Genomic DNA, 141,722 nt, shown 5'->3' with positions numbered 1-141,722 from the left:
GGAACACAAGACTGATGGATAAATCTAGCTTAATGTGCACAAGACTGGATTTATATAACTACAGTAAAGCAATGTGCAGGTGATGTTTTGAACTGTGTTCAGCAAGTTACTTGAAGAATATAGTCAATTACTTCATTACATATCACTAATTACCCAACAGCAAAAGCTATGAGATTCAAGACTCAATACTTCAACATGACTGCTTGGAATTGGTCTTAGTGAGCTCACTAAAACAAAAATAGTAAAAACACTCACTCATAAAGCACATAAAACATGAAACAAGTATAAAACAGATAATATCCAACCAATACCATAGTCATAGAAGCATAAATAATAAATGTACTACTGTAATAAATATGCAGTACGTCCAGCTCATTCACACCAACACGTCTTGTATTTAACACATGTAGTTTAACACGCTGCCAGCGTATAGTTCACACACCTTTCAACTCTAGCTAGCTGGGGGCTAGCTGTGTCCCCTCACCTCTGGCCCCCACCGCAAGCTAACAGGCACTTGACCATTGATATCAACCCTCCTGTCTAACTCCTGCTAAGACAACAAACACGTTATAACCCTTTACTTGATAATGTGGGGAGTCTGTCTCCCATTACCGTTACACTGGCCCATGGCCATAGAAGATGCTCATTTCTCTTTTGCTTTTGTTGTCATCTTGTCATGTTTCAAGAGCCCTGAAACATCGTCAGGTGTCTTGCTTAGGTCAATAGTTTCACCCGACCCGTATTCCACATGGGTATCTATGGGTTTTTGATGTTTGGGTTCCTCCTGTGTGGACAGCCTATTAGTGGGATAAAAGCACATGTTTTCCTTTTCATTTGAAAGAGATCAGTGGATTTGCACAAAGGCAACCCAATTTAGACATCTCTAACAAAGCTCGCCTTCTTCTTCCTCCCTCTCCTCTCTGCCTCGCTCTCTGTCTCGGTTGCACATACATTCACACATTTGCATGCTCTTTGAGGAAGTAGAGGTTCTCATCCAAAAGCCCGAGCTGTGAGAAAAGGGGATTGTGGAGGCTAGCGACTGAAGGGACAGAATTAGTGGGAAGAGAGAGAGAGAGAGAGAGAGAGAGAGAGAGAGAGGGAGGGAGAGGGAGGGAGAGAGGTGTACGGGTGAGAAAGGTCCCCTGAAGAAGCTTAAGTCCGCCCTGTTTTAAAATGCTTTGATCTCGCTCTAAAGCCGCTCACCCAAGAGTTAACACTGTTGCTTTATTAAGGACCTACTCTCCTCTGCTCCACTCTCAGCTCTGTCAACACTTTTTTTTTTTGGAGCTCAAATTAGCAATTCAAATGGAGGCTATTTGGATATGCTCGCCCAGCTTCCTCCCCTCGGCTTTCCAGGCAGTTTGACAATATTTTTGTTAAGCCCCATTTCCCCCTAACGCAACTGTAGCAACGGGGGAGAGAGAGGAGATGGGGAGATGGGGAGATAGGGCGGGGGGTGGGGGGCGAGGGAGCATATGCAGGGAGTGTTAGTGTGGGTGTGGAAGGTCAAACAGGAGACAGAGTGGCCTTGCCATTTGGCGTGTTCTCTCCGCTAAGCTAATATGAGGGATAATGACGGTTATTGGAATAATATGGTTCCATTTAAAGCTGAAAGGTTTAAATTCATTCTGGGATTATAAAACGGTGCCACCCTGCCGCTTGATGATGAGCCTTGTTTTTTACATTCTCTGGCTGACCTGAAGGACACAATGTACCGTTGAACTGTTTTGAGTTACATTTTTCAAAATGCTGTACGTACTGTACTATCATAAATCTATCCATATCCATGCATATCTTCAAAACTTCCAAATTTGCCTTAAGGCGAGGAACCCTGAGGAACAATGGCACTCAACATGGCTGTCTGTGGTAGGCTGAGAAAAATGTCTCTTAAAGCTGCTCTAATCAATATTTTTATGATGACTATGACTACATGTATTGTGAAAGGTGTTGCCCATTGTGACGAACCCACAGAGAATTATCACCAAACTGCAGATCCTCTCAACTCCATGTTGTTTTTAGCATCGTTCAGCCATTTGTTTTGGTTTTATCGCCCACAACATTACTGTTTTGGTTCACTCTCACAGCTCTCAACAACTGTTTTCAGCAATAGAAAAAAACCTACTGTACTCTACCTACCCAGCACCAAACACTGACATTGAATTTCAATAGAATACATTAAGAGATTTGTATTATCATTATAAATGATTTATTCATGTATTGGTTATTAGTGGTTAAGGCTGAAATGGCTTTCAGTCATGGTCATGGCCCTTTGGGGGCTTTTGCTTTTTTGTATTCAGACTCACCTCTGTCACTTCACCTATAACAATATAAAATTCTATAACACCTATTTCAAGCTATTTTTAATGGTAATGGGAAAATGTACACATATATTGAGACTACAAGAATAAGAACTGGAAGAAAATAAAGGGAAAATGGACATTATAGTTAAGAGAGGAGTTAAGAATGAATTAATCCACAGGACAGCATGGACGATGGAAAGATTTTGTTTTACTGTTATTATGCAGTGTTGCAAATCTCTTGCCGATAAAGATTTGAGTGGGAAAAAACACTCCAGGTATCTCCAATGTATCAGCCAATCATTCCTACTGGATTTACCTTGGTGATGAGGCCAGTCTAGAGAGAGTGATGGAGGCAGCAGGAGGATCCCATAAAGAGAGAGAAGTTGCACCACATTGGCTTTAAACGTGACGATTAAACGTTCCTTCAAGCAGAGTTAAACACAAACACGAGGTAGTACTCATTTGAAGGCGCGCAAGTCGGTAGCCTTTGCACACAATCACACAGATAAGGAAAGTGTGAAAGAAGCATGCAGACACACTTGAACTTACACACACACGGCTGTTACTTCTTCAAGAGGACATGAGGGTGAAATTAAACATTGTTTTTCTGTGCCACTCTGTGTGAGATGTGGGGAAATATGACAATAGCTAATGAGGTGAATGATATATCTCCCTCATGTGTGGGCCGCTATCCCCTGCTCACCAACAGAAGCCAAAAATGTGGCTCGGTTGGCACGGCCCATCCAATTTTAATCCATCACATTGTATTTTTTTGTACAATATTATCCAAAACAAATAGAGGCGGGCGAGGGAAAGTGACAGTTAAATGCTAATTCAATATGTCCTGTCAATCAGGTCCGACTGATGAGCCCCGCTTGTTCGTCTAAATGTGTTGTATTACCTCCCTGCCAAAATATAATGCGATCCTTTCATGCGTGGTAGGCCCGGGCTGTGGTGCAGTGCTAAGTCAGCGCTCTAGTTAATAAGTCCTTTTCATTAAACAAGCGTTCATTAAACATTCATTCATTCACTCATCCTCATTTGCATTTGCATTTTCTCATCATAAAAGCATTCATGAAACATTCATTCGTTCACTTGTTCTCATTTGCACGGTTTCAAATGCATTCTTCAAGGAATGAATGGGGCCGAAGCAGGCTGGGAGCGGGAGGAGGAGGGCGAGGATGAGAGGGAGACACGGGGAGAGGTAGCGAGGGGGCATTGGAGATGGTTTTTACTCCGTTTGAACAATCTGTCCTGTTAATGAAAGTAGAAATTAGATTATGTTTCCTCTCGTCATTATGTAGAGGCACTTGCCATGCACAAAAAATTGCCTGTTGCACAATGCGGGCCGCGCTATAAAAAACAAATCCTTTCTGAAATCAGAGCACGCAGATATAGAAAAATTCATTCTTGGTTGTGGTTGAATGACGGCGTCCCGTTTTGAAGATGATGGGACCAGATAACAGCAGTGTAGCTGCCCATCTCACCATATCCCAAATAATAAATATTGCAACAACATGCAATGAGGTCACGTCTATGACATTACATTGCATCTTTTTATTTCCTTTTCATTTGATCCATATTGTATGACCAAGCTCTTCCCTACATGCTTTTCTTCTCTCTCATGAACAGGCTACACATCAAAGACATATTCAACAAATCCTCTGTGAAATAGAGCAGCTTTGCTCTACATAACAGTGCTCTGGGTGCAACTCCCAGTTCACACAGTATGGTTTGTGTATGTATGTGAATGTCAATGTGATGAATTGAATACCGATGATGCAGCGGCGAGGGATCATCTTTATACGTCTCCAACCCTGGGAGCATTCTCCATCCTCCATCCTCTCTTCATTACCTTCTCCTCCTTTCCTTTTAACTTGTGCCGTCAGGGGAGACATCAATCTGAGTGACAGGTTGTGTGATCCTCCTTCCGGGCTTGGTGGGAGAAGGAGCGCTGTCAACATAAATATCCTTCCTGGATTCGCGGCGGACATGGAGCGGCCATGGCCACCATGAATCTTCATCCATTATCGCAGGCAGAAAAAACATGAGCCCATCAGCATGGCTGAAAACCACGCCATCACCCGCAAACGCCACCCTCTCTCCCCCTCCCCTCTGGACACAACATGATCAATGCTGTCAGTTTATGGCTTGTTCTTGATTGTTTGCCCATTTCTATTTCCACACAGGCAGATAATGCAGACAGCCTGCCATGTCGCCCCGTGGACTTACAAACTCTCACGCACAAAAAGTGGCATAGTGGATATTTGGAGAACTTTTGCTCCTACTTTGAAAACAAACTCAAACATTTTTCTATGGACTGTCTCTGCATGAATTTTGATGCAGAGGTCTTTGGGCAAATTCAAATGCTTTCCCCATCTCAGGTCCAAACATATAGTAACATAATGAAAAATTACACTGAGTAATAAAATTATACTTTCCTTAGTATTGAAAACGCTGGTAGCTGCAGTCAAAATGTCATTGACAACAATTATTATTGAGTTACAAACAAAACACATAAGTAAGTATAACTGAGCATAAGGGAGACTGGAAAAGACATTTGTTTTCGTCTTAAGAAGAAGAAGAAGTCATTTAAACTGAGGCTGGAAAATGTGTTGTGCAAAACCTTGTTAAACAAACATAAGTCCAATATTCACTTCCCTTTTAGCTCTGATTTGGTCTCCACAAACCACTGAGGGTTGGAGGACTGGTTCTTTAGCAGCTAAATGATCCACTATGTTCACCAGATAGTTGCTAACTTTGTCATTTGTCAACATTTATCTGAATAAATGCTGAAAAGCACAGTAGAGCTGAGGGCAACTGCAAAGATGGGATGAATTAGCCTCTGTGGGTTCGTCATGAAGAGCAGCGATTGCTCAGTCTGCATTTTGAACAATGAGATTAGTCTCATTTATCTCTTATCTCCGTTTCAGATTAGTAGCAGCTTCTCTCAAAAGTACTAAATCAACTTTAAACTTCTGCCGGTCCAAACTACGTGTTGTAATTTAGTACTTTTCTTTCAGTTTCCATTTACATCACATTGCCATGCTGTTGCTTTGGCAGCTATAATTTATATGTAGTTATTTTTCAATTATACACGCAGATGCGCACACTGACATCAACGTTGCAGCTCAGCGGGGAGTGACAAACCCTGAGGCACAAACATTGCTCCTGTGACCAAAGTCACAAAGTTAGTTTGTTTTAATGAAAGACTGATCTTGACGCCACAATTCACAGACACTGAAACCAAAATAAAATAATTTCTGAGCATTAGTTCACCCAAACCTTTGACTAATGTTTAACAAAAAAGAAAAAGGTAAACAGTAACATTTTGGAACAATTAATAACCCTGAGGCCACTGCTTTGTACCAGTTGAACCCAATTCATCTGCAAAATAAACAGCACCAACAAAGGTACAAGAAGTTTTAACCTTGTACTGTGGTCAGAGGATTCATTGCCACAGCAAACCTACCAGGAACTCTCTCTCTCCCTTTCTCTCTCTCGCATCTTGTTCGGCCAGGGCCAGTAACAGCAGATGCGGCTTATTGCACTGTCTTCCTCCCTGGAACGTTATTAAAGATTACAGGAGATAATCGCCGTGGTATCATGCCGGATGCCAGGATCAGGCAGCACAATATCATCACATACAGAACGGTTCACCTGGGGAATACTGGACCGCTTCGACCTGTGGGATCTGTCCGACAACTGTTAAAAGATAACGCTGCCGAGGCTTAAAGGTACAGTCCGTGATCTAAATGTAAACAAAATTGAAAACACCGGATTGGACGCTGCTGCTAACACACATTGAAGGGACCTTAAACAGAGTAACTTATAAACAGAGTAACTTACACTAGACGACAACTATTAATGTTCTTTATATGCGGTTATTCACATCAGTAATGTCTACACGGAATAGTTCAACATGCTTGTTTGCTTTTCGAGAGTTAGATGAGACGATCTATAACTCTTTCGTGTCTGTACGATAAATATAAAGCCACAGCTTAGCATAGCATAGCGCAAAGACTGGAAACAGCAAGCCTATCTCTGTCTAAACATAATGAAATCTGCCTACTCACACCTCTAAAGCTCACTGATTAACACGTTCTCCCTTGTTTGGATTTTGATGTGGTTTCTCAAATTCATAGTAATAAAACCACATAGCTGTCACACATGGCAATGCGTGTGCATACATACAGTACACATCCATGGGGATCTGCAAGTTTATGTTCCCTGCATTTAAATGACCTTGCATAGCTAATTCTCGTCAGTGGAAAACACAGGGTCTCTGCCTACCTATCAGTCTGTGCGAGGCAGCTTATCAGTGGGCTATCATTGTCTGAGCCACAGCCATGGACACCTGCTCTGCAGAGTCACACACAGGGAGGAGAGGAAGCCACCTGAATACAAATCAGACTGGGCTGTGGAGCACGAGGAGGGGCAGGAGTGATAGAGGAAGAGAGAGAGACTGCAGGCTTTGGTTAGGGAACTAGAAACAGTTAATTAGCAAGGATGCTCATAATGCTATCGACTCCAACGCCTCCCCTCCCCTGCAAACAGCTTCCTCTGTGACTGCAGGTGCTGAAGGAAATCATCAGGATGATAGAGGCACGCAACAAGCTTGCTATTAAACCTGCCAATGAATAGACTTCTTCTTTTTTTTTTACTGTATTGATTTTTCATCTCCTAGCTCGTGTCAAGAAAACATTGCACTGACAAATGGTGATGTGGTTTCTGTAACAGCAGCTTCATTTTGCGCACAGCCAAAACACCAAACCTCACAGATTTGTGTTTTTGGTGAATTCACATCCAAACCCTTGGCAGTTTTTTTCAATTCTGGATTGCATAACGACCACAGCTGACTCATAAACACAGCAACCTCTAATTAATATTTAGTTGAATACCCAAAGCAAGGTCATTATTGCAACACTTCAGTTACAATCACGGCTTCTCAGCACTGACGCTGTACAGGCAGAGGGTGAGATATAAATATTCTGCTCTTCTTGGTGAAGGCTGTTTGATTTTTTACTACAGCCTCTGGTAGAATATTAACAGTCTGTAGCGAATGGAGAAACCAGTTTATGACCTCTGATGTCTTTTTCTTTGTTGGAGGAAGGAGAAGGCTACACCATTATCATGCAGAACAAATCTAGGACTGGCACAGTCTGAAATTAAATTTTAGGTTCAGCTGCCAATGGCAGGGCAATTATTTTGTTGGAGTTAGTTTGGAGATACATTTGCGTTAATAAACCTTTGAACTTCTTGTAGTTGTATTGTAGTCTATCATTAAAATAGAGTTGTATATTATTCTGACAAAATCGAGATTTAGAGCTGTTGTCAAACTTTCTTCCTCTTTCTCACTCATCAATAAAATCAACAAAGCTGTGTCACGTGCTAATTAGCAAACATTAGCATGCTTAGACACTAAAATAAGATGGTGAACATCAATACCTGCTAAACATCAGCATATTAGCATTGCCACTGTGAGCATGTTAGCATGCTTATGTTAACATTTAGCACAATCCACCACCGCTGTGCCTAAGTGCAGCCTCACAGAGCCACTAGCCGCTAAGTACAGCTTTCTGGTTAAAGAGCCGGACAGATCCTTTTTGTTTCGTGTGAGAGCTCATTAAGTGGCCTTCTATCCTTCATGTGAGCGGTTGATGTTGCAGCGGTGGTTAATGACAGAAAAGTAGCTTTTATAGCGTTGAAACTCTTTGACGTTTAATGTTTTTAAGCACCATATATTCATCTCCTGCCATAAATTGGTTTCACTTTAATGGAATTCTGCAATGATCTGTGAGACCCTGTAGTGATATCTTAGAATTTGATGAAACAGTCTCAACTCAAAGTCCACTTACTCGCTTTTTCCAGAGCTTTCCATCACATCAAACAGGCTTCATCAGCAGTTGGAGTTTGTCTCATCTCATCTTTGCTACATGTACAGCTCCATGACAACTGAGCACCCTCCACCTGGTGATGAAGACTGTGTGATTCAGTCAAAAGCTCTGGAACAAGCAAGTGAGTGGACCTTGAGTTGAGATTGTTGATTGTCAACAGCTGTTTTCAAGGTCAAGACAGAACTGTCAAGATCTCCAATTGCAATTTGTTGGTGGATGTTAATTTCTTACTGTACTAACTTATGATGGACATAAAATATGAAAATATAATACAGTGTACTACAATATGACATGATGGTCAAACACAATGTGAAGCAACGTTGTGCAACACAACATGTCATATTTGTATTTAATCAGTATCAGTAATCAGCATTACAAGGTAATTGACTTAACAGGGTCAGGATTACTGCAGAGATTAATTAATTTAACCAAATACAAGGATCACAACGCATATACCACAACCTGATGTTTCCCAGTTCTTTATAACTGTATTAGCTGGTACAGGCACACCATGACCGTGAACCTTAATCTCAACCAATTTTCCAGAACAAACACAATGTCACCTCCCGCAAATGCAAATCCTCCAATCATCATGAACTGAAAAATTCATTAAACCCCCCCCAAGCCCTACCCCTACCTGTCTTCACTAATGGCATGTCGCATGCATAATGTATGAGAGTAATATAAAATTATAGATTTTGTAATGCGGATCCACCTGTGTTACAAAACACAGGGGGGTGCTGTACTGTAAATACTCTGTGGCATGCATTTCAAATTCAAAGTGGCTACACTTGCATGGAGTCACCTGATCAAACATGTCAAATTGAACAACGCATCAGTGACAGTGAGGCCGTGGCGGGCCCCATGGGCCGATGCGGGCTTCCCTCCCCATCACTTCATTTCCAGCATTTATTTGATGTGAACTTGGACCATCTGTCCTGCGTTAATTGCACATGTGCTGCTATGTAGCCTCATTGGTGGGCTGCACTACAGAGGGACCCATAATAAAAGTCAGTGTTTTCTCTCCCAGCAGGCAGTCCCCTATGGTTTTCTTGATAATGGGTGAATGTGAGGGTTTCATTTACTCCCAAAAACAGTTGGTTACCCGTCAAGCAGGAACATGAAATTCAATGGCCGATCCAAATTTCAAATCTCCACAGGAAAATTGTCATTCACATTTGGCAATCTGTTGCATTTATGGCAGATGTACAGTAGTAATCAAAGCACATAATCAGTCAAAAAGGTCAAAGCTTGTTCTCAATCTCACTTTTGCTTTAAAAAGCTTTGTTTGTGGTCTACAAATGCATCCCTCACATTTTATATGCAGTTTTAGAGCTGTGGTAGAGCAGGGTTTGGACTTTCTGAATAATAATAAGTGGCTAAAGGGGAGATTTAGTCAAAGTGCATTCATCTCGCTGGCTCGGCTATGGGTGACATCGCTTTCCCCTCTCCGGCTCTCTGTCTTTTTTCCCTCCGCCGTGAACAAGCACTCATTGAAAACAGCAGGGCTGTCCCCTCTGACTTTAATATTACATGGTCGAGATGAGGGGAACACAGGGCAACAATGAGGAGAAGATATTTTGATGTCCAGTGATCAGGGACAATCCCAGAGCAGCTGAGCTGAGAGGAAGGAGGTGAAGCCGAGCAGGCCAGAAAGACAGAGAGAGAGGGAGAGAGAGAGAGAGAGAGAGAGAGAGAGAGAGAGAGAGCAGAAAACAAAAAGAGACAGAAGGCAACAGAGTGCAAGAGAGAGAGCAAAAGCTAGGAAATAAGACAAAAGAGAAGGGGAATGAAAGAGAGACATAAGAGTGCAAAAGAGAGAGCAACAGGGCAGAAATAAGACAAGAGAGTGAGAATGAAAGAGATGTAAGAAGAGGGAAAACCTGTGATATTCTGTCTCTACAGTGAGAAGAGGAACAAGGCCATCCTGATGGAGCAGGGGAGTTGGAAAACAGAGAACAGCCATTTCCCCGTCTTGACAGGTGTCATGTAGAGTTCCACAGTGCATGATGTTGGCTTTCTGACACACATATATAGACATTCAGTTCAGTGAAATGCCGGTTCTTCACTGCACTGTACTCAGCTGGGTTTCCGAACAGCATTCAAACTTTGTATATATTAGTGTATATTTTGTTTTCCTGTAGAAGCGTTTGGATGTCAGTTAAGGCGATGATCACAATTAGTCATGCTTTTTTTATTGCAGTCACAACTTATGAAAAAAGTAATTTTAGCATTGCAGCCCTATAACATTCAAAATTGTCATTTTTAATTCCATGCAATTCTAAAAACCTGGCACCTTCATTAGCCACAATGCAACTCGACCACCAACAGTTTGGTTGCGTCAGCCACGCTCACAGCTAGCATCCAATCACAAGGACACGTCAAAGTAACGAGTACTAGCCAATCACAGAACAGTAGGGCCGGACTTGAAAACAGGTAGCAGCTAATGTAGCTGCTAGCCGCTAGCCTCAAGCAAAGAGGATTACAGAGGGGCCTGATACGACTTCTTTCACATTCTGCAAGAACTCTAAACAGATTTTAAAAGTTCCACTTTAAAAGAAGAATGGTCTTCAGGGAAACTGACAGCAGTCCTGTGAGTGTTTGGTTGCTTGTTCAACAAGCTATGGTGCAGGACAAGACGTATCCTTATATATATATATAAGTAAATGGTCGTCTGCCTATGATAGAACAGTGACATTAATGTCTTATGCAAATACAAAGTGTAAAGTGAAATGATTTCATTGGCTGTATGAAAACAAGTTCTCCATCTACGTAAACCAGCAGCAGTATTGCAGCAGCGAAGTGGATTCGAGCAGCCACTGGTAGCCACTCCACGGTACGTTGGAGCGATGTAGTGTGGGAGAACTTGGGTATGTATTCTGCGCAAAATCAGAAAAAGGGACAGACCAAGAACCGCTAAAGTCGCTGCTGTCTTGCCTACTCAGGGCCGATGTTGAACCGTAAAGTCGGCCTGCATTTAATCGTTTTAGCAAAACCGTTGAGGCGTTGTGTTGGCTGACTGCTGGGAGATGAAAAATCTGCCTTCACTCATGAAACCAAGAGTATGAAATATAAATGTTCTGGTTTTGGTTTCTGATTTTTTTTTTCTTCAATGGAGAGCTAAGGACATGTGATTTTCAGAGCAGACATGAATGCGGTAAAAGAAGAGAACCATGCGATTTAGTTTCAGTTGGACTTTAACGTTAATAAGACTTCAGGTCTAGTAAAGCCATGAAGTTCTTCCTGTGCATGTCTGACAACACAGCATGCAACACCATCTCTGTTTCCACTGCAGGAGCAGCAGAGGATGCCAGGCACCTCTCCTGAGAAACAATTAGCCATGAACTTCAGAGGAGAACAATTATTTGCATGTGTGTGTACGGGTAGGGGGGGAACTTGAGTTCTCTTACAGTTTCTTCACTATTGATCCCTTACATAACCAAGCAATGAATTGCATAGCATTTTGTGCTCTCAGGATACCCCTCCGCCCCACATCACCCCATTCACACACACACACACACGATTTCTCTCTCTATTTCTTCAGTAGATCTTTCTTTCCTTCACTGCAGTAACCTCATTTGGACCGCTGGGCTAATTAAAGGGTCCACAAAGCAGAGTCAGAGCCCGCCATATGTTTTAGCCAACAGTAACTCCAGAGTGTCACAACCTGGAGCATCAGACATATACTGTAGCTGTTAGAGCAGAACTAAAATACATTACAGCCTTCTGCTCACCTCAACCAAATCCTACAACCCCTTGAATCTCCTTTAACTAATATTAATTTAACGTGCGTCATATTGTGATTTTATGGTGCATAAAAATAAGCATCACACACCATTTACAAAGAATGATGTTGCTAATATTTCATGAAGTAGCACTTTTCAGAAGACAAGACAAAAATCTATTGAGAACAATTGAGGTTAAAATGTAAAAAATGAATAAATAAGTAACTCTAATAGGCAGGGAAACAAATAAAGGGAATAAGAAATTAAAACACAGTATAAGAAGTAATTTAAAACATGGCAGCCTGAGCTCCTCATAGGGGCCCTGACAGCAAAAGCACCTTTAATCTTTAGTTTCGATCAGGGAAAAGGCAAAAAGACTTTCAGCTGAGACTTGCAGAAAGTTCACATGCTCGTAAGAGAGCAAAAGCCTCAGCAGTAACGAGGGACCAGGTCATTCAAAGTAATAGATAAAATCTTTACATCTACCCATGCTAAAATAACAGGGAGATATGGTCCCATTGCATATAATTTAATAAAATAAGGTCAAGGTGGAAAAACTGAACATGCTTCATATGTGTTTAAAGTTTTGTGTTACGAGGAAATTTTAAAGTGCTCCAACTTCACACGTGAAAATCCCTTTTTTCATCCTGTGGACGAATATACAGTATGTGAAAACAACTATATTGTTGTCACCAGTTGTGTGGTTCTACATTAACCCAAGTGATGTGAGCAACTGACTCCGTAGTAGGTAATTAGGTCATTAGCATACAGATGGGGAGAGTAGCCCTAGACCACCCAGTTTTTATTGTCCATCGTTAAAGCCAGTTAATGACAGCAATGTCTTTAAAGCTGCTATAATCAATATTTTACATCAGCAATGGATCATATGACTACGTGACACTTGTGGTGACGAACCCGCAGGGTATAATCACCAACTCTGCAGTTCCACTCAGCTCTATGGAGTGTTTTAGTGTCTTTTAGCTCATTGTTTTGGTTTTATGGCTCGCAAATTTGCTTTTTTGGTTCACTCTCTCCGCTCTAACCGAGTTGTTTTCAGCTGCAGCAGGCCGCTGTTTTCAACAAAAAAGCTCTAAACCCACTGTGTCCTACCTGCCCAGCACCAAAAGACAGATACAGTTAGCGACTAGCTGGTGAACATAGTGGAGCATTTAGTAGCTAAAGAGCCAGATATTTCCCGCTGACGTTGTCGGAGAGCAAAATAGAGCTAAAAGTAGAGTAAATATTGGATTTACATTCGCCTTGTGGCCAGAAACATAACTCCAAATCAATGCTAATGTTGCAAGATGTATAAAACAAATCAGTTAATGCATTTTTAAGTATAACTAAAATGTATTTCAGGATGTTTGCCATCATTAGAAATTTACAAATGATCTCAAACAGCTCAAAATAAAAATATAAGACTTGCAATAAAAAGTGGAGGGAAGATAAAGTGAACTACATTAAAATGTGTCAGTGGTTATTTTGAAGTGATAAAGAGTATTTCTCTAACTTAGATTATTTTCAAAGCAAGACAGTTTAACTGTAAAACACTTTGACACATTGTTACTACCACAGTATTTGATTATGTGGAGTTATTTTACCAGCTAGATTAGAGGCTTGCTGCTGTGTGCTAACCTTTGTAGACTGTAAACAAAGGACACCGGACAGGAAAGGTGAACTTGTTTACCTTCAGTTTTAAAATCTGACACATGGCTCAGAGGACAAAAGTAATGTTGTATGCAATTCTGTATTCTGACCCATTCAGATATCACAGACATAGATCTCTAGCTTGTCACCTCTGCACATGCTGTCTGACTGTCAGTCCTGACTACAATCTGTGAAGGCACCCATCCTCTAAACATTTGGTGGCATTATATGAATGTATTGCCTTTTTTTAAATGTGTATACTGCAGAAACGTACTTGAAAATACAAATTAGAAACCTCCACTGTACTAAAGGCAAAGGCAATGAACAAAAATAAGACTAAATATTCGGAGTAGAAAAACTGGAGGCGTTCAGGAACACAGAAAGCTGTTAAGATCAAACGACAAGCTAGGTTTCATAGTATCTCAGACTTCTAAAAGACATTTGGCTGCTATGATTTTGACTTATAACAGAGCGAGTCTTACTCCCTTTTTTTTTTGCTGGGGGGGTTTAATCTCAATATAGCTTGACGTACACATTGTGAACTATACAGTAATTAATTACACTCAATTGTTAATCTTATATAACCTCCAGACCTCTTCACAAACCCATTTAACACCCTGTCAGCACGGAGCACCACCGTGTCGCTGCTCGGCTGGGGAGTCATTGTACAGTAGAGACTCAGGAGAAAATAAATAGACTAAAAAATGAAGGGCAAATAAAGAGATGTGGAGGCTTTTCTCTCATATGTACAACTCATGTAATGAGGGTCATAGTGCCCCGCGGTACTCAACTGTACAGACAGGAAAAATAATTTAATTCATGAAGGAGGGAGGGAGGAGTAGTAGCTTTCCATATCAAAGAGGGTTGGGAGCATTTTGTTTGAGAGGCACATTTTCAAATTCTACAAATTCAATATTCTCTTTTTGATTAAAATTCCAAGCGTCTGCCCTGCCTCTTTGCCTGATTGGTGTGTCAAGGGGGTTTCCAGACAAAAGGTACTGGATTCAACTCCTCGAGGCAATTGCCGGCTTCGAGTGTTAAGTGCAGTGGGAATCTGTGGGGGTGCACTGTGCAAGAAAAAAAAAATCTTCAGACAGCAAATCCCAAAAGCATAGCGGGGTTCATGTTCCTTGTACAGCCGAGAGACACGGCGGTATCAGACAGAAGGCTTGTGTTTTAAGTTTGATCCTCTCTGTGTCACGGTGCCAGCCTCATAGGCTGCAAACGGCCTTAACGTGGCAGCGCTCGCTCCTCCACAGGATTTCCACTCACAAGAGCAAACGTCTATCAGATCAGACACATTAAGAAGCTAATTGTCCCCCTTGGGTTGGACTGTTCATTATCTGAGCCAGTGCACAAAATTCAGTGAAGCAGGAGCAGAAATAGGGGCCAAGGCAGGCTGACACATACAAGCATGGTCAGTGGCTCCGTGCACCACAAACAGGCATCAACTTAGACAGCCTGTGGTTGTACTGAGTTTTCATGCTGTGCTTGGTATCCCTCTGTAAACAGGAAATCCCTCAGTGAAACGGTCCGCCACTGTACTGCAATTACAGGCTACAGTTTGGACTTTTTTCCCTGAGCACATAACCTGCTTGCGAAAACGTCCTAATTCACTTCTGTCTGTCTCTTCAATAACACATTTTGCAAAAGGCACAGGCCGGATAAAAAGCTCTTTCACCCTGAGGAAAGCTGGTGTTTGCCATGTGAGGTGTATTGTTAACCATGCGCATTAGTCTGTATTATGCAGCAACTCCAATTCTTTGAAAAGAGTGACACCTTTTATTCATGGAGGGGAAAAAAAGCCTTGCCTCCTCCTCCAGCAGCAGCAGGAGCCATGTTGGACCCCATCCAAGCAGAGGCCGCATTGGCAGGTGAACATTTAATACAATTCACCAGTCCCCAGTGAACGCACAACAACAGACCCGGTCCCCTTTGAGCTCTAACAAATAACTCTCCTCCTCATGGCCAACGTGTGTCTTTATTTCCACACACAATTGAGTCATGATGGGATTACCCATTGTGTGTACAGCTGCAGTCACAGGATTAGGGATGACTAGGGATGATGGCAGAGAAAACAACGCTCTAACCAACTGCACAACACCAGGCACTGGCTGCACAAATGCCATCTTAGAAAGTCGCCCCAAGACCTGAGGTCACACCATGAGTATTATCAACAGACGATAACTTTGTATCTGTCTCTGTGGAAGATGTGCTCGGCTGAAAGAGGCTGAGAAAGGACACAAACATTTCTCAATGTGGCTACAAGATGTTCAAGGTATTCCTAAATGTCTGAATAGCATGTGCTTCTGAGTTTTGTGGCTTGTGTGAGAAGACAACACGTTTCCTCATCACAACCTGTCAGCCTTCTCCTTTCTGTTGTTCATACCTTTGTGACAACAATCACACATATTTGTGACGGTGTGTGTGTGTATGCCTGTGTATGCAAGCAGAGGAGGCGAGCAATGGCTGTCAGAAGTGACACATGATGACTGGGTTTGCAAGGCACACCATTATCACAACTCTCACACCTCAGGCATACAGGCAAGCACGCATGGGTGTGTGTGTGTGTGAGCTGTGATAACAGGGTGCACCTCACGTCCATGCACGCCTTGTGAGACAGAGCTGCACACCTCTGCCAGCAGATGGGCCTCATATGAGTGAAGCGACGCAGCCGGCGTCATGGGAACAATGACTAGCAGTGCTGTTATTACACCTCACTACAAACTGGTAATTTAGTGTAATTCTAGTCAGTGTCACAACAGCGCCGATGTGCATTTCAAGTGCTGTCATGTTTTTCAGAGGCTGTAAGCTGGCGGATACATGGCTGAGGAGACACCCAGTTTTTTTTGGGTGATGCATGACGCCCCCGACCCCGGCGAACTCGAGTCACGCTGAGAGGCAGAGATGTCAGACGTGGTCGGTGATCAGCGGGGACAGTGTCCAGCCGTCCCGTGCCAGCACAAAACTGTCATTGGTGTGTGTGTTTGTGTGTCTACATCCTCTCTGGAGAGTGGCGGGGGCGCCAAGGGAGACACAGTGACTCACACTGTAAATGGGAAGGGGATCGAGGGAGAGAGAGAGAGAGAGAGAAGGATTGAGAATCACTCATCATCACACGTGCCCACATCACACCCCTCCCTCATTACAGCCCACACCACCCACAGATCTAAGAGCGTGTTCACACTGAGTCTACGCACACACACACACACACACACACACACACACACACATATGACAGCATATGACAGAAGTAGCCTCCACATCAGTGTGTCAGAGGAGCTTATCCATAATGGGCAAAGCAGGCTGTAGCGGTGAATCAAGCACTTATCCAGAGCAGCCATCCTGTATAATACAGTACTCACAGTTAGAGCAGACATTCAGAGAAAGTGGTTTAAAGCTTGTGCAAATTATCATGTTTCAGCGTCTACATACTGATGCAGGCTTTCTCGCAGTGACAGGTCGCAGCGTGCAATATTCTACAATCTGGATCTCACAGATTGAATAGAAAATGTCTATTTTTCTGCCGGCTTTGATCGGGTCAGTCAGTTATTTGCCTGTGCATGAGGTGTTATGAGCAGGCTACTATTGAAGCCAAAAGTGTAATAATAAGCCCGTGTTTGCAGAGTGAACACAACCGCAGCTTTTCCAAACATCTAACCTGCCTGCAGTATAGCGGCAGTGTGGTGCGGCTCATCCTCCACACAGATAAAAAGCTTTGGCGTGCAATTACTAAATTAGTCGAGAAATTAATTTCAACCCAGTGAACTGACACAGAAACGCACTGAACTGCTAATCTGGGAGCAGGAGGGCTAAAAATCCTCTGGAATTTAAAGTTTAATGGATTAATGATGTCAAGGCTCTCGAGTGGATAGGACTGTAGCACAAAGTAACTCTGGAGGAATTAAATTGCTTATGGGGTATGTCAGAAAGCAAGCCTGAGGAGTCCGCGAGTACAGTGGCTGCTTCAGTGTGGAGCAACACACATCCACGGATGGCAGTGCAGTCTTACCTACCCATGATGCATCAGAGCTTTTGTCATGAGTCTTTTATTTCTCTTGCCTGGCTTTTCCTTCCACACAGGGTCTGTGAATTACCTGATGAGTCAGTGAAAATAAGCTTTTGTCAATGTATAACATGGCCTATTGTTTTTCTAAAAGCCCACCCAGGGACCCAGCGTCACGTAAGGGCACATACAGCATCACTGATCACTCAGTCAGCACGCAGTGATTAGTCATAGCCAAAGAAATCCAAAATAAGACATAAGCCCCCCCCCCTCACCCCACACACACACACACACACACACACACACACACACACTAGAAGATTAACACAGTGTTTTAATGAACTTGGACCCAAAGGCAAAATACTGAATTAATCATTTTGGCAGGAGGAAGTTTATAAGACAGATCATTGCATTGTCTGCAAGCACAGCTCACATGAAAACTTTAGCATAAATGTCTCTTCGGGGAAACTGCTACACAAGTCCTGATCGTTGGACAGCACAGTACTATGGCCAACAGACTGAGGGTCTCTGTGGGAGTGAATACATGCACACATGCGACCTCAGACACACACGCACACACACACACACTACAAATGTACATATATATATACAATCACATGCACAAAGATGAGACCATGTGGTTTACGAGAAACTGCGACTCCAGAGACCACATGAAGGTTTTTCAAATGGCGTGGATTTGGACTCATGCGAGCTGAGAGGCTTTTATTGGCTGCAGAACAACACTTCAGAGTCCATGCTAGAGGCTGTGGGAGACTGTGTTTGTGCAACGTTCACGTCAGATGGGATGGATTGTAGAGTTGGGAAAGTATGGTTGTATGATTACGGAGTCGGTCATGTGAGGAATAAAATACTGGTCACTGACAATATAACACTATTTGTTTGGTTTTCAAGCACTTCTGTATTATTAAGAGCCAAGTTGGATGTACCGTAGCTTTCCGAAAAGGCTACTTACATGTTGGAAGTACAGCTGAGGCAGATGGAAATGTCTATAGTGTTGTTTGCAGGTATTTGGTCATAAAAAAAATTTGATTTTGTCCTGGCGATGACACTAGTGGGGAAATTAAGGGAACACCAAAGTGTCTTCCAGGGTACCAGGGATATCTGTACCAAATTTCATGGCAATTAATCCAGTAGTTGCCAAGACATTTCACTAAAATCCCAAAAACATAAACCTTATGGTGGCACGAGGGAAGTCAGGAGATCATCAAAGTCAATAGACTTCATGTCAAAATTTCACAGCATTCAAACAGCTATATCAATCTGGACCAAAAGTGGTGGGCCAACACACTGACGGACAAACACACTGACGGTCCAGCACTTGCTTTTTTTACGACAAAACAATGAAAAGGAGCAGGAAAGCAACAATGACAGACGATCTTCGCCTGTCTTGTCTTACATCAGGGAAGTCAAGGGAAATCAAACTTGCTGTGTATCAGCATAACTACGGAAAACAGGTGTCTGTTCGCCCATTAGAAAAACCTGCAGGGACGTATTCTCCTCTACCACCTTCTTGTTGTAGCCTCAAACCAAATAATCACCCTTCATTACACTATGTATGAGCCGAGGGCCGACATGACATCAACATGATCCAATACAAGACTAGTGGATATGAACCAGAGTAACAACATCCTTCTGCATACCCCAAAATTAAAGAGGCAGGGAGAGAGGTTTAATTAAGACGCTCTAAGAGTGCACTGTGGGGCTCTGTTTCATTCTAGATACATATCAATGAAGGTAGCTTTAGTCAGGTTGCTGCTCCTTACTGCAAGTCTCTCTCCTTCGTAACTCTTAAAGAGGAAAATGATTTATTTGGGATGTTTTTGTGATCTTGAGAAGTTCACTCTTGGTATGTGAACATTAACATCTCTCACTCAAAGGCAAAAATGGAGAGCCAAACTGGTGATGGGCCATCACAGGAAAGTCTTGGAGTTGTTCCACTGATGTGGGAGTCTGCCAGCATGGATATGCAGCATCAGTACTCCAAGGTGACTTCCTGGGCCAGTTTTCTGGTTTAGCATTACAATAAAATCTTCTTTGGATGTAAACGCTCCTGTAAACATTTAAGGACAGCCATAGGTTTTGTCCAGATTGGATGGTGGAGCATTGGTTCTTTCTTTAAAGCTGCACTTGACCATATATTTATGTTAACAATGGGTCAAATGATTATGTGTTATGATTATGTGAAAGCTGTTGCCTGTAGTGATGAACCCCCGATAATAATAACCAGACTTTGTAGTTTTCTCTCTTTTTTTTTAGCATCTTTCAGCTTATTGTTTCGGTTTTACGGAGAGCAATTTGACAGTTTTGTTCGCTCTCTCTCAGCTCTCACCAACTTCGTTTCCGGTCGCAGCAGGCAGCGGTTTTCAGTGAAAAGGTTCCCCTGTACACTATCTGCCCAACCCTAAATGGCAGACAGACAAAATTTGCAACTATCCTTTGCAACAGGGCCTTTAAAGTTATTCAGTTACTAAAACAAGGATCATTTCCACACTCCCTGAAAACCAGATTTATTTCTCAGATGTTTAAATACAATGCAATAGCTTGAAAGTTGAAGTTAACTAAATATGATTAAAATCTCATTCAAATCCATTCTACTAGTTATGCATCAGCTCGTGCATCCCTGTTCCTGGTTTAGTTGGAGGAAAATAACCTGCCTCGCATTTATGAAATGAGCGAAAAGGACGGACATATCAGCCAAACACAACCTTGCTCGGGGGAGCACACATACAGTCGACCTGGTCCTTCTAATTCCTGTTGCGTGCTTTTCTCACCTGGCAAGTGTTTCCCCAGGGTAGGTGACAGAGGTCATGAGCGGGAGGATGGTGGGCCTGTTGCGAAAGCAGAAGCCCCGGGGACAAACAATGACAACCAACACCATCATCATCATCATAATCGTCACATCTTCATCTGTAGGACCCCCCCCCCCCCCATTGTGTGTAACCATGACGACAATAGAAGCAAGAGGGGGCCACTCCCCCGCGAGGTTGGTGCAGTGTCAGGGTCAGTGCAGTGGCCTTCAAACTGCCTGTCTACACCGCTATGTAAGGAAAACTGTAACTTGTAATAAAGATTTCAAGAGCCTCTTATCTAACACCTTGAACATACTGTTGTGGGTGTTTTTCCCGCGTGAATCACAGCTGATATTGTTTGCCACATGTGCAGAATCAATCATCAGCATATTGAAACTGAATGCCATTCATGACACACAGAGGCTTTTGTGTAGGAAAACATTTTCGGTGTATAGTTTATATGTCTTGAGTGGAACATAGTGATTACAGACAGTCCATTTAGATCTACAAGAGGTGAACAAAATACCCGAAACATACAATTTCTCTTTGCTAGTACATCTTGCCTGTCCTGACACACAGTATATAATATATGCCATATTATGAGGCTTTTCCCCTTATCCACATTACATAATTTTGCGGTGTTTGTTCCAAGCACTATAAATCACAATTACTAAGGCAGCTACACAAGAGACTCATATTCATTTAAATACTAATTAGCACATTACAGAAGCACATGAGACCAGTTGTTGTCTGCATTTCTGGCGAATTAGGTTTGCCTAGCAACAATGCAATGTCAAAAATCAACTTTGAATCAGCTGCTAGGTTGCAGGAAACCAGTAGTGTTCAACACTTGTCTTTGCATGAGGCGTTATGTTTTTTAAATTAAGCCAGCGTAACGTGGACATAACCTGAATTGTTACAAGCAATGCATCTTTATCTCTCGTGATTACTTTACCGTTACCTACCCATTTTTGTACACTGTCATGTTAAGTAGAGCAGTATCTTAGCTTTGGCTGAAGGTCCACTATTAATTCATGAACGACATAAGCCATTAACATTAATATTCAATTCCAAACTGTGAGTTATATAATTAGTTAACACATTGACACTAGAGATGTGTGTTAAATGGAGCAGTTGAGATGCGGCGAGGTTGAGATCAAGTGCGTGGTAATCTTTTTCAGAAAGTGCTCAAATTAGTTTGAGAGCACGTCCATGAAAATATCCAAAATGTGAGATATGATTTCAAAAGTCTGGAGACTTTGGTTTTGGCTCCAGTCAGACGCATACATCGAGTAAGGTCACCTTTGGCATCTGGGTTGTGACTCATTCATCAGCAGGGGAAAGGTTAGACTACATGCTTCTGTGAAAGTGCACGTCATGCATGATCATTCTTTACTCTAGGCTGAATGGTGTGCATCCTATCCTGTATTTAGTCAACATGTCACATCTCATCTGTGTGTGTGTGTGTGTGTGTGTGTCTCAGCTGTGTCTCACCCATGTGGGCTTCGCATGAGAACACAGCGTGACCCAGTGAATGTGGACTCAATATTGTATGTCCCGCTTCTGCGCTCGTGCCACGTGAATGCAGGATGTACGAGTGTGTACGTGAAAGCATATCCATTATTACTCCTTCACACACCTCAGGCCTCTGCGTCAGAGGAACCAAGATCACAGGGAACACCTCATGTTTCTGTGTGACGCATCAGACAGCAGCAAATCTCAGATGACAGATAGGCACAGAGGAAATAAGTCCATGAAACATTAAGCAGAAGCTTCCCTGGAGGAGACTGTTATTCATATACATACATCTCCAACCAAAGGCTTATCAAATGTGGCATGTCTTCTGCAGCTTTTTGAATGTCTGCTTCAGCCCCACTCACCGGGCTTAATCACAAGCACATGGGAATGGGACTTCTGCGACTGTGGGCTTACTGAGTGTAAGGCATGGCCGAATTGATTCCAAGTGGCTGCCAACGTCTTATCGGCCTCTTGCTAAGCACCCTGCTAAACGGCCCTGTCAGAATGCCATTGTAGCTCAACCATGAAGAAGATTTAACTGCTCCTAAATCACGACTACAAGTATGTTTATTGTGATGTCCAACACTGGAAGGAAGTGCAGGAAATTGAGTCGTAGAAATATAATGAGTGGTGGTGCGGTTTAAAGAAAAAGAAGAAAATGAGCAATAACACTCATGAAGACGGCGGAGGGAGGGGATGGGAGAATCTATGACAGAAATTGTAAATCCGCATTTAATGCCGCAGTCTCAAATGGTATCCGCAGAACATCAAAGAATACTCTGCTCTCACAAAAATCTAAGAAAGCAAAGCACTAGAGGATTATTCTCCTCCAATCGCATACGCTCACACTGATGGGATCCTCCACTCCTCACTAACAGACCCCCTCCCACACCGAGAGAGAGAGAGAGAGAGAGAGAGAGAGAGAGAGTATTCATGGAGAGGAAAGGAGGAGAGCTAAAGGAAGGTAAGAGCATTGAGGGATATATATATATATATATATATATGTCTAAAGGTGTGAGTTGATCCATAAAGAGATGTAGGGATATGTGGAGACAAACTGAAGTAATGAAGAAATTCGATGGAAAAAGAAAGTGAGGGTTAGAGTCTTGGCCCCTTTAAAGGGCAGATGAGCATTCAGGCCCAATGAGAACTGGCACTTGAAAAGATTTACGTACCTACACACACAGGCACACACACACACAAGTGGTTGAACATGTACTCTTGATAGTGACCAGTTCAGCCTTATGGCATCCAAAACATCATTATTTTTTACAGAGAAACACACTGTGAATGTCAGACTGTTCAGAATTATGTTGGACAGAAAAGGTAGGTAAGAGTTTCAATGGGTTTATGCTCGAGGTCTGCACTCCAAAAATGACACCACGGCTCCGCAAGTTGTCCCAGTGCTTGGTCATGCACCTCCAAATTTCTGTAACTAGGAGACGTGCGCTGAGCTTATTTCATTTCAACGTGAATGCCAGCGAAGCTAGACTGGCCGAGCAGGCAAATAATTCCGATCTCATGGAGACAGATTGTCACCACATTTAATAGATAAAGACAGATGAATTCTTCCTCAGCAACAACAAGCGATCTTCCAGTAACACTCGTTGACTTCTTGCTTACATTATGTTTTCTGCAGAGACCCACGTCATGGTGTCTCGCACGAGTACAAACAAGGCTTAAGAGTGAAGGATGAAACCTCTGGGTGCCGTGGATATCTATACAGATTGTCAAATCAAAGCAAATCTTTCCATGCCCCTGTGCTCCCTCATCACTTCACTGGTAATTTTACCAAAGGGCAAGTTTCCCAAAACCTGCAGCACACAAGTTTTGTTACAATTGGCTCCATCATAAACATACAGAGACTTAAAATAGGCAAACAACGGAAATAACTGAATGAACTCTTGGTGAGTTCTGAGATCAGTCTGAGGCTGAGCAAGCAGCCCACACAGTTGGCTTCTAGATAGCTTACAGCTAACGTCTGTACATTTACTACATTGGCTGTTTGGGGCAAATAAACACAGGCTGCAGAAACCCACACCTTCAGTCTTAAAAAAGCTCCCTCCAGAGAAACATTACACAAGTGTTTTCACAGTTAAGTCGTACTTCTCATGACAAGTAAACTGATCGTTATGTGTAAAATTGGTGGAGTGCCCCTTAATTAAGTATTTGGACCTTAAATAGTATTTCTGCCAAGAATCAGGGCTTACTTTCTTCCATTTTTGACAGAAATCAGAGAGTGAGCTAGCTGAGCAGACACCTGTTTGCCAAAATAAAAACATACAGATACAGCAGCATACTGAGAATATTCAGTCCATAACAAACCTCGGATAAAAGTGCCTGGGAAAAGAGGATTGCAGCCCTGCATTTACAGATAATCTTTGGAACGAGGCAGGGCAAAGAGAAACCTAGGAATTCTGTTAACAAAATGAAGGGGGAAAAAAGAGCATCAGGCACGCTTATCTCTGAAAGGCTCCTGCTACCCAACCGGGTCAGATGAATAAAGAGGTTTTAACCTAATTTCTCACATCCACCACTGCTCTGACAGCGCCTGACCATAGCGAGCGAGACACAGTGTGTGTAAAAGTAATGGAATTAATCCAGTTTTTTGACTTGGAAAAACACATCTGGAGCCATACGATAAATGCCTTTGGTTGGGGCTGCACATCAAAAGATGCTGTCTTCAAATACACAAATATACGCTACAAAACAGTGAGCACATTTGGTCCTTGTTTCAGAGTCTAATAAGTGCATTTTAATAAAAGAGCAGGATAATAAGGACAGCAGTTTCAGTGTCTCCACGGTGGCAAAAACTGAGACAAAAGCAAATGAGTTGGCATGGTGGAGAGCAGTATGAAGCCCTTGAACTAATTTCCATCCTGAGTAATGACTCATCACATGGAAAATGATGGTGATAGTAGATACAAATCATACAATAAAGGTTTATCCAGAGATCACACTGCCCCCTGCTGGACAAAGCAACAAAACACTTACATAAGATAGGTTACTGTAGTTCAGTTTTCTGTTACCTGCAGACCTGGATTCTCTGTGTGTGTGTGTGGCCTTTTATTATGTTGTGGGGACATAAATCTGTTTACACAGCCACATTGTGGGGACTCGCCTTCCTTAAGGGTACAAAATGCAAGTCCCCATAACGTAAATCATAAAATATTAGGGTGAAGACTTGGTTTAAGTCCATTTCAGTTTGTACAGCTTCACCTGTAAGCCATCTTAATATTTTTAAAGATTGAGAGGAATTGAAAAACCAACCACTTGCCTAAAAAATAAGTGCAAAATCACTCAGCCAATCACAGGAAGGTATGTGTGCATGTCAGTGATGTTTCTCCATATTCTGTGACCCATCAGATTCTGTGACCTGACTAGGAATTTCAGCCATATTGCTGGTCTTTTTCTGACCCTGTAGTGATTTATATGTCACACCAAACTCTTTAGGGGAACATTATTCTCCTCTGGTGCTCAGGGCTCAGGGTCAGTTACAGAACAACACTCCTGAGGCTGGGAGGAGGGGCTCTTGGAGGGTCTGAGCTCAACTCCATAATCAAAATGTTCCCTTGATTCCACTTGCAGCATCACTTTGAATTAGAATTTAGCTTCGTTCTGCAGTAGGAAAATGTTGAAAAGTCAAATTTCATGTGCGCAAAATTTCCAGGACCATCACTCACACAATGCAGCAACTTGAAGGGAGAACTTGGTATTTCAAAGCCAAGGCATGTCAGAGACTGAAGGTAGAAGCAGCAATCCCTGCTTTATAGTGATCCATGCTTGATGCTACTTTTTCCTGTTTTATCTTCTGCAACAGTTGGCTCTGAAGTTAAGAAGTTCATCTTAGCCACGTGTCAAGAACACAAAAGCTCAGAGCAAGGCATATCATCCACATGAGATTGTTAAATGCAGCGCATCAACAGGAGTATACAAGAACAAAAGAAAGAAAAAAGAAAATCCAATCAATATATAATTACAAAGGTGGTCAAACTGAGTCCAGATATTGCAAAAAGGGACCCCAAGATTCTTCCCATTCATCCTGACATTTTAAATTATTAGATCAGAGTTCATGCAACCAGTTTCTGAAGCACGGTGGAGTTGGTGTCTTCCAGTTTTTGAGAATAAGGGTTTCTGTCTAGTACCATGCCCATACAATAGAGATCTGTTTGAATGTGTGAATGAGCCCTCGAAGTATCCAAAGAGAGCCAAGTCCTATGATAAATATAAGACAACCAGTATGTCAATGCCCAATAGTAATCTTAAAATACTGGAATTCCCATCCCATTCCCAGTGTTTTTTTCTTTGATAATCTCAGTTTATTTTTTTTAATGACCAGAATTTGAGCCCGTAACATGTTGATGATTAACTTGGATGATGGATAGATGCACAGAGTTGATGATGTTGTTTCAAGTTGCAACGTCTCTCAGCCATCACCACTCTGTGTGAGCAACCATCGAAATCTATGTACAGTACTGTGTAACCTGCACTAGAGTTTTGCTCTGTAGTGTAAACAAACTAAGTAAATGTGTCTTGATTATTTTATTTTACTAATACTTCCTGTTATTTTCTCCAGTAACTACATGGCCGCACTGAGTACAGTTGATGATAAATTAATCCCTTTTCGAAGCATCATTTTGAGCATTCCCGCTTATTCCAGCACCAGCTGCGGTGTACAGTATCAATAAAATACATTTTTCTACTTTACTACTTTTTCATTGTAGTCCTTTCATGTTGTGTGCGGTCTTGCCCTTTCAAATTCACTGGATCAATAAGTATCACCAGATCATAGTTTGTATGAGTTTTGTAACTCTATTTTTCCCCACTTTCAATATAAAAATTCCCAAACACGTTGATATGTCTTCTACACTTTACACCCCAAATACATTTCCAGTGACAGTTTCTGTGCTTTTATTCTGAAGGTGAACCAACTAAAGAAAAAGTCCTATGTTTGTCCCTGCATACTTAAGGCAAAGTCCTGACAGCAGGTTTACTTAGAGGTCAGAACTGTTTTTTTACAAAATAAATGTACGGAGAGAAAACTGTGATGGATGTTTTAAAAAACAGGATGTTCTTCACAAACAAGATGTTGTTTGTGGGGTCAGTGTAATAAAACTCTATTGAATCATTTTGTTAAATTTGTTGGGTCAATATAACAGTCAATATTTCCAAAGAAAAGAGAAAAGCTTTAATGGAAAGCTGGGAAGACACCGCTTTGATTTGAAGTATAACAAATATAAACATCTGACAAGAACTGAACAGAGAGCACAAACAGAAAACTAAAGTAAGAGTGAAGGGATTGTCTCATATTAAGAGCTTAAAGCTGCCTGTGGCTACAGAAATGAACATCCGTCCTCTTTTAGAAAGAGTTTAGCAGTTAGTGAGGAGTGGAGATGTCAAATGTCAGACAGGACCTGAGAGGGCAACATTTACCCCAAATGTCCCAGAGCTTTGCTCTGTTTTTCTCTTCATGATGTCTTGTATGGTAGAGATGGGCAATGATTCACTCTGAAGCAAGTCCACCACCGCGCAACTGGGCTTAGGACGCCTGCGTCTTAACGCCCGTTTCTCAGCCCGGGTCTTGATTGGAGGGAGCCCGTCACAGATTCGACTGCAAGCTGTGGTGATGCCACAGAATGAAGGGTCATCTGAGTGCGATCCCTCCGAGCTGCCCTCTGACGGCGAGTCTCTAAACATAGGTTGAAGTAACCTTTTTGTAAGGGGCGTAGGGTTTGTGGTGACAGGTACACCATTACATACAACAGCTCCATTACGCAGCTCTGGAGCAGCATGAAAAGAGGGTTTCAGAGTCTCCACTTTCTCCATGGGTTTCATCTTACGGCGTCTCCTCTGTGTGGGGGAAAAAGGTTAGGGAGAAAGAAAAACTGTTAATCAATTACAACCAGTATTTCAAAGACACTAATATAAACTGGTCATTACACACCTTTCTGTTCGCCGGACAAAGACTCTGTGTCTCCTCCGAGTGCAGCATTTCTGGGCCTGTGAGCCAAAGAATGAGGTTCATTTCTACCCAAATAAGCAGTGGTTCGATTGTGGATTGATTTGCTGTTATTCAAGATATATGGAACAAACCTTGAAACACATTAGTATTATTACCCTAATGGCACTTATGTAGTAGAGCCGTACCTTCAGTGGCGGCTAACTGGAAGGACTCTGAGTGTATGAGTGGATAGGATGCACTCCTCTTCATGCCCGTCTCATCACAGGAAGAGAACTGCCTATTAAGGAAAGTGACAGTTGAGGGAAAAGCCTGCATGTAGCACCTTTATTATGACATGAGTCATGGCTGTGTCATCACTCAAAATTCCAGCTGCGATTCCAGCTGTATAAATATAATTGTATCAATAAATGGGCTTAATGAGTAGAAGGCATTCAAGGCATTGAAACCTCTCCCATTCGCTGTGACAACCCATTTGGAGATGCCACTCAGTTCTTATTCATATCTATCCTCTCAACCAGAGCTCTTTCTTTGCCATCATGGATGTAAAGACACATCTTAGCATTTCATTTTTACTGAATCTTGTTATGAAGGCGTCATTATATGGGTTTTTTTTTTTGGCAGATAGTAAAAACTGTATGATTGTCTTGCTACCTTTCCGAACAGCAGTAGGTGTAGCTCTTAGGTATGGGTGGCTCTGGTTCTGTGGTTGGAGCAACAGTGGAGATGCGGCGGTGGTTGACGCAGAGCAGCAAGCCGAGACACAGGCACAAGACCAGAGACAGCAGCAGGTAGTTCTGCCTGTCTGACACCTAGGAGACAGACCATTGATTATATCATCAGCAGAAATGTGACAAAACAAGAGACGGAAAAATACAGCGAAGAAAATGGAGTATAACTGAAACAATCACATAAGTAAACATTCAGACATGTATTTCAATAATAAATTAAGTTATGTTTCTCAAACTTTGTGTCACTTGGTCCTGGGAAAAGACTAAATTTACTCAGTTTGATATGAGGCTGAAAAAAACCCCTCCTGATTACAGATGAAGGCTTTGTGTCTGGAGCATTGTATCTACCTCATTCTGCAGCTGGCGTACTTTGACAGACAGGTTGAGAACCAGCTGAGTCACATTCTCCAGCTGGCCCTGCAGCAGCTGAATGGACTCGGTCTGACGCTGGTCCTGTGGAGAAACAGGACAACAAATTAAGCAACTACACACACATTCACATCATTGACATGGTATGTAAAGGTATTATAAATAACAAACAAACAACTCATTTAAAAAAAACAATACTGATATATTATCACCTTATAAAGAGATAAGAAATAAAGCGAATGTGCTAGCAAACAGTTGCTGATTAGAGTTGTGTTTATAGCCACCTGAGGAACGTAAGTCTAATATTCACTCTTTTAGCTTTGCAGGTTGACAAGAGGTGTGCCAGTGGACCAAAACAATCGGCTAAAAAAACACTATAACACCCTGTTGAGTTGAGGGTACGTCAGTCGGGATCTCATTTCCTGTGAGTTTGTTATTATGAGCGACCCTTTTCACATTACACAAAAGTAATTTGAGCTATTATTAATGTAAAAATATTGAGCAATGCAGTTTTAAACCTAAAGCAGAAAACTTTTGGGGAAAAAACACACTTGAAACTTGGAAGCAGCAGCTCAAACTCCGGGCAATTTTGTACTCATTTTGAATAAATATGACAAAATGATCAGGGACAACTATCTCAAACTCTTATATCTCTACATCTGTGCCCTTTCATTGCTCACCTGCTCCTCTGCTATTCTAGAAGTGTTCTGGAGTTTAATGACGGTTTTGTTGAAAGCCTTCTGCATCTCCTCCATCTGCTTTCGGTACCTAGAATGAAGACATGGAAGAAGAAGTTAATATCACCCTCTATTCAGTTTATACATGAAGGACAACAATCCTACTCTTTCCTGTATCACTGGTGTTTGCCCCCCGTTTCTCACCTCTGGCTTAGCTGCTCCAGGTAGCGTCCGCTGAGTGACATGTTCATCTCCAGGGCCTTGATGCGGTTGTTGAGCCTCATGAAGACTGACTCCTTCTGGCTGGAGCCATGCACCGGGTTCCCGTTCTGCTCCGTGTCATTGGGGGGCTCTGCATAGATGTCTGAGAGGGACAGCGAGGAAGGAGAGGAAGAAGGAGCCGAAGGCAGCTGACCGTTGCCACCTGACAACGATGTAGAGATGTCTTCCGCAAAATCCTCTGTTTTAGTTTCGGTGATGACCAGGTGACCACCAGAGGGCTCAAGTTCTGGAACGGTTTCTGGAGCAGCATCGGATACTTCAATGGAAGTAGTAACACCTTCAGAAACAGCTGGTGGGTCAGGGTGATGTTCTAAATGAGGGGAGGTGGTGGGATTGAGAACTTGGGACTGATCTGTCTTCTCCGGGGTTTGGACGGGGGGTTTTATTTCTAGTTCAGAAACATCACCGTTAGGCTTCTCTTCTGTTGGTGCCACTGACGCATCGTCCACTGTGGCACTGACACTGGGTTGTACATAGATGGAGCTACTGAGGGAGGCTGAAGACTCAATGTGCTTCTCTTCAGCCAGCACGTCCTGGCTCTTTTCTGGCCTTAGCTCCCTCGCTGGTTCCTCAGAAGACAGCTGTGGCGTCTCCACAATAGGGGTAGGTTTGGCAGACAATGAGTCAGTGGCACTGGGTTTGGGGAGGTTTGAGGTTTGACTGGGCTCCAGCAGAGGAGGTTCGGACATGGACTCTGTGTGAGATTCTACTGTGCTCCCTGGAGGCTGTGGTGTTTCTGACGGGCTGGCTCCACTCTCTGGCTCCTGTTCAGAAGCTTGTTCCTTTTCATGGGGCTGCTGCACCTCACTGTGGTGCTGCTGAGGTTCAGGGCAGGCAGAGGGGGGCAGGGGAAGGTGCCAAGTGGGCGTTTGGATGGGAGAGATCATTTGCTTTCCGTCTGTAGTTTGGCATTTCCTTTTTTTGGAGAGCTGGGCTGAACACTGCCGATGGAGATACTCCTGGAGGGAAGCTATGCAAGAGCAAGAGGAATAAAATGAAGGAAATAGTGAACAGTAGTTTTGGATTTCTTGTTGTCTCTCATGCTGAGCCCTTTTCTCTTTTTCTTCATCCAATTCCTCCTCCTTATCCAAAAGGGTGATTGTAGAGCTGATATGTTCTTCCTCATCTTTCTCTAGAGGAATAACAATTTTTTCCTCCACTGGGGGGAGCTCTTGTTTGCTTAAATCAGTGGTAGGCGTCTCTGACACAAGAGTCACTGAGGAAGGTGTTACAGTTGCAGGGACATCAGGGTCTGGTAAAATCTCTTCCTCTGCAGACTCTGGACTAGAGAGAGAGAAGGGCAATATTGTGGATATCAAATACAGTATGGGCACAATACCAACAGCCATGAAAGACAAAAAAGCACTTCAAGCTCATCTACAAAATATCTAAAGAGCATGTAGAGCAACCATATCCAGTACTACAAAGCACTGGTTAACGGAAAAGCATTTCCAAATATGAGAAACTAATAAAAAGGTAGTTGAGGAACAATAATGTAGTAGCATTAGTTTGTAGGGTTTTGATAATATTGTACCACTGTCAGTTTGCACAAACATTCCAATGTACATACACAGTAAAATATGTGACGTCTAATCGTAATTAATGAAATACATTACCAGCAATTTCACATAGGTTGTCATATAGACTTCAGGTCATAAAGCATTCATGACTCTAGGTCACATTTTCCTCCCTTCTAACAGAATTTAAATTTCAATCTGTCAACAATATGAAATAAAGCCTGTTTTTTGAAAAACAATGATATGAATGAGAGTTAAGGTTTGTTGAAGGTAACAGATGTTATAACTGTATACTGTAACTGGGATAACTGCACTCACACTGAAGTAAGGTCTGTAGTGGTAGCTTGAGTGGTGCTTTCAAGTTGGGGTGATGGTTCAGTCATGTTTACTTCCTGTGATGAAAGGTTGCCTACAAAACGCAAATAAGAAAAATAACATTAAGAGCGAACACACAAATGATTATAATTGACAAAAGTCATCTGCAACAGATTGTCAAGTTGGGAAAAATGTGACGGTATGTCCTTCAGAAAGCAGAGGCTGTGAGACAAAACTGGACGTTAGAGCTGATTATAGGGTCATACCTTGCATCTCTGGGCCTCCGCCAAGAACATTGACAGCGATATTATTTACCATGTTCAAAATGACATCTGAAGAGAAAATGTAAACGAGAGTAACAAGTTCATACAGTAATCCAGGTTTAAAAACATTGTAGTCAACTTTATGCAGTAGAACTCCATGTTTGCTATACTTACCCTTTGCTGATCCAATCAGATTATTGGATAGCTTGACTTCACCAGGTGCATATCCAGGAGGATAGTCTGTAGGGAGCAGTTAATAACACACATCAATCTCACAGCATAACAGTGAAGGACAAATGTGACTGTAAAACCACTTTCATTTGGGTGTACCGAACATAAAAAACAATAATAAACAATATGACTAGTTTATTATATTATCCTCACAAGAGATACAAACTGTACCGAACAGGTCGCTCCGAGTGTACAAGTTGTGATGCCTCAATTTATCAAGGTGAAGAAAAAGTCCAACTGTATTAAATGCATCATGTTCTCAGTTCTTACCCAAGTCATCATCCTGATCATCTGGTCTTTCTGGTGGATCAGCTATCTCCTCGTACTCTTCCACCATGCTTGTGCCAAACACCCTGGAAAAGTACATTCAAATCAATTCTATAGCCAGGCTCATGTAACAGTGAAATCTAATTTGCCTTATCGAGTAACTTAAAAGTGGTTCATTCTTTGACAGGCTGTCGGGGGCAGAGAGCTACACTAAAGGCCTACAACACACACATATATACAGAGGGGAGAGTCCGCTGCTAACATATGGACTAGTTCTTCTTGTTCCCACCAAAGGCTTGATAGTGTGGTAAGGGGTAAGGGTGAGCTGACCACATGCCAAACATTACATAAGATCACTTGACACCATCTAGAGCTCATACAGTCTGCAACAAGCTATCATTTGGGAAACACACTTAGGCCAACTGGTTTAATCAAATAAGAATGACTCAATGGTTTAATCAATGAACGAATAATCAACTAAAAATTATCAAACACAATACAATGAAAAGTACAATGATAAGAACATGAGACACCCATAGCAATAGCTACATTTTGCTTTTACTTTCATGTTTGTTCCATAGTAAGGTTTCTCTCTTCCTTTTTTAAACAGCTTAAAAGAGTCAAATCTGACAACATGTCAAATACTATGTTCAGAGTATGTTAGAAAAACTGAATATTACGTACCTTATGAGACTGAGGGGACAGAAATGTTCAGAGCCGAAGTGAGAGAGCAGCTCTACCTATAAAAATGCAAAAATGATTCCGATATTACGGCAGAAATGAGTGCTGTATGCAAATCAACACTCTCAGTGGTGGTTGTCTCATTTACAAACAGCAAAGCCGTGATTTTGTTTTGTTGTAAAATCAATACAATGGCTTGAAATGCGACGTTGACCGACTGATTGGCAATGTGAGTGAATCTGAGAGGAACATCTCAGTATAGAGTAAGTTAGATCGTACCACACACTATGCTTGACAACTGGTGGGTATCATTTCATGGGTTATGAAATGTTCATTCTGTGTGATATGAACGTGCCCATGTTCTAATGGGTTAGTAGCTAGCACAGCAAGTTAGATCAGACTCTAGAGTCTAGAGTTGATCACACCACACAAAAGACATACAAAATACACTGTTTACTATTCAGCTCATTTAACCACAGACCTCTACAAGAAAAGCAGGCTAACCTTTATGTACTTGGTGAACATCTGAAGCAAGAGAGACAGAAAAAAGAGAAAACAATTAAGGAGATGTATACATGCATTCAAAACAGGATAGTATGTACAAAGAGTGTATATCATGGTTTTAATTTCAGTCACTTCAGAGGCAAAATGACCATTATGCCATCATTTATGAGACTCAGTTGTGTCCAAGTCTAAAATGTAACACACAGGAATCTGCTGGTGGTTTTATCCAGAATAATGAGTAATGCGAGCAACACTGAAACTGTTACATGCAGAGGTCAAGACCTCCTACAATACAGTCGTTTCATTCTACAGACCATAGACCTTGTGACTGTAAGGAAAAGGAAGAATGAAAATTGAAGGAGTCGAAACTTCCATTCAAAGAGATTCAAAGAGAAAGTGTACAGAAACAGATAAACGGATACATGTGAAATGCTCACTTGCATTAGGAGATTACAGCGATTCCTCAGCAATAGAATAGAGACAGGTGTAATGGTAAGTGTGTGCTTACCTTCACATATTTAGCATAAAGATGCTCATCTAATGGGAAGCTCTGGACTGTGCGTTCATCCCGGGCGTGAAAGGTCCCCAGCTTTAGCCACTTGTTTGTTGGATATCTGCAGGAGTAGATTTACACAACACAGTCAGTGCAGTGATATGGATGTCTGACCGCTGAAGATTACAGCATGGCGTCATTGAAAATTTTTCTTTTTTTTTTGCTTATTTTTCTACAATTTTCTGTATATTTTTATACACAGCTTCACAAAAGATATAATATAGATAAATATATATTCCCATATTGCATTAAATACATGTATGGTAGGTGCAGTGCATACCTATCACTGATGGAGACAAGAAAGTCTTTGGGAGTAGAGGAGAAAAGCTCAAAGTTAGCGATGTCCAACTGCTTCACCTGGATGGGCTCACAGAGCTCAATGATGAACCTGAGTGAGAGTGAGAAGCAAAAACTTCAACTTCAGCTTCAAAAACTAGCTTCAGGTGGAGATGAAAAGAAATGTTCTCAGGTTGCATCTGTGGCTAGAAAGCAGGAGATGCAGGAATACTACATACCAGATTTTATTACTGCAGGGGTTTAGCATGTACAAGTCCATATTCTCCTTCAATATGGCCGACGTACTCTGTACGGAACAAATTCACAAATCAACATGAGCTTGTGTTCGTCAACATCCAACAGAGCAAGCAGATTCTTCAGTGGGATGTAGTATCATATATATGGTACCTTTGCCTCTGGGTTAGCGCCAAGGATCTTGGCTCCACACTCCACTGAGGCGTAGTTATTGAAGTTTTTCTGGACCTTCTTCACTGTATGAGAAGCCCCATTGTTAGAAGTATGAGTAGATTGAGCTATTGAGAGGAAGAATATAACAAAGAATTATTAAAATCCAGTCCTTGCTTTCATACATACACTGGAATATGTTCTGGGTCATCAAGCTTTACAAGTAGGATCAACTTAAACATAATCTTACTCTTTTCTTTCTCCACCTCCATCATCTTCCGCTTCCACTCATCAAAAGTGGGGATGTCCTCAGGGTCTTTGCCGATCACGCTGGAATCTGTGCCTGTGGTAACAGGGGAGCTCAGGTCCTGTCAAGGATAATGAGAAACTGAGAGCTGGGACACCTCCTTTGGTAGTGAGAGGTAAAATAGTGCACATGGTATCCGAGTTCCTTACTTGCTCTTTCAGCATGTGTGATGCGTTGGCCTCCAGATGCAGAGTGCTGTGAGCCGCCGGAGAGCTCAGAGGAGGGTCAGAGCGGGTTTTAGTACCTGCAGTGTGAGCATTGGAAGTGTTCTCCAGAATGACTGGAGGACTGCTGGGGTAACGCAAAGCAAGAGAAATGTTATTTTGATATTTTTAGCTCAGTAAGTAGGGCTCAAGATTAACCATACTCACCTATCATTGTCATATGGGTTGTTCTCTTCGTCTTCTTCTTCTTCTTCTTCTTCTTCACAGTCAGCTGGAGCCAGGTCAGAATCAATAACCTCAGGCGCAGTTAGGTCATCATCTGAAAGACTGAAATGAAACAAAAATCCATGTTCCATTTTTACAGCCCTTTCATTTGCAGAGAGACGTAAAAGAAACAAATAAATACTTTAAAGGAACTTGCTCTCATACGGTGCTGTAATCCTGATAACTGACAGATGAAATTAACTGAAACAACCCTGGAGGTAACAATATCTTGCCTATTTGGGATGTTGTCTTGAAGTTTAAGGATGTTGGGGTTGTCTTTAAGCTCAGCAGCAAAACCAGCAACAGGGTCAGAGGAAGGTAGCAGGGAGGTTGAGTCCTGGTCATGAGTGATTGAGGTTTCAGGATGTTTATTTTGTGAGCTTTGCTCAGGTTCTGGCTCAGGTTGTGAAATTCCTTTGTCTGCCTCCAACTCTACCTCTACAACAGGCTCATCCACTTCAAAGGCCTGGTGGACAAACAGAGAGATATTTGAGCTGTCGAGGGAAATATTAAAACATTTGGCCCATTAGCCAGAGTTGGATTGACCAACCAAACACTTAAAGCTTCAAATGTTCCAGGAACGATCAATAAAAAGAACTGGATGGTATGATGCATGCAAATGCTTATCCAGGTTGTGCTGCTCTGGAGGAAACCAAATGGTAAAACCTTTAGATATCATAGCTTAATCATGTCTTTGAAATTATTAGTCACATGTTTTAAATTTGTTTTGTGGCAAATCTAAGTTTTAATCTACATAAATGATTCAGCTATACTGTACCTCTGAATATTGTTTTTTGTCCACCTCTTGTGCTGTCTGCTCCTCTTTTTGGTGATCGTCCTCTATCAACTGCTCATTTTCAGATAGGGACTGGGCAGGTACAACCCTGCTTTCCTCAACCTAGAGAAAAACACACACACAAATACTTACAGAGATATCATTGACACCATGAAAGGGACAGTTCAGTCACAGAAGCCAAAACACCCACACATCTGAATGAGCAATATACATGTTTTACTAGTCCAGATACTGTTGAGCAACTGCTATTAATCTGACACGTGTATAGCATGGCAGCAGGTTTACTGTGTGGTTAAATATGCTTTAAAAAACAAACAAACAAGTGTATGGTTACATGAGTGATTTCATAGAGCAACCTGTGAAACCTCTGGGCAATGAGGTGGGTTGTACTATGGTAGTAAACAGCTAATGCTACCTTGTTAAGATGAATCTTTTCCCCTGACTCTTCCTCCGAACCGTCGTCCTGTGAGGACACGGGCCGCTGGGCCTCTTGCTGCAACTCCGTGCAACCAACATAGCAACTAGGGTACCTATGAGACAAAGGGAAAGACGACCAGTGTCATAATGCCATTGAGTCAATTTGTCTGGGTCACTTGTTAATGCAGTGGTGAAAAATGTCCTGGTATCTGGGAAAGAAGCACAAGTATGGGGCTATTCTTAAACTCTTGAATTTAGCATAGTAAACATATTATTTGACTGCAGTGAGTCATACACGGAGGAAGCTGCAGGCCAATGTCCCAGCGTGACGCACTGTGTAAATCCCAGTGGCCTGTACCCCCAACATAGGCAATTTATCTTATCTGTTTGCAGGGTCAGGGAATGTTGTCAAAGTCAAGAGACACACCTCGAACAACTTGAATACTGTTCAACCCAACTGTAGGGCTTTGAAAAATAAACCGGTTATTTTTTTTTAAATGTTGTTTATATTTCAATATGTTCTATTTTTGTCTGAAACCTTCTGTATCTGTCACCTGTGAGGGAAAAAATAAAAAACTATTCAAAAAGGGTAAAATCTTTTGCTTATATATATATTCTTTTCTAATCAGAGTTAAGTTTCTGTGTATAGCTATATTAAAACCCTATTCCTTGGTTTAAACACCAGAGTTCTGTTGGGTGACACTGTGCCCGTAAAACATGGTCAGGGTCACAGTGACTGTCCTCACCCCTGGCAGGAAAACAACGTTAATTAACAGTAACAGAGCTTTAAATAATAATAATGGCACGTTCCTGTGGGGGGAAAAAGTTCTCCTTGCCTAGTCTCAAAGGCCATGCTCCAACAGCGACTGCAACTTGTCAACAATCTAAGCCATTATCTGGATTTTATCTGGGATTCCAGGTCAAGTACTTGGCCAGCTGACACAACCGCCTTGCTGATCTGACTTGAGAGGCTAGACTAGTCACAAACACTTTAGTGAACAACAGAGCATTTGTTTTCTAATTGAAAGCCAGGAGCCATAATGTAACTCCCGAAGGAACAAGAGTGGTGTTCAGACATGATTTGCTAAATAATTAACTGGTTACAGACAAAGAGTTAAAGCAGTAGACTTTACAAAGAAAATGGTAGGAAATGCAAGACATTTTTATGTACATCCTCAATGATGAAGTTGATATTCCCTGTGTGGGTGAGTCTAATATGCTGTACATACAGTGATGATTTTTAATTTTTTTTTTCAATATTCAAGAGTAACTGGTCAAATAAAATGCAATAGGCAATAATAGGATGTAGTATCCAGCAGACGCTAAGCAATACCTAAAAATTTAGCTTTTACAGAGCAGGTTGAATATGAAGGAGTGCGCTGGCCACTATGCAACAAATGAAATAGATATATAAAAATGTTTCCCACAGGTGCAAAGATCATGTGCATGAGTCCACTGTCATCAAGACTGTCAAACTTCTGTCACATGACATGATGAATCATTGATTACTACAATTTTGAATAATAATCAGATAAGATTAGTACATGACGATGTGGCATCACCCGTATGGTGATTATGATTTCATGCACTAGAGGTAGAACAAATAATTGATATTGTGACCTACAGTATCATGATGTGGCCTCTTGAAACACATTGATATTGAGGCACCAGCATATTGCATGTTGCAGAATCACAATAAGACAATTTCCACTTAATGTTACCTGAGTCACATGATTTTTGGAAGGAAAAGCTGGACTCTATTCACAATAACTCACTAGACTAAGTTCAAACAGGTTTCACCCACAGGGTTCTATCACTGAAGTGTAAATTGTCTGTGTCAACACAGAAATTATAGTCAAGGCATACCAAAAGGCAGGCACTTACACAAGGATCGACAATATCAGATATAAAATAAAGCTAAAAACTATAAGGAATTACAATTTCTCCTTCAATGACTATAGCAAATCTCAGGTGGTGGACAAATGTATATCGTCTCACAGTAAAGATCAGCCAACCCTATTGAGAGCAACAATTCAAAGTAAAATTCAAGTCTTTGTGAGGTTCATTATTCAATCATTTTTTCACAGCAGACAATAAGATATAGCTAGAAGTTTATGACGGCTCAGTTCTACCATTCTTCCCATTCCTGCATTAAGTGTCCCAGTTATGCTATTCCAGTTAGCCAGCATGCACACTAACAGGGCCCTGGAGCTGATAGACCTAAATTTAATACAGCTGTTAATCATGTTAGTAATTAGGCCTGTGCTTTTCCTGCTATGACATGTCTGAGCGCTGTGAAAAAGTCAATTAACATCTATCAACTGAACAAAATTGCACAGCCTAAACTAGAACAGGACATTTTACTGAAATGTACCACACCAACAGTATAGATAGCAGACATTAAAAAGGTTAAAAATACTGGCGCTCACAGCTTCACTCGAAAATGAGAGCTAAAGCAATGCTGGTGAAAGTAGGCCAGGCCAACATCACCAACATAGATGTTAATACCATATTACATCATATCCCTCCCTCCCTCCCTTCCCTCTCTATCTAAAGTACAGTAGTCAGTGCGTGTTATGTTTTGTACCTATCCTCCATCATCATGGCTAGAGCCCATAATCATCCTACATAATCTCCCTCCCTGCTGGCTTTACTGTGTTCTGTCAGATTTACATAGACCGAACAACCTCCAGCGTTCAAGAGGACTGACGTGAAAGGTCTATAATCCCGTCAAAGGCTGATGAACCAGATCTGTGTAACGTTAGCTCTGTGACAATATGGGACTATGGGAATCAACAGCCATTGATGTTTAGACTCAGCAGTGTTTGAATTTGTGTGTGGCAGAGATCTCGTGGTTGTTTTAGGCAAGAGTCCGTGTGTTAGATAGCTACTAACTGAAGCACAACTTGTTTATCAGCTAGGTTAGCTGTGTTAAACCTAGCTAACAAGCTAGTAATTAGGGTCAGCCACTCTTGCTAACTCATATCACTGACAACAAGTCAGAAGTCAGCCAGGTGCCACATCACAGCATAATGTTGACGCTAGCTAACTAGCTAATGTTATGCGTTGTAACTGACTTAAATATTTGGTAACGCTTGTCAGACAGTTTGTTAATTTTCACAGTCAATGTCTGTCAATGGCATAATAATAATAATAATAATAATAATAATAAGTTCAACAGGGGAAAATTGAATCAACTTACCAACAGACTACAGCTACACATAGCCACATTGACACAAGTCGCCATAACAGTGGTGTCATCTTCATCCCTCTCCTGCCGGGACAGACATCCTCGCCGTAGTCAGAAATATCGTTTTATCCTTTCAGCTAGCGGTCTCTTGAACTATGTGGACCATAAATTCACCCACAGTTTCCTGTTAACTTAGCTAACGTTCGCTATTTCACGCGTGAAGTGTGATGCTAGCCGCTGTCACCCACACACAACCTGCTACCGACAGTCAGTGCGTGTCAGCGTTCAACCGTCCAATGAGAAGGCAGAGAGGCTGTTGCGCAGTTCAAACTGAGCGTGTGTTGGGAGCGCTCGATTCGTAGCCTCAGGTCGCGCCGTTGGCTGAAGCATCTCTCAGTGAGGTATTTAAATCGGGTAAGAGAGGACAATCCTGCCTTCAAACGTTTTCATATTTGAGATAATTACGACTCATGATGACAAAATAGTCCCACAGTGTCATAAATATGACTGACACGGGTCACCGAGATGTGGGGTGTACCGAAGCCGTGTCAACTGATGGAAAACATATGGCCTTACAAAAACTCAAAAATAAAACACAAATCAGTCACTTTTTTTTTGTTTTTAAACGATGTATTATAAAACCCCATTTGAATACGAAAAATAACATGCTCGGTAAGAGGAGGTTGATGAGTAATGTATTTGATATATGTGATGCAATCATTTGTATTGTGCAAATCAAAGCGTTTGTTGCATCTGTTTGTTACAAAAACGTATCAAACTTTGTTGCAACAGGTAGCTGCAATATCAGTTTAATGTGATGTGTGGTAATTTCAGCCGTGGGGGGTTTACTTTCCACTTTCGAGAACAGGAACCTTGCAGAACAAGAAGTACGAGCTTCAAACATTGCCTTCGAGACAGTAAATGCGTGCTTGTGTTGAGGCCACTAGAGGGAGCCCTTTGCTCAACTCATTTGCCAGGCGTCAAAACAGATGATTTGAAACCACCTTGGTGAGGGCAAGAGATGAAACATGACGAGAGTCAGTGCGCACTGGATGAAATGAAAGGGGGGCATCTCCTACATGAGCAATGCCCGAAGGCCACACCGTCGTGCATGATCACACCAGAGCCGCACTGTAGCTACTGTCACAGGGCCATGTGAGCAGTCACAGTAGAAGACACAGGTATACCACATCATCACCTAACATGCCACCTGTTGTGAAATTAGTCGCTGTAGTTGATGCCCTTTTCTTCTGATTATGCTCCAATGAAATGGAAACATTAAATATATGCCAAAACGACATTATGCCAGATTTGTTAAACAACTGAAATAACTGCACGACTGGGCCTCTGCTGCCATCATGTGGCTCGCAGTGAAAGGGTGCTTTGATTCCTCAGTAATCCCATGGGTTTAATTTGATTAATAAAGGGGTTTCTTTGTCTTCCATAGTATGCAGTATGCACAGTATTCTATACACATTACCAAAAAAAGCCATCATCACATGCACCAGTTTAGATATCTATTGATTCTTATAACAGAAAAAGGTAGGAGTCAAGGGTTTGATCCCCAATACATCAAATACTGCCAGATGGCATATGAAGCCTTTTGGCTGTTTAAGTGTCTCTTTATTTACTTATTTATAACATAGTGAGTAGTTGTTGAGCTTGTAGGCTACTAAACAATACATGCATCCCCATGAAGCAATGCCAACTATATACAACTGAGTATTGAGATGTTTTTCTACATTTTGGTAAGAAGAATGTGTAAAAAGAAAATGGCCAGACACCCTGACAAATGAATTATGCTACAAACGTTTTGTTGTTGTGTAGCTGGTGGTTTTGCTCTGCTCCACGGCTATGTCCTGCACTGGAAAAAACATAATTCAGTCATTTAGTAGATGTTAATTATGTTCATGTTTTGGTTTAACTAAATACATTTTCACCACAAGGCAAGAGTAGTGCGGCCAACTGCCTGTTTGTAAATTGCAAGTTCTAAATATTATTTAATCTTTGAAATCAGTGTAATATAAAATGCACAAGGGGCATGACTTTTGAACTGGCTTACATTCACAGTATATTTCGGGAAAGTTTCAGTGTAGATGCAGATATAGATTGGTACTTACTGCTACTACTATTACTTGATTGATACTTTTCAACAAATACACTATGACATACTGTCATAACAATCGCTGATGTTATAATTCTGTGAGGCTGGCAAAAATAATTCTGAAATGACTAAATCTATAGGCTATCAAGAAAGCAAATATATAAAGAAGAGTTAGGGTTATCTTGAAGATAAAATTAATTTCTATTATTAGTGAATGCCCTTATTTTGAGAGGTCTGCATGAATATATGTACCATCTCCGAAACCCAGTGGCTTAAACAATAAAGACTTGGTTGACAAAGTGAGACATTATGAGGAAGAAGTTTATTGAGGAGCGATACAGAGACACAGAAAATAACAACTGATGCAATTCCCCAGTTTAACGTTATGCCCTCTGCTAAACAATGCCATCTCACTACAACTGGAATCATTTCGTTGTCGGTCTTCAGCAGATTTGTTCTTTTTTTTTTTCAACTTTCCAATTCTCTTTCTACATTTAGCTTTGGCAATACAGAATTGTAATTCATGCCAGTAAGGCAGTCTAAATTAGAGAGAAGAGAGCATTTAGTGAATAGAGACACAGAGAACGATTAAAGCGCTAAGAGCCTTGATGAGGTCTTTATAGTCCACAGGTACAGTATCTCCTTATCATTACCTATATACATCAGAACACAGTTTAGGCCCACATACACAATAACAAACTGACAGAGAAGCACTTGAACATTGACAATACCGCCTTAAGCTCTGACACAGCCGCTGACTCACTGACTGGCTTCAATGAGAGGAAATGAGCGAGGCTAAAGGGTTGAGAAAAGAGAAAGGGCGCTAGTTTGGGATGTGCATGTTTCAAACCTGAGAAAAAGGCTAAATGGAAACATGTAAACGCATGTTCTTTGTTCATTCAAGAGGGAACTTGTGTTTTGCCATGTTATATGTCAGTTTTTTTTAAAGTGGCAAGTTCCATCTCACCGGTCAGCGTCTGAATCTGAGTTTAAGGACGCAAGGGTCACAACTTGACCATTGATACAGCACAGGTGGACACCTATGACGGGGTTAAATGCATTATTGAGGCTGTTTCCATATAGAGAATACTGAAGGTGCTCCTCAGCCTTGCTATGTGTGTATGGCTGCTACTACAACACAGGAACAACTCACAAAAGTCCAACATTAAATTTACAACCGAGGGTTGTATGATTCATCATTAACAGCTTTGACCATGAAAACAAATACAACTGAAACGCCAACAAACGTGCAGACGGACAGCACATGCACACGCGTCCTCACACACACTCGTACACGGAGCTACTCGCGCACAAACACGCATGTACACACACATACTAAGATACAACTTCTGTTCCTAAGAGAACATTAAGCTGATAATTAACACTTAGGGGGGCATTATACAATAAATTAATACAATACTAAATCAAACTCAGCCTACATATAGGCAAATTAGTCCCTCCCCCATATACATACACACAAAACACACGCACACACACGCTACATACACACACTCCCATGCAATAAAAGCAGCTTATGTGCCATGCTGCATTTTGGAATGAGTAGGGCAGTACGACTGCTGAGCGTATTTTCATGTAGAAGCAGCAAGTGGGGGTAGTGGCTGACTTGGTGAGGGCTTTGTGTGTGTGGGAGGGGTAGAGGTTCCAGGGACTGATATTAGGTAGTGGATCTGCTAAGCAAACCTGGACCACAGGCAAGCAACAAGCGCACATACACATACACCACAAGACAAATACCATACTGTACATAGATATATGGACATCGTCACCTGGCAGGAAATCGAGGGTCAGGGGGTCAAAGACGTCAGTGTCTGCACTAAGGAGAGACCAGGACAGCAGAGCCATGGCTAAGAGGGGAGGGACGGAGATAAGGGTATGAGGAACCCGTTCAGATGTTTATGGTGGGGCTTGTCGTGTAGGAGATGGCGGGGGCCGCCGGCTTGTGGAGAGCATGAATGATAATGTGTAAGGAGAAGAGGAAAGATAAGAGATTGAAAAAATAAGAAAGAGAGAGGAAAAATGAGAGGAGAACAGTGACAAAAGAGGACAAGAAAAGAGAAGAGATTAGTCTTCAGTCTTCACACGGGTTTAAGAGATGCTATGTTCATGTGGCGAATATAACATACATAAAGTAAAAGGAATGTCTTCAAGATGGCACAAACTTCTTCAGTGTCTCAGACACAGTCAAAATTAGTGATGTAAAGATAGTGACTGGACATAGGAAGCACTAATGGAATAGTTCAACATTTTGGGAAATGCTCTTATTGGCTTGCTAAGAGTTAGATGAGAAGCTCAAAACCGCTCTCAACAACCGGTTAGCTTAGCTTAGCATAAAGACTGGAAACTGGGGGAAACAGCTAGCCTGGTTCTGTCCAAAAGTCTGCCACATAACCACCTGTCAAACCATAATGTGTTGTTTTACACTTCGCTTTTTCTACTGACTAAACAAACAAGATATAAAGTGTTAATTACTGAGCTTTAGAGGTGCTTTGGTTTCCTTTGGACAGAGCCAGGCTAGCTGTTTCACCCAGTCTTTGTGCTAAGCTAACTGGCTGTAGCTTCATATTCACCGTACAAACAAGAGACTGGTATCAATCTAAAACTCTTGAAAAATGATTCTTCCCAAAATGTCGAGCTAATCTTTAAAAACAAAAATGTGAGGCAGTGTAAAACATGGACATGTGCCACTGCAAAAGATGATTGTGTCAAGCAAACAATCTAACAAACTATTTGTTTAGTATTTCATCATATTATCAAAAACACACCTGTTGTTTCATTTTTATTGTTATTATTGTTATTATTTATTGTTTATTATTATATCATATATATATTATATTGTTACACAACTTAGAGGGGAGTCAGTGCTTAAGTCAACAGATCACATTTGATGGCTATAAAAGTATCAACTCTGGTGGCAGATAAGAAGCAGCTGTCAAGAGCAGCTGAGATATGATTCTGAGCAAGCAAGCTCGATAATGTATTATATTAGCAAAGAATGTGTGTATATATGTTCTTTAGGTTTTTTGCGTCTTCCCAACAGATAAGTTATGTGAAGGCTGTATTTACCTGGGGATGCTAGGAGGGGCCCTGTTAGGGCGGCTGGGAGCCTGAGGGCTGTCAGCACTGTTATTGAAGGGCCCCAGGGGTCCTGGGCGGTTTGGTGGTGGCGGGGCCCCTCGGGGAGCCGGGCGCTGGCCTGAAGACATCCTCCTAGGGGCAGTGGGGCTGGGGGGAGGAGACCTGCAGAAAGGTTAAGATATAGTATTGAATAAGGTTTATGAAAGAAGGTGTAGAAGAAAATAGTTACAGTACGCATGTATCTGATCAGTTTAATTCCAGTAATTTTACCTGCGACCACCCATCCAGGAGGTGTCAACAGGCGGAGGCATAGGGACGGTGATGGTGGAGGTGGAGATGTCACCGATGATAACCAGGGCCTCCTTCAGGGCCTGGTGGGTTCTCAGCACCTCGTCCCTCCTCTGGGCCTGCTCCTGGGACTCGTCCATCAGGGAATTCTGGTCACCTGTGGAGTACAGCTGGGCCAACAGCTCTGCATTGATGAAGTCCTTCACCTGGTGGCAGGAAGAGGTAGTGCAGGATGATGAATCATAATTGTGAAAATGAAGAAAAAGTACACGATGTCTATGTTCTTTGATGAAATTGAGTTTGTTGCACAGTGAACAAAGAATGTGCATGGATGAAATAAGCCAATAAATAAAAAGTATAAAAAAAAAAGAAAATGAAGAAAAAGGACAGGCCTTCTGATGGTCATTTTTTTTAATCATGTCACTATTATCATTAATGGAAGTAGTATTTTCACTGACAGTAACAACAAAGGAAAGCTGTCCTATAACGGCCAACATGAATGAAACATCTGAGTAATCTTTTCTTACATTGTTGATCATGAGATGCATGATGGTCTTGGGCATGAGGTCCCGGATGCACTTGTTGACAATAGCCATGTAGGAGTCCACAAGGTTACGGATGGTTTCCACTTTACGCTCCAGCTGAGGATCCATGGAGAAGTTATCTGTGGTGGTGGTGGTCTCACTCTCCACCTACAGAGGGAGAGAGGACAACAAGAGAAAAAAGGGGCCTACATTTACAGAAGATATTGAGTGCATTGTATGAATCTGATTTTAAAAATCAGTAACATAGGAGGTGGGAAATAAAACAATAATAATGTAAAAGAGGACAGGTAAATGAATAAATAATACTTAGGATCACACACAACAGGGGAACCAAAGCTATGAAACTGTCACTCTGGGAGTAAAAGACTAACTGAATGGAGAATGAATGAATTTGCTAACCGTAACGGTCTTCTCAGGATAGACCCCGGCACGTAGGAGAGAAGATTTCCAGCTGTCCACATCATCCTGAGAGTCACAGGCCAACTCCAGGGTGCGATTGTCCTTGTACACATTCCTAAGCACCACGACACAGGAGAACACGCGTTCATGGAAGTCAAAACTAATCATTTACACCACCATGTGTCAAAATAAACAAAAGTGAGGGAGTGTATTAAATAAAATAAACATTAAAATCATCTAACTAATCTATGCAAGTATTTAACAACATGTAGACAATGATCCTCATTGTTACAGAAAGGGTTCAGCCAAAGATATAAACTCTGACATCAGGAAGTATTGACTAGGTTATTAGGCTATGGGGGATATTTTGTTGTTTAACCCTTTTTTATGTTTCAAGTCTTTCAAATGGATGAAGAAATTGGAATTATCATAAAACGTTTTATAGAATGTTCTGCACCAATTACTAACAGTTACACTACTGCAAGACCTTCAAGTAACTTGGTTTTTCGAATAATTCCCTGCAATAATTCACTTTAATATGTGGTTTTACCCTTGTGAGGTGCATTTTGTGACAAATTGCGTGACTCTTTAATACAAAATATGAAAGACAAACTTGATAAAGGGAGCTGTAGGTCTATTGGAAATTGTTCCATTTTGTCCCAGCCTGCGATCATGCATACATACTGTACAAAACACATAATCCAAAACATATTTCAGCCGCTACACCAGCACACAGGCCTCGAACTCTCTTACTCCATCTACTGCATGGGACTGCTGTCAAAACGTTTTGTTTTATCTGCAGCCACATGAGCTGCAAATGAAAAAAAAGTTAAAATAAGATTTAAGATCTCCCAGCTGACCTTGACTCCGTATTGAAAATGCAGAATATGTGCTTGCTGGACATGAAACTCTTCTCCACATCGCGGACCTTCAGGTTGTCCAGTGGGAGCATGTACTTCTTCTCCTTCTCCTGTGAATGAGGAAAACAGAGGGTATGGATCATGAGCACGTTCATGACTAATGCAGTTTGCCCCGTTATTATGTAATGAAATGTTGTGCAATGAAATTGAAAGATTGTGCCCATAAGAGAAAGGTGAAATCAGGTTTTTTAAAGAGGGAGAGAGGGGGGTAAGCAAAGAGAAAGGGGGTGACGGGAGGGAGGAGGAATGGGGGAGAAATGAGAGTGGGAGGTAGGGAGGGGGGGTGGGTGGAGAAGGGGGAAGCAGAAACAGAGAAAGAAAAGGGAGAAGGAGAGCACATGTGGAAGTCATTACAGTGTGGGTCAAGACTCAGTCGTTCTTCACGGTGCGTTTTGCCGGAGAGAGCTGGTAGCTGAAGGCTGAGTAAACTCTCTGGCTGTGGTAAAGACGGGGAATACGCAGATTTATGTAAGCACTGGAGGTCCAGAGAGCTGCTCAAACACAGTGTTCATCCTCTGAGGTAGAAGCTCAAGCAGATTCAAAGAGGGCCTGTGACGGATGCTTAGGTTGACGCAACTCTGCCCTTAATTTTTACACTCCATCCTAGCCTCCATTTTTCTGAACTCTCTCTGTCTTTTTTTTTTTCTTTTATCCCTCCCCCTCTATATTTTTTCAATATTTTTTCTTTCCATTCCACAGGGGCCCACTTCCTGCCTGATTTTTTTTTTGAAGAAGAAGAAGAAGGAGGGAGAGAGAGAGCGAGGGAGAGAGATTAAATGACAGCCTGGCGTTAAAACCCAACATCTGGTAGTGCTTAGCAGCACACAGAGCACCAGGGAAGGAGGGAGAAGTTTAAGAGACGGAGGGTGAAGGAGGAGGCAAGACCAAGAAGAAGGCACACAAAAAGTGGATTTGCAAAAGATTTGCAGAAGAAAGCTCACATCTGGTCTGAAGGTCCGGAACGTGGTGGTAGATGGTCGCAGGTAAGAATTAAAGAGGATGAGGAGAGAGGGAAAAGGGAAGACAAGAAAACTCTGCAGACTCTTCTGGGTTGTATTCCCCAAGGGGTCACTACAGCCCATATATGGTCACATGGGTCCCCTCCCTCTTCCTCTTTCTTCCTCTCCCTTTCTCACTCACTCGCTCCCCCCCTTTCCGTCTCTCTCTCTCTCCCTTTCCCTCTTTTTTGTAATATCCCCTCCCTGAACGTGCAGCCAGTCTGTCCCAGTCGTCTGAGCGAATATGCCACGTCAAGGCTGGATACTCTTCATGGCCGGCGTGACCAAAACGGACCGCGAGGGGACCCAGAGCTCAGACGTTTTACCAAAACAAATAAACACGCCAAGAGACGTGCACCAGAGAGCCACGAGCGAGGATGAGGCGAATGGCAGTTTCGAGGGGTTCTTCTTCTCGATAGACGGGATCCTTGCTGCCAAAATGGAGAGGTGGCGAAGGGAGGGCACCAGACGACAGAGCTGCGAGCATCTGGAATGGCAGAAAACAGCACACAAGGCCTGGCTCTTAACTCCGGCTCCGTCCACCCAGTGTTCAGACTACCTGTTCATTGTCATACTGGTGTACAGTAGTCTGCACATTGGTTAGACTGGGCATGGACCCTCTTCTGTCAGTCTGTCTTTCTGTGTCGCTCTCTGTCTCTCTGTTGGCATTTCAGGTCTCCAAGATGTGTGTTTTTTGTGCATCTGTTCCTTCCTTCTCACCCTTTGCTATTTTTAATCTATTTATAATCTGTATGTGATCTGTATGCGTCTGTATTTTGTCCTGAGTGCATTCTAACACCCACCCCTTCCTTTTCACTTATCTTTGGAATAAACGTACCAATCACCAATTTTCAACACTAACTGCAGATTTGACAACTTGCTGTGAAAAACCAAGGTTTTAAAAAAAAAGAAGAAGAAAAATCAAAATTTTGAGCCAGAATGATAAAAGATTTAAAGCCAAAAAGTCACAAAAATAGCGAGCTCACGTAATTTATAGCATGAATGAGTAAGTGTGCAGGCTGCTAGCCTGGTGCTCTGATGAAGATGTGGTCCACTGGAAGGGGGGAGGAGCGAATGCGGCTGCAAAAGCATCTAACACAGACCAAAGGAACGAGGGCCAATCAATCAAGTGGAGTTTGAAAATACAGTCAGACACCTCCAGTGAAGTTATTTCAGTGGGTGGCCAAAATGGACTTGGAAGACTTAAGGCAAAGGACACTGTGTATACTAGATTGCTGTGGCGTCAAATAACAGCACAAAGCTGGTAGGAAAAGTGTTTTGCAGATGGTGCAAGAAATACACGAGCAAAAGCCCCAATGCACAAAGAATATATGTACACATTTGAAAAGTCAGTTAAATGAGTGTTAGCTTGTGTGTTGTTGGTTTGTGGTGTAAAGTATGAAAAGTGTGGGCATGCAACTTTTTTCACTGTTGCATGTGGAATCTTACGCATTGTGAAGTGATAGCCGGTTATGAAGCTGACGGGTGGGGGGTATTGATATTTAATAGAGGGGTTTCTCTCTGCTGAAACACTGGAGGCTGATGTTTGGATTAAAAATTTGTGATTTTCCTGCCAAGAATGCGAGCAGTTCCAAAGTAGCTGCCAACCACACCAAGAGAGGGGAGGAGGATGCGTGTATGTGCATCTGTGCACGCGTGTATGCGTATGTGACTATAGAAAGTTCACGGAGTGTAGAACAGAAATATACAAGGCGAAAGCCACAGAGTCTATAATTTCCTATATTACCACACTAACGTATCAAATGACAATCTGTAGACCCAATGCTGCGCAGCCCATGTGCTGTCTGTGGGCTGAGTATGCTTTCAGATATTTTGGGTGTCTGCGAGTGAACATTTGGTTAGGATTGGGACTGCTCCAAATTTGCAAAGACGAAGCGAATGCCTGAACTCCCAGTGGAAAGAGGTGGGGAAAGAAGAAAGAGAGAGAAAAGAAGGGAAACTCCGAGACAATGGGAAAGATAAATGGAAAGAACGGGTGAATGACAGAACCGTGGCCAAACTCCTCACGTATGTAATTCATACAGTAAACTGCTCCATCACGGTGGTGATTCTTCAACAAATGCTCACAAATAGTGAACTGGCCACATGTTTAGTTGACCTACATTAAAGTGGAACCACACATAAAAATCTAGTTTACAGTCACGGCTGAAGACAACACTATTGTCTCTGTCAATTTGTCTTTTTAGCATAAATACAAATTCTGCTCTGTGTGTCTCTCTTGGAACCCTGGACAGAGACTAAACAAGGTCCAGTAAACAAACAGCGATGCAGCAACAACACCGACTGGCTGAAGGAGTTGTAGTGTGTCTGCCTATCTACACTTGCTGTGCAGAATATCCTCCAACCTGTACAGCAGGCACAGACAGGCAGATAGACATCAGCCCACCAAATAAGCCAGCAGCATGGACCAAGTGGTGGGTGCAAACCGGGTGCTTCCCTCCAAAATAACCAGTATGCTGTTGCTGATAATGGAAATAAAAAAATAATAAACTTTTGATTAAAAAAAAAAAAAAAACATCCTAGAGATCCGAGTCATTTTTTCACCACAGGTATGTGTGAAGTGAATTACTGGTTCCATTCTGCACAACATCAGACTGACGTTCATCAGTCTTTGTTGATTTTATGTGCAATATATATATATACTTCATTAAAAGAGTTAAGTACAGGAAGAGAAATTCCACAAAGAATATTTTTCACATTTTCGCGACCATTTGCTGCTAAAATTGATAACTTTGTCTCCCTGCTGTTTGGTGCTGAGCAGGTAGTGTATAGTGAATCTATGGACCACGGATCTATTATTGCAAGTCATTATTAGTCTTATTATTATTGCTGTCATTATTAATATTGTTATCATTTTATTAATATTCATATTATTACTCCTGCCATTACCATAACTATTACTTTACATCTCTATGTGGAACTTGCATTGTGCTACTGCATGTTCCCTTTCCTTTCCTCCTCTCTCTGTGATGACTGCCCACCCGGAGCCTGGTTCTGCTCGAGGTTTCTGCCTGTTAAAAGGGAGTTTTTCCTTGCCACTGTCGCCAAGTGCCTGCTCATGGTGGGAACTGTTGGGTTTCTGTAAATAATATTATTATAGAGTACGGCCTAGACCTGCTCTATATGAAAAGTGCCCTGACATAACCTCTGTAATGATTTGGCACTATATAAATAAAATTTAAATGGCTTTTTTGCTAAAAACAGCTGCCTGCTGCGGCCAAGAATGACGCTATGAGAGTTGTGAGTTGCCAGAAAAAAAAAAAAACAATGAGCTGAAAGATGGTAAAATGCTCCGTAATGCTAAAGGGGAACTGCAGAGTGTGGTGATAATTCTCTGTGGGTTTGTTATTAGGAGCGGTCCCTTTCCATCCATTGTTATTATAGAAAGTATTGATAATAGCTGCTTTAAACTCACCTCATCATCCTTAAACCAGGAGAGGCTCTCAGCAGTCAGCACAAACCAGTACTCCTTGGCTCCTCCCTTCATGATGCTGATGTTGTTGATGGTCAGCCAGCCTTTGCGAATGACCTGAGGGGAGGGAAATAGTTGTAATGTTGTAAAAAAAAAAAAAAAAAGTAAATAAATTTAAAAAACAAGAGGATGACATCTGTAATAATTTTATTAAAAAAAACAACTCACTCAACTCTAAGACAACAAATCTGTACAACTTATCATGGCTAAAGCTGGCACAAATTAATTAATCTGTGCAAGTCATCAATGCATGAATTGCGATGAAATGTGTGTGAAGGTCAGGTTAGGCGTGTCATTGTGTCTTGGTGATTCACTCAGAGCCTAGCATGTGACTGTGCATGTCAGTGCAGTCTCATTCAAGGAACCGTGTTCACAATGCCTCAAGCAGGGGCCCGTGTTAGCTTGTTAAGTGACCATTGTGTTAGGTGCTTCAAGCACACAATAAAGCGTGTGTGTGTGTCAACTGTGTTAGGTGTATTAACCCCACAAGCCCTACGTAAACAGGCCTGCGGGCACAGTGCCAAGTGATTATTAGGTTAGATTACTGTCAGTCTTGCACCGCCTAAGACTCACTAAGGAGGTTACCCAAATCATTACAAAGCCTTTCTACCATAGGCACAAATTAGAGGGCTGTTTTGTGCCTGGATCCATGGCACCTTTAGTTGTAGATATTTGAATTGCCAAACCAGGGAACATTTTAATTTCTATTGGTCTAGTTGGCAACCCCTTGTAGTCTGCGGACGTTGGTGGGTGGAGGGGGTGTTAGAGAGTAAACGGTTAGATAGTAAACTCTTACAATCAGGCCTGATGCGGGAGGAGAGGAGGCCTGCAACAGGAAGGAATGTGGGGGATTTAGAAAACCTTGTGGCACTAAAGAAAATGGAACTTTTCCAGTGCAACTTGTCTTAAAGAAAATACCCCAACAGTAGCTTACACAGCCAATTTGCCACTCTTGTCCTGTCATAGTGGAAAGCGAGAAAATGACAGGGTCTTATGCAGCTGGAGAGCTGGAGAGCACCACACAATGGGCAGAAGTGTTACTGCAGGAACAAATGACATTGCAAACCATAACCCACAATGAACGATACTCACCAACAGACACCCATAAGAGGGCAGCTGAGATTCTCACTAAGGGATGGGGATGAAATGCAAAGTGGCACCTTGATGACACAGGAAGGGTTCAAACAAAGGGAGACGTCTCAACAACAACACCAGTGATGATGGTGGCATAAAGTAATAGAACCCAATGTGATTCTTTTACTGAGATAAAATCAAAGAAGCAAACAAACCACTGTGCACAACTGGTGCCCCACTAAACATAATACAGCATGCATGACTAAAATGTAAAATAATAATTAAATAAAAAATGTATAGAACATATAATTTCTGCAATGCCAAAGAGTTTCTGAAACGAAAGAGTGTCTTGGATCAGATCTCTTTCATTTCAGCATCTCTCTGTTTTGATTGTCTCTGCAGCAGCCGTCCTGCAGCTATGTGGGTGTACAGAACTCCCTTGACCTTGTGCCCCTGCTGTTTGTGTGCGACACACGAGACGTGACAAATGCTCACCTGATTTCCTGCTGAACTCTGGCTCTTATTAGTCTGACTGCTCCTCTGCTGCGCACTGCGGTGGAGAGACAAAGGTGAGAGAAAGGTGGATGTAGAGGAAAGAGAAGGACATGACAGGGGTAAAAGGAGTCAATGTTTGTTTTCACCAGCTTGACTTGTTTGAACATAAACAAATTGTCATGGTGGAGTTGAGCTAATAGATGGGAGTCCTTACTTAGCAAAGCCAATGAAGTCTTCGTGGTTGGTGTTGATGTAAGAGAGCTGGATGTCTATCAACAGCAGGACCTGTAACAACACGAAACATTTAACATGAAGCGAGTGTAACTCATTCTTAAAAGAATACAGTAGCTGAACATTTTGGGAAAGACCACTCTCATGTCTCAAGGGTAAATATGTAGCTGTATGTATGTTAGCTTACTAGCACAAAGCAGCTAGCTTGTCTCTGTCCGGCACGTAAAACCACAACTGTACAGATTGTACAGATTAAACAACGAGATATGTTTTAATAAGTGTTGATTAGTGAGCTTTAGAGGTGCTGGTACGTGGATTTTGTTACCTGCGGACAGAGCCAGGCTAGCTGTTTCCCCCTGTTTCCAGCCTTTGTGCTAAGCTAAGCTAACCAGCTGTAGGTAGTAGCTTTATATTTACTGTACAGACATGAGAGTGGCATTAATCTTCTTCACATAAGCTTATTTCCCAATTATTTCTTCAAATATATTGTTATACAGTATGTATATTAATAGTAATCGATTTGGATAATTGGTATCTTGTTTGTAAATCTATAACATTACAATTACAGATATGGATATAGATCTCTCCATACGAAGGAAAACTGGCTACTGACGTGATCTTTGCGTGCATTCAGTATGTGCATATACAGTACATGTCACAGACCTTCCCCCATAAACAAGTGGTTATGTCCATAACAGCAAACGAATGAGTGTTACCTGGTCCTTGGCCCGACTCTCTCTGTCTCGGATATGAGACGTCACAATTCTCTCCGTTTCCTCTCGCAGCGTGGGGAAGCATTCCAGCTGAAAACACATCACACAGCTTATCACTACTTCATGAGGAAAGTGGAATAATGAATAATAAAAACCAAACTCAGAAACAAGCTGAAAACAGAATTTTTCAACAGGGAGCTCATCTTTAATTTTTCTCTCTTTCAATCATTTTTCAATTGAAGTTTCTTTCATTCACCCATCCTTTATCAACTGTTCTTCCCTTCAAACATGAGTTACCTTGTTGGAGCACTGGCGCACTGTGTTAATCAGCTCCTGGATGACCATGTCCACGCACTTGACACAGGGCCCCTTCAGCTTTATGACCTGCTTCTTAACAATGGCCTCAAACGCCATGTCTGGGGTGAAAAGTCCAGTCCTGAAACCCACCGAGAGGAAGAGAAAAAGTGATGAAAAGTGGCTCCATCTACTTTTATTTTGGTACAACCAGTAGCCACCATAGACTTCATACTGTATACAGTCTGTGGTTGCAATAATAAAGGGGTCAGTGCCAAAACTCATGGGTAGATATTGGACCTGTTATTGTTTTTGGAGGGAATTCAGGCTAAAATGTGGTGTTTCTTTAAATGTCCGATTCTCTCTCACTTGGGTGGCAATTTCACCGGTTGTGGTGGCTAACCGCTGCTGAACCAAGATAGAAACACACTGAGAGGCTGAACTGAACATAAAAAAAGAAAGAAGGAAAGACGACATGCTCCTCCCTTGTTCATAAATTGCCATCCAAACCATTGGTGTGTTTTTAGGCTGTTGGTAAACCAAATTCAAACATCTGCACTATTTGTAACTTGTTATGATGTTTGCCACATCAACGTTAATCTGCTTGACTGTCTGTGAATAAATGTATTGATACATTTTTAATGTTAACAGGCAGAAAGACGAGAGTGGTAGCATCACTGGTTAAAATCAAATATATATGTTAAATATATACTCAGAGGAAATATATATATATATATTTGGAGGAAATGTGAGCCTTTTGGGGAAAAAACTGATGTGTAGGGGGTATAGAAAATGAAAAATGTATTTTGACAATCTCATATTTTAGTTTAGTCGACAAATTCCTACCTGATACCGTGGATGTTCTTGATGGCATAACTGATCTCGCGACGCATCTCCTTCTCATCACACTCCATCTGAGGGGAACAGAGAGGAGGGGCTTAGACAGTGGATACAGAGAATAGAGTTGTACAACTGTAAAAGATGAGAAAAAGCACAACAGAGATAAGAGAGAGAGAGAGAGAGAGAGACAGACAGAGACAGAGAGACAGAGAGACAGAGAGACAGAAAATAGTACCAAAAGCTGTATTTGTAACCCATTATTGATAATGGTGAAGCTATTTAGGATCATTCAAAAGAAAATCTCAAAAGAGAGAACATAAGAGGCCGTTATACAATGTGTGTGAGGAGCAGCGTGTGTGTGAGCTGTCGTTTAGTCTTATATTCAGCCTTCAAGACTTAGTTGTCTTAAAATGAGAAGAAAAAAAGTTAAATTGGGGTGTTATTATTTCAGATGTTCCCTGTGCAGTTTCCTCTCTTTCAGGAGTTTTCTAGAGATGAGCGTCACTATCTTTAAACACGACAGAATAAGGCAGATGACTGCTGCAGCTTTAGCAATGTGGGGGCATTCACATCCTGCAATTAAAACATGACACATTGTGGAATTGTAGTAGAGATTGAATACATTTAAATCTGACAACTTTAAGCTCCATGTTCACACCATAATCATAAAGTATAATTAATGTTCAATAAATAAATTAAATGTGAAAAAATCCAAATAGTTAACATTTATTTAGAGACTGTTCTATTTGTATGTGGTCAAAGTTTTCAGAGGGCATGTTGGGGAGATTTGGACTGGCTACGGGCGTGAGATGAGTGCACTAATATCAAGAAAATAACACCTGATGTGTGGAAAGAAACCATTTGTATTTGAAACATGTCAAGTTAAAAAAAAATGTGCTGGTCAGAAATGATTTGTTTGTTTGTTTTTTGCAGAGCCATCTTCTTGTATGTGCAATACATATTATCACCTTGACCAGTTCAAAGGGGAATCGCTCATGGAAGATGCGGTTGATCTTTGCTCCGCCAGACAGCTCCACTGTGTCCACCTGATCCCCTGAGCCCTCAATCCTTTTCTCAAAGTCCACAGAGAACTGCTGCACCATCCTGACAACAACAACAACAACAACAACAGGAAATATATAATAAATAAAAGACCAGCAATGACCTCTAAAATATAAGTTGATAAGCAATGGCTGCTATGGAAGAAGGTAATTACTTCTAGAGAGGGATACTTTGTTTGTATAAACTTAATCTAATGCAAATGCTCTTGTTGTGAGAAAATGGGGCACTGACTGCAGCAGCTGCTTGGTTTTGCGGGATGGGTCATCAGGTCGGTATCCCCGGTATTCCTCGGCCTCCTTGTCCAGAGCCAACAGCTGGGACTGCAGCTTGCTGCGGAAAGCTGGCAGGGTGTCCCGGATGTGGTTGGTCAGTTGCTATAGAGACACAAAGCCAGCAAAATTACAATCACACAGGCATGTCAATAAGTAGATTATGTTATTGGCATTTTGGCTGTATAAAGCGATTTATCTACCAAGACTGTATATTTCACTGTAATCAAAGACGATGCATTCATACATTAACAATGAGGAGAAAGTGTGGAATGTCTGTCTGAGTGAAGTTATAAATTATTAGGAGCTGAACTTGAAAGAGCGAGAGCATTTTCCACCTGACAGTCTTGTATCACCCACACTGGTGTGCTGTACAATAGAAGCATAAAAAAAAAAACCAAGGCCGTCCTCTAATTATATAAAGTGCATTGTTGGAAAGCACCAGGAGTAAATCCATGATCACCTCGTTGAGCACTCTCTGCAGGCGTGGGGTGCCCATTTTATCAGCCATGTGCCTGTATGACGAGTGGGACAAAAAGAACTTCCTCTCAGCCTCCAAAGCTGCCTTGATGTCTTTCTTCCCGTCGATGTCCTTCTGACTGCGATTCACCACTCCAATGTAACCTGGGAATGAATAAGCACGGAGAAATAATGAATGGTAATCGCGGGAGACAAAGGCAGCAGTAACACGAGCGAGATGAACAGAAAAAACAAGCAGTGGAAGCGAAAGACGTTATTGGATACTGTGATTAAGAACACAGGGAGAGGATTTCGCACCTCTTCGCAGCGGCAGCAACTTGTTCTCCAGTACATCTCGGGCGTCTGTGCCCTCGTCCATTAAATCCAGCTTGGTGATTACTCCAATAGTCCTCAGACCTGGAAAGGTGGTCAAAAAAGTGGAAGGATGTAATGGTAATGCTTTAATGCGAAAATGTGAGTTTATACTGCTTTTCTCTGTTTTATATAATTGTAAATTGAATATGTTTGGAATGCCCACTTTGCCAGGTTCCTACTCCAGCTACTCTAGCTTCCTGTCCTTTATTCCTTCCCTCTCCTCTACTTCTTTCTTCTTCTTTACTCATATTTAATTCTACTTCTGCCACTTCATCCTTTCCAAGCATCTTTGGCTGTTAGCATCCACTTCTCTATGTGTTCCCTCCTGTATTTTTCCATCTCACTGTCCTTGTCTGATATCATTCGTCCCCCAAGGTTACTTCATCCAAGCTAATTCATCCTCTTCTCCTCTCCTGTGCCCTCCTCTCCTGTCTGAAGGTCAGACTCTTTGGGCATTACATTAAGTTGATTTGTTTCTCCTTGCCCTTCCTCGTTATCCCACTTCCAGTGTCTCCTTCTCCTTAGGAAAAGGAGACTCTTTCAGATAAACCCTTTCTCTCCTTACTCATTTATCTTTTGATGCCCTCCTTATCCTTCATTTTCCCCTTCTCTCAGCCCCTCGTTTCTAATAATAATGTGACACTTGATCGATCCCTGTAGGGAAATTCTGCTTCCACATTCAGAGAAGTCAAAGGACAAGGTCAGACACTGACCATCATCCCTGCAGCTGATAGAGATTCGATGTCTTATTTCAGATCCGTCTCACCAACCACAAGGCCACCTTTTCCGTGCTAGATCTCTCCTACAGCCCCCTCTCCAGTATCCTTTCCATGCCCTCACACCCTTGCCTTACCCTGTGGATCGACGTCCTTTGACAGTTTAAGAGCGTCAGAGTTGGCCAGGTCAGTGTTGGCCGGAGTGACGGCCAGGATCAAGCAGCTCTCTCTGGTGATGAACTGCAGGATCATGTCCCTGATTTGCTGCTCGATGTCCACAGGCTGGTCTCCAACCGGCACCTTAGTGATCCCCGGCAGGTCGATGAGAGTCAGGTTCAGCACTGCACGGTCAGAGGAACGCAATATAAGAAGAGCTGGCCATACCTGTGTGACATTTCTGTGGCCTATTGTTAGTCATAGGGGGATCTTCATTCTTTCCTAAATGTTTTTTTTAGCTGGGATGGTTCCCTATAGCTTTAGCATTGCCCCCTACAGCAGGAAAAAATAGAAATACTATGAAATCATATATTTGTCAGCCTGTCCACAACAATTAGATCTGTATTTAGACAAAAAACAAAAGCCCAAAATACCACAATACAAATATCCAAATACCAGCTAATCTTTAAACTTGAATAAACTTATCATGGAACCAAGATTGAGTTGCTGGGCTGCTAGCTACTGCTAGTCATTACTAGCATGTTGCACCATTAAAACTTAATGTCTTAGTTTGGCTAGACATTAGTAATGAACTGTAACTGAACTTCCAAATATTTTATTTTATTTTTGGGGGGAAAAGCTATATAATAAACCTAGCAAAATTACAATCCTTTGTAAATGTAGATATTACTTTGCTTTTTGTTAGCAGTATTAATGCAATTTAGTAGGACTGGGGAACAACGCTATCTGATTACGTTAGCTAACCTAACCAACGACATTTAAGCTAACGTAATTAACATAATGTTTTGTAGTTTGACGTATTTAATACATAGGTCAGATATATCAACCATAATTAACTAACATTACCTCTTCTACTCTTCACCCTAAACTGGTTATATGTTAACAAGCAGGTTTTGGCAGCTACACCTGGCAGTTTGCCAAGTATTTGGTTTAAATATGTAGTAACAACTAACCTCTACGTAATTTAGTGAAGAGTCATTCTCCATTTAGTAATCTTAGACTTAGCTACATTATAACTAGGCTACGTTTGAACTCACTAAACTGCTGGTGCGACCGCCTCCAGGAGCTTATAGCTAACTGCTGATAATTCTGTGAGAATCGCTCTGTGAGAACCAGAAAACTCACTTTTATCTGTCCATGTTTTTCACAAAGATGAAAATGTCCTTCTTAAAGCACTTTAGGCCTTGTTATTAATTGTCAATTAACCCAGCATCTGTATCTCAGCATTTCAAGACGTAAATCGAATGTTCTTGGATGTTTACTGTAACCTACATGTTATCAGTTATCAGCTATTATGCTAGCTATCAGCTAATAGCTATAAATTCATTCCAATTCCAACAATTTAGTTTTATTCTGAATGGAGCTCTGCAAGTGGCAGAGGATCACTGATGGAAGCGAGAGTATGATGACTCACAGCTTGTCACAATCTATTTGGATGAAAAAGTGTTATTGTGTGCTATTACAGTGAAAGGAAGGAAATTGAGTTATGACTTCACACCGTGTGGGGAATAAACCCGCAGGTTGATGGGGACGGGAGATATGCCCTTGTTGGCCCCCGTGGCACGATCCGTCTCGGCCTCGATCTCTTGGCGAACCTCATCGAAGTCTGTGAACTTCTTCCCTTTGCAATGGAGGAATTCAGCCCATTCTGAGAGGATGAAAGTGAAGAGTGCATAACTGAGATTAGTGGTGGCTGTTCTGCATGTGTAAGAGAGGAAAATAATGTGAGATGCCAGTGTGAGAAGGGAAAAAAAAGCAGTACCATTTAAAAAGGGGAGAGCGGGAGGATGCATGTGTGGGTGTGTAAATGTGCGTGCGCCCACCTGCAGTGGCGCTGATAAGCTGCAGAACCAGGGGCCTGCGGGTGACAATACCAGATCCACGTGGCAGAAAGTCCCTGAGGAAAGACAGCCAATCAAACCTCATTATCATTATCATCATTATCAAACCACTGCCAATGTAAACATTTATCAAAGAGTGTAGGCATGGCTATAAGTAGCATAATAATGTCTTCATCTTGAGGCTTTTTTCTTTGAATTCTTAAAGGGCAATTTTCTTATAATTGCACCCTATATTATGGCGGCCAGCTACTTAGAGCCTTCAATATCACTCATCTGGTATGCTATAAGCCAGTTGAATACAGTTTGAGTGGAATAGGGGCCATTTTAAAACACAATAACTCCTGTAGCTTTCAGCTGCTGCTGCTGCTCCAACCAAGTGCTCTAACACTCCATCACAGTGCAGTGACTATCTAACCTGATAAACAACAAGTCAAAATGAGCAGCTGCACTGCTGAGAAGAAGCTTCCTCATTTAAAAACGATGACTTCACCATTTCCTGAGGGGTTCCTCACCAACTCATTTTGTGTGTGTGTGTGTGTGTCCATGCACGCATGAGCATGCCACACACCTGACAGCCATCACGACTACCTCCTATGCTAAAGGTCTGTTCCAAGAAACCTTATTAACACATATTGACCCTCAGAACTCCCTCAAGTGGAATGAGTTAAAAAAAGACGAGCCCACTACTTGTCCATTCAGCACTGTGCAAAGCCAGTTCTGGACAGATGGACCATTACTCAGCAGCACAACTCTCAGTGAGGGCTGGAACAGGACAAAATCAATGCATCCATCTGGAACTGTACACATGTATGTTAGAACTGCACAAGAAAATGAACTGAAGACAATTTAGCTAAATAGTTTTGTAAAATGGTGGTTAAAGAGGTACTCCGGTGATTTAGTGTTGCACTTCCACTAAGTTGTGGGACTTATGAGAGACAGTGACAAAAAAAAGTGGTCAAAATTGAAGCAGCAGAGGCTGAGATATTCAGACATTTAGTCCCCACCATGACTCAAGATCCAAAAACAGTGGATCCTACATTTCCCATAATGCAATTTCCCTCAATAGCATCTTTCATTAGACCTTCCCTGCTCTCATCTTTCAAACTCAATGCCCCCAGTTTATAACACATGTTTTCTGTCAAATAATAAGCCTAACTGAAATAATCCTGATGACATCATCATAAAATAGCCCTGATGACATCATCCGAGTTATTTACTCAGACGTTAGCAAGCTCCCTCCAGAGCCACAGAAGACATTACACAGCTACAGGTTTCACAGGCTGAGTAGTGCTCTCCATGATGAATAAACTGACCTTTACGTGTAAAATCTGTGGAGGGACCCTTTCATTTGTTACATATTATAACAACTGGTGCGGACACTGCACAAACAAATGATACAATACAATAAATGAATCAATTTAGAGCAAATCCTGAGATGCAGAGATTTGAACTCTTCTTTATTGTTAGAAAATTGATGGATACTAAAACTAGCCTTGAAATAAAAGGTCCTCTCCGACAAAACAGAATGGTACCATGTTACTGAGCAGAAAATCAGACAAAAGCATGTCTTATAGTAGCTATTGGGCAGCTGTTGTGGGACCTGGGTGCACTTTTGTTTCTGATACATTTTGTAACTTAAATAAAATGATGTTACCAATAAAATTGCATTCCTGGTTGGGGAAGGGCTTGATCCTTATGCTGAAAACAAATATAATTCAATTCAAAGGCAGCTGCTCATAATTTATTTGTTGTGAGTGACCAATATCCAGGGCGGGATGATGAATATTCATGTGTGTTTTCAGGAGTGGGAGCTGACACTGCTGCATGTACAGTAGGATGATGATTTGAAATGGTTACATGCAGCTATGTGTCTCTGCAATCTGCATTTTATGCAACGCAGAAGATGACACTATGATTCTCACAGGGTCGGCCGGCATATTAATGCCTTTGCAAGGATGCTTGGAAACTGAAAAAGCAATGGATATTTCTAGGACTGGATTGGGCTGAAATCCCTAAGGTGCTGCTGTAACCCAAATACAGCTAGCTTCCTCTGTTAGCAGCCACAAGACACTTTGTGTGTTTTTTAAAAAAAAAAAAAAGATCTCATCACAAGGTGCAACAGCAGTGACTTAAAGCTGAGGAGAGATGGTTTGAACTCTGCACAGAGAGATTGGCCCCATAGGCCTCTTATGTCATCCTCAAGGTTAACGGGAGAAGGGATTATCCTATTTGTGGTGGTCAATTTTACCTGCCTACAAAGTTCTCCAGCACGGAGCTCTTCCCTGCGCTCTGGCCGCCGACCACTGCGATCTGCGGCAGGTCCAGGTTGCATGCCTGCCCGATGGAGCTGAAGGCATCCTGCAGCTTATTGACCAGCGGGATCAGGTCCTCCATGCCACGGTTTCCCATGGTGCCTTTAGACGGAGGGACTCGGGATCAGCGAATGGAGAGAGAGAGAGAGAGAGAGAGAGAGAGAGAGAGGAGGAGGAGGGAGGGAGATGTGTCGCTGTTATATTAGTCCAGGATACCGCGGTGCTTGTTGATGTAGTGAAGTCATCTAGCCGCGCATTGCCCCGAGCCAAGCGAGGGTCGGACCGACTGTGGAAGCAGAGAGGAGGGGGGGGGGGGGGGGGGGGGGGGCAGAAAAGAGAGATATGAACAGACAGGGACAGACAATTGCGCAGTTGCTTACCACAACCACCATAACCTCTATCTCTCTCTCTCTCTCCCTCTCTCTCTCTCTCTCTCTCTCCCTCTCTTGCACACACACACACAAACACACACACACACATACACAGCGAGCCGCACGAAGCCTATAGTTTCAAGGGCATCTGGTGAGTGGAGCTGCATAGGCTCCATACAGTCACAGTGAACGAGCCCGTGCGCTCAAGGCTCCACAAATCACGCTCACTAAATAAAGGTAAAACAAAGCGTCGCCCGCTGCCAGCAGATACACAATAGAAAAGAGTGTCAGCTGACAGCATATCTCAGCTGTAATCACACATTATAGCACTGTGTTGCTGTGAGCCTACCCCGCCTCAGGATTCCCTCGGTGTTTTTCGGTGTCCGGCGGTCCCGGTCGCTGTCCAGTGCTGAAACGACGCGCGGATCAGGCGGCGAAGACGAGTGACAAGACCCCTGGACGATTATACAAGCACCACCTGCTATGGCGGTGCATCGGCTTTATCTCAAATTCCTGTGCATGAATCGTGCTCGCCAGTGGGCTTCGTTCCGCTCGGCTGAATGTCAGAGCGGTCTCATCCCGAACACAAATTCGCCTGTGACAGATTAATCATTTTTTTCGCCCCTCTCCTCCGTTCCGCGGTGTAATTGCGAAGCTGCGCCTCGCTCCCGCACAGGATCGACGCGGCGGAGGACCAATGAGAGGCGCGGGATCGGAGAGGAAGGGAGCGCGGCGCGGAGCCCCATTGGCTGGGTAGGTACAGGTTAGGCCTACCTGAGCCCGCCCCCTGTTTACATCCGTGCCACTTCTGCCGTTGTGAGTCATGCGGCACGGCTGCGCATCGCTGCAACAGAAGAGGTGGATGCGCTCCTTCACATCCCCGCAGTAGGAGCAGAAACCAGCCGTCGTAAATTACACACACTACCATTTCAGACATGGTGCAGGCCAGGGCAGTCATTTTATGTCGCCTTGCTTTGTGCATATTAAACCATTGCTGTGATGAGCAGCGTCCTTTTATGCCACTGACATGATCGGCCCTGCGTTTGAAAACATAAAGCCCAGAAGGGTTTGCTTTAACTGGACAAAAAAGTGTGATGCTCGGTCCCAGATTGTCGCTGCAGGCCGAGGCTGGTGGAGGCGGTCATGCGGAAAGGACGCTGCCATTCCTCCTTAACCTCTCGCAGGACACAGTCTGTGCCAGATAACAAGTGTCTCGCCTCCACTGGATGTGAGCATCCATCTATCTCACCATGATGATCATCTATGTGGAGAGATTTTGAATTTGCTCTTCAAGCGGTTGAAAAGAGATCTGATATGAGGACATAAACGGCACAGCCCTGTGCCTCCCCCTTCCATCTGACAGTGAAGTCTTATCGATTTACTCAGTATTTGCCCTTTTCATTATGGTCAGGCCTCTGAAGATGGGTCTAGTCGGCACATCATGTTGTGGTGAGCTGGAGTATCACTAGGTGGCAGTAACGACCTAACCACTGTGGCTCTGCCTTTGGGCCCAGATATCTGTCATTATTTAAGGACAAAATGAATTTTAGAACTGATATTACACCAAAGCTGAATCCTTACAAAATGTTGGGGGAGTATAATAAAAATATAGCCATGTCCGAGAGAAATAAGTTAAATAAAGTCACAATCATGTGGGAAAACCTCAAGTAGGCCCGAGTAAATCCTACTCTGAGGTTTCTGGTGTGAGTGGAAGTAACTGAATCTGTTGTTAGGATATTATGAAGAGTTATACTGACATAAAAACTGTCTGACTGGACCGCTGTGGTTCATCTCAGGCTCAACCCCAGTGACCTTACCTGACAGAGAAAGGATGTGTGAGCAGGAGTATCCAGTAACATCAACATCAATCCAATCCCTCTCTCTCTCTCTCTCTCTCTCTCTCTCTCTCTGAACCATCCCTCTCATCTCCTGCCAAAGATCCTGTTTCCTGAGGTATCTGGGGTGACAGGAGAGTTGGTCTCCAGGTCAGTATTTAAGGCTTAAAAATGTAAGTGGGCCTGTTTTTAGACCAGGACCTGGCCCCGTCCACCTACAGCAGGCAGGGACGCCATTGAAAACAAGGCCCTGCTGATTCAGGGGCCTCAGAGCTGGACAGGTCATTCCAGGGATTGTACTTATCTATTCTGTCAAAATCAGTGCTATGTTTTCAGGGTGGCAAATATTCTAGGGTTGCCCCTGCCACCCACAGATCTACCTGAAGGTATCTGAATTTCAAGCAGTCACTTACATTGGATGCATTATTTTCAGAGGATCACTCTTGTAACAGTATAGTTCAATGACTGACAGAGATACAGGTAACATAACATAGAATAGTAGAATTTATTACAGGCCTACACAATGTCACTGTAACAAATGTACCAGTAAAATTTACAGTGAACTACTGGCAGTTGTTTTGCCAGCATCCTACTGTTCTTTTTTTTTTATGTATTACAGTATTCTACAGTAGAATGTGAGGTTCACGGTGTAATACTGTGATCATGCCAGTAATGTACTGTATTTCTACAGTGTTGCTGTTGTATTCTACATTTTACAGTTTCTAACCATATGTATTACAGTAAACTACTGAAAGGTTTTCTTCATAGTCATATTAATAAAACAAAAAATGCATAACCCCTAAAACACATTGCACAAAAGAGGATGAGACAAGTGACAGCTTGGGTAGTTGAATCTATTACAATGCATCATGTCATATAAACTTGTCATTTAGTATGTTAAAATCTTCTCCCTCTGAAATGTGGTTGAGCAGATATATAAAGTGGCATAAAATGAGAATACTCACCGAAAGGACAAGTGCTTCAAAAAAATACAGTGCTGGAGTACATTAGTTACTTTCCACCACAGCCAGTATAACACAGTCTGTGTTTCATATCTCATAATTTCTCAATTGCTTCCCATTGGCAAGTAAAATGATACTGCAGATTTTTTGACTGTTAGTATGTTTTTGTTGTTGCTTTGAAAACATATACGTGACTGACAAAGCTCTAATTGGTTTGTATGAGTGTTTGTAACGGCATTTATTTCATTTCATATTCATGAGCTGTTTCTATAATTTTGTCTACCTTGGCCCGTGTACAGTGCAGTAGATCCTACAGATGTACACTCTTCTGTAGGTTGAAAATGAACATCCACAAGAAGCATGTGAGATCTGTCGAAATTAAATACAGGATATTTTCCTTGTGTGTGTGTGTGTGTGTGTGTGTGTGTGTGTGTGTGTGTGTGTCTGTGTGCGTGTGTGTGTGTGTGTGTGTGTGTGTGTGTCTGTGTGCGTGTGTGCATTTGTTTGTCATTGTATGTGTGTTTTGATTAAGAGACAGATGGCGGAGTGCTGGTGGAAAACAAATTATTGGCTTCAGGTCAAAGGGAGGCCAGGGAGAGAAATCAACATGTCGGTCTCCATGCACCACTCCACCATTGCCCCGAATCATCCATTACCCATGCATCATTGCAGCACTGTGTTTGGACAGGATGGTGTCTGTCTGCTCACCATGTCTGAGCCCACTGAACGACCTTACTGTGTCCGGTTTGAGACACAACGCACAAGACAGTGCTGCAGAGGCAGCTGCAATTTGATACAGCCTTAGATTTAAATCTTCTTACAGGGAAGGAATTCAGTTGCCCTTGCCCCTTCTTCCTTTCTCAAATGAGATTACAAGGCCACTTAGATGAGCTAAGGAGAAATATGTGAGCTCCTGTCATTTCAAAACAAAAACAGAGCAAGGTTGCAAACTATTCATGGCTCCAATGTTTAAGGGAACTATTTAAATGAACAGACAGACATTTTTCTTCATTTTGCTCTTTTTTTTAGCTAGTTTGGTGGCATAGTTGCAAAATCTTAGCCTGACTTGCACCACAGTGGAAGGGCCCCTGTTGTTAAACTGTCATCAATGGGGGAAAAACAGTGGCCCCATTACATAACGCACACCTTTAAACAGCCCAGTCACATATTGCACAACACACACACACACACATACACACACACACACACACATACACACAGATGGAATGACAGTTTGTGTTGTAGATAGGAAAAGAGGAATTTACTGAAACTGTTCAATGTGCGTATTACAACCAGTGGAATCCTGTAAACCCATACTTATAAAAGCAACATGCCTGGAGGGTGATGCTCTGAGAGATATTACTGGAATTACAATGAGTGAGCAGGAGTTATGTGAATTATGACGGAGACACGAACATTAGCTATGGGATAGAGATATAAAATATCGTCTTTCTCAGTCAAACATCAGTTACGTTTGGCATATTTGCAATCTTAAAACATCTATTTGTTGTAATCTCAGCCTCTTTATTTTGTACCTTTGGCATCTGATGACATATTTGCTGCTAAGCACTCTGAAATATTTTATTGGATGGATTGCAATTACATTTTGTACAGACATCCGTGGTCCCCATAACTGATGATCCAACACCTTAAAGATACATCACATTAAGAAAGTAATGATGCCATTTCATGAGACCTTTAAGAACCACTCCTAGGAAAGCCCTACAGTAGGCACCAAGTGTCAAATAGGTTGCATCACTACTGTCAGTTGAATCTGATCTGTTTGTATGTGCAACTGTCTGTGTTTAGACAAAGGACACTGTGGTGCCATGTCTGTATCAAGTAATGAGAACCTCTGGTGCAACACCTGCACTGAGACCAAACAACACCAACTGTGCTGTCGTGAGGCTGGGGTTTCGTGTATGTAGGCGTGTGATCCACTGTGATTATACCCTCGCAGTCACAGCAGACAGGAGGCCATTTTTAATGCATTTCTCAGAAACACCTCACACCCGTCAATTGCTCCCTACAAATCACACACGATGACACACCTGAGCATCGGCAGCTTACATCACAACGCGACTGTCTCACTCTCTTTCTCTCACTGTCTCATACACAGTTCAGGCTCAAGATCTGTACTTCTACTCTGAGCGTTGTGGCATGCTGTTAAGATGCCCCCTGTACATTGAGGTGGGAGGTTGTGTTCAATGGTGTCAACCTGCTGAGAGCTCAACACTCTCCTTGTGAGGGAATGCTTCATGCCTGCATTATAGTGTGCATCAACAAGCCAGACTGGCACCAGCGTAAAATGAACGTTATGCAACACTTCACACCTGTAAGTGCACGTCTGGCAGGCCAATGATTGTTCTGTTATGAGTGTTGCTCAAGTTCGTTATTCATCAGCCACTGGAAAATGATGTTGTCATTGTCCTAATGACTCAGTATGAGAGAACTAACACGTCGTCTAAATTGCTACCAAGCCCACTTTCCTGCTCTATAAACTTGTGCTGCTGCTGTGTAAACAGCGCTGATGGTGAGCATTTCAGTTTCCATATGTCCAGGTTCAGCAATCACACTGCTTCTCTCATCTGTTTTGTTCTTCTTCTGCGATGCCAATGTCACCGGCAGCCCCCCCACCCCCTACCCCCCAAATTTCCTGTTGCATAATATTATGTAATTCATATTCAAACAAATGCAGCAGTAAAATGTCCCTTCAGAATGAAACAGTGGAAATCCTATACTGCCAGGAATTCTGGGATTGTACTTCGAAAAGGGTTTTTGAAATAACTGCCAAAATAACTATGATGTCTGCTATTTTTCACTCTTTTCTCCATCTGATCATATCATTCATTTGTTATTCATCCTTTTTATTAACAACAGCTTGTTTTTTTCTTACATCTCTTTTCTCTGTTTTTGTCTTGTGAAATACTGGATACTTTCTGCTTTTTGGGTCTTTCAAATGAAACAATCTAAATTAAGACCATAACCTGTGATGAGCGGTCACATTTGGAGACAAAAAGCAGAGCTAAAAGAGAGTGAATATTGGACTTACATGACCAGGAACACCACCACAAAAGAATGCTAATGTTGCTCTGTAACTGCTGGATGTTTAAACAACCATATCAACTTAAAAAGGTGATGATATGTCAATGTTGTGCTCCTTATTATTATTATTATTATTATTATCATTATTATTATTGGAGGTTTAAGAAAGACGTCATTACCCTTTAAAACCCAAATGAATTGTGGCTAATCATTACAAACTCATCTTTCTGCAGCCGAACATTGTTTATGTCTGGCTCTGTATAAAATGATGTACAAGGCGCATAGAATAGTTCCATATGATGGAATGATGTAGCCATAAGAACCATGGCATGAGTCATGTCTTGGTTTATAAAATATTTGTTCAGTGTAAACATCAAATGGCTGCAATGAAAAGCCAGCTGATGCTGAATATGATACTAATACACAGTGTGAAATAAAGCTACTTAAGGGGAAATTAAAAAAAAAGAGAAAAATGGATATTTAAAGGTTAGGGCAAAAATAAAGGTAAGCAGGTAAGCAAAACGCACTGTAACACACAGTAAGAAGCATCATTGTTAGATAATGTATTCTTAGCTCAAGATACGCATGTTGGGTCCTGGCTCCCAGTAGAGCTACTTCAGCATATAGAGAGAACATCTGTGGAAGAGGTTGTGTGCATGTTGTGATCCTCAGTTCTGTTTTTACAGGTTGTCTGAGTCGTTATGTTACATAAGAAAAACACACCTCAGTGGTAAAAACACTGTGGAACACTGGTGACTTTCCATGGGCCGTAAAACGGACTGGTTAACTAGGCAGGACATCGATCTTGTGGAACCAAACACAGATGTGCTCTGCAAGCTGCTTTTGAGGGTAAACTGGTTCATTGTTGTTGGTATTCATATAAAATGTTTTGTCATGGCAGGGTAGCCGCGGCATGTTGAAAAGAAGAAAAAAGACAAATGAGAAGGACAGTGGAGAAGAAGTGCTACCAGTTCATAACTACAACTAATGGCTTTTACCCCCTCAGAGAACCAGATTAATGTTTCTTTTGCACATTGGGCACTCTTGTGTTGGGCTCCAGTGGTGATGTGTTTGCTTTTTTCTTTCTCTGTTCAGCACAGAACCAGACCAAGTCCCAGACGTACCACAGGAAGACAGTTGGGGCACAGGTGGGCCACATGCCTCGAGTAAAGAGAGAAAAGAAAGCCAGTGGGGGTGATTTTGATCATAAAAAGGTTTAGATTCCACTATAATGTGTCCAGTCAAATAAAAAGATGTGGCTTTTATGTTTAGCTTTTTAAGCCATGCTAGCAGCATGTCTCTAGGGAGTTGGCAATGTCGACCTATCTGCCGGTCGGTAGGGGAATCAGTCCACCACTTTAGTCCAGACTGAAATATCTCAACAACCTTTGGATCAGATACCCATGGTGACCAAAATGCGTCTGGACGCTCAACATAATACATAGACGTTTGGCATGACATGATATGGAAGCCACCACATTTGTGCGTAACATGAACTACCATCCAGTTTGTTTAATGCTGACGCGATAGCAGATTCAGAACGTTCCACATCAGCGGCAGCCATCTTGGTTGTGCCTCAAATGACTTGGGTTATGAACAGTCTCCCAACACTTATGAATCCATCATTTTGCATCATCACTGACTGTAGAGTCTCTATCTATAAAACACATTGAGGGATTGTAAGCAGACAGTAGTGTACATGCCGTGGACACAGCTTCCATTGTGGAGTTTTTGGGGGCAACGAAGTGTGTGGATACATTTTCACACTGAAAATTCGGACACTCAAATAAAATGGCAGACAGTAAACATAGTGTAAACATAGTAAATATTCCCATGTGGGAATGTCGGCATGTTGGGTTTATGTGGGTTTGGTAGGAAGAAAGGAAGAGCAACCACACCATGTCTCCATTCCTAGCCAGACTCCCAGCCTATCCTCCTGTGCCAGACATCCTGCCCAGCTGTGGAGAGGGGAGAAGAGGACCAGTTGGACCAGGTTGCCTTGCTGTTGAGCCCAGTCGGCGAATGTCGACTTCAGATTCCGAGATTCCTACACCCTCGCCCTCGAGCCCATATCTCACCCCGTACCCAGGTCATAAACAGTTTTATCGTAAACTGAGTTTACGGTTAATCACATAGTGGTTTAACAGTAAAACTACCAGTTACGGAGGAAGTAAACAGCGCTGCATGCAGCTGACAGCCGGTAGACACATAAAGAGATGCTGTCCAGTCAAAACAACCTGCAGAGACATACCAACTGCTGAGACACAATGAAAGGATTATTCACATGAAAAAAACAAACAACAAATTGTGTATTTTTCCACTGACACCGTGTGATTCTCACATTGTTTGTCGCTTTCTGCGCACCTCAGCCCAACTCCACCAACAAGAAGACACACATGGACTTTTACACACACACTCACACACCCCTCTGGCTATTACTCTCCCTGCAACACTCCTCGTCCCCTCCCACTCTTGGACGGTTAACTGTATATATATCCTACTGTCAGCATTGCTGGGATTCAGACACTGACCTGCACTGACCAGGGATACTCAGATGGGACGAGACCAGCTAAAGAAAGAAAGAAAATATATAACTCAAGTGGAGACTCTCTCTATAGAACAGAGGAGGATAAACACTTGCATCCCTGCAAATTTACCCAAACCAGAAGATCACAGTCTCAGTCTCACCCTCCACAATGTGGCTCCAGATGTCTCTCCTCTGTCTGTCCTGCTTAACTCTGTCCAGCCAAAGCCAGGCCCAAGACCAAGCCTCCCTCCGCCGCTCTAATGACCACGCTGGGCGCTGCCACTACACCTTCACCGTGGCCAGTCCAGAGGAGTCCAGCTGCTCCGGAAGCAGCATGAAACCAGAGATGGATGGAGTCTCGTCCCGACTCACCCTGCTGGAGGCTTTGGTCAGCCAGCTCATAGCAGGAGCGGACGGAGGCACCGGGGCTGGGATCCGGGCTACCGGTGAAGAGGGTCTTCAGGAGGCTTACTCCCAGGTTACAGGGGAAAGAAACCAGCTGCAACAGGACAAGGACCGCCTGAACAGGCAGGTCCAGGAGCTGCAGAGGAGGCTGGCCGAGCTGAGTCAGGAGGCAGAGAGCCTCAGGCAGAAACCCTGCCAGCAGACACACACCTCAGGGGGGACGCAGCGTGAGAACAGACCTGCCAGTGGTACGTACATCAGTGTGTAAAGGGAAAATACACACAAATCAAAACCTGAACTCTTGACTTGCATGCCCAAAAGAGCACATTTTCTCTCAAGCACTAACAATGTGGCGGCATTCAACAAGTTCTCTTTTGGGGAAGCCGATAGGAACACACTTCACTTATTTTTCTGTATATATATTTTGTTTATGATGGCTGCTCTTCTGTGTTTATTGTTTTCTTTTTTTGATAACTGTATTTGTGGTTGACTTGGGCTATGAACAGTCTCCCAAGGCAACAGGTTAGGTTGCAGTTAGCTGTCCCAAGTTGAGTAAGGGGATTGGAATTTACAACACAGACTCTTCTTTTATGGCTTTGTCACTCATGCATGTCTGTTTACGTGCGTGTGATCATTTTCAGGAGAGCAATAGCAGGTTTATAGGGTGAACCTGCTGTGCTCACTTAGACTTTGATGTTTTTGGTTGTCTGTGTGTTGGGACTGACTATGGTTTGTCTGTAGCTTACTACTAATATGTACATAAATTGTTATTTTCTGCCATGTTCAACTCAAAATTCCTTCCCAGTCTGTACTTTTGTGTAATATTTTGCTTTGGTACACATATTTCTCCCACATCCTGTCTCTCCCAGACCCTGCATATGATTTTGGGAACGGTGCATACCAGGAGATGAAGGCTGAAGTAACAGAGGTTCCAGCATCCCACCTCCTTCCTGAAGGAAATCACAACTTCACAGGTAAAGTCTGGGTTTCACTGATGTTAGCGTAGCTGCCCAAATTGGCCTAGTGGTGGGGTGTTGTTGCAAAAGAAGTTGAAGAAGTTTAAATTGCTTTTCTTTCTCCAGGTTGTGGAGAGCTGCAGTCAGTGGGAGATCCTGTGCTGCACAGGAAGGCTGACAGTATCACAGGGAAGTATGGAGTGTGGCTGCAGGATCCCGAGCCTCAGGGCCCCAGTTACTCCAACAAGACTGTGTGGCGTATCGACACAGTGGGTAAAGATGTCCGTCAGCTCTTTGCATATGAAGACATGGATCAATTCTCCCGGGGCTTCCCTATGAAGGTCCTGGTCCTGCCAGAGCCTGTGGAGAGCACAGGGGCAACCATGTACCGCGGCTCCCTCTACTACCAGCGCAGACGCAGTCGTACCCTGATCCGTTACGACCTGGCCTCTGAGAGCCTGGCGTCGCGCCTGGACCTGCCTCACGCTGGCTTCCACGGCCAGCACCCTTATTCCTGGGGTGGCTACACTGACATCGACCTAGCTGCGGACGAACAGGGCCTGTGGGCCATCTACAGCACGAGCAAGGCAAAGGGTGCAATAGTGATCTCCCAGCTGGATCCCGAGAGCCTGGAGGTGAAGAAGAGCTGGGAGACCAACGTCAGGAAGAACACAGTGGCCAATGCTTTCATGGTGTGTGGACGTCTGTACACGGTGGCCAGCTACACTGCACCCAACACCACCATCAACTACGTGTTCGACACGGCCACCGGTGAGGGGTGGGCTGCAGCTGTGCCCTTCAAGAACAAGTACCGCTACAACAGCATGGTGGACTACAACCACGCCCAGAGGCAGCTGTACGCTTGGGACAACTTCCACATGGTCACCTATGACATCAGACTGGGCCGGTCCAGCCATGGCAGCAGCTAGAGAGCACACAGACGGAGAGCAACTGCTGTTTACAGGACTGTGCTGATGCAAGAGCAAGAGAATGAGATAAAGCATATGATAACTTGCATTGAACAGACGTTATTGCAAGGCCTGCATCATTAAAATCTATTTTTTCTATTACTATTGTAAATAAGATCTATTATGGCCACAGAAATATAATAATAAAGCAGATTGATGTAGCTATGATAGACCCCCTGATGATCTCAATATGAACAGCAATCATGGTTTGAAATTGAAATATTTTTGTTATCTGTTAATACATTTTCATGTTATTTAAGTTCTTTGACTTTACTTAGCCACGCTGGTGAATGAATGAAGTGCTTCAAAAAATATGCACATGCCAGTCCTAATAAACTGGGCTAATAATATCTGATAATAATGTTTGGGCAATTTGGATACAGCAATTAAGTGTGTATACTATCTTTTCCACGTGCAGGAAGACTCCTATTGTATGCTTGTATATGTATTAAATGTATTAAATATGTATGAAATGTTTGCTTTGTGTGTTTTATGAAAGGGTTCATAGTAATTAGATTTAATATATTATTAAATATGGTCTGAGTTAGCTACATTAGGGTGCCTAATACGGCAATGGTGTCTAACAATCTCGGCTGAATTCAAGATACTGAACTTAAAATATGTGAGCCACTGAACTGGAGGCTGGCTGTGGCCTTTCACAAAGTGACCAAGAGTGTCATTGACCTTTGATCCTAAATGTTTTCCCCAAAACATGACAAAGCTTGAGACAATATTTGTGTGGGGACCTACCTACATATTCAGATTCATTCACAAACGGAGACATTAAACTTAACATTCAACGATCATCTTGGCTATCATTTAAAATATTCAGATGTTGTCAGTAGTATAAATGATGCACCTGTGCTGCCTCACAAAGGAAGACAGCAGTAACTACAGAAACAGTGAAGCTGAGAATATCTAAGCTAGGCTAGTTAGCTTGTAGCAGGACTAGTTTATCAGTTGCTACTTTTTTTTCGTTGTTAATAGTTGGATTTAGCCTCTTCCTTATGCGTGTATCACAAACAATTACTAAGATGGTGGAGCATCAAAATAGATTTTTCAATTATAGGAAACAGGTTAGAAATATTCAGTAAATTAGCTTTAGCTAAGGCTAGCTGTGACTGCATTCTGGCTAACCTCAACAAGCTGGAGTGCAGTCACTGTGGTTTGTAGTGTTTTGTAGTTCCGGCAAAATGTACAGAATGGGGTTTTAACTCAGTTTTGACCATGTGTTGTTACTCCAGTTTGGCTTTGTAGTGCACTGTGGCCCAGATGGGTACAACCCCTGTAGAAAAGACTAGGTACACTCATCAAGGAGACAATTAATCACCATAGCAACAACATCTGGCAGTCATTTAGAAAGGATCTTATCAAAGTAAACGTTACCTATTGTATGCATAGATGACCAAAAGTACAGTAAGTGGGCCGTTCAGTTAACTGTCATGGAGACAGTTATGTGGTTATGTTAATGTTATGGATACAGTTTGTGTTAAGTTAGCACCTTATTGCCTGTTTTTGGCAGTTAGTTAGCCTATGCTAATTTTAGCTGAGGCTAGAGAGCCTGGTTAAATGTTAACTAGCTATGAAGCTGTAAGGAAGTTGCCGTCTCTCCTTGTACACCTAGTATTGTTTTCTTTAGCATGTGTGAAATTTCACACACTGTTCAGTATAATCACACGTCCAGTCTCTGTGTCTTGACCCAACACCCTGTATTGGTGAAAAACTCCTGAACGAGCTACATCCTGTACAAGCCCCCATGTTTCCATTTGCAGCCATATTCTTATTATGTACTGCCCTCTGTGGAAAACTGTTTGCATCTGCACAAAGGGTTTATTCTGCTCCAACCATGCGCCAGCAAAAGGACTTGTCTGCTCTCTGGTTTCTCAGTTTAAAAGGCGAAACCGCAAAAAAATCACCACGTATTGTACTTTACTTTAGTCTGGAAATTGTAATGGCATGTTGAAGATGGTGGTAGGCAGCACAGATTAACACGCTGTAAGAAGAGATGGGATGTATCATAATGGCAGTCAGGAGACTCAGCAGTAGCAGCTGATGGAAACTTTGGTGAGTGTGAGTGAGAGTGACCCCCACCCACCCACCCGCCCACACACACACACACACACACACACACACACACACACACACACACACACACACCGCTAGTGTTCACACTATGGATTGTTTCCGCTCAATACAAAACCACACACCCCTTATGAGACATTGTGCCACCACATACAGTACTTTAAGTTTTCATACTCACACAAACTTACATGCTGTCTCAGTAAGACACAAAACTACATCTAAATGGTACACAGTTTACTTTAATTGACTTTAAAAAGGCTCTAATTAAATTCAGCTTTGGTTTCAGCAAGTCCATGCATCATCAACACTGTTGTGGAAACAAGCTGCATGTGAATCTGAATAGGGATATGCTACCCATCCACCAGTGACCACCCAAGCCATCCATTCCATTCTTTAAAAAAATATATATAAAACAAGAACACAAACAAATACACATAAAAACAGATACAGATAAACAAAATATACTGATGTAACTTTGATATAATCCAATAAATAATAAAGTTTTTATGACAGCAGGGAATTTCTGAATTACACACACTCATGCTACATTTTCCCCACGCACAGGCTCACACACACACACACACACACACCAAACCTAATGTTTCCAATCTGCCATCCAGAGTCCACCATAAACCCTGTTGAGTCTCTCTCTCAGGCGCATGAGCAGCACGTCCTGCAGGCAGTCCCAGGTCACCCACAGCTTTTCTACTAGACTGTACTGGCAGTAACCCATAGCCAAGCCAAAGCCCACATCTGTCACATAGTGTCTGGCGAGCAGCAGCCGGGACAGGCTCACCAGAGCGGCCCAACCCACCACCAGGACCCGCATGGAGGCTGTGTCCACCAGCTGGGCCAGGAGGAACCGGGCGCACATAGCCGCACGTGTGGCGTGGCCCGAGGGGAAGGAGTAGCGCTCCACGAAGAAGGTGGAGAGGATGTCAGAGCGGTTCTGGGCCGGCCTGCGGCGTCTGACCACAGTCTTCACGACTCGGACCAACAGCAGGTCCAACAACAGAGCTGTGAGGAGGAAAGAGAGAGATACAGCAATGGTTCAGCATTACAGGCCAAAAACTCACCTTTTGAAAAAGTAACTCACTTTCAACATTTTCCCTCACAGCAATCGCTTTTTATAGTAATTCGTTCTAGGCTATCACTCGGCAGCTTCTCTACCTTACTCCATGTTCTTTATTGAACAGTTTTCTATCCCTCTGATGTATTTATCTTCAACTCTGTGTATCACTTTCTAACAGGACACCCTTTAGAAATGATTCATAAGTGGTAACTACTGGCTTTATTAAGGGTCAACAAATTACTTTCTAATGCTTTATAGATCCGTTATAAGCTATTAATACAAACAGGTTTTGTGGAAAATCCACTTGGCTGGTGCCTATACTTTCTATTTGGTAATAATGCAGTTACAAAGTCATTAATAACGCACTTTTTTTGTTTTGTTTTGTTTTTTTTTTACAAAAATCCCTCTTACTGAAAGTGTAAAAAGACAAGGTTGTAGGGAGTAGAGTATTGGGTTGTAACTGATCTGTAAAGGATTGTATCTCCAAAACACGGTGGCATCCAACAGGCTATTATGTGCCAAAAATAGCTGTGGTATTTCCCCACAGCACAATACAGTATAACAGCACAGGACTTGATCTCATAGCTGTCAGCCAACAAATATAATCTACACGTGCAAAGACAGCCTCAGCATCATGTCCCTCTACATGCTATCAGCTGCGGCCCAAAGAAGAAAACTTTCCATGGCTGCGCTTCTCGCTCGGTCACGCGGACGCACAAACGCCACTAATACATTATTTGACACTTGGGTGGACAGATGCGGCTCTGGTCTATTTCAATGGCCATTAACTGTATTAACGTAGCCACCGATGACCTTCACTTGGCCCTCACAAGGCTTCCCTTTGGAATTGGCACAAATGTGCGTAATAACGCATCGGCTTGTACCCGCAGCTTTGTGGTGATAAATATAACAGGTGCGTGAACAGCTTATAGCAAATGATAGCAGTTTAATATATTAGCCTATTGTGTTCCATGTAAGGCTTCTGCGTTAAGGAAAGTTAATTTCCTAAATAAAGACGTTTATTTGAAGATTTTCCAAACTGGCGTGCCAAATGTAAGAAGGGAGAAAGCTGTTGCAGCCTAAATGTGCATATTAAATCAATAAAATAGTTATCTGTTGATCATAGATGGCAGCTTTAAGAAGGGGGTACTTGACTGAATAAAGTACATGTACATGCACATGAACGTGTATTCCTTATTCGAAGGCAGGAATCCAAACCAGTGTTGGCATCTATAACCCTCCTGGAGTCATTCTTATTCAGCCAAATAAAAAACACATTCGCTCACCCAGGGCCAAATTCAGCATGACCTCCTGCTCTGCCACACTCTCCCCCCGGAGCAGAGTGTACACAGTGCCGATGAGCCACGGGATGATGTGTCCGGAGACCTCCACCAGCCGCACCAGGGGCCGTATGCTGCCCAATAGAGACTCCTCGCAGGCGCACACCCCGATCCGCTTGGACAGCCACAGATCTATGGCCAGCAAAAACCGAAGCGTTATAGTAAACATCGGCTGGCTCAGACTGACGGAGAAGTCTTCGGCTTGCGCTCCAGAGGAGAAGTAGGAACAGCTGGAGGCCCGGCGGCGGACATGGCACTCTGATGACGACCGGCTGCCACACGCAACTCCACGGCAGCTATTCCGTCTGGACGTCGGTGTGGACATTTTCGTTTGACACTGTGTCCACAGTCCACAGGCTGATCCACCCGCCCTTCCTTTGCGACCACCTGACCACCTGAACACTTTAATCCTGCTGCGCTCGGACTCAAAACATCCTGAGAACTAGAGGGTCCGGATACAGGGGTTCAAATGTCACCAATCCAGAACTGGACTGCTGTGGTCACGTGGCTACAGTATGCCCCCCCAACCCATTAACATGTAATAATGCATGATGCAGGAGTAGTGTGGAAGGGTTTCAGTGCTGCACTTTAATAGTGTGTGTGTGTGTGTGTGTGTGTGTGTGTGTGTGTGTATATGGAGGGAACCGGGCCGGACGCGTGCGAAAATTGGCAATTCGGGAAACTTTGCGACAACTGCGCCGATCAATCACAGGGCGACCTGAACGCACCGCGTTTTCCGGAGCCTGAGCGTGGTCCATCACATGCTGCACTGTGCAGTTGCCTGTTCAGAGGCAAGTTTCCGCCTCCTCTTTATCTCGTGCTGTCTGTCATCAGAGCTGCTGCTGAACAGACGGGACGCCTCCGAATATGCCGGGACTGCTGCTCGGAGATGTATTTCCGGATTTCGAGGCGGAGACCACCACTGGCACAATTCAATTCCACGAATTTCTCGGTGATTCGTAAGTAGGCTGATTGGATATGGTTATTATTTTTGGTTGTTGATTCGCAGGCTTATCGAGAATTCAGTTCATGAGAGAGAGAGAGAGAGAGAGAGAGCTTGACTCAGTTCCTCTTACTGCTTTTTGACTTCTGCTTTAGACCTTTGACAATGCCATACATGACATCCACAACGACCTTTAGACATATAGTGGTGGTATTGTGGCCTGTAAGAGCACATGTTATTAAAAGTGATCATCTAGAATGTGGTGGACAAATGAATGTACCAGTTATCTGAGGCACAGCAGTTTATGACCAGATCACAGGGCTCTTGATCAGATGGTGAGATGATCCAAAGCATCAGTAAGAGGCAAGAGGTCAAACCTAAAATGCCTGTTGATGGTGCACAATCACAGTGCTAGCCTCATGAAAAAGAAAAGTCCCCCCTCATCATTTTTGAAACATTAGAGTGACACAGAGGTCACATCCTGTCACTCCGGTATCAGATGCATCATTCAGCATCATCACATTGTGCAATCTAACAATAAGCAACAAAAGTGACCACAATATGAAGAGGTGTGTGTCTGATGAGAGGAAACCGAGTCAGGTGGAAACCAGTTTGTGAAACCTCAGATTTGCATACTCCGCTGATCTCTCTTCTCGCTCCAGATGGGGAATCCTGTTCTCCCACCCCAAAGACTACACCCCTGTGTGCACCACAGAGCTGGGCCGAGCTGCCAGACTGAGCGGCGAGTTCAGCAAGCGCGACGTCAAAATGATCGCCCTGTCCATCGACTTAATGGAGGATCACCACGGCTGGACCAAGGTGTGACACAGCATCTGTTTTCTGACACCACATCTGGAGTAACACATCCAACTGAGAGGAGGCGTGAGGCTGTCCACAGTGGGACAACTTTCTCTAGTTGTTAGAAGGATGTACATGACGTACTGAGCATCAAAGTTTTGACGTAGTGAGCTGCGTCTTTACGGTGAACAACCCAGTAAGCACAACTCTTTGCAGAAAAAAAGCTTAGACTACTCGAATGTTGTGAAGGAATTAGACAGGTTACACAATAACCCCTGTTTTAACAGTGCATTAGATGACTTAGATCAATATATTTGAGTGTATAGAGTGTATTCAACCAAAGTTAGCCCCGTGTTAACATGGACATCTTGTGACCTGCAAATTTCAAACGCTTACTGTGAAAGCAGGCACCCAGAACGCACTGAGTGTCAAATATCACAGCCTGGGTTTTTTTTACAGACATAAAACCTTGCAGAACAAACAGGGTTCGGACAAGATGGTACGATCATAAGCAATTACGAAAGCAGTTTGAGTGTATTCGGACTAGACTGCATCAGTTGCAGTTACGGGTTGCTGGGCAAGTTTAGTTTAGTATACTGCATATCTCACAGCAAGCTTATAGTCGAATCTTGTTCCTCTTCATTTTACCTCTGACTGTGCTGCCTCTGTCAGAAATATCACTTAATGTATTTGTTTAAATAAGACAACAGAGTTCCATCAGTGTTGCACTGATTTGATTTAAATAACTAACAAAGGGTGTCTCTGTACTAACCAGGACATCCTGGCATACAACTGTGAGGAGTCTCCTGAATCCACGCTGCCCTTTCCCATCATAGCAGACAGTAAACGGGAGCTGGCAGTGTCCCTGGGCATGCTGGACCCCGATATGAAGGACAGCGATGGCATGCCGCTCACTGCCCGCTGTGTAAGAGCCTTCTCAATCAAAATTCAAATGTTCCTATATTATACTGTATAGAGGCTAGACATTAACCCTCTCAGGCTCCATCTGTCTGTGTTTGTGTGCAGGTGTTCATCATCGGCCCTGACAAAAGGCTGAAACTGTCCCTCCTCTACCCGGCCACCACCGGGCGCAACTTTGATGAGATTTTGCGAGTGGTGGACTCTCTCCAGATCACAGCAGGGAAACAGGTGGCCACACCTGCCGACTGGAAGGTATGTCGCACCTTTCAAAGTGACCTTAGTCGGCACCAATCACTTGTCAGCAGAGACAACAGAAACAACAGGAACTGACCTGCTGCCGTGGAGACTGACCTCATTTCTGTTCCCTGTCTGTCTTCCTCCAGCTGGGAGACTGTGTGATGGTCCCTCCCAGCATGTCTGAGGAGGAGGCCGCCTCTTTGTTCCCAGACGGCATCTACACCAAAGACCTGCCCTCTGGCAAGAAGTACCTGCGCTACACACCCCATCCATAAACACGGGCAGAGACAGACAGCACTGATATTCAACATTCGCTTGCAGTAATGTCACACAGGTTGTACCTTAATCCAACAGCTCTCAATCCTGGACCTTTGGGAGCTTGAGGGCTGCTCGTTTTTGTCCTAACCAGGTAGATAAACAAGTCAGCAGGCATCCCAGTTGTGAATCAGTCCCTGACAAAATGGATGGAATGAAAACCAGTGCCTTATAGAATATGTAGGACTTTTCTAATTTAGACATTTTACAGATACAGTAAGTTTTACAGTTTGGATCATACCTGTATTGTTTTTTTGGACCAATGCAAGAGGAAGTGGTTTATGGTTTTTGTCATTTGCACAAAGGATGACCGAGTGAGAGCAAACCATACTGTTGTCATGCATTTCATCTGACAGCTTTACTTCATTAAACACAGTCACATTTTTTAAAATTGTTTAGCACTTGTGGAATTGTCTACTCTCACGTAACTGATTACAACAACTTTGCATCAGTTTTGCCAGGCCTCACTGATTAATTTCACTGAAAGTCTTGTGGATTTATTGCATCTATACTCTAACGGTTGAGTGTAGCTGAGTATTGATTTCACCTGTGTGGGACAATAAAAGCATTACGGTTGCTCATTCTTTGCCATATTTTTTAGACTGAAGAATGACGTTTAGCAGACAATGAACTACAGCATTGAAATCGCCCTGTCATGACTTCTGGACTGCATGAGTCAGTTAGCATTGGCCAGCGGCGCCCCTCCCTGTGCCCTCTCTAACATAAGTTCTTAGTTCTGTTTGAAGGTGGCTGTTAACTCAGCTGTGTAGGATTTGGCGCCCCCCACCACCACCTCACCGTGTCGACGGCATCACTGAAGAGCTTATCAACTCTGATCCTGGGAGCTGCTGGCAACAGCTTCCTCTCTGTGACCAACAGACAGGAGAATTTAAGGACAGCGGAGGCGTTTACAAACAGGAAATGGAAGGATAGGATCAAATGCAGCGAGGGGCGAACAAAGGACAAGGTCTTTAAAAATGAATGAGTGTCACTATTGAGTTGAAAAGTGCTAAATTATTAATCAAAACACATTAAGGTTGGAGTGACAGTGAAAGGCGTGAGCGCAGTTCTATACTTTTAATTACTTATTAGGGATACATTTGAAGGTGACAGTACTTGATGGTGGATGGAGACAGTCAATCGCTGTATTTCAGTTCCTCAGAGCTGTTTGTCTTCATGTTATTGAGAACATTTTTAAAAACTGGACCATTAATAATATCAGGAAATGCAGCAAGATTAAGACTTCTGTTCTTGTTTCCAGTGTGTGGATTTGTCATCACTATCACAGAGAGTCAGTTTCCAGTTCCAGCTCGGCCGCCTCCCACCAGCAGTGTCATCTCTGGTTCATGAGGGCCTGGTACTCCCTCTGGTGGGCGAACAGTTGCAGGAACACCTTGTACTTTCTCTCATAGAAGCTGAAAAAAAACAAACAAAGAAGAAGAAGACGAAAAAATAATAATAATAATAATGACACATATTTGATGCAGAGTACTGCATATTTCAGTTTTGATTGTAATAAAACATGCAGACTTCTTACATCGTGAAGTTTTTCTCCCAACCTGGCCTCGACTTAAAGGAGACCACATCAATATTATACATTTGGGTTTGTAACTCAATCAATCTGATATGGGCCAGTTTGTACATTTAAAAGCAATGCAAATTTGCACCACATGTAGAAAATAAAAGCATAAAAGATTTGTATATTTACATTGCATATATGTAGATGTATAAGATATTTAAATGAATACACAGAATAAAAGCAAACGGTAGAACTATTTTTTTTAAATGGTTCCCATGGAAAGGCCGACTTTTTTGCATTGTTATTGGATTGAGCATCAAATATATTTGATCCTTTTATGTTACTATCCTGCATACCATTACAGCAACCATTTACTTTCACCAAATATTAAAAAATATCTTTGTCTTTGTCTTTGTCTCACCTCCGGAGTTCATGGTCAGGCTGAACAACTTTCCCCACTTTAGCCATTTTCTCCATTGCCTCCTGAAACATAAATCACAAAGACAAATATCACTCAATAAATCATGTTATGCACATTCGGTTTCCAGGCCAGCCGTGACCCAGTTATAGTATTAACACAAGCCAACTGCAGTGGTTTCTGGTGTGGCTGGGTTCATGACTAATGCAGCGCAGGGCCTCTCTGCTGTCTAAACCTACAAAATCCAGCCAGTTCACTGTGTGCAGCTCAGAGGATCAGACACAACAACTGCCTGCTGTAGTTATGGCTGAAAATGGGTGGACAGGTGCAGCCTAGTCCAAACAATAACGTCTTATTTTTAGTATATCTGGCTTAAAGGCTTGCCAGACTCTTGTGCTGCGAGCTCTGGTGCTGAGACACCAAGGGATGATAGCTTGACCTAGCAAGAGATTAATCATCGCTTTATATCTTAAATGCATTGTGCGCAAATCTTCTCTGTGGTTGAGGCAAGCAGAGCCATGCACTTTACTGCTACTACTTTATTTTTGTATTTTGGTTCCACCCAGCAGATGGAGACATTGAGTCAGTGATTAGAATATCTGCGCCGTGTGTGCATGCGGCTTGGCATTTAAAGTTTCAGAGGTCAACTTTCCTGGACTACAAAATAAGAAGATTGGATTGCAAACTGCTAAATGTATTGAAAAATAAACATTTTTTACTAGAAGTTGTAGTTTACTCTTCATGAGGAGTGCTACTCAGCCTGTGGAAACAATTGTATAATGTCTTCTGTGGCTCTGGAAGGAGCTTTCGTAAGTTATAAAAAAACATATATATATTTTGGATTTGGCTTGCTTTGCAAACTGAAGGCATGTGGAGAAAAAAATAACTGTAAATTTCCCAGGCATTTTTCAGAACACTGAATCAACAGTAGTGGCCCACATTGGAAAACAGTTGGAAAACTCATTAAGAATGTGTGTTCAAAAGCACACAGCAATACTCATTATCTAATTATCAGGCACAATTTTAACCCCCCCCCCCAAAAAAGCCTTTTCTGCCTAAGCCCCTGTATGTGTCTGTGTGTCACTCCACCTGTATAGTGCTGTAGTCCTGTGATGCACATGCACCCAGAACAGCTGCTCCTATTAACACAGCCTCCATCTGGTCAGGCAACACCACAGGCAATCCTGGAAAGGATAATATTGAAAAAAGGGGAACCATCATTTAATATTTTTGGGTGAAATGTCTATTTAGCTTGTTAGTACTGTATACCTGTAGCGTTGGCGTGAATCTGTACAAACAGGGCGTTTTTGCTCAACCCGCCACACAGGAAGAGGGTTCTGATGTCATGTCCTGCTTCTTTCATGGCCTCTAGAATATGAAGAGTGCCAAGCTGAAACCACAGAAGAAGACATGAGGGGAATCAGGTTACAACCTTGTACTTTAAGGTACTCGGATGTCACGTTGAGGCCCAGAGGAAGTCATTTGAAACTTGGAAATGAATAAAAACACAGTACTCACAGCGAGGGATTGTATCGTGGCCACATAGAGCAGGGCCAAGTCTTCCAAGGTTTGGGAGAGTGACAGTCCGGTCACCTGCAAAACGGTAATGAGTCAGCCACGCAAAAATGACTCAGTGCTGAATAATAAGTGTCACCAGCTTTGACCAACAAAAGGGCTGGTGAAGGTAATGTGTAATGTTAAAACAAATGCAAGCCGATATCTGCAAACCAAGAAAAATCTAACTCAGATCTTTTATGATGCAAATATTCAAAAAGTTGAACAAAATAAATTCATGTAACAGTCAACAAACACACAACTGCCTTCACATTATTTCTATCCTTTACTTATTATTATTCTTTATTTACAAAAATGATAAGATATACCTAAATTGGACCCCTTAAGCATACCTAAGTTAAAAGAGGGTCTGCAATGACCACTCTATGTAGGTGAGTGTGGTGAATAAACTTGAAAACCCATGCTTGAAATCAATAACATTTTAAAGTCACATGAAGCCTTGACTGTTCCCTCACCATGCCCTTCAAGGTGGGGTCAGCCAGGGGCGACCTGTTCCCATGGAAGTCCGGCCACACGTGCAGACTGGAGCCCAGCAGGTCAACAGCAGAACCGGAGTCGGCCATTACATTAAGGTGGCTGTTCAGGTAGTTGTAGATGTTCTCGCCGCTAAAGGGAAGTCTGGGAAAAAATAACAGGAAGCAAATGAAAGCACAGGTGTTACTAATAACATGCTCCAGTAAGCAATCTCAGTGGGCAAGTATGAACAATATACCAGGGCATTTTTCTTTAATTCTACGTAACTGTTAAGAAAATCTCAAATAATACATTTCTTTATTTGCAAGAATAGTCAAGTTGTTGAGAATACGCAATACCAAGCTTCTAATCTTCCCAAAGCTTACTGAACATTATTACACGTCAGCTGAACAGGCATGACAGCTGTGCTCCAACGTTTTTTGGGAAGTGCAGCACTAAATGCATCAGCTGACCTCTGCCGTGCCTGTTGCTGGAGCTGGGTGTAGGCGGCGTGGCCCTTCACCATGTGGTCGATCTGAGGGTGGAAGAGATCAACACAGTTTAACACAAAGGATTAGAGATGACGACACAAAGGCTTGTGAAGCTGCAACTACAGATTATTGTCATCAGTGATTCATTCATCAGTCATTTTGGATTATTGGTTAAACATTTCATCTATAAAATGTCAAAAATATTTTACGAAATTCCCATGCAAAGTTACTGGACCTTAAAGTGATGCTATAAAATTGCTTATTTTGTCAAACCAGCAGTCAAAAAACCCAGAAGGTATTCAACAGAAACCAGAACATATTTGGTGTTTTTATGATATAAATTACTGTCAATTGACTGTTTGAATTGTTTGTAAATATTGTCAATAATTAATTTCTCTACTGCTGACAAAACTGAAACTGTGCTGAAATAATTGTTACAATGGCCTCTTTTGCCTCTCTCATTATTTGTCTGCCTTGTGTCTGATGTGACTCATTAACAGCCGATGATAAAAGATAACTAGAGTTTACTTTACAAAAATCTGATTTCTTTTACCCCATTAAAACGAAGGCCTCACGTTTCATATCATTTTTGACATGACACACCTTGCCTTGCTTGTTCCCAATCCATGAGTATCATGTTTTGACAGCCATATATTTACTCTTAAATGTTGTTGTTTATGTGGCCAGATGTGTTCATCACGTCTGGGTGATTTCGGGGTGCATTTATATCTCAATTATACACATTTCAGCATTTAGCGGGTCAGTAAAATCCTGCACAGAGTTTGACCGTGGACCGACCAGCCTTCCTGTAGCACTCTGTCCTCCCTCGTTGAGCCACATGCCAGGCACCATGGCAGACAGGCAGGGCCCCCACACTCCTGGCACGAACAGAGGCTGCTTGCTGATCTGACGCACATGAAGGTGAAAAATGAAATGTTTTTGTTAGCATTGTGTATTATTATATTATATATACATTATACAAAAGATGATGCTTCATTGCTCGCAGTTGGTGCTGTTGGCCTGTGCAGACCGGATAATGTATGATAATATAAATTCAGTAAAAATAGAAGAGAGGAAAATATTCTGGGTGGCCCTGCCATCAGCATTAATGGGAAAGGTGATTTATCAGACTCCTTTTAATAGACTGCATACCTGCGTATTAGTATTAGCTAAGTTTTACAACCCCACAGAGAGTTCTGAAGCCTCAGTTAACACACCAGAGGCTGCGAGTATATGATATGATTCATAATAGGAGGTCTTGTGTTAGTCGAGCATTCTCAGAAAAGTGTCAGAAAGGTCATCCACGTTATTAAACAGCACATAAGCAGAGTCTTTGCTAAACATAAGCTCCACTGACATGTACAGCAGGAAACATAAACCACTCACCGCCATGTGACAGGTTGATGTCCCACAGATCATCGCCATGCGTGAGGTGATTGGCTGGTCCTCACAGGGCAAGTGAAAGCCTTTTACATCTGCACCTATCACACCTGGGGGGACCACGATTAAAGATTTGAAATCATATTTTATCAACATCGGAATTTCTGTTTTGCAAGGGGGGGGGGCATTTTTTATATATTTTTTACAAAAGTTAACAAAACCTCCCGTTAGAGCCCCATCAGGGACTAATCACACTGATTTGCAGATTAAAAAAAGCTTTAAATCCTTTTGATGTGGTTCTCTAACCTTCACGTGGGATTCAGCAGTGACACTAACTGCTGGAATAATGTTTGTCAAGCTGGTTTGAGTTTAAGGTGGAAGGTTCATCCACGAGCAGGGGCGGGGGGGGGGGGGGGCAGTGTACATCACTGTGACATGCATGACAACTAAAAGTGCAGCATGTTTTAACCTCTGACTGATGCAACAATGTGTGATCGGCAGAGGTCACAGCCAGAGGTCAGAGGGCAGGGTTCATGAGCAGTTTATCTTCAAGAACAAAACCAGATGGTTAGGGATTTCTGAAACAAAGAAAAGGTCTGCCGCTGCCCTGAGGCTAACAAAGTGCTCACAGACACAGTATACAGCAGCACGAATTAGTAACTTTTCAGACACACCTGTTTGTTGCATGTTATTTCATTTTCAAAATATCAAAGCTGGGAGAGTTTTGGTGGGCTAGCAAAATGCATATCAGTTACTGCAACATCCCTGCTTAAATTCTAGTCAGGGATCTTTATCATATGCTGCCCCTCTCTTATATCACTGCTACTCATCTCTGATGACTCATCACTACTCATTTACCCCAGAGAATGAGCCATTTGGTTTTGGGACACTTCACTGGCTTTCCTCAGGTGTCGGCCTCCAGTCAAAATGTTCAACTTTGTGCACAAGATACTGAAAACTGCTTGCTAGAATTTCTTGCTTGACATTTACATTCCCCTGAGATTAAAATATGGTGTTTGATGATCCCCTGACCTTCTCAAGCACCACAGTCATGCTAAACTTTATATTTGTGTGTAAGAAATATCCAAATGTAATCAGAAAGTTGTCATGAATTGAGTTCTATGTTCCCTGATGGGTGAACGTTTTGGACAACATTAACTCTTCTACCTCCCTTCTCCCTTTGGTGTCTTACTGATGACCCATTTCATGTTTTATGGTTATAAGACTTTATATCTTAAAAACAGCATGTGGAACCTGGAAAGTTACCCAATGCATTCCCATTAGAAAAAATAGATATATTTGGCATGGACGATTAGTTCAGTAAACAGGTTTAGGATGTAATACCAAGGCCTCCAGCGTGAGCATCAATGAGAGAAGCACCAACTGCAGTTCCTGGGTCCAAACCCAAATCTGCTGCTGCCTCCCGGGTGAGGCCGTCTCCCAACGGGCTCCCTGGAGGACACGTCACACTGCCTAGACGGCAGAAGACAGCACAGCTTAAATAAACACGAATGCTCTGTTCTTAAAATAAACAATTCAATAGAAGCTTTGTTAATGTCTTTTTTTTAACCTATTTTGGAAAAGTTGTTTTCCAGGAGATCCTCCAGTCCAATGCTTGTCCAAAAACTGGCATCCCATCCTTCTGGGGGGCAATACGTCCATTTACACACCAGAGTACATAAAGACCTGTGACACATTGCAGAATAGTACTGTACTGTCTCATAATATATTCATTCAAGTACAGCATGGAGTCACATTAACAGTATCTGGAGAAGGCCACAGTATCAAAACCAGTTTGTCCATAGTAAAAGACACATTTCTTAGAGTGATCCCGGCTGTAGAGGACAACCCTGTTCTTTCTTTTAAAACAGACATTTGATACAAGGATAATGTATCACACAGTCACAATGACGGTCATCCAACAAAGCTCACCGTGTCAAAGAGCCTGTTGCCTTCCAAGACAGGAAGTCGGGAAGGTCGAAAAAGTGCGCAGCTTTGTTCCAGCAGCTTTCTTTTAGATTCTGATGAAAAGAAAAGAGGAATGTGTGCTAAAGAACCCCTAACCAGTGAGCAATAATAACACATGCATGTACTGTCAGACCTTAACAACAAACCACTGTCTGGGAACATGTTTTGAATTTATCAGATGCCTCCCAAGAGGAAGGTGGGTAAGGCTGAAAGACTCCTAAAACAACACCAGGTACATGCTGACCAGCCAATACAAGAGAGCGACAATAAAACATATAGAGATCAGTGGTCCCGCGGTGACCTCGCTCACCTCTCACCTCTTTGAGCCAGAGCAGCTTAGGGGGTTGCATCTCTGGTGACATGACCCCTCCCACCCTGCTCAGGACCCCGTGGCTGGCGTTTGTTATACGAGCAGCCTGCTCTTCAGCACGATGGTCCATCCACATCACCACGTTCCTTTGCCTGTCACCTGGGAAAAGCCAGGAGAGGAAGGGGGAATGTAGACAAAAGATACCACACAGCTAATACTCATTTGGGCAGCATATAATCAGCCATTTAACCCGAGTATCTGGCTCCTGAGCCCTGTGTCCACTTTGCTTAATTGATAAAAACATGAATCCCTACCATCTCCACTGGCCCTGACCTCTGACCTCGCTGTGGAGGAGGGGATGTTACCTTCAGTGATCAATAAAGTATCCCATTACATTAGTCTAAAACAGCTTACCCTAGCAAAACTCAACAACTGAAAGCTTTCATGCCAAATCACTAGAAATCAACAAACATAACTAATTCCGCCCATAATAACCCGTAATGTGTACTTGAGCATACATCAATGGCGCTTTACAACATTTCCCTGATGTAAAAAACTCTGAGTGACGTGTGAGGTACAACAGTCAGGCTATGGGGCAAAGAAATGTTTCACTTACCATCCTGACTGACTGGCACAGGCTGGAAGCTTTGATCCAAAACCACTAGAGAGCAAGTGGCATCAAAGCCGATCCCTCGTACCTGACTCCTGTCCACCCTTTGGGTAACTCTCTGGAACAAATATAGAGTTTTTACACAGGGGTAATATCCATAGAGGTATGAATACATTCGCAGGAACTGCATCATAGTTGAACACATGAGTACAATAACTGGAATGAGTCCTTATTTATTTTCACAAAGGTTCAGCATGTTTGAATCACGCTGAAACAGATGTCCTTGTCCTCTCAGCCAGTGGTCTATGGTGGGGTGCTTGAGTTTATCTGATAGGATTGGGAGGGGGGGGGGGGGGGGGTATGTTTATAAAAGGTTGGGAACCAACAGCTGCTCTGAGGTCACCCTACCTTGACAACTGTGCAGCATTTCTCCCAGATCTCAGTGGAGGACTGGACATAGTGGTCAGACTGGGGCTCCCAGATGCTGATGGGCTCCTCTGCGGTGCTCTTCAGCTGGCCCGCCCTGGTCACCAGTGCAGCCCTCACACTGGCGGTGCCCACGTCCACTCCAACATAGTAGACCTCCCCCATGAGGAGACGAGCTGAATGTAGAGGGGGGGGCAGAGGGTCAAGGGGCTGATTATTAACCAGGTTACACTGTCAATGTCGAAATATGTGGAAGTGAACACAGATATCAGCGCATGTATTCCGTACATTATTTGCCTTTAATGAATGACTCTTTTCTATGTTGGCGCATCAGACACCGAAATCGTCAAGTGAACATGATAACGCGAGAGTGCAGCAACGGGCAACATACTGAGATTTTCCACCAATCATTTGTGCAGAATAACATTTCAAATACACATTACAGACATTATCAAACACGGAGGACATTTGTAAATCAGCTAGAACAACCTCTGCTAACTTACCGGGAGATCAAAATCGTATTAAGGAGCAGAAAACATCACTTTGGAGTTTCTGAAAGGCGTACTTTGAGCGGAGGACGGTGGCTGCGACGGAACGCGAAAGCGGCCAAAAAGGACAAAGTCGACTTTTTCCGACAATATAAAGCAAGAAGCGAGCCTAAATCTTCAGAGACATAGTAGCCTACTGCATAGACTACCTGGGAGATGGGAGTGCCTTATAATACTATAATATGTCTCTAAAACCTTCAGTCCTATCAGAAACATGTTCTGTTTTGTTAAAGCAGTCTAATAGGACTATCATAACATAAATTAATGGCCGAATCAAAGGGTCCTGGGGCAAAACTGAGGTTCATCAAATGAGCAAAGTGGGAAACTACCCAGAGGTCCCACACCTCCAGGGGCCCCAAAAGACCCAAGTTTACAGCATAATGACGTACATCATTTTATAATTTAAAATATTTCATAGGAATTTCAACGCTAAAGCACAATATGAACTAAGACGTGGCCCTTGCGTCATTGATCTAGTGTAATCGTAACCTGTCTTGTAGAGTGTGTGAAAATCTGGTTTTAAGAGCTTTATTATTTTAAGATAAGATAAGATAAAAGAATCCTTTATTAATCCCTCAGTGGAGAAGTTTGCATTGCATTTTCGCTTATATTATCCTCTCATGATGCATATTATTATCATATTACCACAAATGGCAGGGGGCAATTAGTATAATTCCAGCATGGAAGTGCTGGGTAAGTATTAACTCGGCTTATTAATAGCCTACTGAGACGCCCCATGCATTATGTCCAAGCAACCTACCAAGGGCTGCAGCTACCACTGAGGACCCCTATATTTAAAGTCTCATTCAAATATTTCAAATAGATTAACCTAGGATAATGCACCATGTGAGTACAATATAGACTTAAATAATGAAGATTGGTTTTCTGCAAGACAAGCCCTCAGGATTAACCAATAATGCAGAGCTCTTGTCATTTCAGTTGATATTCACAAACAAATTTGTACTTCAAACCAAAAACACTGTGAAACTACCTGGGGCTTTCAGGTCTGAGGTCCCTGGGCAGGATTTTAAAACATTTGTGACACTAGCATGTCTGTTATTATTATTTAATTGTTCAGTCAACAGACCTCACAGCCGCCAAATTGACTTGTCATGGAAGGAGAAGCACAGGTGTGACTAATAACATTGACAATGGCTCTGTCCCATTTAAGGGTTACGATAAGTCATGCCATTAAGCCATTAAGAGCTCTGGAACTGGCATAACTAAATGGTATGCAGCCATTGTTAATGTTATCAAGTGCACCTGTGCTTTTCCTGCTGTGCCACGTCAAAATATCTTCTGTGAAAAAGGTCTATGACAAAACATAACTACAGACAGCGTGCATGAATTACTGAGCAGAATCATTGTAATAGATAATAATCTGTTATTAGTGTAGTGACACGGCTGCAAAAAGGCAGAGACAATAACCTGCCATCAGAAACATTTGACATGTCAAACTTCCCGTCTCTTTACTCTATTGTGTTCATTTCTTAGAGGAGATCAACAGCTGTCTAAAGGAAGTGCTGCTGGCTGTGATCAGCGTGTTTGGACCAGGAATGATCAGCAGAGATGGAGTACAGAGAAAAACCAAGCAGCAGGACAGGAAGAAACAGATGGTCTCCAACAAACACTGCTTGGACAGTGTTTGAAATCTCATCTGTCTCTCTCATTGCTCGGTGTGTTAGTGTGTGTGTGTGTGTGTGTGTGTGTGTGTGTGTCCCTCTGCTCCACGCCCGAAGGTAATCAAAACTTTTGCTCTGTTGATACATCAACACATGCACATATAGCCTTTCTCTGTGTTTTGCTTTCATGAAAGGGGGAGTGTGTCCACGGACCCCAGACTGCCCCACCTGCGTACAACAAAAGCAGGCCTGTTGGGAGGCAGGCAGGACCCCAGCTCCTGATTAGAAAACTGCATGCAGTGGAAACAGCTGGCCCGGTCAGGGAGGAGGAAGGCGCTGTTATCTAAAAGCAACCCTGTCAGGCCAGCAGAGGGGAAAAGCTGACAGAGAAACAGGAAGCACGGCCCGGAGCACAGCGGTAGTTTGATAGGAAAATACTCCTCAGTGGGGCAAAACACAGGTGTACAGAGAGAGACACAGAGAGAGTGAAGTGGCTCAGAAAGTTGCTGTTACATTGCTCTGTTATGTTAAAAGATGAGAAAGGGAGAAGACGGTCAGAAAAAGGCCTTGTTTGCCTTCATTAGTGCTTTGGTATTAGACACAGACGTTTCTAAAGCATTCCGGTGCTGGATTTCCACTTCAGGGTGTCAAATGCTTCCAAATGGGTGTTGTACGGTCGTGTTATGAGGACAACATGTCATCTCAAGAGTGTTGACCTCAGGCAGCTCTGGTTCTCCCAGGCTGTCTGGGGCTGTTAACTTATTTATAGTTGGCTTGAGGAGAACATGTTGAATAATACAATGGGGGGAGGCCAGACAGACTGGACTGCAGCTGTACAGAGCCTTCAGCCATTAGAACAGCTTCACATTTACCTATGAGGCCTATGAGAGTGAACCACAGAGTGTAAGTAAGGTTGTCATGCAACTTAAACACTTGCACAAGCAAAGGTCAAGTACCTAAACCATAAGCATGAATGTTGTAGGTCTAAAATCTATATCATGATGCATTTACCGTAACAATACATGCACTCATCAGTGCCTTACATTTCCTTCCATGTGTTTGTCCTTATTACAAATATGACCAGTTTAAGATTCTGGACATTTGGACTATAACATGAGCGGATTAAGATAATATTAAACATTCATCTAGAAGACAAACACAATATAAAAATGATGAATGAAAGTGCTGGATACTGGTTACTATGATATGTTATAAATGATGACAATATTACGATGAAACAAAATGTACAGAAAAGTGCACGAGTGATACTATATTACTATGTTACCAATTATAAGCATAGAAATATAAATGTATTGGTCGTTGGAGCTATTACCACTATGATTACATACGATTTGAACAATTGATTGGAATTTGCAATATAATATAAATTTAGGACAGAAAGAAATCCATAATGTCTGATTTAGATTCAGTTTATTGTTTAGCCCTATAAGTCAATATTAATTAATTGTACTTTCCAACATATACAGTTTACAGTAACAATTTGACTTATATATGTACTGACTTGTGCCTGTACATAATGGCTGTGTTTATGTTTGTGTTGTTTATCTTTGCTGTCTTCATTTCTTCCTGTATACTGTGTATTTGGCCCTGTGTGTAAGAGTATTGAGAGCTTCTGAAAACCGCAGTCATATTTCTTGCATGCGTCATCCTCGGCCAATAAAGTTGATTGTGTTTCTGAGAACACATATCCTCCTTAGTTCTCCGCAAGAAAAGCCTTTCACATATGCACACAGTTGTAGAGGGACAATTTTTAAAATGTGTTGTTCTTTGCAACAAAAAGAGCTCTTGGTGCAGGTGTGACCTCATTTTCTTTCTTCTGTCTTTAACCCTTAACTACTTTACCAGCCAACAGCACTCACTTTCTGAACCGTTATAACTACATTTATAGAGACACTGATTTAAGTCTCTGCACTTTGACGATGAAGTAATCATTTGAATGTGCTGTTATCTGGTGATCCGTGAAACTTTACGTTCTATAAGCAGCATGCTCCTTATGAAAAACATCTTATTGAAAGAATATTGATTTGCAGTCATGTGTTAATCAACGCTGAACTCTAAACACACCATCTGGAGCAGCCCTGACTTCAGGATGGGTAACTAATAATTGAGCGGGTAACTAAATATTCAAAAACACTACGTAATCCCAGAGTACATTGCTTCACTGTCTGCATTACCTAATCCCATAAGCCATCGCGGGGGGGAGGAGATATGGCTAGTTGTCAGAGCAACCTGCATGTCATTAGACACACCCCGCCCACCACATCATCTCAAGCCAATCAGAGGCCGTAGAAATGACATCATTGTTATTTTCAGTAGAGCTGCAGCTTAGAGGTGGATAAAGTTCGTCTCCACGTTGGAAGTGATAGAAAGTATTATCCCTATTCAGCCGCTGTTTCTAGATTTCGGAAAGGAGAACACATCAAAGAGGACACTTCAGGTGTAAAAACACCGAGGCCCGGCGGCGGGGGAGCTACGTTTTTCGTTGGTGATCGGACGGTCCACAAGAGAAAAGTTTTCTCAGGACGCGAAGTTGTCAAGTGAGTTGAACTTCAACAATAGGCGGACTTTATCACAAGACAGTCGAAGGGATAGGAAGTCACAGGACATATATAAACAGTCGATCTTGGGATTTATTTTTTTTAAAAGAATAGACCTCCCTCAAGGTGATAAAAAAAAACTTTATGTCCAGAAAAATGGAAGCGACGTTTTACGACGAAGCCGTGAATGCCTCCAACTCTCAGCATGACGGGGCGACAGTGTATGGGTTCAACCCCAAAACCCTCAAACAGACCATGACTCTGAATCTGAACGACCCGAAAAACTTCAAACCCCAGCTGAGCTCCAAGGCCCTGGACATCCTGACGTCCCCTGATGTCGGGTTGCTGAAGCTGGCCTCGCCTGAACTGGAGAGACTGATCATCCAGTCCTGCAGCGGGCTGACGACTCCCACCCCGACCCAGTTCGTCTGTCCCAAGAACATTACCGACGAGCAGGAGGGGTTTGCTGAGGGGTTCGTGAGGGCACTGGCTGAGCTCCACTACCACCAGCAGGCGCCCGCACAGAGCGGCGTGACCAACAGCATGGTATCCGGCTCTGCTGCGTCCGAGGGCGGCGGGATTCCCTACAGCTGCACAGTGCGCACCGACCCGCCAGAGTACACAAACTTGGGCACTTTCAGCCGGGCTGTGGGCTCTGCGTCCGCACCTGCCAGCGAGAGGCACCCACCCATGAGTTACCCAGCCGTCCCACCGCCGTCCCACAACCACATGGACCACCAGCGGCTACACGCGCTCAAAGAGGAGCCGCAGACGGTGCCCGAGATGTCCGGCGACACCCCGCCGCTCTCCCCCATCAACATGGAGAAGCAGGAGCGCATCAAAGCGGAGAGGAAGCGCATGAGGAACAGGGTGGCCGCGTCCAAATGCCGGAAAAGGAAGCTGGAGAGGATCTCCCGGCTGGAGGATAGGGTCAAAAACCTGAAGAGCCAAAACACGGAGCTGGTTTCCTCCGCCAACGTCCTCCGGGACGAGCTGGCTCTGCTCAAGCAAAAGGTCATGGACCACGTTAACAGCGGCTGCCAGCTCATTTTGACGCAGCAGCTCCAAGCTTTCTAGACTGCCAAGGGAAAAGAACCAAGGGACATTTCTTGGGGACCAAAATGCAGCTTAAAGTGGCATGTTCAGCCTTGCAGGGGGGAAGAGTCCCTGCGTCCCATTTCATTTTTCCACCAAGCGATCCGCTCAGGCTGTATCCACTAAGTTTCCGCAGACAAAGAGCAAAGAATGGAGACTGACAAGATACTTGTAAATGGACAGTATGACGCAATATTACATAGCAGAGGCCACCAAACTTATTGCACAGACACACACAGCAAAGAGGGGACATTTGCTCCAAACACCCCTCTGATGTGATTTGTAGATATTTCTGGCAATTTTGTCTCTTTTTTTTTCTCCATTCAAAACTACAACATCAAATGTATGTTCAGTCAAGCCAAGGTAGCATGGCAGAGTGTCCATACCTGAAGCTAATTTTAAAGTGACCAGGTCCCATGCGCTCGTGCGTCCTGACAGACAGCCGGAGCCTGCGAGGGATCAAATTGCAAATGAACAGAAACACAATGTGAACGAGGCCTTGGCTGGCAAATCTCCCACTATGTCAAGTAGCAGTTTATGCATATAGACTTGAGTCGAGCACTGAGTATCCCACCAGCGACTATACAGTATGTACAGAGTAACACTAACAAAAAAAAAAAAAGAAATGTTTCACACCTTTACGCAAGGACTCTTATAGGTGTGTGTGTAGCGTTTACTGACAAAAACTGCCTTACTTTCTTAACCCTTATGTTCATACAAGTTTGTGATAAAGGTGTAACTATTGTTAGACCTGAAATAACACTTTGTAATAATATTTGTACGCTGTATTTTGAGCACTTCGGAACTGTACATATGACAAAATAAAATGTTGGACACGCGTGATGTGTGAGTACTTTTGTGCCTACTGAATAATGACCCATTGAATACAGCCCTTACAGTGCATCGCACGACGTGTTTGTTATCGGAGGAACTGGGATGGATGGGATATTGAGTCACCACGGCAGTGTGTGGCGCGCGTCATGGTTGGTGAGTCCACGCGGCCGCTCATTGGACAGCGGGGTGTCGGAAGTGAGCCGCATGCAGCCAAATATGGCAAGAGGTCTTCAATGCGCACTGGGACGGGTGCGTGTGGGTGAATCACCGTCCTCCCACTACAGCTGGTGACTCCCAGAAGAAAGCTATGAGGCATAAGCAGATCTGTTTACACACTGCAGGGAGTGTGCTGAGGTACAAAAGAAACACTTTGATGGAAGGAATATTCTCAATCTGTTAGCTAGTGAACAACTTGTACAAAAGAAATTGCATTTTTATTTATTTTTTCTTTAAATTACAAACAAGCTTTGCGTAGAAAAAAGAAAAGGTACACATGTATACACATTTCAACCTGCAAACATGGCAAGTATATGTTCAAGTCATTACAAATTAATCTGTACACACATTGTGGACCACCAACACTGACGGGATACTCGCTGGCCTCAAACCAGACACCAGTAAATGTTTTAGGAAGACAATTTCAAGGTGTGTTCATGAGGGGCCTGATGACACAGGAGGCAGCTGTCCACCACATCTTTAAGACCCTACACACCCTCAGTAAACCCACACAGGTGTTTTCACTTATTGCTTGATTAGACCTCTTCTACGGGGCCCTGTACAGACAGCTTTTGATTGACATTCCTGTTGAGGTGGGACAATTTCCATCGTTATCATTCTAATTGGTACGTTGCATTCGATGACCTCACGTAATTCTCTTCATAGTGCTGCCCCCAACTTCAACCTGACATGAGGTTTTATCAGCCAGATGAAATGAAAACGCCTGTGTTTAACGTTCAGGCGCTTTAAGGCTGTCTAAGTATCTTTAATACTTTCATATACTGGTCATGTGCACGATGCTACATGATTAGCATTAAGATGTTTTTATTTTTAACAGTTGTGGAGGATATCTGACTACATGAACAAGCTTCTTACCCACACACACACACACCTAAACGTTAACACTGCAGCCTGGCCTAGTATCTTATTTTCATGTCCAGTGCTTGTAGTTGCTGGTATATCCTAAACACTTTCAATATTTTACCACCAAATTACATTCTCACTGTATAGCAGAGGTTTCACATGACGGTTGCTCAACTGCCACAATGGCAGGTGGAACAGACAAAAATAAAGCAGCTACAGCGCTAATTTGCCAGCTTTTGGCTGGTGTTCACTGCCCACTCTGTATCCACTGGCCAACTGTTTTGTTTCATCTTGCTCCACTCACGCGTTATCTTTTTGTGCAACGGGGATGTGATTTTTTTTTTTTTTGGACACACTGTTCCCCATCCATTTCCATGTGGGGATTGTTTGTGCATTTGGTTCCTAATGGTATCCACAGTTTATATATGTTCCGTATCAGCGGTTCTCAGCTGACAAGCACACCCTCCTTCGCAGCGAGGCGCTGCCGGTGTAGTTGGTCCTGCTCTAGTTCTTCATGGCTGGGGTGCCAGAGTCGTGACAGGATGCGCTCCATGTTCAGGGCGTACATGGTGTGGGAGGGCATCACACCGTGGTGAACCTACATCAGACAAATGTTTCACAAAGATATTTAAGTATATAAACCTCTGATGGCTAAATGAGGACAGGAAGAAGAAGTAATGTGAACAAAATCAGTTATAAGCAGCAGTTCACCAACATGACCTATTAAAACATTTTAAGATATCTGACAACAACCATGTACATACTGGCTAACAAACACTCTTTGATTATTAATAATGAGGTAATATGTCAGAATTTCTATGTATGAAGCTTATGTCTTTAGGATACCGTCTCCAGATTGAGTTGACTACGGTACCACCTAACCGTAATTTTCTTGATTTATCATTTATTCCACAAATTGTCACAAAATTGTGAAAAGTGCCCGTTATAATTTCCGAAAGCTGAAGTGGATCTCTTCATAAAGTTTATTTTGCCCAACAGTCCAAAATCCAAAAATTAAGACTAGCAGCAAACTCTTAGAGATGAGAAATTAGAACTAGGGAGTGTTTTTGCTTGAAAAATGACAAATAATTAATTGCCTGATCATCTCAACTCTATTATGCAGTCTTTTATCAATCACACTAACGTATTGGATATAACTATAACGCTAGATCATTTCAAAAGAGATATATATAAAAATATATATATTCTATATTCCCAATTCCAAGGTTCCACATTTTACAGGGTTGGAGTTGATACATGACCTTGTTCACCGAATCTGATCACTGTGGCACAATGCAGGTGAAAATGCATTTGTCCACATGCTTGGGAATATCAAAAATCCAATTGATAAGTTTAATTTGGGTTGTTTCAAACACTAGGTACTAAATGTGTTGAAAGTCCAGGGACCTGAAACATCCATGAGCAAATTTCTCTCACCTGTAAAGCCTCCAGGAGATCAAACATGCTGATTGGAGGGAGGGGGGCGGGGAGCATTTCAGCAGAACAAGCCAATAAGTGAACAGCTTGTTGCTCGGCCTCATCAGGCGACACTTGAGGTGGTGGGCCGGCAGGGAGAGAAGCGCTTGGTGGAGGACTGAAAGAAAGAAAAAGTAAAAAAAAAAAATCACTGTGGACTGAAAAACGCGATCAGTATTTAGAGCGGCTGTGGCTCAGGGGGCTGTCATCAGTGTGTGAGCGTGTGTGTGATTGGATAAAAGCACTATATGAATGTAGCCATTTACTATTTATTAATGTTTCTCTTTAATTAGAGTAACAAACAATGGTTATTGTATGGATTACTGTATGGAGAGCAAAGCAAAATAACATTAACAAAGTATAACCTTTCAGAGCAGCATGAGTATTTATGTCTACGTTAACTTCTTTCTCTTATAAACCTACACAATGTTTATCAGCTACTACACAGTGGTCCCTACCATTCAGTAACACTGTGGTAAGCGGCAAGGCTGTTTTTCAGATAAGGCTGCGGCGTGACATCACTGCCAAAGGCATAGGGGAAATGGCCATCTCGTAACCGATACGCCTTCCTCCGGGTGATTACAGCAGTCAGGACGTCTTTCAAGTGGTGCTGAAATAAATCAGAGCACTAAGTCAATCTCCTGAGTAAACACAGCTGTCAGTCATACTTACTAAGCGGTACAGAAAATAAATCTCTCCATTCATTTTAAGCCACTGCATGGATGTTAAAACACAGAATGCCAATGAAAAGTTAACTTCCAAAATGAAACCAACCACCATAAAAAAAAAAATAGACCACCATTCTCTCATCTCTCTTCTACGAGTGTGTACTGAAGTTAGAGATCATTAAAGACATTTGCTTACAGAATGATTCATTTGAGGACAGAATCAATTACACTTTTATGAAATTCAAGAACAAAACTGATAAACCTGTTAAATCTATTGTCTGCTAAAGCACAACATATTGCCCTGTGTATAGTACAAACTGAAACAGTGAAATGTGAATACTTGTTTCAATGTTTCTGTGTGATGACATTTGGGGTCACCAACTCAGTTTTGTTGGAGACACAAAGGCAGGTATTGTTGTCAATCACTGCAGTTTTATGCATTTATGATTATGATTATTATGATTATTACTACTATGAAATGTATAGAATTTTATGTACAGATTAAAAGGAAGTCTGAACGGTCCATAGCCAATGTGTGCATACACACACAGTCATCAAATCCCCCAAACACAATGCCATGTACACACAATTACTCATACACTGATAGAGGGTATCATATGCCGTACAGATTGTAAAGGCCTTTGGGGGCAAATTTGTAATTTGTGATTTTGGGCTGTATGAATAAATTTGACTTGACTTCACACTGCTGGTGGACAGTTGCTACAAACCTCGACAGCATAGGTCATGGTGTTGACGGCATCGTCCGTGATGTTATCCAGGCCCAGCTCAAAGGCTGTCACCATCATGCGTGCCTCCAGCTGGCCCCGCGTGGGCAGCAACAGAGTGTGGGCACTGAGACGCAGCTCCTCCTCCTCGCCTCCTACCTCCCGTGGACTGAAAGGCTGGGCGGCGCTCAGAGGGTTCTGAGGCTGGAAACGATGCTGAAAGGCGCAAACAAGACATACAAACATCCAAATGATGCAGGCAGTCAATTGTTCCTGCAACTTGTGATTAATTAGATGCCCCTAACCTTAAAAACATATTTACACCGGGCAATTATTTGGGAAATTAATTTATTTGAAAATTTCAACATTTGTTTGAACATTGAATTTGAACATACCCAGTCTCTGCAGAGATTAATATGAGAATAAGTACTTACATCAAATTTCTGTCTGGAGGAACATTTCTTTTTCCCTTTTGGTTTGCCAGGCTTTGAAGCAGAGCCACCTTGCCACTGCAATGGACCTGTGCCCTCTAGAGGACAGTAGAAGAACAACAACACAAGATGCAAGAATCAAAAATGGAGATACCACTTAAAGAATAAGAATATGTCCCTTTACAACAGAATTTGGTACTGCTTAACACAAACACAAGCTCATGTGCAGTTTCAGAGAAAATAAATAAAAAATCTTACCTGGTGTTGAAACAATGATCTGGCAGCGAGTGAGAATGGCCAGGAGAAAATCATTGTGAACATGGACTGCAGAGGGGAAAGGAGGAAAATACAAAATAAGCAACACTTTTTTAGACTGCATCAATTTTCCCACATAAACGATATAAACCCTTTTTTTTGCTTGCTTACTAACCATTTTCCTGTGCCAACAGACGACGTGCCTCAATGTCAAATTCCTCCTTGCTGATCTTTTGTTTGAACCATAGCTTCAGGTTTGCCCAGTAACTGCATGGAGAGACAACAGACAGAAAGCATCAACACAGAACAAAACTTACTCCAAGAGTTAAGGTGCTGTACAAGATGCCTTTCACTTCACAAACAAAACGATGTTATACATAATGTAACGTTAGCCTCCTCATCTTATTTGGTCTTCAAGAGTTTAGACTTCAGACCATCAACAGCTTCAAACAAGCACCTAATGAAAACGAATGGAACATTTCGCTTTTTCCCTTTTCCCTTCTTTTCACTTAAAGCTAACTCAAATTAAACATCCAAATATCTTTAAGCTGTATTCATAAACCTTCAAAACGTTCAAATAGACGAAACTCAACACGTGTGGAGGTAATAAAGTTATGACGTTACTTCAAGTTTGCTGTTTGTATCACTTCCTCCTGGGAGAACATAATAAACACTGAACAATAATTGATAACTATTGCTGAGGAGAAATGCTGCAAACATTAGCATGTGCTAGCAAGCTACTAATTTGCACATAGGTAGCTAATGGGAAAATGACTTTGCATTTCCGCGGCAAACGAAGGAATGGGATAGAAAACCAACCTCACAAACCGAAAACACACACAAACAACGTGTTACTTACTGCTTGACATTATCGCCAATTGCATCAGTTAAATTTTTCTTTGCAATCTCAAGCTCGCTAGCATGAGCGGCCATGGCGTTCACAAAGTCCTACAAGGACGTCATCACCCCGCGACAGCAACAAATGTTTCCCTTTTTTTCCTCGATAAACTTTATTGTCGTAAGTAACATTCCTTGACAGGATGAAAATTATGACTTGACAATGAGTTCTACATAACAAGTTTTATTATCATTAACTTTACCATACAAACCTTAAATATTACGTATTTAATAAAAAAAAAAATAATAATAATAATAGCTGTAGGGGGCGCTGTAGAAGTTTAATGTTACAATGTAATTTCGACCAAATCTTCACACAACCCCCCACAAATGCATAGCAGATAGATATTAATTCCACAACAAACATGCGTTTCAATTTCAGTTGGACTATCTATCCTGAGATGATTATAAATGATCCGCCTTCATTTGTCCGCATCAGAGCACATTAGTTTGTGAGAGTGACATGCTTGTAAAGGATGTCAGGCATGTGTACAAGTGCTTTTCATCTATGACAAACCTTTCATCCTGTGTAATGCCTGCTTTACCAGTCCTGTCATCTACCACAGAGAGAACACCATGGTATGGTTAGGTAATAAAACTACTCCACCACTAGATGGTATCATAGTATGATTTCAAATCTGCAAAGCCCAGTCCCCTTACGTCTTGGTGCAGAAGTGCTGAGTAAAAAGAGGAATTAAACCAGTGCATTTGAAATATTACATGCTTTAAGTGTCTTCACACAGCAAAGGTGCATTTTACCCCCAAAATCTAGTACAAGCTCCATTCCAAGGGCTTGTGTGCCTTTTGCTGGCTGCTCAACATGTGTTTTCAAGGCAGAATTGCCTGATTTGTTGCTCATTATCATTAGATTGCGCATGTTTAGCTCCAAAGCAGATATGAGCTGATATGGCACCATGTGCTCACTGGAGCCTGAGCTGAATTATTATTATTATTATGTGTAAGTATGGCTGTGGGGTCGATGTGCAAGTCTGATCAATGCCAAGAATGTCACCGGAGGAAACCTTTTGCAACAAAGTAAAAGTACATCTAAAAGTTTAATGGGGGACACATTAAACTCCCTGCTCTAGGAATGTATCATTAATGTTCAAACTTTTTACTGCTCAGTAAAGTTTATGTCAAGGGGATTTTTTGGTCAACTAACTCCAGAAATATTATTTTTAATGATCTCAGTAGGCTTCCAACACAAAGCCAACTGCCAGAATCTGAGTACTTTTAATAAAATTGGAGAAAGCTGTTACTTAAAAAAACAAAAAAGTATCACATCCCATTTTAACCGCTGAAATTCCTGCCCCATTCAAAAGTCCCTCACATCTGCAGCTACTTTAAAATGCAGCAGCTGAAATGTTAACCAATGCTAAATGAAAAGATCAGACAGTGTCTTTCCTGTTCTATCATTTAGAAGTAGAGTTACCAAATTCAGAACTGGTGGAAAAAATGTACTCATCGTATTTAAAGCACATCCATGGTTTGGCTATAGCAGGATTTTAATTTCATTTGACGATCCCTTGGTGTGGGCTCAGCTTGCTTAGCTTGAGACATCAAGTCATAAACATCTTTCCAAAAATAACTTATTATTTCTTTCTAAACAGTTCTTTCTATCGAATGTGATTTCAGATAATTTTTCATTTCTCTTCGAACAAATCAATAAAAGTGATGATGCGGACTATGTTCTTATTTCTTGTTGTTCTTGTTTTTGAATTGGCGCTACTTCTGTAAGTCCTTTTTTATTTCTCCACTGGACTGGATGTAAGACATTTCTGTGGTTCGTTCTGTTGTCCTTTGTGGCTCTTTGGCACATGCCTCTCTTGAGCAGGTTTAGGCTGGGAGGCCCTTTTGTTTTTCACTGTTTTAACTATGGTGTAAAAACAGTGGAGTAGTCAGGGCGATCGCTCCTTTGGCTCCGTCTCCCCAGGCGGTCATGGAGCCTTAAACAGACCTCCATGACTCATGCCATTCATCACAATAAGTGAAATCGTATATCTAGAATACATACAGTTAGCAGTCATACTGTAGACTATTAGAGTGACTAATGCTGACTCAACAGTGTTCTAAGGTCATACTTCTTTACAAAGGAGATCCATTTGATAAAGCGTTTCAAGGTTTGAGTCTAGAATAAACAAGCTTTTCATGCCAGCCACATGAACAATGAAAACCATCTGAATTTTTGGTCACCAATAGATGTATTTAACAGACTACGTATCTGTTAATAGGCAGCTGAAACTCGAGGAGCACACTTCCCATGGCTCAAATGTTCCTTTGTTTGTTATCTCTGGGTTGCGATCAGTGCTTAGATTGACTGCTTTCTGTCAAAAAAAACCCAACTCATTTAAAATAAATCTCATTTCAACAATCTCAGCACTCTCTTGTCTGCTTCACAGCTAAATGAAATATCCGTCTACTGTATGTTTTAGACTAATAAGGGAGGGTGGAAAGTGCAGCTGTCTGCAGCTCAGTGAGCCTTCCCAGAACCCTCCAAACGATCATCCATCTTAAACAAGTGTCTGTTGAGCTTTAAATCAAAAGGGCACTTAGGAATGAACTTAGTTATTGAGTAGTTTAACCGTCTCAGTAAGGGCAAAAATTAGTCATGGTGCTTATTTTCAAAGAAAACAGCCCCACATCCTGCCTGTTGATTTGCTGGTTGACACTAACTGGGCTTTTGAGGTCTAATGAGTCACTCTCACGGATATTCCCCCAACAGCAGATGTCTTTCAGCAAACAGCAGCACAGCCAGCTTCTTCCAGAAATCTTCCGAGCCCGGTGCCATTTTGGTGGTGAAATTCATGGACAGCGAAGCCTCACTCGGTGACAAAGAGGGCTTTCACCTCTGAAACCTGCAGCAGTTCTCAGAGGACCACACGGCAGCAGTGCTCGGCCATCCCCAGTCTGTTGGCCAGGTATTCGAGGTGGTAAAGGCCTGAGTGTGGTCCCCTCGCCAGAGCCAAGGATGTCACCTTCTCTGTTCCAACGTCTGACTGCGCAGGAGTTTGGTTTTTGTGGGCAAATCGTGCATTTCCATACCCCCACGAGGCTGTTTGAAATGTGAGGGTTCAGTGTGTGGTGGGCAGAGCTATTGGAAGAGTTCAGTTACAGCTCCTGTGATGATGGAGCATCCCACACTGGCAGTCTGTGGGGTCGTTAGGCTAGACCTTTGAGAGGCAGGCTTGCGACAGGAAGGTGGCCCCCGTCACAAAACAGTGTTGGATTATAAGAACAAGTTTGCTCAGATGGCTGGCTGTTCAATACAACTCTTGGAAGAAAGTGTCTGAGCCTGCACTTGACCTTTTCAGCTGTGTACAGAAAAAGGGCTTGTGTGGGTTGATGGGGCCCATTCTCATATACATACACTTAGATTGGATTTGTCCTTAAATTAATAATTATCTTACATTAGCATAAAGCCTGAAACAGCTAGCCTGTCCACCAACCATTACCTCTAAAGCTCACTAATCAACATGTTATATCTGATTTGTTAATCTGTACATAAACTCAACTGACAACTAACAAGTTGTGGTTGGGTTTCTTGGGCGCAGTGACGTGTGCAATTCCAGCACGTAACTACATGTAAAACCACAACTTGTCAGTTTTACATTTTGTTTACTGTATGGATAAAACAAATAAGATCTTTTGTGATGCTGGTTGGGTGATTTTTTAAACTTTGGACAGAGCGAGGCAAGCTGGGTCTGGTTCCAGTCTTTATTCTAACGTACGCTAACGTAAGGGTGACTGAAAGAAAATAAGCACATTTCCCCCGAATCTAATCCTAGTGCATGAGTATGAGCGTAGATAACTCTTCCAGTTTTTGTGCTAAGCTAAGCTATTTGACTGCTGGCTGTAGCTTTATATTTACAGCACAGAGTGGTATGAAAGGATATTCCCATAATGTCAACCTATTCCTTTAAAATAGGTTGCATGTAGACACAAACGCTATTAATAAAAGCAGGAAACAGAAGTTTGGTGGTTATGATGTGAGACATTTAAGGTATAAAGGTGTTTATTGTGCTTTGCTGGAACAAAAAGAACAGACAGTGAAAAAGACTCATGTAGTTCAGGTTGTGAGCCAGACATGAATTGATGACTTGTCCTCAGTCATGCACAGAAATGTGTTACCACTTGAAACGAGATGTCTCTGCGATGTATTCATCTGTCTCCTCGCAACGTTTTCACGCACAGACAGCCGCGAACTCTTATGACTGTTAAACACAATTATTCTTCATAATTTCAGTCGAGAAAACATCCTTTGGCACTTCCTTCCATAAAAAGTTACTGTATCTGTTTGAGATCCGAGACAGTTCATCTGCATGTCTCACGCCCACAAGATAAGTTTGGAATGTTCATGTAATCTTAGCAAAGTCTAAAAACTAAGAAGTTATGCACTAATTATGACTTGGTTAACAGTATAAATCAGCATGGGACATGAAAGGAGTTCCTTTCAATTCGAATGAACAAGAATGTCCCCTGATGTGACCCTAAATGTTCTCCATTTATTGACTGTTAGTTGTGTAACATTGTTCTGCCAAGTATAATGAGTCACTGGTTTCAGCTTTTATTGCAGTTTAATTTTAACATTATAATGCTGTTTTTATTAGACACAGCTTTTTTTTTTTTACATGTTCATAAACATGTTTCTATGTCCAGCTGGGTTTGACCGGTCTCCCGGCTTTGTGTTTTGTTGCTTTATAAAAGTCTGTTAAAGAGATGGGTGTGAGGGCCATTGTGGTCAATAAGAAAAAACAGCACAATATGAGAGTCTATTCTGGGCTCAGAGACCAAAGACTTTTGGATGCAGTGCTGTTGTTCAAAGCAGACCCACTACCCCCCCCACCCCCACCCCCAGCACCCCTCTCCTCTGGGATGGTTTCCCCATACCGGTGATTACAGAGTGCAGGCACCCGTGACTTTGTCAATGAAAGATATTTTTACGAAAACATACGGTTCAAGCACTTTTGTGTGGAAAGAATGTAAATTTCTCTGTATTTAAAAGGGGTGGGGGGTGGGGGGGGGGGGGGGGGTGACTTGGAAATTTGGACCGATTCCATCCCAGTTCATCCCCTGCCCTCCCTCCTCTCTTTTTCTTTCTCCATCCTGTCTGGCTTTCAGCAATGTGTTTCTCGTTGTCTGTCCCATTGCTTATAACTCTCAACGCTTGGTCGGCATATTTTTCGTGCTCGAAAACCACTCAAAACTGAACGTAATTCCATCTTCTTTTTTTTCTCTTTCTCAACAATGCTTGTTTTTCCACAGTCATACTGAAATGTAATCAACAGCCAAATGATAAAAACATATATCAGCAATTTCCATACGTGCAAGCACACTTTGAGAATGATTGTCATATATACAGTGGAGGATATTAGTTCTATTTCATTTACTGTCCCCTCAGGACACCTGGTCCTTTTCACTGTTATGATAAGTTAATTGTACACATAAATTATCATTTCTGGTCATCTGCATTTGGACAAAGTAGTTTAACAGACAGTATAAAGGTCATTTTAAGTGTACGGAGAAAAAAATGTAATCAGTACTGTTTTTGTGTAATCAAATGTACATAAAACATGTATTTAAACCACCTTCCTTTCTCCAACTCATTAAGGTGTTGGTCTGTTCAGATCTGGAAGTGGATACAGAGTCTAAAATGATCTATATAGGTATTAACAAAATGTATTTTCCAGCTCCCAGCAACTACAGCACAAGTTAAATACCATGTATGAATGTTTCCCCCACACATTTATCTTGGCGAGGTAGGAAGAACTGCATTTAGATCCTGTGACGCTAAAGCTTATGAATGAAATCAATACCAGTGAAGTTCTGTTAGGATGTGGCGCCTCCTCTCCACAGGGTGACCTAGTAATGAGGAAAATATTGCGGTCTCCTAATCAGATAGACAGTCTGCATTATTTAGCTGCAAAATGTTGGCAGTTATTCTTAATTTCCCTTCACCATCATATGTATTTGTAGCTGTGGGGCTTACTATAAATAGTAATGTCCCTTAAATCCCTCTATGTGTGAATCTATTATGATATAATGAGAACAACATTCACGCAGAGTCCATGTCTGTAACAGGAGGCAGTTCAAGTCACTATTGATGGTTGGTAATCTCCATTGGTGTAGTTATTTTATCTAGGATCAACCAGTTGCTGATGACATATATAGTCACAATTTAGAATGAGGTTCAAGTTTGCCCTGGCCTCCATAGCTGCCCCTGGACCAGCCTGGCTTACAGTATCTCCTCAGTCTATGGGCCTGATCATCATACGGACAGACTTCATAGAGTAGAAGCCTCCGCCATAGTCAGCCCAGAAGATCCCATCTTGGAATTTACTGCGGTAGACGCCTCCGGTGTACCAGACACCGTTAAGATTGGTTTGGCCGCAAGCGTTGTACCACCAGCCTCCTTTATGGAAATGGGCACAGTTACCTGTTGTGGGGAAACAGGAGGGCAGATGATTAGCTCTGTGAGGAGGTGTGTTCTTCACATTTGGTGTTCACTTCAGAAAACTGACAGAATTTTTCAAGAAAATCATTGCTTTCTGTTTTTGCCTTTCAAGATAGACCCCATGGAAGTGAACAAATTGCAAGTCATCGCTGACAAGCTAGTGAGTTGCTTGCTTGTTATCAAACATTGTGTATAAAAACCCAACATACCACTTTCTCCAACAGTTTGTGTGAACTGACACAAGGTCACATACATTTTTTGAGAATGTGGAGGTGGATTTTCACAGTGTTTGCGATGCACCAGTTTGAGAAAACCCCATTTCAAGAAAGTGTTATATTTTTTATTAGACTACAGGGTGTCTGATTTTAACCAATAAAATAGAACTTCACTGTATATCAGGTTTGCTATATAGGATGTGTAGCCTTTAAAGCTTAATATCAGGTAGAACCCAATATTCCATGGTCACAATATTAAAAGAGAGGTTTGAATATCATGATGCGAAGATATAGATATGCTCATATATGCTACAAGAGCACAAAGGAACCCCATGTTCACCTACCTGAGAAGGCATCCTTATCTCGATCCAGAGTAGTGAACTGTTTGCCGTTGTGGCTGCTCAGGGAGTCCCCGGCGTTGCCCTGGTAGGTGCCCAGGCGCAGGCGGAAACCCTCGCTCTCAGGCTCCAGATGGAAGCTGTTGTACTGAGCGTAAACCTTCTTGCCCATCCAGTCCTCCAGCTCCACCAGCAGCTTGTAGTCCCCCTGCCTCCCCAGGTTGTAGATGCCTTCCAGACCGAGCCAGTATTCCCCATCTATGTTGCCAAAGCCGCTCTAATTCAAAGGAAGATTAAAAGGAAGGTTACAGAGAGATTACAGAAAATAATGCGCATTGTTTTTCATGTGGTAGCCGGAGGAGTTTAGAAACACGAGAATTGTTTAGGAACATAAAACCTCCTTGTGGATGAGGCTGTGGGATTGTAACAGAGAAAATGGGAATTTTGTTTTTGATGACGTTTTGGTCACAGTTCTGTTGACAAAGACAAAACAAACTGCAAAACTTCAAAAGAAAAAAAAACTGTGGCAAAAAGAATGACACCCTGTCTTTGAAATTCCTAAGAAAGACATGTTGTAGAGTTTATGCAGGAAAATGAGCGTCCATCTTCAGAATGCTGGTTCATTGCTCAAACCCCACAGATCTCTTGGATCACGGCTAAATGCGAAACTGGCCCTGGCGCTTGTGTGTGGAATAACCGCGAGCAATCTACGTCTGGCCATGTGCCTCCAGAACACTTCGCTTGGTAGAAGAGGCTGAGGCTTGTGATTGTGGATTAGCTGGGTGAGCCAGCAGATGATGAATGATGTAGAGTTTCAGTCCGGGGCCTCCTCTTTGGTGCTGTGTGTGTGTACATGTGGTGGCTTTGTGGGAGAGCGCAGAGGCAAATCAATGTTGAAGAGAGCAATTTAGCTTCCAGTTACACATGCACAAACCTGGCCGGGCTGAATGGAACACTGGATCACCGAGGCTGCCAGCAGCGATGTACTCCATCTCATTCTCACAGAGCTTTGATGAGAGGGTCTATATGGTGTGGTGGAGTAAGCCAACAAGCCATCCATCCAGGAAGGCACCATAGTAGTAGTGGTTTTGGAAAGAAACGCCTGCAGATTGAGCTGTGGAACATACCTTCCTAGTGGGCCATCTAATGTTTCATAATGGGAATCTCAAACCAAATGATCTCGGACGAATAGTGCTGCTGACAGGGCGTTATATTTTACAGTAAGTGAAAACACAAGGATTCTGGCCCAGGAAATGGTCCCAAAGACCCCAGATGGTTCCTCTAGATGGGTCATATAACGGCACCCCTGTTGTCTCTGGATGAGCCAAACATTCTTGTTGGCTCAGGAGAGGAGAGAGAAAAATAAGACAGACGGGGCAGGGGAAGTGTCATTGTCATCACCTTGTAGTTATCCCAGTTCCTGAAGAAGTTAACTGATCCGTCTCTCCTGCTCTGGATAATGGTCCAGCCCCCGTTGTCTATATCCTGTTCACACCAGACCTGCACTTGCCTCTCCGCTTCGTCTGGTCTAATCAGGTACATGCCGCTGGTGCTGTGGCCGGCTTCCTGCGCCCCGAGACAGTCTCTGAACGGGCCTGAAGGAAAGAATAATAAGAGAGGGAGGCAGGTGGTAAGAAAGACATGGACCTGCTGGAAATGAGACGTGTGAAGCAAAGTATGCAACAGCTAAATAGTTGTACAACCTGAACTCAAGGTTTGTTTTTTTTCCTGTTTTGTAGTTACTAAACATGTCTCATGTTGTTTTCTTCTGGAAATTACACATATCTATGAATGTATATGGTTAAACATATGTCAAAAAGTCTGGTCTTAACTCAGTTTTGACCAAGTATGTAGTCACTGCGTTTTGGCTTTGTAGGGCAGTTTCAGCCACAACATGAGTGCCATGAGTTTACATGATGAGGAAACACTGAAGTCACTGTCTGACAGAAGCTAAAACAAGTAGAAAACCCCGTAAACAAGAACAAAATCACACAAGCAGACAGAGTAATATAAAACACATTTATCTAGGTCTGCAAAATGTTTACCATGTCCTCCAAGAACAGCAGAGGAGAATGGGGCAAATTAAGTTACTTTAATATGAAATTTCTTGCCTTCATTTGTGGCCAAAAAGCCTTGTTAACCCACTGTATAAGTGACTAACATCTGCCTTTTCTCAAGGTAACTCAACATCCTCATTACAAGATGTTTAATTGATAGCACATTTTGCAGTGAGTTTATTTAAAGGGTGAGTAACCCACTCCCGGCTAATAACATAATAATAATAATGTAAAGGTATTGTCCACTGCATGAAGTTTACTAGAAGTGCCTCTACTTTGTGGTTTGCAGGAGCCTACCATGTCAGCCTGGGTTTTGTCTACGTCTCAGATGCAGTCTTGTAAAGGATCATTTTCATGCACAGCTGCACTGAAATCCTTCACACATTATTATTCTTGGGCGAGGGTAATCTAAATGCGTCAGGAATTTCTGTTGATGAGCAAAATCGCACTGGTTAGGCCTTTCTTTGCTTTGCTTTAAGTCCCCTGCCTCAATTGAGACGTTACAACATTTTTATTTCCATCCTGGTTTGTGTTCTTTCTGTTGAGCAGGGAGCAGAGTTCCAGCTGAATTTGCAAATCTTTAACCTTTGAAAATGAGGCCACTGGCCCACCTGCAGCTCTATTCAAAGTCCGTGATTATTATTTTGTTATGGTTGGCCTGCTATGACTGCTATGAATTTTACCATGACTGTTTTGGATTTTCGTGACTGAATCAATGAGAGACGGATGGATGGATCACTCACTCACCTTCAGAACTGAAGTTTCTCTGTGGAGGTTTCTGAACTTCCAGGGTGCCGCTTGTGGGTGACGGCCCAGAGCGAGAGCCCCTTTCTCGGGCAAACCCTTGTGTATTATCCCGCTGGATCTCATTGGTGAAACGTGGCACATTGACAGGAATATTCTCAGGCACCACCTGTACAAGCGGAGGTCCCATGGGTGACTGCTCATGCCTGCGGCTGTACACCTGCATACAACGCTCCTCCAGTGCCCCAATCAGCACTGACTGGTTGTTCACTACCGCAGACAGGGCTGAGTATTTGACCTCCAGTTCCCGGTACCTGGAGGCCAAGCGCAGTGACTCGGTGGTGGCGTTGAGGATGCGTGTCTCCAGCTGCGCCAGCTCCAATGAGTTGTCCCTCTTCCTGATGATCTCGTGCAGCAGCTGCATGTAGAGCTGGGTCACTCTGGAGTTCATGTTCCTGCTCTCTTTCCTCAACAGCTTCATCTCATTCACCAAGTTGCCGTCCACATCCACCACCAGCTTCAAAGTCTCCATCTCCCGACGCTGCTTTGAGAGGAGGTCGCGCACCGCAGCCACATCCAGGCGTGTCACTCGGTCCTTGTCGGTGGAATAACCGCGGGCGGCACAGATGGGTCCTGTGATCTTCTGCTCAGGGACCAGGAAGGTGTAGGAGCACTTCTTGCCTTCCCCGTTGGCCTCTGGAGCTCTTCGTATCCGGGAGAGGATGGGGTTCGTGGTGAGGGCTTGGCTGTTGCTCCAGAAAGACAGACCAAACAGAATAAATAGGCTCCATGTTCCAGGTTCCATGGTTCCTCCTCTCTTTATCACCAAACAAACTAAAGATCTAAAAAAAGGAATGAGAAGTGTAGACCATTTTATTAAAGAAAAGGTTTGGTGTTCTATGGCACACTTAGTGTCAATAAATCCCATAAAAAGACAAAAAACAACAATGTATTAGTCCATTTTTCAGTGCTTGCCAACTTCCCTACCCTGTCTTTGGCACTCAGCCCCAAGTCCATTGGTTCCAACTGAAGACGTGAATCTTTGAAACTCGTGAATATATAGTTTCCTTTTCAGCTGACTTTTCATCTAGCACCATCATCAGATCGGAATTTATGTCCAATACTTTGGTTTTTATCTAAATACTTGCACAACTAATGATATTAAGCCTCAGCTGTACTATTTCCTTGTGCAAATATGCTAAACTATGATGGTGAACATGGTAAACATACCTATATGTATACATACCTACTGCAGTGCCCATGTATCATCATAACAAAGAAAGATGTCACCCAGTGCAAATGGCGTGGCATCTTTGTTGGGTTTCTTGTAGTTTTTGGACAAGAAGTCTACTGTATGGCACAGAGGATTATGTCATATCAAGCTCTAGCTACACAGGTAATACTTGTTAGTAGGATGAATTCATTGTTGGCTGTGCTTTTTTCATTGGCTTCATTGACATCAAGAAACATTTTGAATACCACCAGACTTCTTCTTTAATTTGGTCCAAGTATTTATAAAGAAGTTCCCTTTGAGTTTACTTTAATTTTGTACTTTTTGTTCAATTTTCTACCAGATGTTTTCTTTTCTCCCGTAATCCAATATAATCCAATATAACCCCTTTGCCTGCAAATCTTAAATAGCCAAGGAACATCTGTTGGCATGATGTAGGAGAGAGCTTCCAGTCAAGATTAAATGCAAAGTCTTGCTTCATTATGAAGTAAGTGAGCATGAAAATGTAAAGTGAAAGCCAGCAGACTGTGGCAAAGGCACAGCTGGTTTCACACACCAAGTCCTGCAGACAGTCCTGCCTTTGGCAAGATGTGCCTTCTGGTACGCTTCTGGCAGAATTAGAGCTGTGCCACCCAACCACCACAAATCTGTTATCATAGCTCATATTTTCAATACGTTCCCTCATGGGTTCTCTTTCATTACAACCCTTACCACATCTGTATCAGGTGTCTGGGTGTGTGCAAGTGCTGGGATCTGTTTTTCATATTTCTGTAGATCTCCTGGCTCAGACCTTCCATGAACCTCCCCTACGGTCTTTCAACGTACCTGTACTGGCTCGTGTGGAGAACTAGCATGTAAAAAAAAACTGTGAGTCTGGCAAAAGCATAAAACATTAGGCAGCAAATGGAGTTAATGTGGCCATGGATGACACTGAATTACTGAGCGCCGTATATCAGTAATGAGCAAAATGGTAGAAGACAGCAGGTGGTTATCATAGGGCCTCACTGACTAATTTTAGTGTCTGCTGTTTCTGCCTGGCTGGTACAAACAGATACATTTGAATTTTGTGAGGAATAAAAGAAACTGGTGTGTTTGAGGAGCAGCAGGGGGAGCAGGAATCCCTGATTTATGAGTAATGTTTTCTGGAATCTATTTTTGGAAGGGAAGCTTGTGTTTTGATCTTATTGGTTTTGACAGCACAACGAATGGGGCAGGGGTGGGTGACGTTCAAAAATGCATGCTGAGTGAAAGAACCCTCCCTCCATATTCAATAGCGAGGCTTGGATCTGGAAGTGGGGCTAATGATGAGCCAACATCGGCCTGATTTTGGCACTCGGGCCAAATCCAACCAGAAGGCAGTGGATATGGCCAAGGAGGTTAAGTCACCTCCATCTAACACTTCTGACAGGCACATAATATGACCCACTTCATATAGGAGCTCATCAAAACAAATCTGCAGAGGACTTTAACAGATGCCAAAGAAGCAGAATTAAACAAGTCCAAGAAAGAGACAGCAGGGGCTTTCAATCATTTCTGTGGTCTCATCTTGATGTTTAGTTGCACTGAAGAGTCCTGACCACAGTTAATGGGACAGATCCCAGAGCATTACCTAAGCTCAAACTGCTGCTGTAGCAGAATAGTACCCTTTTATCATTGTCGAAGGAAAAAACATGCCTCAAGGGAAATAATAATATCCTAACCCTAACCCCCAGGACGGACAATGACTTATTGATAGAAAGAAAGTGTCTGAGCCAACCTGATAATTATTTAATAACTGGCTTAAAAGTTCAGCAGCACAAGAAAATGCCTGAAGCCTGTTTTAGATTTAACATGTGGAACAAGCTGCAGTTTGTTTTGTCATAGATGATGAACCATCTGAGGGCAAAGGAAAGGGCACTTTAAGAAAAACGGGCCATGTGTCAGAGCTCAGAAACACCTTGGCACTGTCAGGCAGTTATTATTACCCAGAGAAGACTTTTTCCTGTCTTTCCGTAATCACGGGTCATCCCCTTCAATAGCTCGGTCTCAGCAATTGGCCCGTCTGCACGTCTCCAACCCCACAATATGAATCTCACAGACCCTGGCCTGACAGGAGTGACAGTGTTTACATAGAGGCTCCTCAGCCAGGGCTGACCGCCAGGTTTCTCTCTGCCGTTCACACCCTACTGGTCTTCATCAAGTCAGCCACAGCAGCCGTGTTTTTTTTTTTTGTTGACTTATTAAATGGGTATTTTCTCCTCTCCACGCTCAGAGCCAGACCTGACCAGATCCAGCCACCTCATCTATATTAATGCAGTCCTTGCAACCAGACAGGTCAAACTTTGCGGTGGCTGGTTTTCCCAGCCCAGAGGAACATGAGGACACTGCCAATCGGCCCACTGACTCTAAGTGGTGCCACTGAGCTCTAACTGTCTACTGCTAAGCTCCCTAATTAAAAGATTTTCTCTGACATTAAAACCCTCAAAAAGCTTATCTCTGGGAAAACCCTGCGTGCCCTAATTCTCTCCAACTTTATTTCCACATACAGCATGAATATATTGCAAATCAGAAAGTCTAATTTTTCCAGTCCAACTTTGTTGTGGCTTTTGCTCTGGGCCGGCTGGATTTTTAAGACTGTGCCAATTAGCCCACAAGTTATTCTGATGGTGCCACTGATTAGGTCCGTCTGCTGAGGGGACGACATGATACATGAGCTTTGTACATGGTGAATATGATGATGGTGTTTACACCAGATGTACATATATTATTTTCAAAACAAATATAAATTACTGAATGAAAAATGCTCAAATGGCTTCTTCAATTTCAGCATTTTACAGTCATCCCACAGTTCTTTATGAGGAGTCATGTCTCGGGGACCCCACTTCTGACTTCGTTGTTCTATATTACCTTTACTTTTATCAGTAAATTACAATTTTTTATTCGTAGTGAGGACTGGGAACATTTGGGAATACTTTTCCAAAGCATAAAAAACATATAAATGTCATATTAATCATAACCTGATCACAGAAATGAAAGAATAAACATCTTACCTGTGTCAGTGAGTTCAGTCAGCAGTCCAGGAGGTGCAGGTAAGACCCAGCTTGGTATCTCAGTTGTGTTTCCTATGCAGGTTCATGCTCTCCATTCTCATCCTCTCACTCTCAGTCTCCCTCTGTCTTTGCTCTCATTGAGAATGAAGGCCTGCGCACAGCTATGGCACAAGCAAACAGTGTCCACTAGGAGAACAGTAGAGGGTGGTCCATGTACAGAAAGAGGGAGGCTGATGCTGTGATTTTCTCTGTTGAGCAGAGGGAAGGCTTGGCCCTGCCTTCCTCCTCTAAAGTTTAGGAAGAAAAGAAAGACTCCTCCTAATGTAAGGTTTCACCACTAAAGAAAAACTAAGCCTATGAATCAGATTGGCTGGGACTCAGCAAGAGTGGTGGAGACGCTCAAACTCAAAACCAGTCTAGCTGCCATTATTTAGCTCTCATAAGGTCTTGTTGGCATTGCTATATTGTCTCCCACACACGCTATCTGTGATGACATGCACATAAATTCTGTTTTTCTTTCTTTCACATAGACAAAGAAACACACGCACACACACATTTGTCAACTTCATTCATATGAGAAACTATTATTTCTCATAGTCTACTTACTCCTCCTCAGAAAGCTGTTTCCTATCAGCTCAAATCTAATGACTGAGTGTTTCTGGCAATCCAGTAGCTTTAGCACAATAATAGAAGGTCTGTTTTGGACGTGTGCGTTTCTCTTGTGTTTGCTCCGTATTTGGGATATGTGTGTGTGTGTGTGTGTGTGTGTGTGTGTGTGTTTCTTGCGGCAATCCTAAGAGCTATTGGCAGCTGTGTTTATTTGGTTATGAGGACAATATGCAGAGGGCTTTGCAGAAAAAAAGATTGCTCCTCAGCTAAATGTTTTGGATTGAGGAGGAAGCGCAGGCTTTGATGCATGGGGATTCTCTGCGTGGGGAGACATACTTCAGCATGTGGGAGGACAGATTTGCTTATGAGCAATCGAGGCAGGACATTCATAATGTAGGAGTGCATGTGTGTGGGTGCGTGTGACCCGTACATGTATGAGAACATATGTGGTGTGTTTGAGAGTGTGTGTGTGTGTGTCTCCTAGGTGGTCGGATGTATATAATAGAGGAAGCCCAATTTAAATAAATTACATACAGAAGAACATGTGTTTGGAGGAAGCTGTTATTGAAAGAAGCTAAATAACACATTTTGTGCTGATTCAATCCATGCCTGGAAATCTTCACCTGCATCTGCATCACATTTAACAAGCCCCACTGTTGTGTAGCCTAGATCAGTGCTTTCCAGTCGGGCACACTTTAGGGGTCCCAACAGGATGAAAGGGATAAGTAATAAAATTTATACCTCTTTTACACACTATTAGGTTTCATTTTCTGACCTTTGACATGTAATGAAATGTGGGATATTTTCACCTCTTCAACCATCTAAAAAACAATCTGAGCAGGAAAAATTGGTGGAAATGCTCATAATTCATGTACACACTGGAGGATAGTGGACAAATGCCCTGAACTTTTTTCTGTTCTGAGTGCTGATTGTCTTTTTTTAAAACCTTAATTTCAACAAAAGGGACACTTCAATGCTTAATTTGTGCCCTAATGTCACATTACACGGATGAGGGGCCCCCTTTTGATTTTAGCCCCTGCGCTTAGAAAGTCTGTTTACGTCACTATGGAAGATGTTTTTTTCATGTACAAAATGGAGTTTGGGCCTTTGTATTTAGTGATTAACTGTTTAGTACCTAAAATTAACTTTTCACTGTAATTAACATAAGCTGTAACACTGGTTAAAAGTTAAACTCCAGCTCTCTCTGAGCCCCTCCTTGTGGCTAAACGAGTTTATTACCATCTCCACCTTCACAGTTATTGTAACACCACCAGTATGAATGTGCAAGAAAGTACAGTATATAGATAGATAGATAGATAGATAGATAGATAGATAGATAGAAGTTAAATGTCGAATAAATAGGGATTCAAATTGTATTAACATGAAAGAACAAGTTAACATACCCCCAAACAAGCCCTCGGTGACGTCATGCGTGCTGACCAATAGGAGGCGGGCAGCCGGTGACAGTTGATACTCGACCGTCAGCAGCCACGACTGTAGTCAAAACAGGAGATTTCATAACTTTTCTTTGATTTAAAGGGAAGGACATGTTTAAATAATGACGCCCTTTCATTTAAGAATGTGCTGAACGACGTGGTACCGTTATTTTGTTTTATTTTCCTGTCAACTGTTTACTTTTCAAGCATGGTGAGTTTGACCCCGTCCCCTTTCGATCATTTCTTTCCAACGTTTTGTTTTCGCGAGCTTCGTGTCAGTGACGAACTTCTCTCAGCCTAACGTTAACTACACACTGCGCCGTAGGACCAATTGCTTTTGTCCACTGTGGCCCACAGAGACCGGTTGGATTAGGTGACTTAAACGGGCTTTGCTTGTGTGCCGTGCCTCATGTGTTGCGGATAAAATTAGACTCGTGCTGCGTTAGAGATCCTGTGTCACTGTGGATCTGTTGAGCCCCCTGAGGAAGAAGCCTGGGAGACAACTGTCAGGGCTTTACACACGCATTTAATGTCAACAAACAAACAAAAACCTCTGAAACATATTTAGGGCATTACTGCATAGATGTATTACACCCTGTGCAATACAGAATTATTAATGACACCTAATAATATTAGGTCTACAATATCAAGATTATTATTATTGTGTTTTTAAAGGGTTGTTTCACCCAAATTACATTTTAATATATAATGCAATGTTTTTTTTGTGATTTGGGTATACCTACACTATGAGATGTAATTATCCAGTTGTATCTGATTACCTGTTGATGTGTTGCAGGATGCCGAGGGCCCCCAGGCCCTGTGTGACCTCTGCTTGGCTCAGGTGTGCCGCAGCCTGGACGCTCTGTGCAGCAGGCGAGCAGATGGCTCCATGTGCCTCAGCTGGGCCCCTCTCTTCCCACAGGAGATGGCTGACCAGCTACTGCGCAAGATGGGAACTAAAGGTAGGTCAGGGGGACAGAAAAAGGCTCCAACAACATCACTATCATCCAGTGGGTGCCACTTCAACTACCAAGTGACAGTAGGTCTGTGGCAAGTCGAAGAAAAGGGACAAATAAAGTCACACCATGACGAATGTGCCTCACCTATGACTTTAAGTTAGTTATAGTTCTTCAGACACACACCTTCCTGTATAAACAAAAGTTAAGTACTATGTCAGAATGTCATTATCCTTAATTTACCTTATAATCATTGTTCACAGTATACAACGCCAGGCTCAAATGGTGGGAAAATCTATTCCACAAACATAAATGTGGCTGAAGTGATACTACTTTTTCCTACCACGTCCCTCTGTTTGTTTCTCCCTACAAGGGATACTGAATGACACAACTGTTGGGATTTTCCGAAACTGCAAAGAGCTCCGCCTGCGCCGAGCCTCCATCCGCTGCTGTCCACTGTCTGCAGAGGCTTTTCGCCTGGCCCTCTGCCCTCACCGGCTCCAGGAACTAGATGCCTCCTGTGTCTCCAGTGGCCTCACAGGGGCTAACATCGTCTCAAGCCTGGCCTCCAACCCAGAGTGCAGATCCAGCCTGCAGAGGTTATCCCTCAATGGGCTGCGTCTGGACTGGGAGTCTCTGGGGGAGGATGGAGGGACCCTTAGTGGTTTCGGCTCCCTGCAGGGCTTGAGGATGCTCAACCTTTCCAACACAGACCTGACTGATCCTGTCCTTGAGGATATCTGCTCTCTGCCTCAGCTGGAGAGCCTGGATATCTCCTGCAGTGCCGTCTCAAAGCTTACCGCACTCCTTAACTGCAAGAACACCTTGAGATCCCTGATCACCCACCGGCTGCGGCAGCTGGATATGTCGCCTGCCAGGTTGCTCTTTGTCCTCAGCCAGCTTCACGCTCTCAGGCATCTAGACTTTTCAGATGACCATTTTACTGTGGATGACAGTGACGGGAGAGACGGGGATGAGACAGTGCGGCAGCTTCTGGAGGGGAGTCCCCAGGTCCTCCCTTCCCTTGTTGCTCTAGATATCTCTGGACGGAAGAGGATCACTGACGCAGCAGTCAGAGCGTTTGTGGAGGCCAGGGGTGGACTGGTCTTCTTGGGCCTGCTGGCCACCGGGGCTAGCTCCTGTGATGTCCTGTCTGCACAGAAAAACCTAAAAGTGAGGACCTAGTGCTAGCATCGGTTTGTGGCATGTCAGGACATCAGAGAATGTTATGGGTAGACTTGACTCTTGCACATGTTTCTCATTTGTCTTTGACTTGAAGCTCTGTTTGTATATGTACTGAATATGGCCGCTGCATTTCCTGTCTCTCTGACAGCGCTGATCTGCTGTGTATGTTCAGGTAACTGGAGAGGCTAATGAGAGCCAGGTGTGCGAGGCCCTGAGGAGGTACAGAGACCGTGAGTGTTTCATACGAGAGGCCCTCGTCCATCTCTACAATCTAATCACAGACATTGACAAGCCACGGCCAGATATGCTACAGGTACTATGGTTAGCATTGTGTTCGAACAATGTTTAAAGGATTATTCCGTTATTTTGGTAATGTCTGCCGTCATTTCTGTTGGTTAACTGGGTGCGCAAAAAGTTAAACCAATACAAATGAAAGTTTAGGTAATAATTTTTAGTGTCCGCCTACACTTTTCTCTTCCATGTACATATACTCATATGACTGCTCTTGTTTCTTGCCCCCTAGGGATTTTAGCGATGTCACCAAATTCACAGATCTCTTACCTTCCTGAGTGCAATGTTTTTAATACAGACAGGAATGATGGCCAGAACTAAGATAAAAAGACCCAGGTTGTAAAAAACTAGAATTATACTTTGATAATTGCTCTGTTTAGTAAATTAGATAAGATTATTTATGATGTTTTACTCTGGTGTTGCACAATATCTCCACTTATTCTCGGCAGGATGAGATGCTGCAGTTTAAACTAGTTAGTTAATCCTTAATTTAAACAGAAAGTCTCACTGAGATTTCAAGAGAGATCAAGAGGGAGAATCTTTTGTAAAGAATAAACACTTAGTGTAAACACACATAAAAATTCACAAACACACACAGTATTCACTCATAGTAGATATTATCTTCACAGTAAGGAAACCATTTCAAGTAGCATTCAAAATGCACACGTATACTGTTTTAAAATTACATCACAGATATGAAAATAAATTAGATATTTGAATTTAAAAGTGTTTGTAACTCATTCTCTCTGTAAGGACCAGTCTTTTCAAGCTCAGTTTGAACATACTGTACAGCTAAAGTTAAAATGTCCTCCGACCTGACGGTTTAATTACCGTATTTAGACGTGATCGGAAAGAGGCAGTTTGTAGTAGAGCCTTTCAGATAAATAGTACAATACAACCTCACAGCTGGCTCGGTGAATAGGTGGGAGGGTTATAAGCTAATAATATCTGGGAGATGTTCTGTCCCATCACTGTCCTCTGCTGATGGTAGCTACAGAGGGAAAGAAGAGCATAGATAGTTATTCTGAAACTCACGTGATCATGGCTTAAATTTCTTGTTTCCTGTAGCTGGTGCTGAGCGGGATGCAGAGCCACCCCACCTCCCTGCACGTCCACCTGGTGGCCACAGCGTGTGTGTTCAACATGACCACTCAGGACCTGGCAGAGGCCATGCCTGTCAGCCTGCTCGGCTCTACTGTCACCCAGCTGCTGTGCTCCATGAAGACCTTCCCCAACCACCAACAGGTCAGGGGATATGCTCAGTGTCTCCGATTACAGATCCATAATGTCATCGCGTGGTTACAGAACAGCAACATGTGGCACAGAATGGTTCTGTTACTGGCTGGCTCCCATTCTGCCACCTTCAGACAGTATTTTCCGTAATACCTCATATATTTTCTTACACCCATATAGTTCTTCATTTCATAAACTGTTTCTGTCTCTCCAGGTGCAAAAGAACTGTCTGCTGGCGCTCTGCAGTGACTACATCCTTCAGGATGTCCCTTTTGACAAGTTAGTTTACTTTCTCTCACTTACAATATGACGTACGAGGCCACAGCCTTGCAGTAGCCAAGATCATCAGTGCACTCATGGATTGGCACTATAGTGTTTTTCCAGCAAATTGTGACCCAGCTAGAATATATTTTGTCTTGAAATGTAAGCGCCAAAAGAAATAGTCCCTCCAGATGTAAAAGTGCAGACCTGAACTCAGATTCTTTCCCCGCTTGTCTGTACATTACTGGTATATTTGTGTAATACTGTTGTGATCATGGTTCAGGTATTTAGCCGCCACACTGGTGATTAACTGGCTGAGCAACCACGAGGATCCTACCCTCCAGAGGATGGCTGTGGCTGTCATCTCCATTCTGGTGGCCAAGGTCAAGACTCTGCTCGCTTACTGTGCATTAGCCTGCTGCAGGAAAATAGTATTAGCACCTGTTAGTCCCGCCTGTTAAGAGCCCCGTGCCTCAGTCACCGCCTGTACCTCCTGTGACACTAGTTTCAACAGCCGGCTCTATGCTTTCATGTAGTCCAGTTAAATGGGGCCAATTAAAAGCACTGTTTGTTCTAGCTTGACATTTCGGGAAAATGGGTAGAATTCAAAAGGAGCACTCATCTGTTTGTTTTGTTTACAGTTGTCCACAGAGGAGAACGCTCAGCTCAGCAAGGACGTCTTTATTATGAAGGTACATTTACACTTTCAGGGTATTTAGTTTCAAATGTACACAACGTCCCCGGCTTAGCACTAGATATGCAAGAATGTATTCCTAATTCCCTCTCTCTCTCCTTCTCTCTGTCTTTCTCACCTGCTATGTTTTCCATTACCGACCCACTGTATACACTCATTTACTCTCTGTCACAGTCACCCTATTGCTCCATGCTCTCATGTTACTCCCATTATTCAATCACCTCTCTATTTCTCTCTTTGTGTATGTAATCAAGCTGCTCTCTACGCTTCAGTTACTTTCGTTTATTGTGTGTCTGGTGCCACTAATTAATATGTAAATAACTGTATCATCAACAGTTATTCTTTCTTGGCTGTCTTCCACTGCGTCTCCTTGTCCCTCTTTATCATTGCCCTCCGTCTCATGTTTGCTCCACTCGTTTGCTCTGTCTCGCAGCAGCTGCTGGCCATTGTGCAGCAGAAAGCCATGGTGGGAGTGGTGGACTCCACTCTGAAGTTTGCCCTGAGCGCTCTGTGGAACCTGACAGATGAGATGCCCACCGCTGCTCGCAATTTCATCGAGAGCCAGGGCCTGGAGCTGTACGTTGAGGTTCTGGAGGTAGAAGAGAGCCCCCACAATACACTGATAGACACATTAACGCAGAAATACACAGAGGGTCACATACACACAAACATTTTTCCTCTTACGCTGTCCATTTTTTTGTGTTGCAGTCCTACAACACCGAACCTTCCATTCAGCAGAAAGTTCTCGGCCTCCTGGTGGGTTCAGTGTGTGTGTGTATACGTGTCGTCGTTAGTTATTTGTCAAAATGACCTTGACAAACACTTTTTGGCCATTATACAACACCATTATTCAACACCATAACAGAAGGGGAGATTGTGACCATATTTCACAGTGGGTCGGACACTGACAAGGTGACACTTCTGAGTCAAAGGTCAGCCATAATTTAAGAATGAAATGGGGCGATTCCAGATTTCACACACATTGACTGGGACATCACAACGAGTAAACAACAACTAGCACAGTGCGTGCGGGCTTTCCTCCATCTCGTCCATTCTGCCTTTCGCTTCCTGCCTTATTCTGAATTTTGAGCGTCATTGGCATCAAGTGAATGCAAACAACGTGTCAGAGCTAATCGTGATCCTGTGAGTGAGTGAGTGAGTGAGTGAGTTTCACCTAGAGCTCATTGAAAGGCTTTGCATCTAAAAATGCCAGGAGAAAACAGAACCACCACAAGAATCCATCTTATCTACATGTGTACCTGTTTAGCCAATACATCTATGATAATCCTTCATTAATCAGTTCAACAATGTATATTCACAGGAATCATGCATATATATGTATCATCAATATGGTGATAACTTCCATTTAGCCAAAAAACTGTATACTTTTTATTCAACTTTATTCACTACATATATCATATGAGTATGAGTACATGGAGGTAAACTTCATCTTGACTGGTTGGCGGAGGCATACAACTGTGGGGTTCTGTCAAAGGTTTTCATATTGCCCCCAAATGTTTAAAAGTATTTGACCAATAGGAATTACATTAAATCCATCTGTAGGAAATTTGACATGAAGCAGTTCCTGCTTCCCCTCTGGCACTAACACCTTTCTGCCTAGTTACATTATTATCGCTGTCATCACTGCTATCATTCCGCTCGCTGTGTCGCAGAACAACATAGCAGAGGTGGAGGTGTTGCAGGCAGACCTGATGGAGGAGGACCTGCTGGAGCACATCCTCATCCTGCTGCAGGACCCCCAGGTGGAGATGGGGGTCCGTTACTTTGCGGGGGGAATTCTGGCACAGCTCACCTCCAGACCAGAGGCCTGGACCCTGGACAATGAGCTCCGCAGCACCATACTGAAGCAGCTGGTGTGTGTGAGAGGCGAAAGTTTTGGATGCTGGTTTGCCTTTAACAGACAGGTTATATTCACCTTTGGCTCTTTTCAACGTGTCTTTCTTTCTTTGCAGCATGCATCCATAATAACGTGGGCCCCACTGGAGAGAGAAATGGTCTCTTACAGGTGAAAGAAACACCAACTGGACAAAACAGAAAGAAAGCTCTTTAGAAGTAGAGTCATTTTTAATGCATTTACTCATTCTTTCAGTTCAATTCAACATCAAATGCAAGCTACATGTTGCATAACACTTTTGAAGTGTTTCCCATCAATAACACATCCTACAATCTCTCTTAACACTCTTACATAACATTTTTCCCACTTGTTGCTGATTTAATATATATAATGTCTATATATATATATATATAATGGTTTGAAACACTGTGTACGTTTAAGACTAATTACTAAGTAGTAATTACTCGTAGGTTCCTTCGGTCACATAGAATACTACCATGAGTGCCAGAGAAAGCTCAGCCAATCACAAGAAAGCATTTTAAAATGTGTTGAAAATAATTTCCTGTGTGTGACACCTCAGTGTACGTTCCCTGTATAGCATTAATGCCAAAGAAAATCAACTGTCTGGTAATTCAAGCACAAAATAAACCAAAGAAATGCTCAGAATCACTCAAAAGTAAATGTTGGAAAAGTGTCTCCTTGTGCCCACATTTCAGGTCGTTCCGTCCATTTTGCCCTCTGCTTCAGACGTGTCAGCCCTCCGGAGTACAGCTGTGGGCAGTCTGGGCCATACATCTGGTCTGCAGTCAAAACAGTAAGACACACAAACACACTGTGGGGATATATTGGGTGACTATGGGGAGCACATGGGTGGATTTATAGGGGTCAGTATACTCGGATCAATTTGTCACAAAGAACTGTGCGTGTATTACAGTGCGTGAGCTACAGCGATTAGTCAAAGAAGCGATTAGTCGATTGACAGAAAAATAATCTGCAACTATTTTGATAACTTGTAATGCAAAAGGTAAAAATGCTGTTTTCAGCCTCTCAAATATAAAGATTTCCTGCTTTTCTCTATTTTTGTATTTCTCTATTATTTAATTATATTAAACTGAATATATTTGAGTTTTGAATTGTTGGTTGTATAAAACAAGACATTTAAAGACATCCTTGAATTCGACATTTTATAGACTAAACTATCAATCAATCAATAATGAAAATAATTGTTAGTTGCAGCCCTATACAGTAACCATTTTGATGTAAAATAGAGCTGTTTGTTATTCTATATTTCATCATTTTACATTGGCCACAAATGAAGTTTTCATTCCTCTCTCATTCTCTTTCACTTCCCGTCTCTCTCCTCTAGCTTCACATTACAGCAGCCTGCTGGAGAAGGAGGGCGTGAGTGAGCTTCTGAAGTCTTTGGCTGCTTATCCCGACACTCACAGCGACATTAAAGGACTATCGGACAGCATCTTGCGTATGGTAGAGCAACACCAGAGTCACTCAGGGCCCTTCAACAACCAGATGGGGCCTCAAAACTCTTGACGAAAAGTGATGAGTGATGTGCTAGACGTGAGGTTGAAAATATTGAAGAACAGACAGTTCATGTCAATCTTCTTTTAATTAAAGTTTAATGGAATAGATTATGTGCTGTATAGTGTATACCGAGTATATGACAAGTTATTTCTGTCCTTATCTGCTTTTAAACTGTTCATTTAGTTTGAAATCCTTTGAAAACTGAAAACAAACAGACAGTAGTGAAAGTCTTGATATTTGCACTATTTTTAGGTCAACTTTCTGTTAAATCTGAAATGGTTTGACCTTAATAAAGCGTTCCAAATAAACTGAAGCTGGAGACTAAAGCTTGTGTTGTAAAATCATGCATAAAACCAAAACCTGTCACTAGAGGGTGCTTTGGTACTGTAGCTTCAGGGCTGTTTTGCCCTTAAGATCTGTTGGTGTAAAATATTCAATCATTAGATGAGTAGAAAGATGCCAAAGCAGCCTGAATCTGCTGTGTCTGTCTGTACTGAGGGCCTCATTATAAAGCAGTCGTGCTCTCAAATAAATTATCTCTCCTCTCTCTCTCTTGCTCCTCCACTCTCTCTCTCCCCTCAGGTATCCTAGATGCTGAATTCATTATATTTTATGTAACACAGCTGGAAGACAGAACTGCTTGTAGGCATCTACAGAGTCTATTCTAAATTGGTCTATTAATAATTCCTTTTGAAAAGTGGATTAACAACCTCAGATGAATATTTGAGTTGTACCACCATGTTCAACTTTTAAGTGTCAAATCCCCTTGATTCACATTTTTAAATCCCTCAAAGGAATTCAAAGGGAACTACAAAATAGGATATGGCTTTGCGTGCTTGTGGTTCAGCCAGGTTAGTCATCCCCTCGCCGGTGGTAGGCTATGCGTTAGAAAAGAACAGCGTAAACAGATCCAGGGTCAGCATTTAACAACCACTTCAACCCCCTAAACATTAATCTCACAGTGGCAGTCCTGTGGGACCAAAGGTCAAGTGCCCTACAGTGGACATGGTGTGATGCTATCGTGAGAAGTTCAAGTCATGAGAAGTGTGGGAAAATGCCATCACTTTCTAGGGGCTGTAGGTTATTCTATAGCGTGCATGGTGACTTTGCACTGGTGTCAGTTGTGCATGTGGAAGGCGTAGCATGTGAGGAGGTCAGGTGAACAGAAGAACCAAAGGGAAATAGAGGTGTGCATTGCGTTAATCAGGTCTTAAGTTTCTGTCAGTGGCTCACAGAGCCTATCAATATTCAAGTGACACATTATACAGACAGGAAGGCTTTCAAACAGAGGAAAAACAAAGGAGGAAAGAATTAGAAGAGTAGTTCAACAACATTCAGTATTTTCTTGCCCACAGTCAGAACAGGAGATTGATTCCACTCTCAGGTTAGCACACTAAATATGACGCTATAGCTAGCAGCCAGTTAGCTTAGCTTTGCATAAAGAAACGGGGAAACAGCTCTGCCAAGGCCTGGCTCTGTCAAGAGGTAACAAAATCCACCAACCAGCATCACAAAAGCTCACGTTTAACCTGTACAAATACCAAAGTCTTAAAAGCAGAATTTGGGGTGTTATGTGCTGGACTATGTCTTGGCCAGGAGAAATGACTTCCTGGAGTTTCTGCTGGTCGCAGGAAACTGTTCCCAGCTCAGAAATAGTCTGGCACACCACTTGTAAAACCACATCTTTTACACTTCTTTGAAGGGACTAAACAAACAAGATATAATCATGTCTGTACGTTAATAACGGGACCCAGCAGCAGGTTAGCTTAGCTCAACATAAAGACTGTAAACAAGGGGGGAACAGCCTGTCTGTCCAAAGGTAGCAAAATCCATCTACCAGCACCTCTAAAACTCGTTACTCAAATCATATCTTGTATGTTTAATTCATACAAAAAAACCTAACCATAAAAACATCACATTTTGGTTTTACAGGAGACTCCAGAAAGTCGCTACTCCCGGCCAAGAAATAGTCCGGCACATAACCCCTTGTAAAAAGGTGAATGTTTTTACACTTTTATTTTTCTATGGATTAAACAAACAAGATATACAGTATGAGTTAGTGTTGGCTTTAGAGGTGCTGGTAGACAGCTTTTGTTACCCTCAGACGTAGCCAAACTAGCTGTTTCCCCATGTTTCCAGTCTTTATGTTAAACTAATCTGCAGGCTGTAGCTTCATATTTACCATACAGACATGAGAGTGGTATCAATCGCCTCATCTAACTATTGGCAAGAAAGCAAATAGACATATTTCTCAAAATGTCAAACTATCCCATTAAGACAACAGAAGGGTAGGCACTGGCAAAAAGACAGAAATAGAGATGTCCATAGGGAATTTGACAGGTGCAAAAATAGGCTTTATGGCCAAAAATATCTGAAGATGAGATAAATAAAGCATTTGAGGGATAAAGAGAGACATGCTGGAGATAAGAGGAATATAATCAAAGGAAATTAGAGACCTTTCATGCTCCATGACTGTTTGTGCAAAAATACCACAGACCAATTTGCAGATTCCCTGTCTCAGTTTGAAATATCAATGTGCTGCTTTTGAGTTGGAGCTTAGTGTGAGTAAGCATCTCGTTATCTCACTTTTGCAGCCAGCTCTATTGGATTAACATAATTGTGAACCAGTCTGGGCACCCAGTACACACTAATATACAATGCAACGCATCTCCAGCTGTAAGTGCGCATGCATGTGCTAGTTCACTTTTGTGGCAGTGTTTGCAGTGCATATGTGTATTTGTGCAGCTATATGTCCATGAACTAATAAGGCCAGAGTGTAGACCATGAGGCCGACATACAGGTTTTTGACTTGGATGCTAATGAGACATCGGCTAACCTTTGAAATACCCAGAGAGCAAAAGAGGGGGAAAAGTGCGTTCAAAGAGCAGGAAGAGGTCGAACAACAAGACAAAGCAAAAAAAAAAAAAAAACAACACTTCTCCAGGCAGAACTGTGACGCACAAAAGGACACACCATCTCCTCTCAAATGACCTTTTATTGCTGGGGAAAGATACAGAGTTGGCAGGCCCCTGAGCCTGTGTGCAGATATGTGACAGCAGTCGGACCATCCTCCTCTCTGCCAAGTGGAGGCAGGGGCTTACTCTTCACCATCAATCAATAGCCGCTTTCACAGAGGAGGGCTAAGTAGAGCTTGCCAGTATCAAGTCCAATAGAAAACATACAGTATGTAACACAGGATCGAACACAATCATTTCATTCAGTTGAAACAAATCCCAGTTAACAAATCATTTCTGATAATAATCTGATGTGATATAATGATGGAAAGAGTGAGGGAAATGAACGTGGAGAAAAAAGTCATTTTTGGCCTGTTATGAAATCCAGGCATTTTGCTTCTTCCTGTCCCTCCTTCTGTGCTTCAGTGTGGTCAAAATATGAAGTGACAAATAATGAAAGTACAAAACAGGAGCTCTCTCTCTCTCTCTCTTATTATACACTGTTTGTATGTTTACAATTGTAAGCATAAGACATATATTTAACTTAATATAAGTTGCAGCAGTTCCTTTGTGTTCCAGCTCCAGAGCATGTTACGTTCTAGTTCAGCCACAGCAGTATGGGGGGTTGGATTAGGTTGACAGTAATTTGCTGCTGTCATCCATATGTGGCAGTGATTAATGATGACATTTTGTCGAAATAACCGAAACACAGGCACCCATTTTCCAAGCACCAGGAAATATATCCCCCATTTCCAACTTTGTTGTAAGTCATTCCACTGCTCCGTGACTAAAGGATTTTCTTCCTATTTTGTGTGTGTTTGTGTGTGAGTGAGCGTGTTTGTAAGTGGATGTGTCAGAGGGCTATTACGGTTGGTTAGCGCCGCTCTTACTTGATGTCACATCTCCCATCTGCGGGCGTTTTACAGTGGCCAGTTTGCCTTCAGCTCAGTAGATGCACACAATTGGTGCAAAAAGCACAAGTTAAACAACCACAGGCAGCAAACAAACCTGCGGGAGCTCCTGCGTCCAATAGCTGTGTGCATTTCCTCATCTATTCACTAAACTGGCTTGCAGTTACAGCTTTGCTATTGATGTGACCGTAGCCAGCTGAGTGCATCTCTGTCCTGAAGCGCATCCTGACCACTACCACAGCCTGGCTGGTGAATGTTGGGATACAAAGATGAAAACAAACAACCATTCTCAAGCAAAACAATATCCCCATCAGTACCACTACATGTCAACTTAGAGCAATAGTTTTAGGACATTTTGAGAAATAGGCTTACTCACTTTCAAGAGTTAGATGAAAAGATTGTAACCACTCTAATGTTCTGTACGCTGAAGCTACAGCCAGTAGCCTGTTAGCTTAGCTTAGCATAAAGGAAGCAGGAGGAAACAGCTAGCCTGGCTCTGTCCCAACATATAAAAAAAGCTGTCTTGACACGTTGTCATTTTGTGTCATCACAGATATGTATATTGTTTCCCAACTGTAATTTTTTTGCATCAATAAAATGCAGAGCATTGCATTGTGGGATTGTTAGCAGAAAGCAATGTACATGCCATGGACAGTCCAGAAAGTCACTGCTCCCAGCCAAGAAATAGTCCAGCACATATCCCCTCGGATAGCCACAATTTGTTGTTTTTTTGTATGGATTAAACAAACAAGATAAAAATGTGTTAATCAGTGAGCTTTAAAGGTGCTGGTAGGTGCATTTGTTTACCCTTGAACAGAGCCCAACTAAGTGTTTCCCCCTATTTCCAGTCTTTATGCTAAGCTAAGCTAACTGGCCACTGGCCGAACAGTGGTATCGATCTTCTCGTCTTCTCGAAAGCTATTAAGCCTATTTTCCATAATGTCTTATGTAACTCTTTTAAATTTCAGTTTGGGTTTTGATGATGTGGGAAGATGATGTTCTGGTTAGTGTCAGTGGTGTAGCATTCGTGAGAGTAGAGCACTTCTTCTTTTGCACAGTACATTGTACTCAGAGGTGATTCATGTTGGAGTCGATTATGGAGGCAGAACTGATGCGTTTGTCTCTGTGTGTCTGAGCACATGCATACATGTGCCTAAATATGGGTCGGGTTCGCCGTGTGGGGGTGTAAAAAGTGCAGAATATTGAGTTGCACCTCATCCACTTGGTATATTATTGAAGCTCAGCATGTTCAGCTGCTATACAGTACTTCCAAGTGCCCATATGGAGCATAAACTGTCAATACAGAGAGTCTTCAAAGCCAGGTGTACACAAGAATAGCAACTATGTACATGTTATTAAGAAAGGGAGACGTGGGTATTTCCTTGTCATTGCATCTGTGTCGCTGTGCTGACATGAATTAGGGCACCCACCTCTCCTATTTCCAGGCCGCACCCTCACCCTTGCCTGTGGCGTCACATGGCCTAATCAGTGTGCTTAGCAGAGTGTAATACACCCTCACGATTGAGACTAACTCATATATGCATGTGTTGCACGTAGATATAGATGAGAGTTTACTACACAGACCTCAATAGACATGCACACTATGCAATGTATTTTGTATATACCGAAGGAACCCCATGCAAATTACACCCAAAGCCACGAGAGCAACCAGCGACCAAATGTTAAGAGGCATCTCAGCATACTGCTTTACAGGTACAGTACATGGGTCACTCGCTTGGATTGACACTTTTGGCATCCAGTCACGTATGCCACGCCAGTAAATATGTTTAGGGTGGTACATGCATAGTTATGCATACTGCCATGAGTCAAGATCACTCCCGAGGGAGTGGAGGTGGACACACACACATGGACATACACACAAGATTCCTTCCTGAGTGTGTTATATCAGTGGTGTAATGAAACGTTAAACCAAAGACTTGTTTGCTTTTTTCTAATTTCCACCGACTGCAACGGGAAAAACTTCACAGCAGACATTCTTCACAGCAAACATTTTGACTTTTCATCGCAGGAAAAGCACATGTGTAATTAATAACATCAATGATGCAGGGCCCTGAAACCTGAACATCTAAATGGAATGCAGCCACCGTTCATGTTATTAATTACACCTGTGCTTTTCATGCTACGGTGAGTCAAACTGTCTGAAAAAGGTCTATAATGGTCAAAGCAGAAAATGAACTTTGCATTCGACACTGAAAGTCAACCATCCATAAACAGTATACTATCATTATACTCTTAGTTCTTGAGTTAAACCAATAACTTTGTATTTGTAGTTAATTTTGGACAAATCAACAACAATATGCACATGTGAGTGAATGTAAATGTGTGAAGAAAGGTTTCTCAGTAGTATTGCATATCACAGTACAGAAAGAGAACAGATTGTGTGGAGTCAGAGCGCAGATTAAGCGCTCCATCTTCACTGCATTTTCATCATTTAAGTACCAAATAACTACCTCGTTAATAATCCAGTTCCTCACTATTACATTTGGTAGTACCACCACTTCCTCACTTCTCACAGCCTGGTTGTCAGTCAACAGTTGGACAGTCCAATAGTTTCAGAGTAAAAGTCGCATAATAGGTGTTTTTAACGTAGACATAGTAGAAAAAGCACAGGTGTTACTGATAACATTAACTATGTCTCCCAGTAAGCCATGCAGGGGCGTAGGACTCAGGGGACAAAGGGGACTGAGTATGCAGGACCCTCATGTGAGAAGGGCCCACAGAGATACTAGAATGAATAGCTCTAGATGCGCCCCTGAAGCCATGACAGTGTGACAGTGAGCCAGCATGCACAATACCCTGAAACCGAAGCAGCTAAATGGAATTCAGTCATCATTAATCTTATTATCGACACCTGTGCTTTTCTCGCTGTGCCGTCGTCTCTTTTTTTTGCTTGCTGGCGCAGCTGCAAGATGTCACTATTATAACAGTAACTCAGACTTGCATACATCCAAACGCTTTCATGATAAAACTTGTGTAAAGTAAAATCTGCACAACATAAAATGAGTTAAAAACAGCTGGTCCAAACACTGTGAGAGGATGCCCTACCTCACAGATCCCTCAAAAGTACTATTTTGTTCTTAAATCAAGTAAATAATTCAGAGACACAACTGATTGGACCAATAGGCACACACACACACACACACGCGCATATTCGAGCCTCCTATTGATTTTCCTCGTCCAACAAGGATTTTTTCTTCTTCCTGTTTCTTCCTAAGTTCATAACAGTCAATGTCAGGGTCAATGGAGTGGTACAGCCAGATTACTATAAGCAACAATATAGAAATGGCCATTCTGCACTAGGTTTGTGATCTGGGACGTTGCAAAGGCAAAATCTCAAACAAAGCAGGTGTTGATATTTACCATTTCAGGCTGAACTGATTCTGTTCCCTGTTTGTCTGGACAGCATTAGCTGTCTTATTGCTGTCACAACTGTAGATTCATTAAACACCAGGTTTGAAGTAAACTGCTTGTAAATTCACTCAATTCAAAGTGTAATTCACTTACTAAGAAATTAGGAGCATTGATTTTTTCAATAAAAATCAATAAAAAATGATTACATTTAGGATCTTTTGTATGTTGCAGTAAGTCCTGTTTTCTTCTTTAATGAATTGAATTGTCAACCACCCTCAAAGCTTGTACACACCTCATAAGGCTTTTCGGTGCATCAACAGTGCATGCAGAAACAGATAGGACACTGCACTCAAACCAGTTACCCAACAAAGAGGGGCTGAAGTAGAAATCAGTTATCACACCCTCTTGTTTACTTGCCATCCAGCAGGGCCCACTGCCAAAACAGTCCTCAGCAGTTGGCGCATGTCGGCTCTGAACTTCACAAACACATCTTCAACACAAATGCCTTGACTGCAGTTTGTTTCTGGGCTCATAGATGAGGGAAGTGAACTATCAGTACAAAAACCACACGCCACTGGACCAAAGATTGACCGGCTCACATCTGCGAAAGTTCAATCACAGGTTCAGCTACGTAGTACACTCCAATGTGTACATGCGTGTGCACTCACTTGTTCATCTACACTGACCTAAATGCATTGTATGAATGTATTTAATCCTCTCCTAACATACCTATGAGGAAAATGAGCACACCACTTTAAATTCAAAAATTGAAGCTGAGTCACATTTTTACTGTGCTTGTTGCCATCATGGAGGTCCACTTTTTGTGTGTGCAGAGAACGCTATTTAAGTAGGGTCTGGAAATAGATTGTCATTAGTAGCAGGTAAATTTGTAACATTATAGGTACAAACAAATAATAAAATATGACATACTTGTTTCCCAATAGCCCAGATTATTGGTTTATTGAGAAAACAGCCTTTGTCTTTAGGTCTTTTGACTTTGGTCTTATCTCTACATCTCTAATTTTAGGAAAAGACCTCATGGGTAAAGTAACAAGTAACAGTGGTTTCTACTGGATATAGTAGCTAATGCTCAAATGAGCAACACACAAACATTATTCAAAATGTGAAGACAAAGTCAATCTTCCCACTGGCAAATCCTAGACCAGCTTAAACTGGTTGATAGTCTGAGCTAGACCCAGATGGTGGTCAAAAGAGGAGTTTGACATGAAATACTCTCATTTGGTTTTATGCCAAGAGTTAGATGACAAGATCAATACCACTGTCATATCTGTCATATCAGTCAGGAGGAGTCAGTCATCCTCATGTGAAGACTGGAAGCAGCTAGCCTGTAATGTCACAAAATCTGCCAACCAGCACCTCTAAAGCTCACAAATCAACATGTATCTCGTTTGTTTAATCAGTACAAGTGCAAAAATGAAAATGAGCTGTTTTATGAGAGAGTGGCTGTTTCTTGGCGGAGAGCAGATGCCAGGCAACAGGGAGAGACTCCGGTAAGTAGCTGCTCCTGGCCAAGAAAACAAACACGATATGACATGTTAATTAATGAAGTGCTGGTAGGTGTTTTGTTAACTTGTGACAGAGCAAGACTAGCTGTTTCCCCGATTTCAGTTTCTAAGCTTAACTAAGCTAACTGTCTCTGGCTGTAGCTTCATATTTAACGGACAGAAAATGAGAGTGGTATGAATCTCATCTAAGTTATTGTCTAAACCAGTTCAAGTGACCACTGATACTGGTACACAAGTCAAAATGAGCACATGCTCATATTATGCTGATTACCAGCTAAAACAAGCTGCTTCCAATATAACCAGCTGGGCTAATATAGGCTTCTATGTCACCCTGTGTAACCACATCACAGCCAAATATTACAAAGTAATAAACCATATAGAAAAGCCATACATTTGCATACATGGTCAGTAATACCCAAAGGGCTGGGGACCTCCACAATGGCAGCCAGAGTGTGTGCTCTATCACCTGAAATCCCACTACAAATGAGAAGAATGAAATTCCTCATCCCTGTTGAATCCTTTGTTTTCTCTTTCAGAGCTGAGCCTGTTCAACAGACTCAGTTTGACTGGAGTGTAATTAGACTTCAGAGACAGTCCTGAAAGTTGACATGAGGCACTGTGGGAACCCATGGCGGGCAGAGTGGGATTCAATCTTTTAAACAGTATGTGATGTTTTCAAATTCCCGTTACCATGGTCACTCCTGGCCCGCGAGGTACCACCCGCCTCACTGGTTTCTTCCTCGTCGTCCACATCCAGCTGTTCATCTTTCTTCTTGATGTAGCGCTCGTAGAGCACCATAATGACGCCCATCACCCAGGCCGACACCGTGCCAGCAGCAAAGATGACAAAGCCGATGACGACAAAGAAAAGGTAGTCCCAGGAGCCCAGAGTTTGGTGACATAACGTCCGTAGCTGGATGCCCACCTCACCCAGACGACGGCCCTGCATGTCAGCAGGTGAGCCACACACCGTCTGGCCCTCATCTGTCACACGGACACACACCAACAGGAGTGATTAAGGATTAATCATAGGACAATAGAATACAATACATCAACATATTTGGTAAGGAAATATAATGTAAAAATGCACTGAAGTGCACCAACAAAATTCCAGGATGGTGGTGTTTTAACAACAATAACAACTGAGTCATCTTTCTCTGGACTGCATTTCTTCATATAATCAATCCAGGACAGTGACATTCTTAATACACATAATTGTCCCTGTAATATAATAATTGTACAGTAGCAAGTAAAACTTCATTTTTTTGTCTATAAAATATTGCTTTTGTTTAGTAAAGCAGGAACCACATGCATTCAAAATGTATGTCAATATATATATATTAATGACTAAATAAGCAACAGTCAAAGTTAAAGTTTGGGGGAGTTTTTATTTATTAAGAGTTTAATACTCAAAAACTCAGCTAATCTGCTTAATCAGGTCTTTGGTTGACACTGATGGCAACATAATCCCACACCTGACATCGTATTATGATTCAAATGCTGATGAACCCTGATTGGTGCACAGAAGTACGTGACATCACCTTGTTCTAACTGAGTCCCACCCACCTCAAACCAGTGAGAAAAACAAAGGCCAAAAACGCAAATACAGAAATCTTTCATGTGAAATAACTGTTTTTAACTTTGGAAGAAGATCATGTGTCCATGTAGAACTCTGTCAGTCAGAGTAAGAAGCTGATTGAGAAAATATATTTTCAGGGCCTTTAAAGTGCTTGAACTGCTGGTCTCCTTTGCAAATATCAAGTGACTTTACCACAGCAAACATATTCACAGCTTTGGCATATAATTATCATATGATTTAAAGGGTCCTTTGATGTTATGAGAGCCATAACAAAATGCACAACTAATTTGGCACGGAAAATATTATAGCAGCCGGTTAAATAATTCAGGCATATAACTTCATATCGTTTTGCATGACATTTGTAAATGACAGCAAACTGTGCTTAGGATATCTTAACATATTCAGGTTCACGCAGCTAAAAGACTCAAATGCAGAAAACTGCATAACAATGTTGCTTTCTTTATCTGAAAACTACAAGGCTTCTGGAGCTTCCCGTGTGCAATAGTCTTGAGTTGGTGCAGCATTAAATTATCCAAAAAAATGAATTATTCAAACTCCTTTCTCCCCCATAGGATTAGAGAGTGACTTGGGCCTTTGTGTCTGCCTGAAACCACAGATAATAAGGTTTGTCATCGTCAGGCACCGGGTATGACTAAGACCTTGCTGAAATCCACAAATTCTAATAAAAATGTTGAGTTCCTTCTCTTTCAGAAAACTACGATAGATGGATACAATTTTAAAAGGCAGATCAGTCAAAATTAAATACGCCACACGATGGCTGTTGAGCTCTACAGCAGCTGACGAGAAGGATTTTTCAGAAAATAATCCTGAAGCCTGGCTGTTACCGTGAGCAGAAACGCAGCACATCACAACAGTGTTGCCATCTTCATACGGCCACTGTTTTTAATTGGCTTCTGTTTTTTCAAAGGTTTTGTGCTAGGGGGAATTCCCACTGGGAGAGATCAAAAGACGTGTCTGCACAGGGAACAGTTTTCTGTAACCCTATTTCTACACCACCAGCCTATAATACAATGTTCTCATTTTGCTGGCATATGAAAATGTGGTTTGTGCATACATATAGACCTAATGAATACAGCAAGATTTATATAATCTGCATGGAGACGACCTGCTTTGACTCTCTGCAACCTGCAAGATATTTTCACAATAACTGTATATTCATTGTATTACATAGTTCAAATCTCACATGAATAGCTAATAACTAATAATTAATATAGTAATGGTGTTGTTGTTGGTGTTTGATGTTAATGGTATAGAACTATGTCGTAGTTTCACTGATTCTTGTTTCATGCAACGACTGTAGGCACGACTGGAGGCACACACACTCTCGTTGCACAAAAAAACATCCTTTAGATCAAACTTTTTCATTTCATACTATCAGATGAACTTGAGTAGCCCCTCATGGCCCACCCGTCATATCCCGAAGGTGTTCATTTCAATATACTTAATGTTAAGTATATATAATATTATTGTTACAATATTCTTTTCATACAACTGAATTGTCAATGTCAAGTTTGCATTCCTACTGCTACCAGCAGAGGCACTATTTATCCATTACTTTTAGCTAACTATTTTAACCATCAATTTATCATTTTAGCTAACACATGTTTATCCATTAGTTTCAGCTAATCTAATCAACTGTTTATCCATTACCTTTGGTCAACTATTCAAACCATTTATCCATTAGGCTACTTTTAGCTAATTCCACACTGCTCCATAAGTCTTTTAACCATTCATGTATTACTTTTTACTAACTCAAGGTTTTATCCATTACTTTCAGCTGAATATTTAAACAGACTATCTTTTACTTTTAGCCAACTATTTCAACCCTTTGTCCATTACTTAAAGCTAGTTATTTCACTTGTTTATCTATTCATGTTAGTTAATCATATCTGTAACTGTATAACTGTTTCTTCATTACTTTTGGGTAATTGTTTCATTATTTCATGTTCATCCTCTCCTAGCTAACTATTTAAACCATCACATTTAACTAATTATTTCAACGTCTCTGCCAGTTTACTAACTAGTTTTCATGCACTGTCAGTAGCAACACGTGGTGTTACGGTGTGTGAGAACTGACTCAGGCCGGTGGGAGGTGTGATTTGACAGAGTGTGAGAGGGATCATACTGTAGCTTTCAATCAAATCACTTGACGACTGAAATGTACATTTTCCTAATATTTCATTCACACGGTGCATAAATCTCTGTTCTTATCCTCAGAGAGGCCCTTCTGTGGCTCACAGATCTGAAAAACGAGCGTGCAGCTGAAGAACATGAGGACACTCAGCTTCTCTAAGCTCTATCTACCACAGAGAATTCAAAGCCTACTCTGATCCTCTGAAAGGCTGCTGCTGTGCACTGTTCACACAATATGCTGCTAGACTCTGGCTGTAACAAACACACACATCCATGCATGCACTCACACACATCCATGCACTCTCCCTCTTAACATATATGCATGCACAAACGGCCTCCACGAGACTAAACTTTCCCATCTACTATCTCTGTCCTTGCAGACTCTGCTAATGTGTGACTGCACATGTTCAAGTGTGTGTGTGTGTGTGTGTGTGTGTGTGTGTGTGCCAGACAGCTAGGAAGGAAACCCTTCTGGCTTCAACCCCCCCCCCCCCCCCCCCCCCCCCCCCAAAAGGGACTGGCATCAAAGAAGAGGGCTTTCCCTCCCTCCTTTCCCCATCCACACTCTGCTCTATTTCTAGACCCTCTCCTTATATAACAGCTGAGAGAGTGCTAATCCAGCCAGGAAGGCGAGACAGAGGAGAATCTGTTCCTTCCTGAAGCTCTCTCTCTCTCTCTTTCTCACTTGCTATTGATGCGTTTCCTAAACCGAGGTGACAAGCGAGCCGTGTTGCATGAACCAGGTGAGACCCAGGCGAGAGATAACAAGGCTTCCGAGACAGAGCTCACAGCCGAAACACAGCCGTCTCCAAAATGTTATCCTTCTGCACCCCCCCCCCCCCCCCCCCAGCACTAAAAGTGTGTGTGTGTGTGTGTGTGTGTGTGTGTGTGTGTGTGACTTTCCGCATGCTTTAGGAGACAAGATACTCAGTTTAAGAGAGAATGAACTATTGCCTGAGCGGTCTGCTTGAAAGAGATGGACAGACTGTGTGTATACATAACAGAGGTAGAGAATGTGTGTGCGTGTGTGTGTGTATCTATGTGTCCGCCTTCTCCCTTGCTGGCAGCTGTCACTGGAAGAGGCTCCACTCCAAATTAAGCGAGACAAAAGGCAACGAGCAGCAGGAAAATAGGACAGCTCTTGCAGGACTCGTTTTTGGATTTGGCCTAAGCTGCACAGGGACCATGAACTATAGTGTGTGTGTGTGTGTGTGTGTGTGTGTGTGTGTGTGTGTGGGAGAGAGAGAAGCAGGGGATGCCTTTTTAGTAAGCGGGGTGTGTGTATTATAGCTATGGTGTTAGAATTATGATTGGCTTCTTGCTCTGTAAGACTATAAATAGAAGCTGCCCTTTTGCATAGTGACACATCCACACCAAAGCCTGAGCATAATAACTTAACTAAGGAAGAAAGATTGTTGAATATCAGACACATCTATCAGCTCGACAGTAATAAAACAAAGGAGGGGGGATCGATATTTGATGGTGCACCTAAGATCCATTAATCACATCTGCAGCACAGTATCCCAGTAGCTGGATACAATAGAGACTGATTAGTCATTTCACGACAAAAGATTCTCTTGTTTTCCTCCCAAACTGCAGTACACAGAGCTGAGTTAATGAACTAAGTTGCCAGAAATCAAATGGCTCCCTGCCTCCGATCTTCTTTCACCCTCTTTGCCATCTGATCGTTTGAATGCTGTCACGCTCCACTGCCGTCACCTGCGTCTCACACCACTGAAAGCTGAGAACGGGGTGAGCTTTGCAGACTCCTCCAAACTGCATGATGGTTGCATATGTGAACGTATGGCACACATCACACACCAACATATTTTGCACGACACACTGCATCTACCAAAGCTAATATAATAGAATTGTGGGTGATGTTGTGTGTGTGTGTGTGTGTGTGTGTGCTCAGAGCTGCAGACGTGACAGGGAGTTTTTTAGTAGCATGATCACATCATGCAGGGATTCCAGCAGAGAGAGCTCCGCATGTGCATGAAAAGACTGTCAGCATGGAGTCATTTCTTCTTTGAGGGACTAACTAACTTGTCCCATTTCTTTTTACATGTTTAATTGGCTCCATCTTTTAAACAGCCACCCTTTATCAAAGGTTTATAGGCTTTATAAATTGTAAAGAAATATTTTACAATGTTTTTAAATCAGTTTTATACCATTAATATAAACAAAAGGCCCTTAAAGTGGGTCCTGCTTTAT

General features: G+C 42.5%; 11 protein-coding genes across 16 annotated transcripts in view; 4 read left to right on the top strand and 7 right to left on the bottom strand.

The window, feature by feature from the left end:
* Positions 1 to 27,107: 27,107 nt before the first annotated feature.
* LOC139296306 (SUN domain-containing ossification factor-like) lies at positions 27,108 to 40,148 on the bottom strand. The gene is made up of 24 exons (XM_070918666.1): positions 40,084 to 40,148; positions 36,880 to 36,994; positions 36,447 to 36,566; positions 35,902 to 36,134; positions 35,612 to 35,731; positions 35,390 to 35,531; positions 35,184 to 35,301; positions 34,937 to 35,061; positions 34,768 to 34,835; positions 34,533 to 34,640; positions 34,208 to 34,313; positions 33,700 to 33,720; positions 33,199 to 33,254; positions 32,518 to 32,600; positions 32,191 to 32,256; positions 32,020 to 32,085; positions 31,757 to 31,847; positions 29,844 to 31,205; positions 29,643 to 29,730; positions 28,942 to 29,046; positions 28,517 to 28,674; positions 28,051 to 28,142; positions 27,848 to 27,903; positions 27,108 to 27,753 (listed from the first exon to the last, which is right to left on the bottom strand). The coding sequence occupies exons 1-24, from the start codon at positions 40,146 to 40,148 to the stop codon at positions 27,307 to 27,309; spliced, it is 4,011 nt and encodes a 1,336-aa protein (XP_070774767.1). The 3' UTR covers positions 27,108 to 27,306.
* Positions 40,149 to 44,089: 3,941 nt separating this feature from the next.
* On the bottom strand, positions 44,090 to 62,869 carry LOC139296615 (dynamin-3-like). 5 transcript variants are annotated; one of them, XM_070919074.1, is made up of 20 exons: positions 62,709 to 62,869; positions 60,443 to 60,516; positions 60,118 to 60,267; positions 58,580 to 58,783; positions 57,670 to 57,768; positions 57,356 to 57,516; positions 56,855 to 56,997; positions 56,530 to 56,665; positions 55,568 to 55,635; positions 54,725 to 54,863; positions 54,431 to 54,517; positions 53,698 to 53,768; positions 53,484 to 53,538; positions 51,858 to 51,971; positions 47,364 to 47,473; positions 46,504 to 46,618; positions 46,087 to 46,251; positions 45,542 to 45,765; positions 45,260 to 45,433; positions 44,090 to 44,132 (listed from the first exon to the last, which is right to left on the bottom strand). In XM_070919074.1, the coding sequence occupies exons 1-20, from the start codon at positions 62,867 to 62,869 to the stop codon at positions 44,090 to 44,092; spliced, it is 2,493 nt and encodes an 830-aa protein (XP_070775175.1). The 5 variants fall into 5 exon arrangements, with proteins under 5 accessions (XP_070775175.1, XP_070775178.1, XP_070775179.1 ...); XM_070919077.1 differs by lacking the exons at positions 44,090 to 44,132; positions 45,260 to 45,433 and adding an exon at positions 53,204 to 53,205 and having other exon boundaries at positions 45,538 to 45,765; positions 46,510 to 46,618; positions 53,474 to 53,538; XM_070919078.1 differs by lacking the exons at positions 44,090 to 44,132; positions 45,260 to 45,433 and adding an exon at positions 53,007 to 53,038 and having other exon boundaries at positions 45,538 to 45,765; positions 46,510 to 46,618; positions 53,507 to 53,538.
* Positions 62,870 to 71,681: 8,812 nt separating this feature from the next.
* Positions 71,682 to 73,802, top strand: LOC139297048 (myocilin-like). Its single transcript, XM_070919633.1, has 3 exons — positions 71,682 to 72,165; positions 72,787 to 72,891; positions 73,000 to 73,802. Exons 1-3 carry the CDS (start codon positions 71,682 to 71,684, stop codon positions 73,800 to 73,802), a joined length of 1,392 nt encoding a protein of 463 aa, XP_070775734.1.
* A 2,716-nt stretch (positions 73,803 to 76,518) lies between these two features.
* On the bottom strand, positions 76,519 to 78,660 carry LOC139296420 (polyisoprenoid diphosphate/phosphate phosphohydrolase PLPP6-like). The gene is made up of 2 exons (XM_070918820.1): positions 78,282 to 78,660; positions 76,519 to 76,940 (listed from the first exon to the last, which is right to left on the bottom strand). Exons 1-2 carry the CDS (start codon positions 78,658 to 78,660, stop codon positions 76,519 to 76,521), a joined length of 801 nt encoding a protein of 266 aa, XP_070774921.1.
* Positions 78,661 to 79,159: 499 nt separating this feature from the next.
* LOC139296421 (peroxiredoxin-6-like) lies at positions 79,160 to 82,132 on the top strand. Its single transcript, XM_070918822.1, has 5 exons — positions 79,160 to 79,294; positions 79,941 to 80,097; positions 80,852 to 81,001; positions 81,103 to 81,249; positions 81,381 to 82,132. Exons 1-5 carry the CDS (start codon positions 79,203 to 79,205, stop codon positions 81,507 to 81,509), a joined length of 675 nt encoding a protein of 224 aa, XP_070774923.1. The 5' UTR covers positions 79,160 to 79,202; the 3' UTR covers positions 81,510 to 82,132.
* Positions 82,133 to 82,612: 480 nt separating this feature from the next.
* Positions 82,613 to 90,781, bottom strand: fggy (FGGY carbohydrate kinase domain containing). Of its 2 annotated transcripts, none has more exons than XM_070918531.1 (15): positions 90,682 to 90,781; positions 90,280 to 90,391; positions 89,671 to 89,822; positions 89,318 to 89,406; positions 88,956 to 89,071; positions 88,730 to 88,858; positions 87,392 to 87,495; positions 86,804 to 86,911; positions 85,988 to 86,049; positions 85,517 to 85,679; positions 85,005 to 85,079; positions 84,756 to 84,876; positions 84,576 to 84,670; positions 83,490 to 83,551; positions 82,613 to 82,964 (listed from the first exon to the last, which is right to left on the bottom strand). In XM_070918531.1, the coding sequence occupies exons 3-15, from the start codon at positions 89,797 to 89,799 to the stop codon at positions 82,883 to 82,885; spliced, it is 1,335 nt and encodes a 444-aa protein (XP_070774632.1). In that variant the 5' UTR covers positions 89,800 to 89,822; positions 90,280 to 90,391; positions 90,682 to 90,781; the 3' UTR covers positions 82,613 to 82,882. The 2 variants fall into 2 exon arrangements, with proteins under 2 accessions (XP_070774632.1, XP_070774633.1); XM_070918532.1 differs by having other exon boundaries at positions 85,517 to 85,667.
* A 4,466-nt stretch (positions 90,782 to 95,247) lies between these two features.
* Positions 95,248 to 97,365, top strand: LOC139296508 (transcription factor Jun-like). Its single transcript, XM_070918922.1, has one exon. It carries the CDS (start codon positions 95,572 to 95,574, stop codon positions 96,502 to 96,504), a length of 933 nt encoding a protein of 310 aa, XP_070775023.1. The 5' UTR covers positions 95,248 to 95,571; the 3' UTR covers positions 96,505 to 97,365.
* Positions 97,366 to 97,793: 428 nt separating this feature from the next.
* On the bottom strand, positions 97,794 to 102,929 carry tada1 (transcriptional adaptor 1). Its single transcript, XM_070919414.1, has 8 exons — positions 102,851 to 102,929; positions 102,167 to 102,258; positions 101,995 to 102,060; positions 101,740 to 101,834; positions 101,309 to 101,521; positions 100,371 to 100,522; positions 99,874 to 100,030; positions 97,794 to 99,034 (listed from the first exon to the last, which is right to left on the bottom strand). The coding sequence occupies exons 1-8, from the start codon at positions 102,922 to 102,924 to the stop codon at positions 98,882 to 98,884; spliced, it is 1,002 nt and encodes a 333-aa protein (XP_070775515.1). The 5' UTR covers positions 102,925 to 102,929; the 3' UTR covers positions 97,794 to 98,881.
* Positions 102,930 to 109,133: 6,204 nt separating this feature from the next.
* On the bottom strand, positions 109,134 to 117,022 carry LOC139296006 (angiopoietin-related protein 1-like). The gene is made up of 5 exons (XM_070918256.1): positions 116,954 to 117,022; positions 112,697 to 113,535; positions 111,294 to 111,487; positions 109,899 to 110,169; positions 109,134 to 109,321 (listed from the first exon to the last, which is right to left on the bottom strand). Exons 2-5 carry the CDS (start codon positions 113,496 to 113,498, stop codon positions 109,134 to 109,136), a joined length of 1,455 nt encoding a protein of 484 aa, XP_070774357.1. The 5' UTR covers positions 113,499 to 113,535; positions 116,954 to 117,022.
* On the top strand, positions 112,680 to 127,499 carry LOC139296005 (protein zyg-11 homolog). The gene is made up of 14 exons (XM_070918254.1): positions 112,680 to 112,705; positions 119,785 to 119,960; positions 120,328 to 121,127; positions 121,312 to 121,452; positions 122,499 to 122,675; positions 122,878 to 122,942; positions 123,208 to 123,307; positions 123,566 to 123,616; positions 124,052 to 124,213; positions 124,327 to 124,374; positions 125,292 to 125,492; positions 125,592 to 125,644; positions 126,190 to 126,287; positions 126,840 to 127,499. Exons 1-14 carry the CDS (start codon positions 112,680 to 112,682, stop codon positions 127,019 to 127,021), a joined length of 2,280 nt encoding a protein of 759 aa, XP_070774355.1. The 3' UTR covers positions 127,022 to 127,499.
* Positions 127,500 to 136,430: 8,931 nt separating this feature from the next.
* Positions 136,431 to 141,722, bottom strand: part of LOC139297078 (leucine-rich repeat-containing protein 52-like) — a 6,698-nt gene continuing 1,406 nt past the window's right edge. Inside the window, exon 2 of the mRNA XM_070919666.1 lies at positions 136,431 to 136,759. Coding sequence (XP_070775767.1) covers positions 136,431 to 136,759 — 329 coding nt within the window. The remainder of the gene's footprint in view (positions 136,760 to 141,722) is intronic.

Source organism: Enoplosus armatus, chromosome 14, assembly GCF_043641665.1.
Source record: "Enoplosus armatus isolate fEnoArm2 chromosome 14, fEnoArm2.hap1, whole genome shotgun sequence".
NCBI classification, from domain to species: Eukaryota; Metazoa; Chordata; class Actinopteri; order Centrarchiformes; family Enoplosidae; genus Enoplosus; species Enoplosus armatus.
This window is presented reverse-complemented; position numbering and strand designations above follow the sequence as displayed.

Excerpts from the sequence above, each read along its gene's own strand:
- LOC139296615 (XM_070919074.1), bottom strand. The coding sequence starts at position 62,869 with ATGGGAAACCGTGGCATGGAGGACCTGATCCCGCTGGTCAATAAGCTG. Across the intron at positions 60,517-62,708 it reads CTGGAGAACTTTGTAGGCAG|GGACTTTCTGCCACGTGGAT; the intron begins GTAAAATTGACC and ends GTCTTTCCTCAG. Across the intron at positions 56,998-57,355 it reads TGCAGAGAGTGCTCAACGAG|CAACTGACCAACCACATCCG; the intron begins GTGATCATGGAT and ends GTGTCTCTATAG.
- LOC139297048 (XM_070919633.1), top strand. The coding sequence starts at position 71,682 with ATGTGGCTCCAGATGTCTCTCCTCTGTCTGTCCTGCTTAACTCTGTCC. Across the intron at positions 72,166-72,786 it reads TGAGAACAGACCTGCCAGTG|ACCCTGCATATGATTTTGGG; the intron begins GTACGTACATCA and ends TGTCTCTCCCAG. Across the intron at positions 72,892-72,999 it reads AGGAAATCACAACTTCACAG|GTTGTGGAGAGCTGCAGTCA; the intron begins GTAAAGTCTGGG and ends TTCTTTCTCCAG.
- LOC139296005 (XM_070918254.1), top strand. The coding sequence starts at position 112,680 with ATGGATCACTCACTCACCTTCAGAAC. Across the intron at positions 112,706-119,784 it reads CACTCACTCACCTTCAGAAC|TGTGTTGCAGGATGCCGAGG; the intron begins TGAAGTTTCTCT and ends ATTACCTGTTGA. Across the intron at positions 122,943-123,207 it reads CAGGATGTCCCTTTTGACAA|GTATTTAGCCGCCACACTGG; the intron begins GTTAGTTTACTT and ends ATCATGGTTCAG.
- LOC139296006 (XM_070918256.1), bottom strand. The coding sequence starts at position 113,498 with ATGGAACCTGGAACATGGAGCCTATTTATTCTGTTTGGTCTGTCTTTC. Across the intron at positions 111,488-112,696 it reads GAGAAACTTCAGTTCTGAAG|GCCCGTTCAGAGACTGTCTC; the intron begins GTGAGTGAGTGA and ends TCTTTCCTTCAG. Across the intron at positions 109,322-109,898 it reads AGATAAGGATGCCTTCTCAG|GTAACTGTGCCCATTTCCAT; the intron begins GTAGGTGAACAT and ends TCCCCACAACAG.
- LOC139296508 (XM_070918922.1), top strand. The coding sequence starts at position 95,572 with ATGTCCAGAAAAATGGAAGCGACGTTTTACGACGAAGCCGTGAATGCC.
- fggy (XM_070918531.1), bottom strand. The coding sequence starts at position 89,799 with ATGTGGATGGACCATCGTGCTGAAGAGCAGGCTGCTCGTATAACAAAC. Across the intron at positions 85,680-85,987 it reads CAGCAACAGGCACGGCAGAG|ACTTCCCTTTAGCGGCGAGA; the intron begins GTCAGCTGATGC and ends ATTTTTTCCCAG. Across the intron at positions 83,552-84,575 it reads AGGACTACAGCACTATACAG|GAGGCAATGGAGAAAATGGC; the intron begins GTGGAGTGACAC and ends TTTATGTTTCAG.
- tada1 (XM_070919414.1), bottom strand. The coding sequence starts at position 102,924 with ATGGCCGCTCATGCTAGCGAGCTTGAGATTGCAAAGAAAAATTTAACT. Across the intron at positions 102,259-102,850 it reads ATTGGCGATAATGTCAAGCA|TTACTGGGCAAACCTGAAGC; the intron begins GTAAGTAACACG and ends CTCTCCATGCAG. Across the intron at positions 100,523-101,308 it reads CCATGACCTATGCTGTCGAG|CACCACTTGAAAGACGTCCT; the intron begins GTTTGTAGCAAC and ends GATTTATTTCAG.
- LOC139296420 (XM_070918820.1), bottom strand. The coding sequence starts at position 78,660 with ATGTCCACACCGACGTCCAGACGGAATAGCTGCCGTGGAGTTGCGTGT. Across the intron at positions 76,941-78,281 it reads CATGCTGAATTTGGCCCTGG|CTCTGTTGTTGGACCTGCTG; the intron begins GTGAGCGAATGT and ends TCCTCCTCACAG.
- LOC139296421 (XM_070918822.1), top strand. The coding sequence starts at position 79,203 with ATGCCGGGACTGCTGCTCGGAGATGTATTTCCGGATTTCGAGGCGGAG. Across the intron at positions 79,295-79,940 it reads CACGAATTTCTCGGTGATTC|ATGGGGAATCCTGTTCTCCC; the intron begins GTAAGTAGGCTG and ends TTCTCGCTCCAG. Across the intron at positions 81,002-81,102 it reads TGCCGCTCACTGCCCGCTGT|GTGTTCATCATCGGCCCTGA; the intron begins GTAAGAGCCTTC and ends GTTTGTGTGCAG.
- LOC139296306 (XM_070918666.1), bottom strand. The coding sequence starts at position 40,148 with ATGAAGATGACACCACTGTTATGGCGACTTGTGTCAATGTGGCTATGT. Across the intron at positions 36,567-36,879 it reads AAAAGATTCATCTTAACAAG|GTTGAGGAAAGCAGGGTTGT; the intron begins GTAGCATTAGCT and ends GTTTTTCTCTAG. Across the intron at positions 29,047-29,642 it reads CTAGAATAGCAGAGGAGCAG|GACCAGCGTCAGACCGAGTC; the intron begins GTGAGCAATGAA and ends GTTTCTCCACAG.